Source organism: Lagenorhynchus albirostris, chromosome 4 (assembly GCF_949774975.1).
Source record: "Lagenorhynchus albirostris chromosome 4, mLagAlb1.1, whole genome shotgun sequence".
In the NCBI taxonomy this organism is placed as follows: domain Eukaryota; kingdom Metazoa; phylum Chordata; class Mammalia; order Artiodactyla; family Delphinidae; genus Lagenorhynchus; species Lagenorhynchus albirostris.
In genome coordinates this window covers 116135020-116279198 of record NC_083098.1, presented here as the reverse complement: position 1 = coordinate 116279198, position 144179 = coordinate 116135020, and the positions used below count along the sequence as shown (strand labels likewise).

General features: G+C 37.2%; 1 pseudogene; it reads right to left on the bottom strand.

Annotated features, from left to right (window-relative positions):
- Positions 1–114243: 114243 nt before the first annotated feature.
- On the bottom strand, positions 114244–114563 carry LOC132519449 (HIG1 domain family member 2A-like; annotated as a pseudogene).
- Between the last annotated feature and the right edge of the window lie 29616 nt (positions 114564–144179).

Genomic DNA, 144179 nt, shown 5'->3' with positions numbered 1-144179 from the left:
AGTCTGAAGTCCAGGAGCCTTATTCCTCCAGCTCCATTTTTCTTTCTCAAGATTGCTTTGGCTATTCCGGGTCTTTTGTGTTTCCATACAAATTGTGAAATTTTTTGTTCTAGTTCTGTGAAAAATGCTGTTCGTAGTTTGATAGGGATTGCACTGAATCTGTAGATCGCTTTGGGTAGTATAGCCATTTTCACAATGTTGATTCTTCCAATCCAAGTACATAGTATATCTTTCCATCCGTTTGCATCATCTTTAATTTCTTTCATCAGTGTCACAGTTTTCTTCATACAGGTCTTTTGTCTCATTAGGTAGGTTTATTACTAGGTATTTTATTCTTTTTGTTGCAGTGGTAAATGGGAGTGTTTCCTTAATTTCTCTTTCAGATTTTTCATCATTAGTGTATAGGAATGCAAGAGATTTCTGTGCATTAATTTTGTTTCCTGCTACTCTACCAAATTCATTGATTAGCTCTAGTAGTCTTCTGGTAGCATCTTTGGGATTCTCTATGTATAGTATTATGTCATCTGCAAACAATGACAGTTTTACTTCTTTTCTGATTTGGATTCCTTTTATTTCTTTTTCTTCTTTGAGTACTGTGGATAAAACTTCCAAAACTATGTTGTGTAATAGCGGTGAGAGACAAGCAACCTTGTCTTGTTCATGATCTTAGAGGAAATGGTTTTAATTTTACACCATTGAGAACGATGTTGGCTGTCTGTTTTGTCATATATGGCCTTATTATGTTGAGTTATGTTTTCCTCTTAGAGCTTTATACTGTCTGGCCTTACATTTAGGATTCTTCAATATACACAAATCAATCAATGTAATAAACCATATTAACAAATTGAAGGAGAAAAACCATATGATCATCTCAGTAGATGCAGAAAAAGCTTTCAACAAAATTCAACACCCATTTATGGTAAAAACTCTCCAGAAAGTAGGCATAGAGGGAACTTACCTCAACATAATAAAGGCCATATTTGACAAACCCACAGCCAACATCATTTTCAATGGTGAAAAACGGAAACCATTTCCTGTAAGATCAGGAACAAGACAAGGTTGTCCACTCTCAGCACTGTTATTCAACATAGTTTTGGAAGTGTTAGCCACAACAATCAGAGAAGAAAAAGAAATAAAAGGAATCAAATTGGAAAAGAACAAGTAAAACTCTCACTGTTTGCAGTTTCTCAGTGGTGAAAAACTGAAACCATTTCTTCTAAGGTCAGGAACAAGACAGTTTGTCCACTCTCACCACTGTTGTTCAACATAGTCTTGGAAGTTTTACCCACAGCAATCAGAGAACAAAAAGAAATAAAAGGAATCCAAATCAGAAAAGAAGAAGTAAAGCTGTCACTGTATGCAGATGACATAATACTATACATAGAGAATCCTAAACAGAATCCTACCAGAAAACTACTAGAGCTAATCAGTGAATTTGGTAGAGTAGCAGGATACAATATTAATGCACAGAAATCTCTTGCATTCCTATACCCTAATGATGAAAATCTGAAAGAGAAATTAAGGGAACATTCCCATTTACCATTGTGACAAAAAGAATAAAATACCTAGGAATAAACCTACCTAAGGAGACAAAACACCTGTATGCAAAAAACTATAAGACACTGATGAAAGAAATTAAAGATGATGCAAACAGATGGAGAGATATATCATGTTCTTGGATTGGAAGACTCAACATTGTGAAAATGAGTGTACTACCCAAGGCGATCTACAGATTCAGTGCAATCCCTATCAAACTACGAACAGCATTTTTCACAGAACTAGAACAAAAAATTTCACAATTTGTATGGAAACACAAAAGACTCGGAATAGCCAAAGTAATCTTGAGAAAGAAAAATGGAGCTGGAGGAATCAGGCTCCCAGACTTCAGACTATACTACAAAGCTACAGTAATCAAGACATTATGGTACTGGCACAAAAACAGAAAGGTAGATCAATGGAACAGGATAGAAAGCCCAGAGATAAACCCACGCACATATAGACAATTTATTTTTGATAAAGGAGGCAAGAATATACAATGGAGAAAAGACAGCCTCTTCAATAAATGGTGCTGGGAAAACTGGACAGCTTCATGTAAAAGAATGAAATTAGAGCACTTCCTGACACCATACACAGAATAAACTGAAAATGGATTATCATATGGTTTTTATCCTTCAATTTGTTAATATGGTGTATCACATCAGTTGATTTACGTGTATTGAAGAATGCTTGCATTCCTGGGATAAACCCCACTTAATCATGGTGTATGATCTTTGTAAAGTGATGTTGGATTCTGTTTGGTGGTTTTCTTTTTGTTTTTGTTTTTTTGCAGTATGCGGGCCTCTTACTGTTGTGGCCTCTCCTGTTGTGGAGCACTGGCTCCAGACACGCAGGCTCAGTGGCCATGGCTCATGGGCCCAGCTGCTTTGCAGCATGTGGGATCTTCCCGGACTGGGGCACAAATCCATGTCCCCTGCATTGGCAGGTGGACTCCCAGCCACTGTGCCACCAGGGAAGCCCAGTTTGGTGGTATTTTGTTGAGGACTTTTGCATCTATGTTCATCAGTTATATTGACCTGTAGTTTTTTTTGGCAACATCTTTGTCTGGTTTTTGTGTCAGGGTGATGGTGGCCTTGTAGAATGAGTTTGGGAGTATTCCTCTTTCTGCTGTATTTTGGAAGAGTTTGAGAAGGATAGGTGTTAGCTCTTCTCTAAGTGTTTGATAGAGTTCACCTGTGAAGCCATCTGGTCCTGGGCTTTTGTTTGTTGGAACATTTTAAATCACAGTCTCAATTTCAGTGCTTGTGAATTGTCTGTTTATATTTTCTCTTTCTTCCTGGTTCAGTCTTGGAAGTTTGTGCTTTTCTAAGAATTTGTCCATTTCTTCCAGGTTGTTCATTTTATTGGCATATAGTTGCTTGTAGTAAGCTCTCATGATCCTTTTGGTTTCTGCAGTGTCAGTTGTTGCTTCTCCTTTTTCATTTCTAATTCTGTTAATTTGAGTCTTCACCCTTTTTTTCTTGATGAGTCTGGCTAATGGTTTATCAATTTTGTTTATCTTCTCAAAGAACCAGCTTTTCATATTATTGATGTTTGTTACTGTTTCCTTCATTTCTTTTTCATTTATTTCTGATCTGATCTTTATGATTTCTTCCCTTCTGCTGACTTTGGTGGTTTTTTTTGTTCTTTGTTCTCTGATTGCTTTAGATGTAAGGTTAGGTTGTTTATTTGAGATGTTTCTTGTTTCTTGAGGTAGGATTTATTGCTATAAACTTCCCTGTTAGAACTGCTTTTGCTGCATCCCATAGGTTTTGGGTCATTGTGTTTTCACTGTCATTTTTTTCTAGGTTTTTTTTGATTTCCTCATTGATTTCTTCAGTGATATCTTGGTTATTTAGTAGTGTATTGTTTAGCCTCCATGTGTTTGTATTTTTTACAGTTATTTTTTCCTGTAATTGATATCTAGTCTCGTAGCATTGTGGTCAGAAAAGGTACTTGATACAATTTCAATTTTCTTAAATTTACCAGTGCTTGATTTGTGACCCAAGATATGATCTATCCTGGAGAATGTTTTATAAGCACTTGAGAAGAAAGTGTATTCTGTTGTTTTTGGATGGAATGCCCTATAAATATCAATTAAGTCTGTCTTGTTTAATGTGTCATTTAAAAGTTATGTTTCCTTATGTATTTTCATTTTGGATGATCTGTCCATTGGTGAAAGTGGTGTTTTAAAGTCCACTACTATTATTGTGTTATTGTTGATTTCTTCTTTTATGGCCCTTAGTATTTGCCTTATGTATTGAGGTGCTCCTATGTTGGATGCATAAATATTTACAATTGTTATATCTTCTTCTTGGATTGATCCCTTGATCATTATGTAGTATCTTTCTTTGTCTCTTCTAATAGTCTTTATTTTAAAGTCTATTTTGTCTAATATGAGAAATTGTTCTCCAGCTTTCTTTTGATTTCCATTTGCATGGAATATCTTTTGCCATGCCCTCACTTTCCATCTGTATGTGTCGTTAGGTCTGAAATGGGTCTTTTGTAGACAGCATATATATATGTCTTGTTTTTGTATCCATTCAGCCAGTCTATGTCTTTTGATTGGAGCATTTAATCCATTTACATTTAAGGTAATTATCAATATGTATGTTCCTATTACCATTTTGTTAATTGTTTTGGGTTTGTTATGGTAGGTCTTTTCCTTCTCTTGTGTTTCCTGCCTAGAGAAGTTCCTTTAGCATTTGTTGTAAAGCTGGTTTGGTGATGCTGACTTCTCTTAACTTTTGCTTCTCTGTAAATGTTTTAATTTTTCCGTTGAATCTGAATGAGATTCTTGCTGGGTAGAGTAATAGTGGATGTAGGCCTTTCCCTTTCATCACTTTAAATATGTCCTGCCACTCCCTTCTGCCTTGCAGAGTTTCTGCTGAAAGATCAGGTGTTAACTTTATGGGGTTTCCCTTGTATGTTACTTGTTGCTTTTCCCTTGCTGCTTTTAATATTTTTTCTTTGTACTTAGTTTTGATAATTTGATTAATATGTGTCTTGGCATGTTTCTCTTTGGATTTATCCTGTGTGCGACTCTGTGCTTCCTGGACTTGATTGACTATTTCCTTTCCCATATTAGGGAAAATTTCAAGTATAATCTCTTCAAGTATTTTCTCAGTCCCTTTCTTTTTCTCTTCTTCTTCTAGGGCCCATATAATTCGAGTGTTGGTGCATTTAATGTTGTCCCAGAGGTCTCTGAGACTGTCCTTAATTCTTTTCATTGTTTTTTATTTCTTCTGCTCTGTGGTAGTTATTTCCATTATTTTATCTTCCAGGTCACTTATCCATTCTTCTGCCTCAGTTATTCTGCTAATGATTCCTTCTAGAGAATTTTTAATTTCATTTATTGTGTTCATCATTGTTTGTTTGCTGTTTAGTTCTTCTTGGTCCTTATTCAACGTTTCTTGAATTTTCTCCATTCTATTTCCAAGATTTTGGATTATCTTTACTATCATTATTCTGAATTGTTTTTCAGGTAACCTGCCTATTTCCTCTTCATTTGTTAGGTCTGGTGGGTTTTTGCCTTGCTCCTTCATCTGCTGTGTATTTCTCTGTCTTCTCATTTTGCTTAACTTACTGTGTTCGGGGTCTCCTTTTCACAGGCTGCAGGTTTGTAGTTCCTGTTGTTTTTGGTGTCTGTCCCCAGTGACTAAGGTTGGTTCAGTGTGTTGTGTAGGTTTCCTGGTGGAGGGGACTGGTGCCTGTTTTCTGGTGGGTGGTGCTGGATCTTGTCTTTCTGGTGGGAGGACTGCATCCAGTCATGTGCTTTGGGGTGTTTGTGAACTTAGTAGGATTTTAGGCAGCCTCTCTGCTAATGGGTGGGCTTGTGTTCCTTTTTGCTAGTTGACTGGCATGGGGCGTCCAGCGCTGGAGTTTGCTGGTCATTGGGTGGAGCTGCATCTTAGCGCTGAGATAGAGATCTCTGAGAGCTCTCTCACCAATTGATATTACGTGGGGCCGGGAGGTCTCTTGTGGTTCAGTGTCCTAAACTCGGCTCTCCCACCTCAGAGACTCAGGCCTGACACCAGGCCGGAGCACCAAGACCCTGTCAGCCACATGACGACCAGAGCAAGTGCAACCAAAGTTGTGATACTTATTTCCCTTGTAGGAGTCCACATGGTATTAAGAGGCACCATGGGAGGAGTATATTAGTAGCTACCATGTCTTGGGTCCTGTGGGTTACTTTTTCCTTTAGTGGCATCACCTCCCGGCAGGTCCTGAGGAGACCAGGCTCCTGTCAGAGCGAACTGGATCCCACAGTGTTCCAAAGCTAAAGCCCCAGTGGCTCCTGAGGAGACCCAGCTTTCGTTAGTGTGGACTCGACCCCTGGTTGTCCCGAAGCCTGGGCCGTCAGCATGGACTCAGCCCTGTGTGTCCAGAAGCCAAAGCCCCAGCGGGTCCTGAGGAGATGGGGCTCCTCCTTTAGCTTATTCTTTTTCCATTACTCATTATAAGGAACAGATATGTAAGTCTGTATGAATTTCCCAAAGGATGATATTCTGAGTATAGGAATCTAGGATGGGCCTGTAGCTTAGAGGTGCTTTTCTTTATGTAAGTTCTTGGATTCTCAGAACTGTGGGATGTACTCTTTTAAACTTCAGGGTGCATTGCCTCAAAAACCATTTTGGGAAAAGCATGGTATAGATAATAAATAAATAAAATATCCTTCTAGTTACTAGTCTTTGATATGCCAGGTGTGGTTTAAGGAACTTTTGGTAAATCCTGGATATGGAGCATTAAGGCAGATCTGTTATCTATTATTAGGGCGTAGATATAGGAAGCCTATTTTTAGATGGTTTCCTCCCCCCTGGGTATCTTGAACTGGGTGTTAAAGAGTGGAACATATGTTTTAGATGTAGAAATTCATGAATAAAATGGCCTTTGGGTAAGCCTAGGTATTTTAAACATCTGGTCCTCAAATGCAGAAATCAACTTTCTATTCCTCTTGATGTAAGAACCGTCACGTAGGTGGGGGAAATTCCAAGGCCACAGCAATAGCCTTCTAACTGATCTCATTGTCTTCATTCTGTCTGCATATTATCATATTTTAATATTTTTATTTTTCTGGAACACAGACATGACTGTTTCTTCCTAATTTAAAACATCGTCTTTGACAGTCTTCTGTTTCCTTTAGAATAATGTTCAATTCCCATTACTTGGCTTTAACTGCTTATTTCCTGTCACCCTCTACATCTTCTGCAACTCTCTGTTTTAAGCAATATGGCTAGCGTGTGTATTTTCCTATCTCTGTAATTTTGTTTCTTCCATTTCCCCTGCCTAGACTATCTTTTCTTACTCCTGAAATTATATGCATCTTTCAGTACTCAACTCCAACGTCACCCTCGGTGAAGTCTAACCCTGAGTTTTTTCCACATCACAATTATCATCTCTTCTGGCCCTTCAGTAGTTATAACAGCGAGCATTTGCTATTCACATACCAAGAGGTAGGTACTATTATTATATTTCTTTTTAGTTAACAGACCCACACCTGGTAAGTGACAGGACTCAGTTGCAGTGTTTCTCACTCCAGCGCTGATACTTTTATCATCTATGATGCAAGCACCTTGTGTGCCTTTTATTATGGAACTTATAACTGACTATATTGCATTTTACTTCAAAAAATATTTGCTTTGAGAGTAGAAATTTTACTCATTCACCAGCTGTCCCACAATGCCTTGCAGAAGGCCCTTCATCACAATATTTAATAAATAAAAAAGTATGTTTTACACATTCTTTCTGCTTATGCCAGGCAACATTTCAGACTAGCCTAAACAAAAGAAAGAAATCTGTTTAGGCATAATAATTCTATAGAAATGTTAGGCATGTTTCTGAGCCTAATAGATCTCAAGAAACCAAAAAGTAAGAAATGAGAAAGGCATCAGAAAATAACACAGCCATGCTCTGACTCTGTCTCTCTAAGGAGTTCCACGGTTTCCTGTGTCCTCTTTTTGAGCACATTCTCTCTCTCTCTTCCTCTTGTTCTCACTCTCTCTCTTACTTTCTGACAGGAAATGGTGATTCTATTCACACAGTCACATTTTCCCTATGCTCCACTGCCAATGATTGACTGTCTGGAGTTCCATGTTCCCAATTTCTATTCATGAAAGAAGAAATCTAAATTTCTTCAAATTTCAGGCAGGTACTCATCCTTGGTCCACCTACCTACAGCCAGAGAACAACAAGAGGTACTACCAAAATAACCTCATAGTTGTAGAGACAGTTCTCAGGGAAGGGAGGGAGGACTTAGGCCAAGAAGCAGAAACCTCTAAATAGTATCTACTCCAATAAAGTAGTGTTCATATGTTAATAAATTAATGTTTTATTTGCTATGTTTTCCATGTGTTATTCTGGTAATAATAATCTGCTTTGTTGCTTCTTAATTGAAACTGTGGACAAGAAAAGACAATGAGTTTGAATATTTCAATTCTGGAGGCCTTAAATCTCATTAAGCAAAACAACAGCAGAAGCATTATGATGTCTTTGTCTTGAGAGAAAATGTTGTCCATGTTGCCTATATGTTTCAAAATACTTTGTACTTGGTGGCTGGGATATTTTTTAAAGTTTTAATTATGCAGTGTAATCTATGCTTTCGGTGTTAATAAGTGATAGGATACCATACAGTGCCATACTGACTTTTAAGAGGTCTCTAATCTTTTGAAGGAACATCTAATCCCTTAAAGAAAAACCCACTTGGATGCAGAGGGCATAAATCCTTCTCAATATATCTCTCGAGGTTTTATCAAAAAATATGTATAATCTTACTTGTCTCTGTCAAGCAGTGAAAAGAAGTTGTTTTTCTCACTGCTTACCTCCTTAGTAAGTTGGTGGTTCCTCATATAAAGGATTTTACCCCCCATTTGGGTAAAGTGTCAGATATTTTCCATCATTTCAGTGGGAACGGCAGCCAGATCACTGCAGAGTGAGCCATGCCAAAGTGAAGGATGTCCAGGAGTGGACCACAAATTGCCTCTCAGGATTTTGTATCATAGTGTATTAATTGAGTGCTGACAGTGTGTTTGCCTCTCTGTTAAGTGAGGGAGAAGAAACAGACTCAGCTTTTTGTGTTCAAGGTCTGAGTCAGTCAGACACTATAGGGTAGGTTGAAATACTCTGATGGATACATCTCAAGAACGAGCTGCTTTACTTTCATGGTATAATTTCTTCTCATGCAATAGGGAAATTATGGTTTAATAGCATTAAAAAAGTTGAAGTTCAGAAAAATTTTGAGAGATGACAAGCAGTTGCCTAATGAAAAAAAACCCTTTCTTGTCCTCTAACTCCCATCTTCTCACCCTCAAAGTGTATACTAGAGTAATTTGGCTTGGTCTCTGTGTAGAAGAAAATAACCCTCAGAAATGAATCCAAATTCATTTTAACTCCCTGGAGATTTGTGGTTCTTCAATATTAGTGCAGATTCCTTGCCTATGTGATAGGAGATGAGGTTGGGTAAAAGCCAAACTGAGTCTTCATAATATAACCATGCCTTGCAAATGCCAATTATTCTAATTGGATTACTTCTCCTGTTAACAAGTTCCTTTGCTTTCTTAGACAGTTATGTAGGCAATTCTCCACAAGTTCTTCCAATCTCATATGACCCAGATGTTGTCTGTATAAGGATAAAAATGTGAACAAATCTTGAAAAACTTGACACAACTTAGATGGTTAGTTTCTTTTGAGTTTCTCAGATAAAAAAATACTTATGGCCATCAGGTAATATCATATTACTTCCAAATTTCCTTTGTAGCAAGACCTTTTTTATTATCTCTTGATGCAGAAATCAAAGATATAATTTCTTTTGCAAACAAACTGTTTATCTTCTACAGTGAATCAAATGATTCACAAGTAATTTAAGTTGTGATTGAATTTTCTTTTTATGGAAACAAAATTCTGGCTGAGTTTTTTTGCTTTTGGCTCAATAGTCATATATTTCTTGTGTACCTATCATGAACTGGGTCTGAACTTGGAGCTAGAGCATATCTTCATTTTATCACCGTGTTTTCCACACTTAAATTAACATCTCAATAAACAGACACGATTGCACTCCTAATAGACGGCGGCAAACTTAATTCATGGATTTTAAATATCCATCTTTACTGTAGCTCTAATACAGAACCAACCTATTGCAAGCCATTTTCTTGATCCTTTCTATGATAAAACTATTCTAGCCAGCAGAGCTGTTGTGGGATTTGAGCTTGTAAGTTGACTAGTATGGATGTCAATCCAAAGGCCACTCAATATAGCAGAGCAGCCCTTGGGATTTGGAACACTTTGGATTCTTCCTCCAAAAGCATCTATAATGAACAGAGTTATTTTGAAAGCATTCCCTGCAGTTCATGCCTAATTCAATCATCTGGGAATAGGAAAGCAGATCCCTGTCAATACACCACTAACTTGGATTTCTGTGGTATTATGCACAATCTTCTCATTTATTTTTACAGTGATAGAGTGGTTTCTGAGCCAAGTTCTGCAGGCGTTTGGAGGAGAAGGAACAGGTTTTAGATGGTTCCAAATTCTTGAGGTGACAACTGATGTTTTTTATTTTCTTGTTCTTCAGAAATGAAAACAAACACACTAAACTATGCACCTTAGATCAGAAGGATGCAATTCTTGACCTCTTGGCTCTTTTTGGCAAAAATCAACTCCTTTGATTCGAGAATGTTTTTTTTTCTACCACTGCCCTTTAAATTCTTTGCTTCTCTAGCTTTTTACTAATTTGCTTTATTACACTGAACCAGAAAATTAGAAACTTAATTACATAGGAGAAGTCGATTATAAGACCTAGCAACATTAATCATGAAAATAGTATCCATCATCCCCCTCAGCTTTTGCTTAGCAATTTCATAGAAGTGACTGCTTCCTATTAACACCCCGTTTTCCTAGAGAAGGTAATATAGAAAGGGATTCCGATTTCTGAAGCTTTTGTTAGTTCTCAGATATACGTGCAAGAAATTATTATATGCTGGGCTTCCCTGGTGGCGCAGTGGTTGAGAGTCTGCCTGCCAATGCAGGGGACACGGGTTCGTGCCCCGGTCCGGGAAGATCCCACATGCCGCGGAGCGGCTGGGCCCGTGAGCCATGGCCGCTGAGCCTGCGCTCTGCAACGGGAGAGGCCACAAGAGTGAGAGGCCCGCGTACCGCAAAAAAAGAAAAAAAAATTATTATATTCAAATGAGATTAGTAAGTACATGCTGATTTTTTTCTTTTTTTATGCTGATTTTTGTTAAAAAAAATACCGTTATATAAACAAAAAACATCAGTGATCTAACACTTTTCTTTTTATTTATTCACAGTCTTTCCCCCAAATCCTTTTCTCTCATACTATTTTTTTAAATTATTAACTACAACTTTCAGCATTTACTTTGTCGTTGAGATAAACTGGTGACAGGGTGCATTTTAGACCAAGCAAAATATGCATTGACTACATAGTTATTAAAGAGTGAAAATGATGGTAAGAAACATTTCTCCAAGAAGCCTAAATGAATAAAAATGCCTAAATAAAAAAAACTTCATCATGAGAAATTCTTTTCCTTCTGTGTAATGAAATCCCATCAAATTACTTTCACTGCAACTGTTTTAATGACTTAACAGTATTAATTTTAACAAGTCATTTCCAAATAGAATGTATCACAAATATTTCTTTCAGCATCTAGCTGAATTAGAGGCATGTAAATGGCATTTTGCAGTATCTAAGAGCAATGTAAGGAGTAGAAAGGGTTTATGTTTCTGTAACAGAATTTAAAATACCAAGAATAAAGAATAAGCTTTGTGGGCTTCCCTGGTGGTGCAATAGTTAAGAATCTACCTGCCAACGCAGGGGACACGGGTTTGAGCCGTGATTCGGGAAGATCCCACATGCCGCGGAGCAACTAAGCCCCTGCGCCACAACTACTGAGCCTGCACTCTAGAGCCTGCGAGACACAACTACTGAAGCCTGCACACCTAGAGCCCATGCTTGGCAACAAGAGAAGCCACCGCAATGAGAAGCCCATGCACTGCAATGAAGAGTAGCTCTCGCACACCGCCAACTAGAGAATGGCCATACACAGCAACAAAGACCCAATGCAGCCAAAAATAAATAAATAAATTAAGAAAAAAAAAGAATAAGCTTTGTTTCCCAGGAATAAGCAACTACGGAGGACATTTTTACCGCTCTAGGATTCTATATTATCCAAATATTTTTAGGACAATATCTGGGAATTCTGACATAGTGGGGAAATTAGATGTTGGTATATGGAAAATCACTTCTAAGGCAAGGAATGAGAGAAGTTCTTTGATTATTCTTTGTAAATTTAACCCCCTCTCCTATATTTATCTTACTTTTGCCTCCAACTTTGTGGTGCAGCTCCTGAACTGAAAATTGAAATTGCTTTAACTTCATTTACGGATCAGAGACAAATCCTTTTTTTGTTTGTTTGTTTTTATTTGAGATATACATTTTAAAGTAATAACTAGAATTATGACTTATAACATTATACTAGAACATATAAGATTTTTAGAAATTTCACGTAATGTCTGAAACATTTATATTAACATATTTCCATACAAATAGCCCAAAGAAAGTTTAGTATTAGTTGTTTATTTTTGTTTGTTTGTTTTTTGTACTGCAGGTTCTTATCAGTCATCAATTTTATACACATCAGTGTATACATGTCAATCCCAATCTCCCAATTCATCACACCATCATCCCCACCCCACTGCGGTTTTCCACCCTTGGTGTCCATACATTTGTTCTCTACATCTGTGTCTCAACTTCTGCCCTGCAAACCAGTTCATCTATACCATTTTTCTAGATTCCACACACATGCGTTAATATGCAATATTTGTTTTTCTCTTTCTGACTGACTTCACTCTGTATGACAGTCTCTAGATCCATCCACGTCTCAACTAATGACTCAATTTCTTTCCTTTTAATGGCTGAGTAATATTCCATTGTATATATGTACCACATCTTCTTTATCCATTCGTTTGTCGTTGGGCATTTAGGTTGCTTCCATGACCTGGCTCTTGTAAATAGTGCTGCAATGAACATTGGGGTGCCTGTGTCTTTTTGAATTATGGTTTTCTCTGCGTATATGCCCAAGTAGTGGGATTGCTGGATCATATGGTAATTCTGTTTTTAAGGAACCTCCATACTGTTCTCCATAGTGGCTGTATCAATTTACATTCCCCCCAACAGTGCAAGAGGGTTCCCTTTTCTCCACACCCTCTCCAGCATTTGTTGTTTGTAGATTTTCTGATGATGCCCCTTCTAACTGGTGTGAGGTGATACCTCATTGTAGTTTTGATTTGCATTTCTCTAATAATTAGTGATGTTGAGCAGCTTTTCATGTGCTTCTTGGCCATCTGTATGTTTTCTTTGGAGAAATGTCTGTTTAGGTCTTCTGCCCATTTTTGGATTGGGTTGTTTGTTTCTTTAATATTGAGCTGCATGAGCTGTTTATATATATTGGAGATTAATCCTTTGTCCATTGATTCATTTGCAAATATTTTCTCCCATTCTGAGGGTTGTCTTTTCGTCTTGTTTATGGTTTCCTTTGCTGTGCAAAAGCTATGAAGTTTCATTAGATCCCATTTGTTCATTTTTGTTTTTATTTCCATTACTCTAGGAGGTGGATCAAAAAAGATCTTGCTGTGATTTATGTCAGAGACTGTGTTTTCTTCTGAGAGTTTTATAGTATCTGGTCTTACATTCAGGTCTTTATTCCATTTTGAGTTTATTTTTGTGTATGGTGTTAGGGAGTATTCTAATTTCATTCTTTTACATGTAGCTGTCCAGTTTTCCCAGCACCACTTATTGAAGAGACTGTCTTTTCTCCATTGTATATCTTTGCCTCCTTTGTCATAGATTAGTTGACCATAGGTGTGTGGGTTTATCTCTGGGCTTTCTATCTTGTTCCATTGATCTGTGTTTCTGTTTTTGTGCCAGTACCATATTGTCTTGAGTACTGTAGCTTTGTAGTATAGTCTGAAGTCAGGGAGTCTGATTCCTCCAGCTGTGTTTTTTTCCCTCAAGATTGCTTTGGCTATTTGGGGTCTTTTGTGTCTCCATACAAATTTTAAGATGATTTGTTCTAGAGAAAAATCCTTTTAATTTTAGTTTTGAGTTTACAATATGGGAATGCATAAAAATAAAAGATTAATGGAATTAAATTTAACTCTAGAATAAGATAGTAAATGTTTGACACATAAATCCCAGAACATTAGGTCTCAAGTAGATTCAAAATTAGTTAATAATAGATGTTCAAAGTAATAATGATAAGAGCAAGGTGGATCAAATTTTATTGTTTTAAGACAATGATTTTGTGCCAGAATTAGCTGGGGCTATCTGAGGCAGTCCTTATATAAAGCTATAAGCTTGTTGATGAAGTAAAGTCAGATAAAGGGGATTATACCTCAGATGTTTTGACATAATCATCGTCATTAAAGGATAAAGGCCAGTAAATAATCACAATCCACCTCTGCCACTCTCTCCCACAAACCCAGGATAATTCTTTTGAACCAAAGTTGAAAGCTATTACTGCATTCTCTTGCTTCACCTGCTGAAGTTCTGGTAGATTTAGAAAACTGGCCTTCTACCTGATTCTTTCTTGAGATAGACCACATGTATCCCTATGAACATAACACTTGTCAACTTAACATTGAGTTAAAATGTCTAGAACCCTGTTACACTTGAAATGGCTCTTCTAAATAATTCCTCCCCAAAATATAACCAGAAAAAGCTGTGGCATGTACCTTGGAATCTGCAGCCCTGAATACCAACAAGAGAGTGATATAATTTTTGTTAAGTGAGTTGTCCTGGTGCCTGGCTTAAAAGATGACCCAGAGAACACAGAGGTATCATGTTTCTATTTTCTATGGGATCTCTTCTTCTTTCTTGACCTCTTCAATTTCAGTATCTTTTCTTGAACTGGGCAATAATCAAATTTTGAAAGGCACAGGTCACGCTACCAGTAAAGGCACTCTGCTCCCCTTTTTATTAGTGTGGACTTACTCCAATAAGGGGCCCCTGATTACTTGTCAGCTAGAGGTTAAATTTGATTTATCAAATAGTTTTAGCATGTTGAAAAATAAAATGAAATAGGATCCCAGAACTTCATAAAAATGGTACCCAATAGAATCCTGTCAGAGGAAAATTTCAAAGGGTAAATTAGCAAAGTGAATTACACCTTTTATTCCAACGTCTAGGGACATTATAATTCTGTTCTACCATCCAGGAAGGAGGAACTCGTATCTGATGTTCAGTCATTCTTGGCTCGGCAGACCACAGGGGAGCTGGTGTTCCTCTATGCTCAAAATCTTGCATTGGTGCTGATTTAGGATATACTCAGTCTTGGGGTTGGGCCCATACCAGGGAAGACATAAATTGACACTTCATCTTCCCCTTTTCAAATTTGCAGCACTAGGTTTGGTGGGTTTGATGTTGAATTGGTCTTTGGAGGTGAGAAAAGAGAAGCATTTATTTGTCTGGAAATAAATTATTAGTCACAGCCTCTCTGTGAAAGGAAGTGTGACTATTTGACATCAAGTTCAAGACACATTAGCATTCTATACAGAAACAGTTATAAGCTGACTTCTTTATAGGTGTGATATTTGGATATGCTGCAGCCAATGTCTTGAACATTTTTTTACTTCCTCTTTTTATTGCTGAAAAATGAGAAATCAGTAGGTCTCCGTGACCCAAAAACCAAGAGTTGGGGCATACTCAAGCCGACTAATGTTGAAATGTCGCTTCAACAATCACAGTGATTGTAATGATAACTAGTGTTATGTTTTATAGTTTAAAAGTACTTCTGAATAAACTGTGGTACATCCAGACAAGGAAATATTATTCAGTGCTAAAAAGAAATGAACTATCAAGCCATGAAGAGACATGGAGGAAACTTAAATGCATATTACTAGATGAAAGAAACCAATCTAGAAAGGTTATATACTGTGTATTTCCCACTATATGACATCCTGGGAAAGGCAAAGCTATGGAGACAATAAAAAGATTGGTGGTTGCTGGGATTAGGGAAGCAGGGGGATGAATAGCTGGAGCACTGAGGATTTTTAGGGCAGTAAAACTATTCTGTAAGAAACTACAGTGGTGGCTCCATGTCAGTATACATTTGTCAAAACCCATAGGACATGTGACATAAGAGTGAACCCTAGTCTAAACTATGGTTTAACGATGTGTCAATGTGGGTTCATCAGTTATAGCAAATATACCACTGTAGTGTGGAATGTCAGTAGTGGTGCAGGTAGTATGTGTAGGAACAGAAAATATATGGGAACTATGTACTTTCTGCTCAATTTTTCTGTGAACCTAAAATTGCTCTAAAAAATTATGTTTACTAATTTAAAAAAGTACTTCCTGTATTAATCTTAACAATAATCCTATGGCATGGTTAAAGCATGTTATTTTCACTTTCAACAAATACTGATTGAATGCCTACTTACTCTTCTAGGCACTGGGATCAAGGTAGTAAATGGTCCTTGCCCCATGGAAGTACACAGCTCTGTTGATTTGACTACTGATGAGTTTGACTTAAAATTCAAGCCCAGTTCTTTTAACTCTACACCTGATAGTCTTTCTACTACATTTCACAAGTTCCTTGTGACTGAGTCTCAGTGGGCGGAACAGAATATAAAGGATATGAGATAAGGTTAGAGTTAAGTGGTCAGCAAAGCATTCCCAATTAAACAGCATAGGAAAAAGGACATCACAGTATGAGATACTATACCTAGACCAGGGGAAATCACTGTGAACTGTGCAGATACCTAAAAAATGCTGTTTGTAAATATGAAATATTGAAAATTGAGAAAATTTGCTTTATGATATGATGGTGCCTTAGAAACAGTCTCTCTGTAGATGAATTGCATTCACACTATAGAAAAGAGTGACTTTCGGAAGTATTTCTAGTATTTCCATGGTAGATTTGACTAAAAATGGTCATTTATAGCTTGGCTGTACAATGGATCTTTTTTCTTTTGAAAATATGTCTTTTCTAATAGCCTGTCTGGAAGAAGTTTAAAGGGAATGTGTTAATAGATACTTAACTCTACTTTAACAGACATTAGATGTGTTTGAAGGTCTTTTGTCAAAATTGGTCTAGATCTCACTAAGGTTATTTTCAAATACAGAAATTCATTTCATCGACATCATTCCTTTATCATCAAGATCTACCCCTGCTTTGGTTGAATTAAATATTTTTCAAAACCATAGTTTAATTATTTTTGAATCATCTATTGAAAAACCCTACCTTAAAAATGGAATTAAGTCCAGATTAATGATAATAGAAAAAACAAAAACAAAAACCTTGGCATTTCTTTTGGGTTCCACCCTAGGGTTTTCCAATTTTATCACATTATAAAATAAATTCAATTTCTGTGCTCATTATTAAGTAACACTGACTTCTAATGTTAGGTGGTAGAAAGAGCTTTGGAGTCAGAGCTGCTTGGGTTTGAATCCTGACTCTGCATTGCCTTCAGGAAATTGCTTAGTTTCTCTGTGAATTCTGTAATTTCCCTTTAAAATTGTATTAGTAATAACTGCTCTCTAAGGATTATGTGAGCCCACCAACATAAGGCATATTCCTTGGTAGAGAGGATTTATCAGGACACAGTTTCCTATTTATTATCACATAAATCCAAGGATAGAATTAGTATTATTTTGGCTTCTCTTGATGATACAGAGATGTTTTTGGTTGTTTGTATATTAGCTTTTTTAGGTTCTCACTGTGATGGTATTTTTATCGTCTCCTAATGCAGGACTTGCTTAGGGATCTCTGACTTCCTCAAAGATATCACAGAGCACTCCTGGCATCACATACTCAGTCTCTGAGCTTGATTGAATTTACATTTCTGCCTTCTAGAGACAAAGATTCTCTAGAAAGACTTCTTACCACTGAGGCAGAGGCAGGAGGGAGGAAAGAATTAAAGAGGTTTAATAGCAGCTTCTTACCAGATTACTTTCTCTTTTTCTCCTGATGTTAGTCACTATTGCTCCAAGTTTTAAATTTCATTCCAAGTCTTACTTATTGCCCATGGCTTGCATTTCAATAGCAGAACAATTAGTGCTGGGATTATGGTTATTATTCTTTTACATAATCCTGCCCTTCTGGCATCTTGCCAAAGGTGCTTATGACTTCACTACAATACGGACATGTGGTTACTTCACAAAAGTCTTAATCAGTTCTCTGGTGTTTTTCCTCCTTATTTCCACTGTCATCTTCCTCTCTATATAATATGCCATACAACATTCATCATTCATGGGTATCTCTTTACAGGGTTTAGAGCTAAACTCCTGCTTTTCATATTAACCAAACTATACAACGGCTGAATTTCAAATGTTTAACACAGTTTTTTCCAGGAAGTAGTTTAATTCTCAGTGCGGCTTAGTCAAGGCATCCACTTATGCTTTTCTTATTTTTGGTAACAAAGAGGAGGGAGCATTCTGAAAATTGAACTTTCTGGAGGTGTGAGCTACAACACAAGCAGAGAACCAAAAAAATTACCAAAAGAAAAAAAATCAGTAGACATCAGTTTTTATGAATCATATTCATTTTCCCTCCAAATTAAAAGAAAAATTAAGTTTTAGAATTTGAAAAAACTTACAGGAAAGTACAACCAAAGAAGTGTAATATAATAATCATTCATTTTCCCACCAGCAAGAATGAACCACCATTGACATTCTGCTTCGGTTTCTTCCCATTTTCATTATTTTCTGTTTTAATGAAAAATCACTTTACCATTTTTGTAAAAATGATATGGCTATATGTCCATACTATGACTCCAGACAATGCAGAAAAAGTAAAATTAAAAAGATTGAAAAAAATTCAGTCACTCCCACCACTTGAAAACAAACATCATTAACATTTAGTAAACATCATTACAGACATCTTTATATTCACATAATATAGAGAAAAAAGATGGAGAAGGTATAAACAGTTTTATAAAAGTTAGATCAGGTTATTGATACTATTTCTGATAAAAACTGCTATATACTTTGAATTGAATTAAATATAAAACAAGCTGAATTGAAATAAAAAGGAATTAAAACTTCATATTATGGATCTATACACAATATATTTTTACATATATATAGACAAATATATATGTATATCTACCTAAATCTTCATCACAAAAGATATTTTCCCTAAAATATCCTGCAAGGTAAAGAAAATAGATAATGGAAAAATGTGAAGAAGTTGGAGACACTGTGGTTAAATTTTTTTAACTATTTGCTTAAATATTAGATAGTAGTGACTGAGTAAAAGTATTACCAAAGTCAGATTTGGCTGCTCACTGCTTGAAAGCCAAATGCTGGTAGGAACAGAAAGGTTGCTTTATTCAGGAGGCTGGCAACCTGAGGAGATGGTGGACTCATGTCCCAAAACCAACTCTGAAGATTCTGCTTGACCAAGAAAGTTTTTAAAGGGAGAATCATTTTGGGAGGGGGTCAGAGTCTTTGTTAACTTCCACTATGTGCAGACTTTCTTCTGATTGGTTGGTGGTAAGATAACAGGGCAGTGTTCCAGGAATCCTGTGCTCAGCCTGAAGTCAACATCCTCCACCTGGGTGGGGGCCTTAGTTCCTGCAGAAGAACTCATGATATATGCAGAAGAACAAAGGATACATTGTTATGGATATTTGCTGAGGAGGAACCAGGACCCTGCCCCCACCTTGTTTCTTGACTGCTCCTCCTCTGTTTCTGCATTCCCCCCCTTCCCTGATGAGCAACTGTTTGAGTCTATGCTTTGGAATTCAGAGATGGTCAAGGAGGCTGAATGAAGCCCATTTCCTGCAAACAAGAAACAGGGGACACGGAAAGGATCTGTACCTAAGAGGGCCCCACAGGGTCCTGCTCCATTTCAAAAGGGATGAGTGTTAACTGATCCCATAGTCAGTTTTCCTAGTTTTACTTCATTGTCCAGGCTCTTAATATCCATTTGTTTCAGTAACCATATTTCCCATAGTATCTTAAAAATTAATTCTGTATTTTTAGCTACTATCAGGACTTCGTTATTCCTGAGTTATTTATTTTGAGTTTTCTTTTGAGTAGATATATTTGTCAAATAGATTTTTGAAAGGCTCATGGATTATATATTCCTTAAATTCTTTCATATTTGAAAATGATTGCCTACTTATTGGCCTTATACTTGAATGCCATTTCAATTAAGCACAATATTCATGGATCACACTTTATTTCTAAATTTTATAGATATTACTCTATTATCTATTGGCATTGAATACTGCTGTGGAAAAGTTTGAGACCAACGTCATTTTTTTCCCTTGTAAATGATTTACTTTAAAGCCTGGATGCTTACAGAATTCTTTCCCTATTTCTTCTTAAAGAATAGAACCTTAGCTTGTGTGTGTGTGTGTGTGTGTGTGTGTGTGTGTGTGTGTGTGTGTGTGTGTGTGTGTGTGTGTATATACATTCAGCTAGTATATATATGTCAGTATTGTAATTTCTGGATCATATTGCCCTTATTTTTCCAATGGCAAGTTCAATTTTTTCTTCATTCCAGAAAATTTTTCTTTTATTGCATCATTAAATAAAAATTTTATTCCATTTATTGGATTTTTCACTTTGTGGATAACAATTATCCTTAATTAGATCATCTTTGCTTTTCTTATTAATTAATTTCTCTCTAAATGCTATTATCTCTTTTTTTTCATGTGCATCCTCTGTGATTATCTCAAGCTTTTCCTCTGTGACAATAATTAGCTTTCTAGGTGTGGTAACTATTGAATCGGTTGCTCTTTGAAATCTATTTATAAATTCTAAAATTATTTTGTTTTTGCCCTTAATATTTTATGATTGAATTTCCCTTTCAATGTCATATGCCATTCTAATGGTTTATCATTGGTCTTTAAGCTTTTATTATATTGAATTTATGTTCTTATTATAAGAAATTTTCTTGAGTTATTCTAGTTCACATCCTTAGTCTTTTTACGTCATCTCTTTCTCTCTCTCTCTCTCTCTCTCTCCCTCCCTCTCTTGTATTTTCTCTGCTGTTTCACAGGGTTTTGTTCATTCTTGAATGACTTTGTCTAGATATTCAGTTTGCTGTTATATAGAGTGAGTGACTTTTTGATTCTCTTCCAACATTATTTGTGTTTTCCAAACTACATGCTATTGGGGGAAGAGAGGGAAAGCAGAAGAGGAGAGGAAGAGAGGAGAGGGAGCATTTAGTCTTTGTTAGAATACCTGGGCTCTGTTCTCTCTGCTGAAATATTTTGAACTTTCAGATTATTTCTCACCTGGGAGTAGTAGTAGAACTCTCACTTCTGTAAGAGAAAGTTAAAGCCATTTTTTAGCCTTCTGCACTTCCCACTACGTCTTAGGAAAAAGAACAAGAGAAGGACATACATCTAATGTCCTATCTAGACCTAGAGCATTAATAAAAATTCTTATGACTTTATCTTTCAACAGCATGAGTTGTGGGAGGTGTGGCTGTGGTTAAATTGCTGAGCACTGCTGAAGCATTTTCTGTTTCTTTTACTGGTAGCTGGGTTTTGAAGATATTGTGTTAGGCTTTGTCTTTGTTGTAGATTGCCACAGATTCTTTTCCTGTCTGTAGGCCCACCTCTTCCCAATGTGGCTTTGCAACTCCTGTCAAGAAGGTAGCATTTATTTCCCTACCCGTTGAATCTAGGCTTTGCCATATGCTTGCTTTGGTCAGTAGGATGTTTGTAAATATGGCATGAAAAGCACCTGAGCAGTGAGGTCTGTTACTTCTTGCTGTTCTTGCAACTCTATGGCTGCTATATGTGGAAGTCTAGACTAGCCTGCCAGAGGATGAACAGCATGTGGCCCAGTTATCCCAATATCCTGTATGACAACCTGCCAGTTGCCAGACATCTGAGTGAAAGATCCTTGATCACACAGTAGATCAATAAGCTAAATATAAACTTAAGAAAAAACCCAAGAGAGATTAGCCAAACTGTCTAATATCAGAACAGAAAGTTGACACAGACGACCCAAAGAATCGTGAGCTAAGTAAATGGCTGTTATTTTAAGACACTAAATTTAGATTTGTTATGCAGCAAAAGCTAACTGATCCACTACTTTTTGTTACTAGTTACAGGGAGAGGAAATTTATCTCTAAAATGGAGATAAGTAGCTCGTTTGCAATACTTAGTTGGTTAATGTTATTAATTAGGACACTTCTGAATATTAATTGCAATATAAACCAAGCCAAAATTACTTGTTTGTAACCCACCTTCCCATAAGATAAATTCAGAGACTTCATACATTTAAAACATTGTGCTAGACACATCTATATTCTTTTGAAAGTCCAGACAATCAAAAGGATACTTCTGACTTTGTTTTTCTAACTGGGACATCTCTGCTTTAGTAATCTTGTGCTTCCAATTTCATATGGACAAAAAAAAAAGATTAATTGAATGCAATTTCTCTATTTTTTTCTATGCCTATCTTTACCCTTCCCCTATTTTAAATTTTATTCAGAAAGGTATTAATCATCCATCAAAGGAATTTGCAATGAATTCATTGAATTCATTTTGGTCTGCCAATATGGGAGATCTCAACACAATCCTACAAAGGGGCCACAAAAAATAATGGCAAACAAATGCTCAGAAGCAAATAATTATTGAATGCAGCAGAATGTCACATTTGTTTTCAGCCTCAAGGGCTTAAGATCCTTTTAATGGGCTTTGTTGGAAAACATCTGAAGGCTTTCAAGTCACAGAGCCTAAAAGGTTGATAATTTTGGCTTATTTCCAGGCTGACCTATTCCTTTGAAAGACAGCCTGACTGCAGATACACTTAGTTTTGGGGGTGGGCAGAGGTTAAAAGTCTAGGCAGATGTCTCCAACACTGATCTAGATCACTACAAACCTTGAGATTTTGCTAGTGGGAGACCTTCAAGATGGTGGAGGAGTAAGACGTGGAGATCACCTTCCTTCCCACAAATACATCAGAAATACATCTACATGTGGAACAACTTCTACAGAATACCTACTGAATGCTGGCAGAAGACCTCAGACTTCCCAAAAGGCAAGAAACTCCCCATGTACCTGGGTAGGCAAAAAGGAAAAAGAAAAAACAGAGACAAAAGAATAGGGACCGGACCTGCGCCTCAGGGAGGGAACTGTGAAGGAGGAAAACTTTCCACACACTAGGAAGCCCCTTCACTGGTGGAGATGGGGGTGGGGTGGGGGGAAGCTTCGGAGCCATGAAGGAGAGCACAGCAGGAGGGGTGCAGAGGGCAAATCAGAGAGATTCCTGCACAGAGGATCGGTGCTGACCAGCACTCACCAGCCAGAGAGGCTTGTCTGCTCACCCGCCGGGACACGTGGGGGCTGGGAGCTGAGGCTCCGGCTTCGGAGGTCAGATCCCAGGGAGAGGACTAGGGTTGGCTGCGTGAACACAGCCTGAAGGGGGCTAGTGTGCCACAGCTAGCTGGAAGGGAGTCTGGGAACATCTGGAACTGCCTAAGAAGCAAGAGACCATTGTTTTGGGGTGCGCAAGGAGAGGGGATTCAGAGCACCGCCTAAAGAAGCTCCAGAGATGGGCGCAAGCCACAGCTATCAGTGTGGATACCAGAGATGGGCATGAAATGCTAAGCCTGTGTGCGAGCACAGGTCACTCTCCACACCTCTCTTCCGGGGAGCCTGTGCAGCCTGCCACCGCCAGGGTTCTGTGATCCAGGGACAACTTCCCCAGGACAAAACACAGCATGTCTCAGGCTGTTGCAACTTCACAGTGGCCTTTGCCGCCTCAGGCTCGCCCCACTCCTTTACCCCTCCCTTCCCCCAGCCTGAGTGAGCCAGAGTCCCCTAATCAGCTGCTAGTTTAACCCTATCCTGTCTGGGCGGGAACAGATGCCCTCAGGCGACCTACATGCAGAGGTGGGGCCAAATCCAAAGCTGAACCTCAGGAGCTGTCAACAAAGAAGAGAAAGGGAAATCTCTCCCAGCAGCCTCAGAAGCAGCAGGTTAAATCTCCACAATCAACTTGATGTACCCTGCATCTGTGGAATACCTGAATAGACAATGAATCATCCCTAAACTGAGGTGGTGGACTTTGGGAAGAACTGTAGACTTGGGATTTGCTGTATGTGACTGACTGGTTTCTGGTTTTATGTTTATCTTAGTTTAGTATTTAGAGTTTATTATCACTGGTAGCTTTGTTTATGATTTGGTTGCTCTCTTCCTTTTTCTTTATATATATAGATGCATATATATATTTCCTTTTTCTCTTTTTGTGAGTGTGTATGTGTATGCTTCTTTGTGTGATTTTGTCTGTATAGCTTTGTTTTTACCATTTGTCCTAGTGTTCTGTCTTTTTTTTTTTTTTTTTTTTTAGTATAGTTCTTAGTACTTGTTATCATTGGTGAATTTGTTTTTTGGTTTGGCTGTTCTCTTCTTTTAAGTTTTAAAAATTTTTAATATTTATTTTAATAATTAATTTTTTATTTAGATAACTTAATTTCTTTTTATTTTATTTTTTCCATTCTTTCTTTCTTTCTTTTTTTTCTCCCTTCTGAGCCATGTGGCTGACAGGGTCTTGGTGCTCAGGTTGGGTGTCAGGCCTCTGCCTCTGAGGTGGGAGAGCCAAGTTCAGGACATTGGTCCACCAGAGACCTCCCGGGTCTACATAATATCAAATGGTAAAAGCTCTCCCAGAGATCTCCATCTCAACACTAAGATGCAGCTCCATTCAATGACCAGCAAGATACAGTGCTGGACACCCTATGCCAAACAACTAGCAAGACAGGAACACAACCCCACCCATTAGCAGAGAGGCTGCCTAAACTCATAATAAGGTCACAGTAACCCCAAAACACAACACCAGACACGGTCCTGCCCACCAGAACGAAAAGATCCAGCCTCATCCACCAGAACACAGGCACCAGTACCCTCTACCAGGAAGTCTACACAACTCACTGAACCAAACTTACCCACTGGGGGCAGACACCAAAAACAATGGGAACTACTAACATGCAGGTGCAAAAAGGAGACCCCAAACACAGTAAGTTAAACAAAATGAGAAGACAGAGAAACGCACAGCAGATGAAGGAACAAGGTAAAAAATCCCCAGACCAAACAAATGAAGAGGAAGTAGGTTACCGGAAAAAGAATTTAGAATAATGATAGTAAAAATGATGCAAAATCTTGGAAATAGAATGGAGAAAATGCAAGAAACATTTAACGACGACCTAGAAGAACTAAAGAGCAAACAAACAACAATGAACAACACAATAAATGAAATTAAAAATTCTTTAGAAGGAATCAATAGCAGAATAACTGAGGCAGAAGAACGGATAAGTGACCTGGAAGATAAAATAGTGGAAATAACTACAGCAGAGCAGAGTAAAGGAAAAACAATGAAATGAATTGAGGACAGACTCAGAGACCTCTGGGACAACCTTAAACGCACCAGCATCCGAATTATAGGGGTTCCAGAAGAAGAAGAGAAAAAGAAAGGGACTGAATAAATATTTGAAGATTATAGTTGAAAACTTCCCTAACATGGGAAAGGAAATAGTCAATCAAGTCCAGGAAGCACAGAGAGTCCCATACAGGATAAATCCAAGGAGAAACACACCAGGACACATATTTATCAAACTATCAAAAATTAAATACAAAGAAAAAATATTAAAAGCAGCAAGGGTAAAACAACAAATAACATACAAAAGAATCCCCATAAGGTTAACAACTAATCTTTCAGCAGAAACTCTGCAAGCCAGAAGGGAGTGGCAAGACATATTTAACATGATGAAAGGGAGAAACCTACAACCAAGATTAGTCTACCCAGCAAGGATCTCATTCAGATTCAATGGAGAAATTAAACCCATTACAGGCAAGCAAAAGCTAAGAGAATTCAACATCTCCAAACCAGCTTTATAGCAAATGATAAAGGAACTTCTCTAGGCAGGTAACACAAGAGAAGGAAAGGACCTACAATAACAAACTCAAAACAATAAAGAAAATGGTAATAGGAACATACATATTGATAATTTTCTTAAATGTAAATGGATTAAATGCTCCCGCCAAAAGACATAGACTGGCTGAATGGATACAAAAACAAGACCCATATATATTATGTCTACAAGAGACCCACTTCATCCCTAGGGACACATACAGACTGAAAGTGAGGGGATACAAAAAGATAATCCATGCAAATAGAAAGCAAAAGAAAGCTGGAGTAACAATTCTCATATTAGACAAAATAGACTTTAAAATAAAGACTATTACAAGAGACAAAGAAGGACACTACATAATGATCAAGGGATCAATCCAAGAAAGAGTTGCAACATTTGTAAATATTTATGCATCCAACAAAGGAGCACCTCAATACATAAGGCAAATGCTAACAGCCATAAAAGGGGAAATTGACAGTAACATAATCATAGTAGGGGACTTTAACACATCACTTTCACCAATGGACAGATCATCCAAAATGAAAATAAATAAGGAAACACAAGCTTTAAATGATACATTAAACAAGATGGACTTAATTGATATTTATAGGACATTCCATCCAAAGACAACAGAATACACTTTCTTGTCAAGTGCGCATAGAAAATTCTCCAGGATAGATCATATCTTGGGTCACAAATCAAACCTCGGTAAATTTAAGAAAATTGAAGTCGTATCAAGTATCTTTTCCCCCTACAACACCATGAGACTAGATATCAATTACAGGAAAAAATCTGTAAAAAATATAAACACATGGAAGCTAAACAATACACTACTTAATAACCAGGAGATCACTGAAGATATCAAAGGGGAAATCAAAAAATACCTAGACACAAATGACAATGAGAACACGATGACCCAAAACCAATGGGTTGCAGCAAAAGCAATTCTAAGAGGGAAGTTTATAGCAATACAATCCTACCTCAAGAAACAAGAAACATTACAAATAAACAACCTAACCTTACACCTAAAGCAATTAGAGAAAGAAGAACAAAAAAACCCCAAAGTTAGTAGAAGGAAAGAAATCTTAAAGATCAGTTCAGAAATAAATGAAAAAGAAATGAAACGATAGCAAAAATCAGTAAAACTAAAAGCTGGTTCTTTGAGAAGATAAACAATATTGCTAAAGCATTAGCTAGACTCATCAAGAAAAAAAGAAGACTCACGTCAATAGAATTAGAAACGAAAAAGGAGAAGTAACAACTGACACTGCAGAAATACAAAGGATCATGAGAGATTACTACAAGCAACTATATGCCAATAAAATGGAAAACCTGGAAGGAATGGACAAATTCTTAGAAAAGCACAACCTTCCAAGACTGGAAAAGGAAGAAACAGAAAATATAAACAGACCAATCCCAAGCACTGAAATTGAGACTGTGATTAAAACTCTTCCAACAAACGAAAGCCCAGGACCATATGGCTTCACAGCCGATTTCTATCAAACACTTAGAGAAGAGCTAACACCTATGTTTCTCAAGCTCTTTCAAAATATAGCAGAGAGAGGAACACTCCAAACTCATTCTACAAGGCCACCATCACCCTGATAACAAAACCAGACAAAGATGTCATAAAGAAGGAAAACTACAGGCCAATATCACTGGTGAAAATAGATGCAAAAATCCTCCACAAAATACTAGCAAACAGAATCCAACAGCACATTAAAAGGATCATACATCATGATCAAGTGGGGTTTATCCCAGGAATGCAAGGATTCTTCAATATACACAAATCAATCAATGTGATAAACCATATTAACAAATTGAAAGAGAAAAACCATATGATCATCTCAATAGATGCAGAAAAATCTTTTGACAAAATTCACTACGATTTATGATTAAAAACCCTCCAGATAGTAGGAATAGAGGGAACCTACCTTAACAAAGTAAAGGCCATATTTGACAAACCCACAGCCAACATTGTTCTCAATGGTGAAAAACTGAAACCATTTCCTCTAAGATCAGGAGCAAGACAAGGCTGTGCACTCTCACCATTATTATTTAACATAGTTTTGGAAGTTTTTGCCATAGCAATCAGAGAAGAAAAAGAAGTAAAAGAAATCCAAATTGAAAAGAAGAAGTAAAGCTGTGACTCTTTTCAGATGACCTGATACTATACATAGAGAATCCTAAAGATGCTACCAGAAAACTACTAGAGCTAATCAATGAATTTGGTAAAGTAGCAGGATACAAAATTAATGCACAGAAATCTCTAGCATTCCTATATACTAATGATGAAAAATCTGAAAGTGAAATTAAGAAAACACTCCCGTTTACCACTGCAACAAAAAGAATAAAATACCTAGGAATAAACCTACCTAAGGAGTAAAAGACCTGTATGCAGAAAACTGTAAGACACTGATGAATGAAATTAAAGATGACACAAACAGACGAAGAGATATACCAAGTTCTTGGATTGGAAGAATCAACATTGTGAAAATGACTATACTATCCAAAGCAATCTACAGATTCAGTGCAATCCCTATCAAACTACCACTGGCATTTTTCACAGAAGTAGAACATAAAATTCCACAATTTGTATGGAAACACAAAAGACCTGGAATAGCCAAAGCAATCTTGAGAAAGAAAAATGGAGCTGGAGAAATCAGGCTCCTGGACTTCAGACTATACTACAAAGCTACAGTAATCAAGACAGTATGGTACTGGCACAAAAACAGAAATATAGATCAATGGAACAGGATAGAAAGCCCAGAGATAAACCCAGGTACATATGGTCACCTTACTTTTGGTAAAGGAGGCAAGAATATACAGTGGAGAAAAGACAGCCTCTTCAATAAGTGGTGCTGGGAAAACTAGACAGCTACATGTAAAAGAATGAAATTAGAACACTCCCTAACACCACACAGCAAAATAAACTCAAAATTGATTAAAGATCTAAATGTAAGTCCAGGCACTATAAAACTCTTAGGGGAAAACATAGGCAGAACACTCTATGACATAAATCTCAGCAAGGTCCTTTTTGATGCACCTCCTAGAGAAATGGAAATAAAAACAAAAATAAACAAATGGGACCTAATGAAATTTCAAAGCTTTTGCACAGCAAAGGAAAACATAAACTTGATGAAAAGGTAACCCTCAGGATGGGAGAAAATATTTATAAATGAAGCACCTGACAGGATTAATATCCAAAATTTACAAGCAGCTCATGCAGTTCAATAGTAGGAAAAAAAAAACCCCAAACCAAAAATGGGCAGAAGATCTAAATAGACATTTCTCCAAAGAAGATACACAGTTTGCCAACAAACACACGAAAGGATGTTCAACATCACTAGTCATTAGAGAAATGCAAATCAAAACTGTAATGCGGTATCACCTCACACAAGTCAGAATGACCATCATTTAAAATTCTACAAACAATAAATGCTGAAGAGGGTGTGGAGAAAAAGGAACCCTCTTGCACTGTTGGTGGGAATGTAAATTGATACAGCCACTATGGAGAACAGTATGGAGGTTCCTTAAAAAACTAAAAATAGAAGTACCATACGACCCAGCAGTCCCACTACTGGGCATATACCCTGAGAAAACCATAATTCAAAAACAGTCATGTACCACAATGTTCATTGCAAGTCTATTACAATAGCTAGGACATGGAAGCAACCTAAGTGTCCATTGAATTATGAATGGATAAAGAAGATGTGGCACATATATACAATGGAATATTACTCAGCCATAAAAAGAAATGAAATTGAGTTATTTGTAGTGAGGTGGATGGGCTAGAGTCTGTCATACAGAGTAAATTAAGACAGAAAGAGAAAGACAAATATCGTATGCTAACACATATATATGGAATCTAATAAAAAGTGGTTCTGAAGAACCAAGGGGCAGAACAGGAATAAAGACGCATACATAGAGAAAGGACTTGAGGACATGGGGAGGGGAAAGGCAAGCTGGGACGAAGTGAGAGAGTAAAATGGACATATATACACTACCTAATATAAAATAGGTAGTGGGAAGCAGCCACATAGCCTAGAGAGATCAGCTGGGTGCTTTGTGACCACCTAGATGGGTGGGATAAGGAGGATGGGAGGGAGACGCAAGAGGGAGGAGATATGGGGATATATATATATATATATGTATAGCTGATTCACTTTGTTATAAAGAAAGTAACACACCTTTGTAAAGCAATTATTGTCCAATAAAGATGTTAAAAAAGAAAAAATTATGTGAGGACCACCATGACTTGACCTTGCCCATCTCTCCAGCCTTTTCTCTCACCGTCTCTCCTTGCACAGTGTTTTCTACTCCTGTGTAGTTCTTGAACAGGACATGAACTTTTTTGTCAGTGTTTTTGTTCTGCCTGGAATAACCATCTGCTACTCTTCTTACCTGAATCATTTTTCTCTCAACTCTCAGATCTAGGTGCCACCTTCTCTGAGAAGCCATTCACAGAAATAATTCACAGTATGTTTCAATGATGAGTTTACTTGACCAGACTAAAAGGTAGAGGCCTTGCATTATTCATCAGGTCATTAGCCGTCACTTCCTATTGACTGCTGGCATGTCCATCTTTAACAGTGATTCTGCCAGTCTGCTGTACAAGTAGCATAGCCTCACAGCTCATATTACTGGACTTGGAGTCAGACACATATAAATCCGAATCTAATCTTTTCAATCCATTTCCATGTTTCAGCCCCACCAACTCAAGTCAAAATTCATACTCTCTCTGGCTTGGAATGTGCACCAAATGTTAACAATAGCAATTTGGTTTAGTAAAAAGAGATCCCAATTTAGAGTTTGAAAATTATGATTTGGACTTGGTTCCACAACCCATTAGTTGGGTGAACTTTGGCAAGTCTCTTACTTAAATTGAACCTCAGTTTTTTAATCTGTAATATGAGAATGATAGAACACTACTTCCCTCAAGGAACTATTTACTGTGAGTCAGATGAACAGGAATGAAAATAATACCTCTTTCCTAGAATAAGTATGGAATGTGCTTTTTTAACATTTATTAAAAGAATTTTTTTTTTTTTTAAGGCTCAGACTCAAGTCATTCAGTAAATTCAGGAAATATCTATGTAAACTAATGCCAGAGAAGTGGATCCCTGGACACTGGGGCTCTGTTAGAGCCATTTATAGGGGAAAATCCCCAGACCTCACTGAAGGGGTTCATTTAACAGATGTGCACCTGGCAAGCAGTAAGACAAGGAAGGAGAGAAAAGGAGTACGTTGCCACAAAGGACAGATGTAGGGATAGTTTGAGAACTAGAGAAACCAATGGGTAAGGATGTTGAATGGGAGGGCTTGGAGTAAGCCAGAGAAATGGAAAGGTGAATCAAGAGGTTTGCAATTGATTTTGCTATTGTTCCCCCAATTTACTGCCGCTTTCTGTGTTAAGATTATACTTCTCTGCTTAATAGACATCAAGCTTGGTCTTGTGATTTACTTTGACCAAAGAAAAGTGAGCAGAACTGTTGTATGCCCCTTTCAAAGCTTTAAGAGCCACTGCAGAGTTTCCATGTTTGTTCTCTCTCTGCCAGACGATCTGCCTATTCCAGATGGGAGCTGTTAGCAGTGCACACACAATGTGAGTTGAGAAGTTAATTTTTGTTGTTGAAAGCCACAAAGATTCTGGGGTCATTTGTTCTGCAGCATAATCTAGCCAAAGCTCATTAATACAAGGTGAAACATAAGCAAACTATGAGATTATGGGCAGGTCAAGGGCTGATTTGATATCAAACCCAAGAACAAAACTTCTGGTCTCTGCGTTTTTCCTAATGTTGTCCCTGCCAGTCTGTGTGTGGGTCCCTTTAGTGTGTAGTATCACAGCAGTGTGGTGTCATGGTTATAAAAGCATGGACTAGGTATCAAACAGTGGCTCCCCTACACACTAAAGATGTGACCTTTGGCAGATTATTTAAAGTTTCTGTAACTCTGTACCCCAGCTTCCTCTGCAATGGGGAAAAAAACCTACCTCACAGTTTGTTGTAAGGATTAAGCAAGGTAATGAATGTTTCACAGATACCTGGTATACAGTAAGCACTGAGTAATAGTAACTATAGTTATTATTGTGGTTGCACACAATCATATATGCTTAGAATTGAGAATTACATTAAAGGTTATTGCGTATGACAACCCACTCAATGAAGAAATACATTTATGGAGTTACTATAACAGATATTTGCACAACTTTTGCTCAAGTACTTACATGGCGGTTGCATGGCTGTTTCATTGATGCTTCTCAAAAAATAGAAATAGACACACAGGTTTCTAGATTAAATGTATAATTTATTATATGTTATGACATTGACTTTCACATATTAAAGGAGGGCACTGTTCATTGAACTGCTTTAGGACAAGGCTAACTGATAGGAAATGGGAATTAACATCTGTCTGTAGTGTGGTGAAATAATTGGTTATGGTAGCAGACCTATCATAAAGGATGGAGAGAGGTTTTTAGAATAGGAAAACATGAATTTCTGTAAACGTGTGGTAGGTAAAATAATGCCCAGTCCCCCCACCCCAAAGATGTCCACATGTTAACCTCTGGAACATTCAGTATATTAGGTTACGTGGCAAAGGAAATTAAGGATGCAGATGGAACTAAGTTCTAAATTAGGTAAACTAGATAAAGCAGGAATAAAAAAAAAAAGGATTCTCCCCTAGATCCTCCAGAAGGAACACAGTCCTGCTGACACCTTGATTGTAGCCCATTGAGACCATTCCAACAAATGGTGCTGAAAAATTTAGATATCCACATGCAAAATCAAAAACAACTTCGATCCTTAATTAACTTAAAATGAATCAAAGATCTAAATGTAAAACCTAAAACTATAAATATTCCGGCATAACACATAGGAGAAATGTTTGTGACCTTGCCTTAGGCAAAGATTTATTAACTACAATACAAAAAATACAATCTACATAAAAAATATATATATAAATTAAACTTCATTAAAATTTAAAACTTATGATCTTTTAAGGAATTTGTTAAGATAATGAAAAGACAATTTATATTTTGTGAGAAAATATTTGCAAACTTTACATCTGATGAAGGCCTTGTATCCAGAATGTATAAAGAACTCTTAAAATTTAATGATTATGAAACGAACAGCCCAATAATATCTGTGTAAATTCTTTGAGCAGATGTGTCTCCAAAGAAGATAGGTTAACTGTAAGTAACCACATGAAAAGATGCTCAAAATAAAAATTGAAATTAAAAACACAGCGTGATAATATTACTCACCTATTAGAATGGCTCCAATTAGTTGATTGACCATACCAAATGCTGACAAGAATGAGGAGGAACTGGAATTCCCATACACTGTTGGTGGGAATTTAAATATTAAAACCACTATACAATGTGATTTAGGAGTTTCCTAAAAAGTTAAACCTACAGTTAACCTATGGTCTATTCACTATACTCCTAGTTATTTATCTAAGAGAATGGAAAGTATAGGTCAATACAAAAGCTTGGACATAAATGCCCATAACAGCTTTATGTGTAATAGTCAACAATTTGAAAAAAATTCAAATGTCCAGTGACAAGGGACTGAATAGATGCATTGTGTAATGTCCATGCAATGGAATACTGCCCAGCAAGGAAGAGGACTGAACTTTTGGTGCACCCGCAATGTGGGTGAACCTCCAAATAATTATGCTGGGTGAAATAAGTCAGACAAAAAAAGAGTACATTCTGCATGATCCCATTTACAAAAAAGTTTAGAAAATGCAAATTAGTCTACAGTGACAGAAGCAGATCAGTGGTTGTCTGGGGATTGAGGAGAAGGGAAAAGGCAAAAAGAGTGGAGAAGGGAAGGGAGAGATTTCAAAGGGGCAGGAATAAACTTTTGAGGGTGATGGATATGTTCACTATGTTGATTGTGGTAATGGCTATCCAGGTAAATGTATATGTCATAACTTATCAAACTGTATACTTATATATATATATGTTTACATGATTGCATGTCAATTATACCTCAGTAATGAAAAAAAAAAAGACACTGCCCTTCATTATTCCTTGTATTGTGGTAGAGAATAAGACCATCTGGAGTACAAAGAAAAGTCAAGTTTGGGTTGACCTTTAGGTTTCACAACACGAATTTTCATTTAATTGGATTGTGAGACTAATAAGAGATAAAAAGAAACCTATAGAGACACATACTTTCACACTCATACGTACACACATTTCTTGGGAACAGTTCTTCCTTTCTCTGCAACTCTGCATAACCATTTTATGTGAGAATCTGCCAGTATTTCACATGAAGTTTTAATTTAGAGATTCCCCATTTGAGAATTTTAAAGTAGTCACCTAATTCAGCATACCATTAATGTTTTATAGACTGTTGGGATTTTCAAGTAGCAGTTTTCCATAGTAGGGTTAGTGAATTTCTGGCTTGACAATAATCACTCTGGTTTTCATTTCTGCACATCAGATGTCAGGGATTCTGGATCTTTATGTGAAGCAGCTCTACAATATATTTTGGCCAAGCCATTTGTAAACTTACATTACCAAAAAAGGAAGATGTGCAGTCAAGTCATATGTATTTAAATTATTATATTGGTTATCTTTCTATTTTTCTGCTCTCTTTTTGTTCTCCATGGGGTAAATTCTTTTTTGGTTGTCCTGTTTAAATCTGTTGCTTCTTTTGCTAGCTTGAAGACATGTTTCGTATCTGTACTTGCTGTCAAGTTATGTAGCTATTTTATGTTCAGTTTCTGAATTTTCACGGTGGTTTGCAACTCATGAGCCCCCCCCCCAAAGTATTTTTTGTGGCAAATTATAAACTATGTATCATCTCTGGTAGATCCCTTGCAAAGACATGTTTAAGTGAGCTGCAGTGGCTCATGACTACTAATTCTTTCTAAGTCAACACGTGCCTTACACAAAAATAGCATGTCTTGCATCCTACCCTTCTGTTTTTAAGTCTTGTGTCTTCTCTCTTCCTTACCTCTGCCTCACTCTCTGCCTACTTTAAATTATAGCTAAATGTTGTTTTAAAAGGCAGTCTAAATAAAATGTACTTCATTATCATCTGGTGAGTTCCTCTAAGTACTGATATCTTGTGTTATGGCCTTGATCCTATATTAGGGCTTTATTATAGCAAATAATTTGCTTTATTATAGCAAATCAACTTTTGTTGGTAATCTGTGGTATCATAGCAAGTGACTGTCTCGCAGAATATTTAGAATTATATCACAGACTTGAATTCTTGGTAATCGAGACTTCGTTTTCTAGTTCAAGGGAGAGATAATGAGTGAGATTATCATTATGATAATGAGATAATGAATGAGATTATGATGAGACATAATGGAATACAAAGTTCGTCATCTGGGCTTCTCAACTTTTTTTGGATGAAAGGAAAATGACACTCTGTAGAAAGTATTCTTGGTTTTCCTTATCTCCTCCTCAAACACAGTACTAATCTTTCCATGTTAGGTAGGGATTTGATTGCTACAAATGCTTGCCTTTTCTTTGGCAGGTTAGCAGGAGAGGGCCATCATACCTCTGACGTTAATAGCAGACTAAGACCCTAGCTCATTAATAAAATACGGCAATTTCACAGCAAGTCAGCACGGTATTCCACATATTTATACAAAAGTTGTTTTTTATTAGAGTTAGAAACTTTTTAAAAAGTTAACTCATTATAAAAGTATCCGTCTGTGATGCATTGTTACACGTAATTTGTTTTGTCCTCAGTGAAGAGTGAAGAAAAAAATACCTGGAATATTCATAAAGATGGAGCCATCCTTAGCAGAGTATTTAAGAGTGTGGACTCTGTGTGGACAGCCTGGCTAAATGCATGCCTTAACTGACTCTAAGTTTTATCTTCGACGAATTGTTTAAGTTCCTAATCCTCTATTTCTCAATTCTAAGAGAGCGATAACAACAGTAGTCACTCTCATAGGGTTGTTGTTAGTATTAAGTACTGCGATAATGTGAGGGAACTGGTTAGAAGCATGACTCATGTAAATATTATTATTATTTTTGAGATATAACTGATATATAACATTAAGTTAGGTTCAAGTGTATTACATAATGATTTGACATTTGTATATGTTGCCAAATGATCACCACAAGAAGTCTAGTTAATCTATCACCACACATAGTTAACTATTTTCCTTGTGATGAAAACTTTTAAGACCTACTTTCTTAGCAACTCTCAAATATGCAATACAATTTATTAATTATGTCACCATGCTCTATGTTACATCCCCCAGGACTTATTTATTTTATAACTGGAAATTTGTACCTTTTGACCCCCTTCACTCATTTTGCTCACCCCCTACCCCCTGTCTCTGGCAACTGTCAATCTGTTCTCTGCATCTATGAGTTCTTTTTTGGGGGGATTCCACATATAAGTGAGATCATGCAGTACTGTTTTTCTCTCAGTAATTACTATTATTTTTAAGTGGATTTTTAAATTGCCATCTATTATATACCCATACAGAAAGTACAAAAATCACATGGGTGCAGTAGGAGGAATTTATCACAAAATGCATTTTGAGGTGTTTGCTTTCAGTCTCATGCTTGGATCCCTTTTAGTTCTTCACTTTTGTTCTTCCTTCTTTTCTTACTGCTTTGAATTTACACTGTTTTGTTATGTTTTATTTGAGCTCCCTTCAATCCTTCTAGAACAAGGAGGGATAAGAATAAATACATAAATAGATGAATGGGTGACTGGACGGTTACATAGTTCTGAGAAGACCAGGAAGCTGATCTATCTAGAGTCATTAGTCCTGAGGGCCATGATTCTGTCCTAGATGTGAGGAGATGCCTCCCAGGAGGGATGAGGTGGGTGGATTAGAGCAGGGGGAGATCCCTGGGGTCATCCTTATTTGGCCCTAATGCCAGCACTCTCCTTGTAGTCACTTGTCAATGGGGTCTCCATACGTACCTCTAACTACTTGGTCATTCTCGCCTTCATTCTACATTCTCAGTTGTAACAAGCACCATCATGGCATTCCTGTCTTCCAAGTCCTCTGCTGTCAGAAGCGAGGTTCAGTCATTTCACTTAATTTGCCAGTAGGGAAATGGCCAATGCCAGAGAAGATGGTCTGTTACCCCCAAGGACTCAGGTGATGCCTCTGACAGTGAAACCTAGGCTCATTAGTATCATTTATCATTTTTTCTTCCTCAGAGCAATAACAAACAGCTTCATTTACTAAGAGCAACAGCAGTTTTAGCTGTCATCTTCCTTGTGCAAAAGTTGACTGGAAGGCAGTCTTAAGAAGAAATATGTTGCTCTTCCGAAAAACATAAACTAACAGTCAAAAAGTGTGGGGTAAGACAGAGAATACTGGATCCCAACCTTTGACTGAGACTTTTCTGGAACTCAATTACCTTTCCTATAAAAGTACAGATTTAAACTAGATGAAGTCTAGGGTTGTTTGCAATCGCCTTCCTCCCTCTCCTACCCCCAAAAACATGACTTTGGGTTGGTAGTGGTGTGAGAATCCTGACCACTCTTAGGTGGCATGGTGTTTCAGGGTAATAACACATTTATAAGCAATTGTTTAAACAAAGGGAGAAACCCAGTTCCTTCTGATAGCAATCTGACTTGAAAACAGCTTTACTGGATTTAGTTCTCTTTCTGACACAGTCTTCAAAAAAGGGGGTGGGGGTGAGGGCCAAAGTCCTGAAAGGAACATTGCTATGAGAATGTCTGACTTTCTGAACGGCAGATACTGCAACATTTCAAGGTATGGGATCCAATAAATGGCCTAAAAAAGCAGGTTGGATTTGGAGTTTTTCGAAACAAATGAGGCGGCAGAATTCCAGAGGCCTTAGCTCAGGCAAGCCGTCCAAAGGGACTCCCTTTGAAATACTTTCTTCAGGTCTTACCAGGGAACTGAATCCCTGAAGGCTCCAAGTGCATAAAAACCACTCTGGAGCTTGGATCGAGGGGACAGGTCAGCGACAGGTCACAGACAACTGAACCCAGCCCCGCAGGCTCCTACCCTGCAAGAGACACTCGCCCTCCACACCAGTCTCAGAAGACCCAGGCTGTCCTTAGGAATCTGTGAAACCACTCCCCAGGCCCCTGGAGCCTCTTTCCTTCTGCAGGATTTGGGCCTCCCTCAAAATTCTTGTCCACAGTCCCCTCAGGTTTCTAAGAGAAGCCTCTGTGTGCTCAAGACCCTCTTCTACGTCTTCAACTGCAGATCTGCGGGCGCTGCCATCTGGGTTCACTCTGGGCGCCTGTGCAGCCAGAGGAGGCCAGAAGGAGGGTCTCATTTAGCATTGATTAAACAGATATTTAGGCTGAGCATTGATGTGTATGGGTGTGCAGTGCGGGGAGTTAAGAATATCTGTAGTCAGTCAAGGTGGATGCAAATATGAACTGTGGACAAATTTTGCCCCTTCCTCCTATTTTTCCTTCTTTTAGTCATTATTATTTTTAACAAAGATCCTTATAATGTCACAAATATTCTCACCTTGTTGTCTAACTACATCTCAATGAGATAGGCTAAGGAGAAATACATTGATAAGAAATTGATCAGTGTAAGAATTTTATCTTTGATACAAGTTCATTTCAGTGTTTTCTTTATGTTCCAGATGAAGATTTTCTAGTTTCTGTCAGAGAGGAGGGATATCGTTAGTCTCAGAGGAGACAGGTCACAGAGAGGAAACACAGAGTATGCTTTATTTTGTCCTGTAACTTCTCTGGTCCGTGAGCTCCCATCAGTAAAATGAGGGAGCTGAATTAAACATTCCTTTCCAAAACCAGGAAACCAGTTGATTTAAAACTATTTTCCTGGTGGTCTTCTCTCACTCATGGAGTTTTCCAGAGGACAATATTTTCTCTTTTGATTTCAGAGTTTAGTTGGAAGATTGTCTCTGCTCATTTGAAATCTGATAATGGCATCTGTATTGATTTTAGCTCTTTTGCACCAGAGACATGTATATTTAATCTCTTTAATTTTTCAGTCTCTTGGCTTTAGTTTTGTAAAATCTTATTCTCTGGCCAACACTTCAGTCTCTCTTTCATTTGTTTTGCTTTGTTTCCTTTTGTTTTCCCTGCTTATGCAATGCTAATGTATACGTATCTTGCAAAGCAGTAGGACGTTTTCAAAATCTGTGCAGAGATCATGAGGATTTAAACAACAGATTTATTTGCAGTTTGGGATCTTTTTCTTTCTCAATTATTATAATCCGTCTTCCAGGTTTCCAAGTCTCTTAATCCTGAAGCACATTTTCAGCCTTTTTTGTTGTTTTTTCCCTGCCAGAGATTGGAGTTTGGCTCCACCTGGCTTCTCCCTTATTGGCCTAAACTCCCCCACTTCTCTGGGTACTGCTATTTTAATGGTCTCCTGCTGCCACCTGGAAAATGTTAAAGGATTCAAGTTGGGCAACACATCAACATGCAAAAGAATGTTAATTTTTATCTCCTTTGTAAGCATTTAGTTTCCCTATACATTCTCATCTACATCATTTCAAGTCTAGAAAAAATATTCTTTGCATCTTTATCCCCTGTCATGTGTTTTCTCTTCAAATAGTTTTGTTATTTGAAAAATCAGTATGATTTAGGGACAAGATAGATTGATTTCCCATGAAAAGGTACTTATGTAGTCTAATGATAACTGTAGAGAGGGGATTGTGAAGTCTCTGTTTATTGATATGTGAAGGTATCAATGGGGACAATGAGACCAGGAAAGGGGGTGAACTTTGTCTGAGATCATTCAGGTATCAAATGTTTGAGCTTGGATTTTAACTTGGATTTGCCCTATTTACAAGCTCATGCACTGTGTCAGTAGCTTTAAGCTACAAGTATCAAAAAATGCAGCTAACCAGAGCTGAAGAAAGTAGGGTTTTATTCTCACAGAAGAAGAAATCTGGAGGGAAGTAGTCCTGCGCTTGGTGCAGTGGCTAGGTAACATCAACGAAGACTCAGGCCCCTTGAACCTATCTTTAGCATGTTGGCTTCTCAACTTCATAGCATTGGTGTCTTCCACAGCTCAGGGACTCATTTTTACTTTAAAAGCAGGAAGAAGGGAGAACAGTCACAAATGCCTCTTTAATTTGAAAGAAAAGGGCTTTCCTAGAAGCCCTTCTTTTGTACCCTTAACAGGTTTTTTCTCTTACATATTGGTAAGAGTGCGTTACATGGCCACTCTAAGGGAAGTAAGGAAAAATGAGTATTTAGTTTTCAATCCTTTATGGGGGGAAGTGGCAAGGTAGAAGGAGTTGGGAATGGATGTTCAGTGAGACAACTACTATGGTCTGAATTTTGTGTCCCCCCCAAAATTCATATGTTGAAATCCTAATGCCCAGCCTGATGGCATTAGAAGGTAAGGCCTTTGAGAGTTTCTTAAGGGTGGACCCCTTATGAGTAGGATTAGTACTCATACAAAAGTGACTCCACAGAGATCCCTCACCCCTTCTACCATGTGAGGACACAATGAGAAGTCCGCAGTCCGGAAGAGAACCCTCAGCCAACCATGTTGGCACCATGGTTTCAGACTTCCAGCTTCCAGAAATGTGAGAAATTTCTGTCCTTTATAAGCTACCCAGTCTCCAGTATTTTGTTATAGCATCCCAAATGGGCTAAGACACCAACCGTTCTTCACTAAACCCTATTGCCTGCTGGCTATGCTGGGCATGAGCTTTGGTCTGGACAGAGGGACCTCCTTCACCAGTGCAGCCTGTCACCTTGGGATTCCAGCAAATGGATGAATGACAAGATAAATCCATTGTGCCTTGTTTGCTCTCTTTAATGCTAAGCAGGAATAGTCATGCTATGTAGTGTTTTCAAAGACAGTTGGCTTTAATATCATTCCAGAAGACTGACTATAAACATTTGGTAAACACAATCTTTGGCCAATTTTTCTAAATAAAGTTTATGTTCAAAATCTTGAAATAAGGACATGGTAGAAGGGCATGGCTATTTTGATTGTCATAATTCAATTAACAAAAGCATCACCTTGTTATCTTAATTGCTATATTCAGAGATTTATCAGGGCTGTAAATTATCCCTGGTCTTTCCTTACTGATGAGGAATTCCTTTTAGGTATAATTTTCATCTGGAGATGAATATCTGGATGAATATCTGGTCTTTCATCTGGAGTGAATGGTGAGGGTCGTATTACATTTTATTGCAGGAATATTCATCTAGCAAGCCTAATGATGGTAGTGACTGCCAGACCTTTTCTGAAAGCATTTTACCACCAATGAAAAAAAACCAAAACTACTTATTTGTTTACTTGTACTAATTAGCCCCATGTATATGTGCAAATATATATGTAAGGAATACTTGAATTCACTTATTCTGAAGTATCTAGAGTTAATTATTAGGATTTTTTAAAAAACAGTTTTTCTACCCCTAACATTGGGTTTATGTGGAGGACAATTATTGTTAAGATGGCTATTACCATCTGTACTCTCATTGCTCATTTTTTGGTCTGTTTTGTTTACTCTTAAGAGCCTTAGTATTTGAAACAGTGCTCAGCACATCATGGTCAAAGAATACTTATTGAATGAATGAACAAATGAATGACATTCATGAATGGCAAATTAAATAAGAGGGATGAGTAGAGGGAAATCTCAACCATGGATACACGGGTTAGTAAGAGGATTAGAGGGGATCCAGATCTTCAGGAAGAAAGGCATATTTACAGACTTAAGAAAAGTAAACCAGAGGGAATTGGAAATGGAGGTTACAGCTAGAGGGGGAGTCCCTGGCTGGGCTACAGGAAGAAAGGGGCCTGAGTTGCATGCGGATTTGCATATGAATGGAAGGAAAATACAGTGAGGGAAATGAATCATTGGAAACTGCTTGCAGATCTTGCCCCTGGCTACAAAAGGTTTTGCTGTCTTGTTCAGTTGACCCATGAAAGTGGCTGACCAGTATTAAAAGTTGTAGATGTGAAGGAGTTCTGTTCCGAAAGTTGGGATTCCTTCTGCCTTTGGGTCCGTTAATGGTGTAATTACTGCCAAGCAAGTTTTGTAGAAATCCTTACTGTCAGACTTCTTAAAGCAGCCACATTTCTAATAAATTCTTAGCTTTCTTTGCTTTCTGAGAAAAACTGATTTATTTCTCTTATCAGAGGCATCTGATTAAATTCTGAGCCCTCAAGCAAATAAGCAGATCTCCAGTGGAGAGAGGTTTCTCCTTTTGTAAACTGTCAGGGTGTGGGATATTTCTATGTATGCTTTCTTCCAAATTATGCAGTTTAGATTTATCTTCTAAATAAGCAGTGCTGTGTGTCAAGGGGAGAGATGGAGGAGGAAGCAGAAGAGAAGCAGCTCTGGTCTGCAGAGTGTGCCCAGAACATTTAGCAGGGAGAGGATCTCGTTTCAGTGTATCTGAATTTATCTTTTCTCTGAAATTAAGATTTTTTTCATGAATATTGGAAACAGAAGGGTTCTCTCCCCCACTTCCTGTAGCTAAATAATTAAGCCTGTTTCAAGACATACAGTCAAAGTGGGTTTCCTAGTTACAGATGCTAAGCAATAGTGACAAACTTTTCTTATTATAGTCATCACCATCAGCAAACAATTGTTCTCTGTAGATCGTTTCTTAGAAAAAAATTAGTTTTGAAGAAATTGATACATGTTTGTATGTCTGCAGTAAGGAAAACACAAAACAAAGGTGTTTTTATCATTTAATTTTGCTGCCTTGTTGCCATTTTTTAAATCAGTTGAGTGTTTACAACACTACTCAAAGAAGGTTAGAGGGCAAGTAAGGAGGGAGAGAGGGAGAGGGGAGAGGGGAGAGGGGATGGGGAGGGAGAGACTGAGGAAATGTTGAACAAAATCCATTGCATTCAGTTTCGAAAGAAACCTACCAGGCCTAGTTTTGCACCAGACACCATTTATTTATGTTTAATTAAGGGCAATCCTATTTAGTACAAGTAAACGTTTGCTTTCTGTCATTTACTACTGTTTGATTTTCTCATTTCTCAAGGTTGAGAATTTGTGGTTGTTACAACTCATGGTTTTTACTACATTCCTTGACTGCATACTTTCTAAGAGCAAGCATAGGAATTACTATTTGATTTTATTTAAAATATTTTATTAATTTATGTTTCTATGGTGATACATGCATTGATACTCAATTTTAAATATACAGAAGATAATCTAGTGTAAAATGCTATTTTCCTTCTATGCTGATGCTTAAGTCAGTTTTTTTCTCCTGAGGTAACCACTGGAATAAATTCTTTTTAAATTCATCTGAAATATTCTCTACATATATACACATATTACATTGTTTAAAACACAAAGAGAACCCATTTTGTTTCATCCTTCATGTCTCTCTCTTCCTTTACCATATTTTGGGATCATTTCTTATCAATACCTGTAGTACTGTCCTGTAATTTTTAAAGGTTGCATTGTATTTCATTTTTTGCCAAAAATAGATTTATTTAAAGAGTGACCAGTTGTTGGGGCAGATAAGTTAAAATAGATTAAGCTATAATTAGTTTAGTTGTAATAAGCTAATCCGATTTTAGAGTTTTCTGTTCTATCTGTTGTTCTATCTACCTACCTACCTACCTACCTATCATTTATCATCTACCTTGAGGAAGAGAGAGAGATATTACATTACATGGATAAATAGTAACCATTAGGTGGATTGTGATTCTGATCAAATCAAATCTTCATTTTACAGATGAGGAAAGAAAAGTTATATAATTAATGGAAAGACGCTGCCCTTAATGCATTTTTTTTCTTTCATCTGTACCAATAGCCACCACTAATTCATTCCTTTATTGACCCAAGCATTGAGACACTGATGCGTGCGGGCATTGTATGAAACTTATTGGACCCAAATGAACTTACATTCTTGCTGGGGAGACAGACATACAAATAATGAATTGGAAAGAATTTCTAATGTAATACATAGGAAAGAATGTAATGATGTGGGAACAGATTATGTTTTTAGGTGCCATGGAAACAGAACAAGGAAAACATTTGTATATTGTAATTGTCAAAGCAGCTTTCAGAACTTAGAAGTTCTAAGAACTTAGAAGTTTTAAGTCTCCACAAAGCTTTTGATAGAAAAAAAAAAGTCAGACATTCTAAGCAAGCAGAAACTGTGTACAGAAAGGTTCTGAGTGTGGAGAGAACAGAGATTGAAAAGTGGAGTGTCATGGTTCGCATAGTGAAGTCATGGCTTTGCGTAGGTAAGATAGTCTGCTGATGGAAGGCCTAGATATACGTGCATATGAGGGAAGTACATTAAGAGCACAGCCTCTGGGGCAAGACTCCCTGGGTTTGAACGTCAGAGGAACTGATCATTAGCTGTGTTGTCATTGACTATTTAGTTAACCTATCTAGAAGCTACAATTTCCTTATCTATCCAATGAGTAATAGTACTTACTTCACAAGGTTGTTGCAAATATTAAATGAACTAATAAATGCAAAGATCTAGAGCAATGCATGACATATTGTAAAGTACTCTATAAATATTCTATTCTTCTTTTGATTTTTTTTCTGCCATTTAAGAATGTAAAAACATTCTTAGCTTTCAGGTGATACAAAAATGCGTGGTGGGTTGGATTTGGCCCTTAGCCATAATTTGCTATTACCTATTTTAGATATTAGAGCATAAATCTTTTACTCAGTAAAGTACGCTAGAAATTAGTGCTTTTATAGTGGTTATTAATCTTACCACCTCCTAGGCAATGAAACAATTTTAAATATGCCTTGTTGCTATTCTATTCATGTATTTTAATTCTATATATATTTTAACTTCCATAAGACACAATATGTATTGTTTTACAGAATCAAATTCGTTTATATTTTCCACATATTTACTCATTCTATTGCACTCCATTCTTTTCTGCATATTTAGAAGTATTTTCTTTTGCCTGAAGAACCTCTAGTGTTTGGAGAATGGATCTGCTGTCAATAAATGTTCTCTAATTTTGTTTGTCTGACATAATCTTTATTTGCCCTTTATTTTTTAGAAGTATCTTTCTAGGTAAAGAATTCTGGCTAGAAGTTGTCTTAATTTAGAAGATATCATTTCATTCTCCTCTGATTTCATTCCTGTTGGGAAATCAGATGTCAATCTTATTGTTGCTTATTTGAACGTATTTTTGTTTTTGTCCCTAGTTGCTTTAAAAAATTTTTTCTTTGGTTTTTGGAAGTGTATCTAGGTGTTTTCTTTGTATTTATTTTGCTTTGGATTTATAGCACTTCCTAATTCTGTTGCTTGACGTCTTTCATTGTTTGGGAAATTCTTGGCTAGTGTCTTTCAAGTATGGTTTCTTCCCTTATCTCTTTCTCTTTTTTCTTTTGGGATTTCAATTATATATGTGATAGACTTTTTCTCCATGTCCCATATATTTCTTACATTCTGTCTTTTATATGCTTTTTTTTTTAATCTCTGCTTTCATGCAGGTTTTTTTTTTAACTGACTTGTCTTCCATTTCACTAATACTCTTTTCTGTGGCATCTAATATGCTTTATTGAGTTTCTTAATGTTGGTTATTGTGTATGTCAGTTCCAAAATTTTAATTTGGTAATTTTTTTACAGACTCCAGTTCTCTGGTAAATATTTTCATTTAATTTCATAAACATATTAAATATAGTTATTTTAAACTGATAATACCACTATCTGAGTCATCTGTGACTCTACTTCTATATTTTATTTTATTCTTTGGACTTCAGTCATTTAGTTCTATCTCCTGGCATATCTGGTAAGTTTTGATTGAATACTTTGCATATTCAATAAAAAAAGTTATATAGAGTCTCTGGATTATGTTATCTTTTTCTAGTGTTTACATTTTTAAGCTATCAGGCGTAGAATGTGGACCCATCATCTTGATCCACTCAGGGGTTATGGAATTTGAGTCTTCAATATTTCTAAAGGTTGGATTATTTCCAGTTTGCCCTTATTCCTAGATTGTAGCCCTTGGAGAGTCTCAATAGAAAGCCTGTTTTATATTTTCTGGGGTTTTTTTTGTTTGTTTGCTTTGTTTTTTAGTCAGGGTTCATCCCTTTTGGTAAGAATTTTTGCCTCTTTGGTATCATAAGACTATTTGTAACCTCTGCTCATCTTTATTACCTCTTACCTGCTTCATTCTGACTTCTTGTCTTCTTGCCATTTTCATCTTAGGAATCTGAAATGCCTTTTGGGAACCAGAAACAGAATCGTGGGTTCACATCAATACATTTCTCTTTGGGGGGACTCTTGTCCTTTTAAATCCTGATTAACATTGTGGCTTTCCAAGCTGTCAAAGAGCTGGGTTATCCTGAACTTTTATAGTAGTTCTTGGTGGAAGAGTTGGTAAAATGCTACTCTCTCAATTATTGTGCTAAGTTTTGGATGATATAAGACGTGGTCCATCTCCTTAAGAGTACTTCAGTTAATAGAAACATACATGCACACACATGCACATATATAATTGTGTGGTAAGTGTTCTATTAGAGTAAGGTGTGAGAGAACTGTACAGTTCTTTTAACAGTAGTTGATTATTTCTCTTCTTTACTTGTTTGTTGTTTGTCTCCCTCTAGAATGTAGGACCCATGAAGACAGGACCATATCTATCTTGTTCGTTGCTGGCACACAGTATAATCTTGATAAATATTTTTTGATAAGTGATTGCTGGATATGTGAGGTTATGAAGTTTGTATTTTATATCTGTCTTGTAGGATTACTAAATCATATGTGGAAAGCATAGCACTTGGCACATATGCCACACATTCATTTCACTTCTTTGGAAACTATTTTTAAGTAGTGTAATACTGATTACTTCACTGACACATGAAAATAAATTTCCCCATTTTATAGATAGGATACTTAAGATATGGATGTTAAATCATTTGCTTGATTTAATGACTGACCTAGGATAGAATCTCAGGGTTCTTTGCTTCTAGTCACATCCAGGAAACATGCACAGACAATTTTTCCTTAGACTCTCATGGCTAAAATAGTGTAACTTCTAGCTCTCTCCTGCCATATCCTTAAATATTCTATTTGATCATTTTTAGCCACTAAGGTGAATCTACAGTATAAATTGTAAATTGATTTTTTAAATATTTATTTTAAACATAAATTATACACACACACATATATGTATGTATATAAAATAGACTTGGAATTCAAGGGATGTAAAAGTAGCATTTTATGTACATTTAAAAAATTTATTTTAAATAAAATTATATATCTATTTGTATATGTGTGTATATATATGTGTATATATATACATATATAGTAAGAATTCAGAGTGTGTAAAAGAAATACATTCATTTTGGAGAGAACATTTTGAACTTGAAATCCATTTCTAATGTTAAATTCTGAAAGTGCTTGTTGATGAAGATAAACTCTGTTTGTTGTAATCCGCCTGCTGGGGGTTAATCACATTGGCTGTCAACCTCCAGAATCACCAGAGCTCCTCCTGTCTTTTGTGATTGCCCTTTTAATTAAGTACACTTTACTACAAAGTACTTTTAAAAGGAAAACAAAAGACTCCAGAATCCAATATATCTTTCTTTAATTTCATTTGCAGGAAGAGGAGAATAAAGATTTGCCCAAGAGAATACTGCTTTAAAATATACTCTAATTACTTACACATGCAAATTTAACACATTGCCAAGGTCACGGTGCTTTATGTAGGTCTCTGTTTAAAGACAAAATTCTGGAAATCTTCCATTGGTTTTATACTTTCAAAAAGAACTGATTAGCTTTATAAAGGTATAGTAGTATCACAAAACCCATAGAATTTCTTATATTTATTTTCAAAGAGTTTTTAAAACTACATAAGTTCCAAGTGTATAGCATTATAGTTTAACATATGTATACACTACAGAGTGATCACCACCCCAAATCTAGTTACCATTCATTGTCCAGTTGACCCCTTCACCCATTTCACTCACTCCTCCAGCCTCTTCTCGTCTGGTAACCACTAATCCATTCTCTGTATCTAAGTTTGTTTTATTTTTTTGTTTGTTGGTTTTGTTGTTGTTTAGATTTCACATATGAGTGAAATCATATGGTATTTGTCTTTCTCTCTCTGACTTATTTCATTCAGCATAATACCTTCAAGGTCCATCTAAGTTGTTGTGAATGGCAGGAATTCATTCATTTTTTGGCTGAGTAATTTTCCATACCCACATACCACATCTTCTTTATCCATTCATCCATAAACGGACACTTAGGTTGTTTCCATATTTTGGCTATTTTAAATAATGTTGCAGTGAGCATTCTTTGGATAAATACCCAGAACTGAAATAGCTGGGTAATATGGTAGTTCTATTTTTAATTTTTTTGAGGAACTGCCATGCTGTTTTCCATAGTGGCTATACCAATTTACACTCTTTCCAACAGTGTACAAGAGTTCCCTTTTCTCCACATCCTCTCCAACACTTGTTATTTCTTGTCTTTTTGATGATACCCATTCTAACAGGTGTGAGATGATATCTCACATGGTTTTGATTTGCATTTACTTAATAATTAGTGAAAACATCACAAATAAACATCACTTAATAATTAGGCACATCTTTTCATGTGCCTTCTGGCATCTGTATATCCTCTTTGGAAAAGTGTGTGTTCAGGCCTTCTGCTCATTTCTTAATCTAGTTGTTTGTGTGTTTTTGTTGTTGAGTTGTATGAGTTTTTTATATATTTTGGATATTAACCTCTTGTTGGATATATGATTTGCAAATATCTTCTCCATTCAGTAGATTGTCTTTTCATTTGGATAATGGTTTTCTTCACTGTATAGGTCTGTGCAGAGCAGTGTTTTATAGTTTTCAGTGTACAGGTCTTTCACCTACTTGGTTAAATTATTCCTAGATATTTCATTCTTTTTGATGCAATTATAGATGAGTTTTTCCTCAATTTCTCTTTCTGATAGTTTGTTATTAGTGTATAGATATGCCACAGATTCCTTTATATTGATTTTGTATTCTGCGACTTTACTGAATTCGTCTATTAGTTCTAAAAGTTTTCTGGTGGATTCTTTAAGGTTTCCTGTATATAGTATCATTTGCAAATAGTGACGATTTACCTCTTTTTTTCCAATTTGGATGCATTTTATTTATTTTTCTTGCCTAATTGCTGTGGCTAGGACTATATTGAATAAAAGTAATGAGAGTGGGCATCCTTGTCTTATTCCCAATCTAAGAGGAAAAGCTTTCAGTTTTTCTTCATTGAACATGATGTTATCTGTGGGTTTGCCATATATGGCTCTTATTATGTTGAAGTACATTTCTTCTGTTATCACTTTGTTGACAGTTTTTATCATAAGTGGATGTTGAATTTTGTTAAATGCCTTTTCTGTATCTACTGAGATAATTGTATGATTTTTATCCTTTATTTTGTTAATGTGATGTATCATATTGATTTTGTGGATGTTGAACCATCCTTGCATCCCTGGAATAAATTTCACTTTATCATAATGTATGATCCTTCTAATGTAATGGATTTGGTTCGCTAATACAGTTGACCCTTGAACAATGCAGGGATTAGGGGTGCTGACCCTTCATGCAGTTGAATTTCTGCATGTAGCTTATAGTAGGCCCTCTATATACATGGTTCCTCTGTATTCATTGTTCTGCATTTGCAGATCAAACCAACTACAGATAATGTGGTACTGTAGTATTTACTATTGAAAAAAATCTGCATAAAATGGACCTGAGCAGCTCAAATCTGTGTTGTTCAAGGGTCAACTGTATTTTGTTGAGGAAATTTTCATCTGTGTTTATCAAGGATATTGGCCTGTAATTTTCTTCTTTTGTGGTGTCCTTATCTGATTTTGATGTCAGAGTAATGCTGGCTTCAAAAATGTGCAGGGAAGGTATCCCTCCTCTTCAATTTTTTTGGAAGAATTTGAAAATATAGGTATTAAGTCTTTGTGTAATTTGCCAGGGAAGCCAGATGGCTTTTCTTTGTTGGCAGCTTTTTTTGATTTCTGTTTCAATTTCCTTGTCAGTAATCTGTCTATTTCTTCATGATTTAGTCTTGGAAGATTGTGTTTCTAGAAATTTATCCTTTTCTTCTAGGTTGTCCAATTTGTTGGCATATCGTTCATAGTAATCTTTTATGATCCTTTGTATTTCTGTGGAATAGTTGTATTCAAAGAGTTTTTAAGTGTTTTAATAACCTTAGTATAAAATTCACTAAAACAAGTGATGAAGGTTATTTACATTCATTTTACAGACAATAAATTGGTTGCAGATAGATTTAAGTTTACCAAAAATGATAACCTAGAAATACCAATACATCAAATCGTCTCTTCACTAGAACTGTCATACAAATTAATACCTCATCATGTCCTTTAGTTTAGGATCAGTTAGAACTGGAGTAAAATCCAATTCACCCCTCTTCATTTATTTCTCTTCCTTTTTAAAAACATAAATTCTCTCTTCACATTAAAGAAACTGGCTTGGGGAAAAATCCACAAGTAAGTGCTAAGTTATTTTGCCTTTGTTCTTCCTAGTCCTCCTTTCAGTTACTCTTTATTTAGGTCTCTATGGAACTGTTGCATATGTGGGATGTTTCTGAGAACTTTGATTATAGGCACAAGATGTAATGTCTCTTAGCCTGAATTATGATAAACTGCATTGAATGGTTTTATAGTACAAAAAAATCATGTGTTAACTTGTGTACTGTATGTATGGAATTTGTATATCACGGTTTAATATCCATAATGCATTTGTGTTTGCATTTATTGGTGGAGGTGCACCTTAAAAATTTGAGGGGAGGAAACATGGATTTAATTATAAGTGGACCTTTTAATGTTAATTTATAGATGAAATTGAACTGTTTTCACCTCTATGGGATATTTTTGTATCTAATTTCCATTCTATGAATTAATTTTTCTTACTTTTGCCACTCTTTTTATTGGGAACATCTTAGGAGGCTTTTCTTTCTCTTTTTCTTTGTCCCTAGTCTTACCACACTCAAACAATCATTCAGATCTAATGATCTAACTGACTTCATGGTCAGTTCTGTTCTTTAATTGTGTGTTCCATGACAAATATGACACTCTGGCATTGTAAAATTCCCAGAATTGGCATTACAGTAGAGTGGCAAGGAGCTAGAATAATGGTAAATATGAAAAGATTAAGCTGGGCACTGAATTCTCTTAAGACTACGGTGTTTCTATGTCTACCAAGAGGGTTATTGTGCTGCATCGCATATCCATTTTTCATAAGGGTGTTAACCATCTGGTTCCTCTTGTTTTTCCCTTCTCACTTCTTCACATCTGTTGCTTCTTCATCGTTCTACAAAAGCTTACATTCCATATTTGATGCTCATTTCCATAAAAATTCCATATTCATGAGAGTCCCTAGATTTTACCTGTAGGTCTAAGATAATTACAGTGAAACAGCAGCCAAGGTCCTACAAAAGATCATATTCAGATTAGACGGCTCACTGCCATGAAAATCCCTGGCAAGGAATAGCTCCTGGTCATGTTTTGCCTGTCCAGACAATCATTTGAAAGGAGCACCAGAGTTAGTAGTTTGACACATCCTTCCTGGTTGGGTCACCACATTAAGTGTGCTTAGCTATTTGTAAATCTGGAGGGAAAGAGCACGTTAAATTGGAAACACATGGACAGAATGATACACATAGCCTTGGGATTCACAGCACAGTGCAGCAGAGTTCAGTCAGGTGCTTGACATCCTGACAATCTTGTCTTGGTAGGAAAAGAAAAGAAAACACCTGGAAACCCTGGCTTTGGTGGTGATAAGTTCACATTTTGGGGCCATTTGCTTGTATTGGTTCTCCTCTGTTTCCCTTTAAATAGATCTTTCCATCTGCAGTTTTTCTCCTTCCATCATCCTCAAACATCCTCAATACCCATCTCTTGTTTCCACCCTGTCATTCTCCCCTAGAATCAATTTAAGTTAAAATCAAAACTGGGTAGCAGGTCAGAGAAGAGATGAGAATTCTCATGGTCCTTTCTCTTGGTTACTGGAGTTTCTTTATTTTCTCTGTAGCTTATTCATTGCTACTATCTTTAAAATAAAACATTCCAACTATAATTTATAGAGGCTAGATTCGTACTGCTTGGTTGCAAAGACAATGAAGAGGCAATCCGAGGCAATCCGACATGTAAAAATCAGTAGTATTAATTTCTGTAGGTAATACCTTAGAATATATTTAACATTTGAGTAAGTATATAAATATACAGAGCAAATTATACGAAACAGCTTATTTAGAAATTAGCATGTTCCTCTAACTTTATTCTTAGCTCTAGCTAGGTTAAAAGCATTAATATGAGCAGATGTAAATGCATATGAGCATTCTGTCAGGTTTGAGACAGTGTGTTATCTTAAAAATAATGGTCAACTGGGAGTCAGGGGGCCTTGTGTTTCATCTTGGCTTTGCTATTAGTTTGCTCTTTTCAGTTTTTAAAAGTAAGAAGGAGGAATTTACATTAGGTAAATGAGGCCATTAAACTCCTGGCTGGATTCAAGAGAACTCAGTGGCCTCAAATGAGGTTAAGTACATTTGGTAAATTAATGAGGGCGGGGGGAGCCATGTGAACATTTGGTTTAGATCTGGGTTGGGGAGGTTATTAAAAAGGTTGTTAACCTGTAGAGGGAGGTGTCCTATGAGGTAGAACATTAGAAGATGTTAGAATGGAAAACAGTAGAGAATTTCCTGAGCTGTTGCAAAAGAACTCAAGCTTGAAAAAGATAATAAATGAAATTTCCAGGGACAAATTGAAATTAGAAGCTGAAGTGTGAAAAGAGGTAGTAAGTAACAACATAGACAGGGACAATCTTGAAAAGGGTTTTTCAGTGGAGTAAAAATAATCTTTGAGAAGATCAGAATAAGAGAGTAATTGCTTACAGTTTGTTCAAAGCAGCATGGCATTGACTACCAGAGTGTCCCTCTAAGTCAGGGTTTCTCAACATGAGCTCTGACGTTTTGAGTTGAATAATTCTTTGTTGTGTGTGTGGGTCATATGACTGTAGGATGTTTAGCAGCATCCTTGACCTCTACCCATTAGAAGCTGATAACCTCCCCTACCCAAGTCATGACAATCGAAAATGTTTCCAGACATTGCCAAAATTGCCCCCATTTGAGAACCAATGCTTTAAAAGAATAAGTAATTTGTCAGAGGTTGTATAGTCTAATGGTTAAAAGCTTGGGCTCTGAAGACTGAGTTCTAGAACAAGATTCGAGTCCCAGTTCTGTTACCTTTTCCGCTGTGGGCCTTGAGCAAATCTCTTACTTTTCTAAGCGTCACTTTCTTCATTTGTAAAATGGGACTAATAAGATTGCCTACCTTCTGGGGTAATTGTGAAGACTAAATGAGACAACACCTGTGAAAGATTTAGTGTAGTGTATGGCACATGGTAGCTACTCAATACATACTAGAACTTGTTCTTACTATCATTAGATAGTTATAAAAGGGCACAAAAAAAAGAGGAGATGAGCAGAGTTTATGTTTATGTTTATGAAAGTAGACTCTTGGGCATCAGAGAGTTTTGGCAACCAAATATCTGGGACTCACTGTACAGGAGTCTTTAGAGGCATTGACTGGATGAATCAATTAGTCAATAAATACTATTTTAGCGTCTATTAGGTGCCAAGCTCTATTGTAATGTTGAGTATTGAGACATGAGCAAAATAGACAAAATTTTTGAAGACCTTACATATTAATGAGGAAGGCAGAAAATTAATAGATGTGACTTCAAATTAGTGTGGTATGTCAGACACTACTAACTAGTCATCGAAGTTCATTCTCCCCTTCTTCCACCAAAGCTGGCCCATGGCTTCCCAGCTACACTAAGTTTCTAAATTTGAAACTCTACACTAAATAGTATAGTGGCCATATGAGTAAGTGCTTTTTATTAGTCTCAAAACAGAAGTGAAGTCTGCCACTTCCAGGTCTGGCCCATAAAACCTTCTTCAAATGGTGTTTAATGATTTTTGTTTCTTATTGTGAGCTGGAAGGTCACAACAATTATCAGAGTGACTGGAACAATCTTGGAAATCATGTATTAAAAATGGCAGAGCTCATGTCAGCCTGGGTCCCTGAATCACAGTGTGGAGCAAAGACTCCTTCCCTGGCTGCAACCTACAAGATTTGTCTGGACTGTTCAATGGAAGTGAAATAAGATCATATTGTGTTTGAGCCATTGCATATTAGGTTTATTTGTTCATCAATTTTGGTTATCAAATGAACACAGGTGATCTAGAAAGGTTTCTGTGAGGGGAGAATATTTGAGCTGAAATCAGACAAAAGAAACCAAAGCAGCCATATGTGCATCTAAAAGATTGTTTCTAGGGGGAAGAACAAAAAGTGCAAGGGTTAGTATTGACAAGTAGCTAATACTAGAGTCCCTACAATCTAGAGGGTGTATGCTGGTGGGTGAGGTAGAGCATACAGATAGAAATGGCATTAAGACAAAATGAAAGTTTGGCCTCTGATCCTCCCTGATTTATAAAGACCTCCATGACAATCGGAAGGACTTCTTTTTCTTTTCCCGGAAGAACAACAGGCTCCTTTCTGCCCAAACCTTCTTTTTTTTTTTTGAAATTTGGCACTTCGGTTGGCATATACATCGATCACATAGTAGTTACATGTTGTTTAGATTGAAAATTCAGTTGAAGTTGACTTGGGCAAAGACCATATCTGAAGTTATGGGACATAGATTAATGAGGGTCTCTACTGCTTCATCTGCTATAGATTAAAAGAGAATCTATTTTGCAAGTTTCTCTGACCAAATGACCAACAGTGCAAGCTCTTGAGATGCCTTAAGTGTCCTGGTAGTGATATGTTGTTCAGACTTCATTGACCCCTGTTCAGTATTTAGCATCTGTGGGTAAGAGCTTTACTTATTTCTGAGCTATATTTTTTCTGTAAATACCTATTTTCAAATTATCTTGAGATCTCAAGAAGAAAGGTAACTCTTTGATGTGTTAGTATCCCTTTTATTAGGAAAATTAATTTGTGCTCAGTATTGTGATGTCAGCCCTGTAACATGGCTGTTTATATAAAATGGAGGCTGCTTTTTGGAGACAACCAATATTATTTTATTTAGCAAAAGTCATATAGATGTTCTGTAATGTTTTTAATGTTATATTGGATATAATACATAGATTAAGTAAAATGGAAACAATCTAGAAAGAAACAACATTATTATATGCTGGTCAGTAAAATCCAATATAATCCTTCCTTCAAATTCCATTCAACTCAGCATGAACTCTTTGGTGCTCCCATCTTAGAAGGGAAGATTTATTCTCTATTTGTCATATATATCAACAGGATTATAGCAAATAAATTTATGAACTTGGGGTGGAGGTCTTGAAGTTCTGAAAAAGAAAATGAAAAGAGTTTAGTGTATAACATTTTGGAATGTTATTCTCCATAACTTACTCTCGTAAGGTACTTAGAAGAAGGGAAGAAGTGCTTCTTTTTAGCAGACTATTTTATTTCATCTATGAACAATCAGTCTTTCATTCCCAGACTTCCTTCTCTGAGAAAAGAACACCATTTCCCACCTAATTACTCAAGACAAAATCCAGGAGTTATTCTTGTTTACTTTCCATTCCTTATTCCTTTTTTCCCCAAGACTTCATTTTAGTCCTATAGCTCCTACCTCCCAAATATATTTTAAATTCATCTACTCATTTCTATCTCTATTATAAACCAAACATCATTTTTAATTGACCTCCAATAACAGGTTTCACTGATTTCTATTCTTGTTCTCTATAATTCATTATTCATACAGTACCCAGAATGATCTCTTTTTTTTAAAATTAATTAATTTATTTATTTTTGGCTGTGTTGGGTCTTTGTTTCTGTGCGAGGGCTCTCTCCAGTTGTGGCAAGCGGGGGCCACTCTTCATCGCGGTGCACAGGCCTCTCTTGTTGCGGAGCACAAGCTCCAGACGCGCAGGCTCAGTAATTGTGGCGCAGGGCTTAGTTGCTCCGTGCCATGTGGGATCCTCCCAGACCAGGGCTCGAACCCGCGTCCCCGGCATTGGCAGGCAGATTCTCAACCACTGCGCCACCAGGGAAGCCCCCAGAATGATCTCTTAAAGTCACCAAATATCATAGTTAAATGAAACCCAAATTTCTTGCCCTGACTTACAAAGTACCACATGTTCTGATCCTTGCCTATTCTTCCTACTTTATTTTATACTATTCTTTCCTTGTTACTTACTCTCCAGCCCCATTGAACAGACCAAACGTGTTCCCACTTTAGGGCCTTGTATTACCTGTCCATTTTGTATGGAATGCTCTTGTCTGTGATCTTTTCATGGTTACCTCCTTCTATTTGCTGCTGTGTTCTTAGTGAGTAGAACAGTTCCTGGTAAAGTAGCAGGCACGGAACAAATATTTGTTGAAAGAGAGCTAATGGGAAAATGGATCCTTTTGCGATGTGGAAGACAGTGACATAATAGGCTGATGACACATGTTCATATACCTATGGGGGATGCAGTTTTTCCTTTTGAATTTTATCACATGGTACTGAAGGTCTGTGGACTCCTTAGAGAAGGATTAAGCAAACATTTCCTTTTAAAACGGTTCTGTCTGTCTGTAGATTGCATTTTCAGTTTCTGTATTCTCTGCCTATTTTTCATGGCATATTCTAAAGGAGCACAGACCCTTTAGATGGGAATATGCAATAAGAATAAATCAACCCAAAGTGACCATAATAGTCTCATTTCCTGCTTCCTGTATATCTCTCTCATGGGTATGGAGTTCTTCGTAAGTAGGATTGAAGATGAATATTTGATAGAGGATTGGGCCCCAGGATGTTTTGCACTCACTAAATCTTTTACATCTTCTCATTCTAGAGTTTCCAGAAATCAAGTTATATCCCAACTCATACTTCTTTTCCACAGGCACCTTCTAAACCAGATTAACCTGTCATTCTAGCTTATCTCTGAATCTTTTTATTCATTTGTTGCTGTGGAGCATTTGCTTCTGTGTTCAGAATGAGTCTATACTTCGTTTCTGTGTAGTGTGAAAAATGACATGGTACTATATCAATCTGATGGCATTTGCTAGGATATCTAGAAGGTCAAAACTGACTTCGAGTGAGTTCTAAAATGAAACAGACAGAAAGAAAAACTTAAAACATTTCTTAAAGTTGCAAGCCATATGATGCAGACTGTAGTGAAGACATGAATAAAACAAGTTGCATCTCTTCCCTTAGAGCTCGAGTTACCCTATATCCCTCTCTGTTCCTCAGATAGGAAGCAAACATGCTTTCGTCACCTTTTCATGCTAAGCTTCAAGTCAGTGACAGGCACTTGGTTGCTGAATGAAGGCTTTCTGGGTTTTGATCCTGATGATTCATCTGAAGTATATGAAAGTTTATGAAAAGCATATCTAGACATTTAGTTTAACTATATATTTTGGAACACTAGATTTTAAACCCTGTTTAGGTTATTGATCGTGTCTAAGCTGTGTTACGTAAGTTCCGGAAGAATTTCTGAGATCAAAGGAGAAAGACCCGGCTCTTTCTGTAATAGGAGTACAGGTTTGTTTTCTATAGACACTAGCATTACTGTTTTGGGTTTATAAATAGCTCCTTCTGTTTTTTTTTTTTTCATAAAGTAACTTGTATGATGCCATGCAATGTTAAATGTATTTTGATTGCTATATATTTAGTTATAAATGGAAATTATTTGAGTCTAAAATTTCAAACTTGAAAATTTACAGAAATGCTTATTTGAAAAGATAGCATAATCATTCTTATAAATTCTTTCAAAATAAATGGACCTTTAGAAAGTCTCGAAATGCTCAGTTTTCTCATGTCTGTGGTCTGTGCAAACCTGTGTTGTATTTTCCTTCTTGTATATAGATGAGTTGATAATATATTTTATACCAAATAAACAAAACCAGAAACTCAAGATTTAAGTTTATGAGTTGATAATATATTTTATACCAAATAAACAAAACCAGAAACTCAAGATTTAAGTTTATGCAGTTTAAACTCAAGATTAAGTTTATACTCAAGATTCTGAGATATGAGAAAATGATGAGGACAGTTAAATGTGGATTTGTTGCATGTTCTTTAGCTAAATTGTCATTTCATTTGGATAGGTCCCTTTTTTTCTAGTCCTGGTTATTAAGATGGTCAATTCCACTGAGTTCTAAAAAGAAGGTAGAAGATAGGCAGCTAAAAGGAAAGGAAATAAGCTGATTCATTTAAGCAAAAGAAAAAAAGAAGCTAATCTCCCAGCTGGGACTTTGCCCATTTCTACAGGCTCTGAGCCACAGTATCAATTGCTGTCAACACTATTTATGTGGAAAATTGCATTGACATAGTGTAATTGGTTCTGCATATAACTGTAAGACAATGAAGCAAAATAGCCTATCCAGGGCACTCAACACCATAATTAGTCAGAAGACCGGACATAATGTAAAACTCAGGAAGGATAAGAGAAAACATATAGGAAGGCATTTTGAAAGTGAAGTAAGACAGAGCGTAAGAAAAGTTTTTGATATTTTAAAGTTTAACATGATGATCGGCTTCCTGTAATATTTTCAAATTGCTTAAAAAACAAGCAAAGAATTATTTTGGAACCTTGCTTTTTCTTCTACCACTTTGGGACTAGGTTTATTTCTCCAATATTTAATGGGCAGTGACCTAGAGAGTCTGGAACTGCATCTGGTGCCTTGAAATGAACACTGTTGCATTGCTACTCTGAAAGTAGTCAGGGCCATGTCTACTTCTCTGGTGAAAAATTTTATGTTTTCTCTTTTCAGATAAGGTTAAGAAAACTAAAGATCAGGACAATTAAAATTCCACAGACAAGCTTACAACCAATGACTGCATACCAACTAGACTGATGATTTCTTTTATTACTGACAAATAGAACCTCAACTTCAAATTTTGTCATCTCTTCTACATCATCTTTTCACCCAGTATCTCAGTTCTTGATTCACACTTTCATAATTTTATCAGTGTATTTCTAAATTGCTGCTACTGTAGAGTGGTGATAAGTATACAATTAGAGTGATATTTTTTTTTGCTGGAGAAATAAAATCTGCCCAGTTGTAATGCTTATGTGATTATACAGAGCAAGATTGTCAAACACACGTAAGCTTTAGATGGATAGATATACACACAAGTGTACGCATGTTTATTCTTCATTAAAAATACACATTCTATATGTATATGTGTATTTTTTGCGATGTACTGTTTGTATAATCCTTCCTACTTGACATATGCCTTTTTAATAAGTTATTAAAGGGTAAACTAAAGGAATTATATTAATCTACAAAAATAAACATAAGTATTGATATTAGTTTACCTATAAAGTAAGTTCTTTGACATATGAAATTTATTGGTGAAGCTTTTTTGGCTAATAATATATTTATTGAATTAAAAAATAAATCTTTAGGAAATCTGACTTGAGGCACATGATTATCTTAAGTTATCATATCACCTATCATGGAAAGAAAGGTGAAATATTAAATATGAGCAATTACAAAGATTACAACCCTCATTATCATGTTCTTAAGCTGCCACAATGGAGGGGAGCTGCAGTCCTCCATTTAAAATGTTTTGGAATTGAGATAGTTGCATTGAGGTATATTACATGACAATTTCAGAAACTTAATTCTCCAGTCTGTCTGAGGCCAGTCTGTCTGCTGCCTCTTCCTTTCTTTTCTTTAAGATACTTATCCTCTATGATTTCACTGCTCAAATATAGGCTCTTCTGACCACTGATGGTTATGACTGAAGTAAATATAACCTTTTATTTTTCCCTCTATCACAGACCACTTAAAGTACTCTTCCTTCAAAATACTCCAACAAATCCTGCTGATATAGAACCTTATCCTACATTTCTAAATGCTCAAATACTAACTGCTTGGAAAATGCATAATTCTATAATGGTCAAAATATTCAGTTCTTTCCCTAAAGTAAAACAGCTCTTATTTTAACCAGTTCTGACATTCTTGATCCTCTTGTAGAGATTTACTGTTCAAAGAAATTAATAACCAACTGTGGGGAAGGGACGCACATTTACTGGAAGTTTACTCTATGTTCGGCACTTCACATGCTATTTCAGTTAATTATTTCAATGGTACTGTGAGATGACACTCAGAAAGTTCAAGTAATTGCAAAATTCATGAATATTTGAGCTGACCTACCAACGTGATAAGTTCACTTGACTCTAAAACCCATGCTTTGACCAGCAGAAAGCCTGTAGCTTATCAAAGAAAAGAACTATTGATGCTTTAAACCATACATTTAATGGAATTGAGAATCAGGTATCCTGGTTTTGAGTTTATATCTAGAGTTAGAAAAATGGCTTAAACGTTAACTTGCATTTTTTTCCTTCAACTATATAGAGCAGCGTTTCTCAAACTTTCTTTTTTTCTTTATAACTCCCCTAAGGAGACATTTTAGTTTTTTTTTTCTGATTGTCCCCTTCCCCATGAAATTGTAATATATGTGCATATGTACTGTGAGCCTTTGGAAGGCCACAAAGCATTGTAACAAAAATTTTTGCTTTCTTGGGGGGATATTGCCCCTCTTGAGGCTGCATGATATAGACTATTGCTCTAATCCACCATCACTATTTCCAGGAGCAGGCAGAGTGCAACAAGCACAGCTTTGGTGGACTTGGACTAATCCTTGCCTGGCTTCTGGTTCTATCACTTGTTACCTACAAGAATTGGGGCATGTGACATAACCTCTCTGGGCCCCAGTTTGCTCCTCAGGAAAATGGTATTCCTACCTCATAAAGTTGTTGTGAGAGTTAAAAATGATGGTATCTTTAAAGAGCCTAGCAAGAGCCAGCAAAATTCTCAAACAGTTTTAGCTCCTTTTCTTCCCTTCTATGAAGAATTATCACTAGACTCTACATTTTCCAGGAATAGGGCTTTGGAGCATCAGACTAGAATTTGGGAAACTTGGGCTGTGATACAAAATCTGAACTACCTAAATGTGTTTTTTCTCTGTAAGATGAGAGTGCTCATTTCTAAGTTTATTTTAGGCTTTTCAGTATGTGATTTTGTAATATCACACTGCACCCTCCCAGGGGCATAAAAGAATTAATCACATTTAAAAGTGTTATTGGTGCTTTTAATCTCAGTGCCAAAAATATTGCAAGTGTGTTTCCCCCTCCACACATTCTTCAGAACCTGAAGAATGTTAAGAGTTAACGAACCACATATAACCATAGGTGGTACCAATTAGCCCCCAAAAGAAATTTTATTTGTACTAAGAACTGTATTCCTTAGCGACTTCCTAGGGATCATTTTCCTGGATACCTGGATGAAAGAAACTAGCCACATTGCTAATTTCACTTTAATTATAGCTGTTATAGGGTGGAAAGATAGATAATATTAGATAATTGGAGCTGAATTTAAAGAATAAAAACCAATTAACAAGTAAACAATTTTTCTGTGTACTAGTGTTAACATCAGTCAGGAGTCAGTGCACAGCAGAAAGATCTAAAACTTGAAGAACAAGCAACCTAAGCATTAAAAGTGCTTATGCTTCCCACAGTCACTGAAGAGCTTGCTTAGGTAGTATAGAAAAAGAAGAACGTGGGGATAGTTTAAAGCTCCCCTTGGAATGTAGGTAGTATATTTTCCATGTTTATTTGTGTTTTTATTTATTTGGAATTATTTCAGACAAACAAAAATGTGTAAAGAATACTCTTAACGAACAGCTATGTATCCACAACTGGCTTACCCAAGGGAAACATTACAAACCCAGTCAAAATCCTTCATGGGTCTTTCCCAATTGTAAACCCTTCCTTTCCCTGTAGAGGTATATCCTCTGCTGAATTTGATATTTATCATTTCCATGCATTTCTTTCTTTCTCCCTCCCTCTCTCTCTCTTTCTTTTTTTCTTTCTCTTTTTCTCTCTCCCTTTCTTTCTCCTTCTTTCTTTCTCTTTCCCTTTTTTCTCCCTCTTTTTCTTTCTCTCTTTCTCTCTCTTTCTTTCTCTCTCTCTCTTTCTCTCTCCCTTTCTTTCTCTCTCTCTTTCCTTCTTTTCTTTTCTTTCTCCCTTTCTTTATTTCAATATGCATATCTCTCAACTATAAGTAGAGTTGTTTGGCATGCTTTACATTTTACAAGACAGATATCACAATGTATGTGTTTTTTCCTCAGTGTTAGGTTTATGTACTCAGTTTATTTTTGACTACTTTATTTTAACTGGTTAAGTGGTTTTTATATAATTATACACTCTTTTACATTATGCTATTATTAATTTTATCAAATAATTGATTCATGTTGCATATTTGCAAGTCACTTTCAAGGTGGTAGCCATATAAATATCTTTTGGAATAATTCATAATAAACATATCATTCATAATATATGATCCACCTGTTCATTAGTTTACTGGTAAAATGATATTTAAATGATTTCCTAGTCAAGGACAGTTCTAGGTAGCAAAAATTCAGCAGTGAGCAAAACAACTTTGTTCCTCTCTTATGGGCCTTGTAGCCTAATGGGAAGACAAACCTTAAATTACACAAATAATCCCACACATCAATATATAATACTTCAAACGGAAATCTGTTGATTGCCTTCTATGAATTAAAACAGTTAATCAAATCAGTGAAAATCTTTGCTCCTGCAGGGTGCACACCCCGGTTGGGTAGTTGTGGGAGGGCAAGGCAGACATGGAGTAAATGAGATGAGCTAAGAGTGAGCAAGATAGGTAAGCAAAATAAAAAGTACCTTTAAAGGTGACATATGCTATGGGGGAAAATAAAGGAGGGAGGGTCTAGGCAGTAAGGGAGGGTTGCAGGTTTAAATATACTGCCCACAGAAGTCCTCAGTTCTGAGAAGATGACATCTGAGTAAGTACGCGAAGGAAATGAGGGGAGGTGAGAGACTGAGCAATGTGGGGACACGTGAAGAGCACTCGAGGCAGACTGAATACAAGTACAAGGACCTAAGGTCAGAGCAGTGATCAGCATCATTTTCAAAAGATAGCAGTGGGCAGGATAAGAGTGTGTGAAAGGAAGAGCAGTAGGATTGCGATCAGAGAGGGAGAGGGAGTGGTGATGTGGGATTGATTGATTGATGTGCCATTGTAAGTACTTTGGCTTTTACTTGGAGTGAGATATAAAACCATTGGAGGGTTTTAGTGAGAAGATGGCATGATCCTACTTCTGTTTGAGTAGAATCACTCTACAGGTTACGTTGAAAATAGAATGAACTGGGCATAAGAGCAGAAGCAGGGAGGCCAGTTTATATAATAATCTGGTAAAGGATCATGGTAGCTTAATTCATATAAGTAAGACTGTTTTTTCCCATAAAAAGTTTACAAGGAGAAAAGAAAGCAATAAAGTTATAGTGGTGTGAGGATGTAAGAGAAGATATACTTCTGACATAAATTCATGTATAAAAGATGATGGGAATGTAATTTTTTGTAAAATAGGTACTTTGCTATGGAAAAACATCTTGAAAAATCTAGAAATCAACAAAATTTAGTGTTTCCTCCTCTGTTTTCATGGTACCTTGTGCAAATTACTATGTGAACATCTATCTCACCACCCTTTAATGTAATTGTTTATTTATACATCTGTCTACCCTGTAAAACTGTGGACTCCTTTGGGGAAGGACATAGATGTTGTTAGTCTGCTTTTCATTATTGCTAAAATGGTTCTGGGCATGTAGTAGGCACTTAATAAATTCACATTGAATGAATTCAATGAGTTAAAAGAAAAAGATGTGATTTTTTGCTAGTCTGAGTGAACTAGTCGATATCAGGCATCTCTACTTTCTGTATCTTTTAATAGAGGGTGTTGGTGGCTTGTTGGCTCTGGGCATCTAATTGCTTCCTGGCCTGGAATTGTGGGAATGTACTCAAATATATTTGCTGTATTTGTGTATTTGCTGTTATCACACAGTGTACCATTATCCCCAGGAATATTACCTTATTGCTGACTTTTTTTTTTTTAGTACCCTGAAGTACTCTAGGATATGTGCCTGAGAATAAATTGTGTATCTGATCTAACCTGCATCACAGGGAGGTGTTAGGACAGTTTTCCCTGAGTAGAGGGAGAATTTGTTGGCCAGCTTATATGAAAAAATTCCATTTCTCAAATGATCCCACCTGCAAATGAAATTCATTATTGTTATTTATCATTTGTTGAGCACAAACTGTGTAGTCAGTGCTATTAAAAAAATCGCTCAAACCAAAAAAACTCAAAAACACATGGGGAATGACATGGTCCATGCCTCAGGGCTTAACAATCCATGCCAGGCATAGTATGCAATTCATATATGACAATAGCAGTAAAAGTGACTGCATCTTGGAAGTGATAGGCTCCTGGAGATTATTGTTATGTTTTTATGATTACAGAGGGCTTACAAAGATATTCTGTCTGAAAAAACTTATCAAAATTAAAATTTAGGAGTAATATTTAAAGAGGAAAGAAGTGGTCAAATGATAGATTGTTAGTTTGACCTGGTCCTAGAGTGAACTCAAGTGCTTATCTATGTGAGGAGGATACTGGTGAGTAAAGAATTGATTTGGGCTAAGTAAAGAAGGCCATATCCACGACTAATCTACAGCATGCATTTCATTGCATTTGAATGCATTTCATTCATTCAGTATGAATCTTCATTCTAATAGTGGAGTCATCATAAGTTCTGGTATTTATGAGAAGAGGTGTGGTAAAATAGTAAACATAAGTTAAATCAATTAGAGTAAACTTAGAGAAGAGAATTTTTCTCCTAAATTTCCCTGAGTTTTAATACACATTTAAATGACTCAAATGCAATGGCAGAATGTGTAAGAGATTCCAGACAAATAGCACAAGATTTGGATGAGACATGCAAAAAGATAATGCTGTTTCTCCAAAACAGTAGGGCATTGGAGAGCATTTGTTAAAGTATCATGCTTCGAGAAATTTAAAGAGAGAAATGTACACCTGAAATTTTTTCTAAATCGCACAGCTGGGAGAACAGACTTAGAGGTTGAATCAGGCATTTTCCTCATCAGCTTTTGTAGGTTGGAAGCAGAGGCTACAGTCAGATTATCTAAAATATTGTTTAAAAATTATAGTAGATATTCTTAGAATTATTGTCTCAACTCAGTTGCATCAACACTTGACTTCCACCTCCACTTTCCACACTCAGGTGCTCACCATTACAGAATACTATCATACTGCCAAGCTTTGAACTTGATGTTTAGCTCTCTGATAATATCTTTACAGATTAACTTTTCCCTCCCAATTTGTAATATTCAGGGTGTCTGTTGCTTATATACAACAAAAAAGACATTCAACTCCTAGGGCACATTCTATCCAATGGGCCACTCCAGCTCAGTAGAATCCTGACCCAATATGGTCACTGTGGTTGGCTACTTTGATGCTACTCCCTGGGACCACCCTAGGTTCCTAAACCCTTAGCTTCTGCTTAACTCTGAATTACCCATGATGCTTGCTGCCACTTCTCTTTCTGATAGAAGGAAAAAGATACAAGAAGAAGCCTTAAATAGGATGAATTCATAAGAACCACCATCATCTGGATCATTTTTGCTATATTATCAAAATATGTATTTGCTGCTTAGAGAACTTCATACCATTTTTCCTGAACCTTAACTGCCATTAAGCTCCTGATTATAACATTATCTGTTTCCCTCTGCAGGAGAACTTGCCTTCTTTTTCAGAGGTTCAGGTGCCTCAGTTTAAACTCTCAAATCTAATACTGTCTCCATGTTGACTCTTGTCTTCTTAAATATTGAGTGGGACAAAAGGTTCATTCGGTTTTTTCTGTAAGATGGCTCGAGTAGCACTTAATTTTCTTTAGCTTCGTTCGAAACAATTTTGTTAGATTCTGTGTGACAGCTGTCATATCAGCATGCATTTAAAAAAGACTTTTCAAAATCGGTGAATTTTTGTGCATCCATTTTAATATTGAAGATGGAAGAAAAACAACATTTTCGGCATATTATGCTTTATTATTTCAAGAAAGGTAAAAATGCAACTGAAATGCACAAAAAAAATGTGTGCAGTGTATGGAGAAGGTGCTGTGACTGATCGAACTTGTCAAAAGTGGTTTGCAAAGTCCCGTGCTGGAGATTTCTCGCTGGACGATGCTCCACGGTCAGGTAGATCAGTTGAAGTTGATAGCATCAAATCGAAACAGTAATTGAGAACAATCAACGTTATACCACGTGGGAGATAGCCAACATACTCAGAATATCCAAATCAAGCGTTGAAAATCATTTGCATCAGCTTGGTTATGTGAATCGCTTTGATGTTTGGGTTCCACATAAGTTAAGCAAAAAAACCCTTCTTGACCGTATTTCCGCATGTGATTCTCTATTGAAACGTAATGAAAACGTTTCGTTTTTAAAACAAATTGTGATGGGTGATGAAAAGTGGATACTGTACAACAATGTGGAACAGAAGAGATCGTGAGGCAAGCGAAATGAACCACTACCAACCACACCTTCCAAAGAAGGTGATGTTGTGTATATGGTGGGATTGGAAGGGAGTCCTCTATTGTGATCTCCTTCTGGAAAACTAAATGATTCATTCCAACAAGTACTGCTCTCAATTAGACCAACTGAACGTGGCACTTGACGAAAAGCATCCAGAATTAGTCAACAGAAAGTGCATAATCTTCCATCAGGATAATGCAAGACCTCATGTTTCTTTGATGACCAGGCAAAAACTGTTACAGCTTGGCTGGGAAGTTCTGATTCATCCACTGTATTCACCAGACATTGCACCTTTGGATTTCCATTTATTGCAGTCTTTACAAAATTCTCGTAATGGAAAAATATTTCAATTCCCTAGAAGACTGTAAAAGGCATGTGGAACGGTTCTTTGCTCAGAAAGATAAAAAGTTTTGGGAAGATGGAATTATGAAGTTGCCTGAAAAATGGCAGAAGGTAGTGGAACAAAAGGATGAATATGTTGTTCAATAAAGTTCTTGGTGAAAATGAAAAATGTGTTTTTTATTTTTACTTATAAAATGAAGCCACTTTTCGGCCCGCCCAATATCTCTTTTCCCTTCAGTTTAAAGAAAAAGTTGTTCTTCTATGTCTCTAAATATCTCTCCCTGTACTCTAAAGATCGCATCTCCACTCCAGTTCTCCGGTTGCATAATTATTGTACCTTTCTTTGTTCCTCTAATATTTATTTTCTCTACTATATTAGTGTTCAACAAGGGAAGCAGAAAAACTTATATAGGATTTTGACTATGCAACTGTAGGAGCTGTTAGGTTGAGTGGTCTCTGTAAGGCTCCTCATATCTAAAGCTGGAGCTTTAACTTCTCAAGGTAGACAATCAGAAGAGGTGGAAGTAAGGTGGGAGAGAGCAAGAATAAGCTGGAAACTGTAAACACAAGCTGGAGTCCATGAGGATGGACCAAAACCTGTGTTAGTTCTTTTCCCTCTAACTTTGGTCGTGTCTTACAGAAGCCAGGGCCGTCATCATAGAGTTAAACACTTTTTCCTGGCCCAGAAGTCAGAGAAGCTGAAGTAATATCCACTGTAAGGTGGAGAAGTTGCATACCTGGCTTCTGCCTCGTGTTATATGATAAGCGGTGTGTATGAGCTACAAAATAGCTGCTGCTTCACTTTCATCATCCAAATCTCCATCCATAAGAATCTCTCTTGTGGTCCACTCTGAACAAACATACACAGGAAAGAGAATTCTGGGAAATGTAGTTTTCCAGCAAGTTGACATATTACAAAGCCACCACAATCTACCCTTTGTCAACTTGGCAGCCATATACATTTTCTTAAAACTTATTTAACCTCGGTATAAAGATAATAACAGAGTAATGTTCTGATTAACATGATTCAGCTATCCCATGTACATCTGATCACATGCCAACCACTTCTCCTCAAAAGGATACAAAGTCCCTTTTGCTTCTCGGGGTCATATTCATTCTTCTCGTAGTTGATTCCTATGCCTTCTTTGATATCCTGTAACTTAAATACTGAGATATAGAGTTAGCTAGTATTAATGTACCTATGTTAGATAATAAGAGGATGAGAGAGGGTAAGAAAACAAATATATTTGGTGTATATATATGTATTTCGTTATTATATATGTATATAAATGTTACATGTGTTAAGATACACATGTATATATACATATACAATAAATACATATGCATATAGTATATACACACAAACGTATTCATATAAAATAAGAAGGAAAACCCCATAACTACTATAGTCCTCATTTCTGCAGCTAGTTATGTGGTCATAGCTAGTTATTCCATATTTCTTTGCTCTCAGCAAGCACCTGAGCCACTTGTGATTCCTTACATGGTAGGGTGACTGAAATGTCCATTCCTGAATCACATGGGTTATTGGCAATCCTGGCTGAATTGGGTGGTTTTAGTTCACTATTGACTTTAATCACAGGATATGGGAGTTGTAGAAGCAACCTTGATGATCTACTGAATTCCGGAAATATTCCTCCCTACCCTCATTGTCATTCTCAAGTTTACCTTGATAATCAGGATCAATCACCCAGCTAGTAGAGTAGCCCCTTTCTTTGCTGACTAATTCAGTGATAGGAGGAGCCAAAGAGGCCAGATGGTAGTCTCAGCTTGTGGCTCAGTGAAATCATTCTTGTGTTCCTTGGTGGAAGCATTTCTCCTTTTGGAACTAAAATTCTCCAAACCAACAAAACTAAAATTTAAGGAATGAGAAGCAAAAATTTTGCTAGTGGATCATCAAGGATCACTCTCATCTCCACATTTTTTCTAGAGAAAGTTCAATAACTGGTGACTTTATTATTATTATTTTTACTTTTATTGGAGTATAGTTGATTTAAAATGTTGTGTTAGTTTCTACTGTACAGCAAAGTGAATCAGTTATACATATACATATATCCACTTTTTTTTGGAGTCTTTTCCCATATAGGTCATTACAGAGTACGGAGTAGGGTTCCCTGTACTATACAGTAAGTCCTTCTTAGTTATTCATATCCACATCTCAATTCCCGCAGCCGTGAATTCTATCAATAGGAATGGGAGAAATAGCACCATATCACCATACGTTCGATATTGACTTAGAACGTATATTACAACCTGGAGAACATTGCTTGAGCCCTCCAAGACATTTTCACCTACCTGGCACTGTAACTGAGTGTTCCAAAGACCATTCCACTATTCTATCAAGCCAACTACTTCTGGGTGATGGAAAATATGGTTAAACCAGTGAATTCCATGAGCATTGACCCAGTGCCACACTTAATTTGCTGTGAAATGATTTTATTGGTCAGAAGTGATGCTGTGTGGAATACCATAATAGTGAATAAGACATTCTTTTCATCTCTGGATGGTTGTTTTTGGCATAAGAATTGTGTGCAAGGAAGGCAAATTCATATCTAAATTGTCTTCCAATAAGAAAAAAGTATTACCTCTTCCAAGATGGAAGTAATTCAATGTAATTATTTGCCCCCAGGTAGCTGGCTGATTACCTAGGTAATGATGCCATATTAAGAGCTTTGTGTTGGTCTCTACTGTTGGCAAATTGGACACTCAACGCTGGCTGTAGCTAGGTTGGCTTTGGTGAGTCAAAGTCCATGCTGCTGAGCCAAGGCGTAAACTCTATCCCTGCTACCACGGCCCCTCTTTATGGACCCATTAGGCAATGGCATGAATGTGACTGGGAAAGGAAGCTGAGTGACACCTCCAGAATGGGTCATTCTAACTACCTGATTATTAAAAGCTTTTACTGCAAGCTTTTTCTGTTTTTAACAATCACCCTGTGGTGAGTATTCACATGGGAGACAAAATTTCATGCTGCATGCCTTCTGGGAGATGTACGTATACATGTTTCCTAGATTTCCTTGTCACCAATTTTCCGATTGTGATTCTTCCATGTCCCTGACCACCCAGCCAAACTGTCACCCATAGCCCGTGTATTAATGCAGATCCATACCTCTGGTCATATTTCCTTCCAGGCAAAATGAACAATCAGAGGCACTGCTCAAAATTCTGCCCAATGGGAGGATTTCTGTTCACCACTGTCCTTCAAGGATATCCCAGAAAAGGGCTAGAGGGCTGCAGTTGTACATTTTGGGGGAGTGCCTGTACACTGTGCAGCAAGCCTGAGTTTTTTTTCTTCCCCAGTTAACTGTTCATAAGGGACAACCCATGAGGCCGTAGGTGTGGGCTGAGATAGAGAGTAGCACCTTCAGATGCGATTTTTATTGCCTCCAAAATTTGAAGAGGGTTACTAGGCATTCTGCCTTTTTCTTAGCGGTAGATGAGGCAGGTGCAGCCACTTATCCTTCACTTTGGAAGGAATGTCTCAACATGTTTCAGATTATGGAATCCCTAGAAATTTCACTGAGGTGTGAGGACCTTGACTTTTTGTAGGATTTATTTCTTACCTTCTGGCGCACAAATGTCTTAATGTGTCTAGAGTAATTAATATTTCTTGCTCACAAGGCCCATCCTCATCATATCATCAATGTAATGGTGCATGATATGGAAGGGGAAAGTGATCAAGGTCCCCTGTAACTAAGTTATGACATAGGGCTGGAGAGTTGATATACTCCTGAGGTGGAACAATTAAGTTGTGTTGCTTACCTGGCCAGCAGTCTTTACTAACAGGTATAGAAAAAAAACAAAGCATTCATAAAATCGATAGCTGCACATCAGGGCCAGGGGATGTATTGATTTGCTTCAGCAACAAAACCACATCTAGAAGAACAGCTGCCTTTGGATCAACACTTGATAAAGCTTATGATCATCTGCTGTCATTGTCCAAGACCCATCTCTTTTCTGCACAGGCCAAGCACATGGTCGAGTGTGGATGAGGTAGGAATGGCCACCCCTGCATCTTTCAAGTCCTTCATGGCACTAATCTTTGAAATCTCTCCGGGAATGTGGTATTGCTCCTGACTTACCATTTCTGTAGGGAAAAGCAAATCTAGTGGCTTTCACTTGGCCTTTCTCATCACTATAGACCTTGTTCCACAGGTCAGGGAACCAGTATGTGGATTTTGCCAATTGCTGAGTATGCCTATCCCAAATAAGCATTCTGTATCTGGGAAAATAACCACAGAAGGCTCAGGGACCTGCTATGAGATGGGCCTGAGCTAAAATTTCATTGGTTACCTGATCTTCATAAGCCCCTCCGCTGACTGGTAGACCACACGATCCTGTGTGTGTCTGGGAATTAGTGTCAGTTCAGAGCCAGTATCTGGTAATCCCCTAAAAGTCTGGTTATTTCTCTTTCTCTCATGCACAGTCACACTGCTAAATGGCTGCAGTTCCATTTTGGAAAAGCTGGGAGGAAAATTATCAGTATACATTTCTGACAGCATAGCAGGGTCCTTCCTCGAGGGGACCCAGACTTCCCTTTATTCAAAGGACTCTGGGTCTGTGATCTGGTTCAAGTTTGGGAACTGGTTGAAGGGTTATAACTCTTTGTTTTGGTAATTCAAGTCAGACTTCAGTTCACTAGACTTAGAGCTTTTCTGCTTACATGGATAAAGTAAGATTTGAGCAGACTGCCCTTTATTTCAGTTCTAAGTACACCATGAACAATTATCTAACTCCAAAGATCTTTGTGAGCCAGACTATTCTGAGTACTGCTTTGGCTTCACTGTCTATTAGAGTAAAATGCTGATCTTGCTTTTGAAAATTAAGTCCTTCCCCTTGGCACCTGCCAGCCTGGAAACTCATTATTCTCTTTGCATTTAGAAATCTCAGTTTGATGGTAGTGGTTTCCAATGTAATTTCTAAGCTACAGAAAAGGGCCATTACAGGGCTCTTTAAGGATGCCAGAGCTCACTTATTCCTCACAGCTATGGCAAAGGGCATGTTCTCTGGTCCCTCATGAGGTAGGTGAGCATACCTTTCATTGATAAATCCGGTCTAATATCCCAATATCCCTAAGCCATTGGATATCTTCCTCTATTGCAGGTTTCAGAAGACTATAGTCCACGGGTCAAACAAATCCAGCCTACTGCCTGTTTTGTAAATAGTTTTATCAGAATACAGTCTTGCCCATTTATTTACATATTTTCTATATCATGTCACAATGGCAGAGTTGAATAGTTGTGACAGAGACAATATGGCCTGCAAAGTAAAAAAAAAAAAAAAATTACTATCTGACTCCTTAGGGAGAAGGTTTGCTGGCCTCTGCTTCACAGTCTATAAAGGAAGCTCTGCATTTCAACTTCATTTAGTGTAGAACACCTTCGGGTTTATACTTCAGTCCATCAACAGGGCAAACTGCAGAGCCATTCCTGGCCCCTTTCAAGCTAAAACATCAAATCTAGGATCTCTACTTAATGGGCCCGTATCAATAAATTCATCCCAACTCCTCCATTTCATATGCCTTCCACCTTAATCTTATACCCTTAAGATCCATTCCCACACATTTTACCTGGGTTTCTGTTGATCTAAACTGGAAAACGCATGCAGTTCTTTTGCGGTGTATTTCAGCTCCATGGGTAACATTTTGTAAATCACACTTTTGGTCTTGCTGGGACTTGACTCTGGTTATAGGTCTAGAAATTACTCTGCAATTTGGCTTCTACTATTCTGCCATATTTGACATTGTTGATTAAACTTTTACTTGCATCGATTTCTTGAAATGACTCTTTGTGGTTTTCTTAACTCTTAAATCTCTCGTCACACTCCTTACTTTTTTCTCATGTTCACATTTATTTATAGGTATAGTGACTCATGCATTAATAACAAAGAAGCAGCAATACGATTGCTTTATGGTAGCTAATGTACTTGATATGATTGCTTCAGGTTAGCTTCGCCTGAACACTAATGAATACATTGTTATACAATTTTTATGGCATACAATATGATAGTAACATTCATATACATTATGGGAAACATTGTTATATTTAAAAAAACACATTTACCTATGATGATAGGCTCATGTATAGAGGCTGAGAGAGAGAGAGGTATAATGTACAGTAATGCAATTCTTTGAAAGGAAAGCTATAAAACAGTAATGAAGCGAACACATTATTCATTATTAATTTTATATTAAATATCCCTCACATATGCCTATGTAAGGATGGACTGTTTAACACAAGTCTTGCACACAATGTTCTATACCATGAATACTTAAGTAATGATGATGATATCAAAACATCTCATACAGTTCTTGCCATACAGTTATGAGATTTTCACATGAAGACACGCACGTACATACACAACAGATAAGTTCAATAACTGCATGGCATGATGATTATTTACTATTCATTAAGTGGAAGTGGATCATCACAAATGTTTTTGTCCTCATCTTCATGTTGAGTAAGCCTATGAGGAGGAAGAAAAGAAGAGGTTGGTCTTGCTGTGTCAGGGGTGGCAGAGGCAGAAGAGGTGGAGGGGGTGGAAGGGGAGACAGGAAAGGCAGGCATACTTGGTGCAACTTTACGGAAATATATTGTAATTTCTGTCTGACTTTTTGCTTTTCCATTTCTCGAAAAATGTTTCTATATGGTACTAATCCTTCCACAGTTTCCTTTAGTTTTAGTGCCTGTATCACAGAAGGGTTTATGTTATAAAAGAAATCAAAAGCAGTCTTGAATAATCAGAACGCTTATGTCACCTTGTCTAATGTCAATTTGTTTTCTAGCACTGCTTCTTCTGTGTCTTCTTCCTCATTGTCTTCCTGGTTTGGAAGCACTCATCTCCATCTAGTCATGTTTTGTTAATTCCTCTGGTAAAGTGTCTGTTAGCTTTTGAATTTCTCTAAGACCCATATCTTGAAACCCTTACCCCCGTTTTTGCCTTCTCTGCAATCTCTTTCTTGATTTCCTTGATTAGCTCTGTTGTAAATCCTGTGAAGTCATGCACAACATCTGGACAGTTTTCTCCCAGAGGAATTTATTGTTTCAGGCTTTATGGCTTTCACGGCTTTTTCTAGAACAATAATGGCATCTTCAGTGGTGTAATCCTTACAGACTTTCGTGGTGATCCCTCTACTGGGGTTCTCTTCCATAGCATTGACAGTCCTTTTCATAGAGTACTGTGTGTAATGAGCCTTAAAAGTCTTTATGACCCCCTGATCCAGAGGCTAAATTAGAGACACTGTGTTTGGGGGCAGGTAGGCCACTTTGATGCCTTTGTGTTGAACTCATGGGGTCCTGGGTGGCCAGGGGCATTGTTCAATATCAAAAGAACTTTAAAAGGCCATCCCTTACTGACAAGATACTTCCTTACTTCAGGGGCAAAGCATTGGTGGAACCAATCCAGCAAAAGGGTTCTCATCCAGGTCTTCTTGTCGTACAACCAAAGACTAGTAGCTGGTGTTTATCTTTTCCTTTCGAGGCTCAGGTGTTAGCAGCTTTATAGAGAAGGACAGTCCTGATCGTAAACCTGACTGCACTTGCACCAAAATGTTAGTTAGCCTATCCCTTCCTGCCTTAAATCCTGGTGCTCGCTTCTCTTCCTTACTAATAAATGTCCTTTGTGGAATTCTTTTACCAGAATAGGGCACTTTTGTCTGTATCAGTAAACTGTTCAGGCAGATATCTTTCTCCTCAATGATTCTCTTAATGGCATCTGGGAACTTGTCTGCTGCCTCTTGGTTGGCAGAAGTTGCTTCTCATGTTATCTTGCTATTTTTAAAGCCAAACCTCTTTCTAAAATTATCAAACCATCCTTTGCTGACATTAAATTCTCCAGATTTAGATCCTTCTCCTTCTTTTTGCTTTAAGATGTCATAAAATGATTTTGCTTTTTCTTGGAATCACATTAGAATCTATAGGTATGCCTTTCTTACAGCAATCCTGCACCCACATAAAAGCTGCATTTTTAAATACGAGATAAAAATGTATTTTGCAAAAAGTACAAGGTTTTTTGCACCTACTTGTATAATTGCAGTGACAGCTTCATGAATTTCCCTTTCTTTTTTTATGATGATCCTTATGCTGGATTCATTTATCTTGAGATGGTATGCAGCCATAACTGAAGACCTTAATCCATGGTATATATCAAGCAATTTAACCTTCTCTTGCAATGTCATGACTTTTTTCTGCTTGTTGGGAGCACTTCCAGCTTAACTAGTGGCACTTTGTATGGGTCCCATGGTGATATCCAAGATGTATGGTATTGTGCTAAACACAAGGAAAAATATTAGAGAACCATGAGAGACCATTTTTTTTTTTTTTTTTTTTTTTTTTTGCTGTACGCGGGCCTCTCACTGTCGTGACCTCTCCCGTTGCGGAGCACAGGCTCCGGACGCGCAGGCTTAGCGGCCATGGCTCACGGGCCCAGCCACTCTGCGGCATGTGGGATCTTCCCAGACCGGGGCACGAACCCGTGTCCCCTGCATCGGCAGGCGGACTCTCAACCACTGCGCCACGAGGGAAGCCCATGAGAGATCATTTTTAATTGAGATACATGATTTACTGGAGAGACAGACTGCTCACAAGGTGATGATTATTGTCACATGGTATTTTCAGCTGATACAACACTTGAGCTCACCACAATAGCAATAGGAGGTGGCTACAAAATTATTACAGTAGTACAGTATGTGCTACAATTAATTTTATGCAGTTATGGTTTAGTACTACATCTTTATGTTTGTTTACATTTCTCTCAACTGGAAATGGCATTATGTACCATCTGTTAGTGTTTATGTGTAAGTTTTGATAAAGATTAACTTTTTATAACAAATTTGTGTGTTTTATGGTAGTGGATGATAAAATAGAGTAGTATGTACATATATTTTATGCATTCGCGGACATACCTTTTAATTTTTTCGATATTTCTAGGCTACATGGTTTGTCTTTGAGTTTTTTCAAATTGTTGCAAATCTCAAAAAAAATTTCCAATATGTTTATTGGAAAAATTCTGTGTATAAGTGGACCCATGCAGTTCAAACTGTGTTGTTCAGTGGTCAACTGTAGTAGCATTTTGTGGAAGCTATCGTGGGGTAGTAGTTTAGATCACAGACTCTGTTTCCAGACTTCCTTAGTTCAAAACTCACATCTGACATTTACTAGTTCATTGATCTTGGGCGTGTTTCTTAACATTTTTGCACCAGTTTTCTTGTCCATGGAATGAAGGTGATAATAACAGTACCTACCTCACAAATTTGTTGTGAAGATTAAATTAATTGATAAATTAATAGTTGTGAAGCAGTTAGAATAATGCAGAGTATCAAAAATGTTTGTTATTATTTTGTAATTCTAGCAGACTGGCTATCACAGAAATAAGTTAAAATATTGCTTTAATGCACTTCACAGAAGCATTGGCTTTAGGTCTCTTTGATGAAGTGAAATCTTTCCACTGACTTTTCAGAATTTTTGAATAATTATGTAAAATATAATATTACTTAATTCAGCATATTATACTCTTCTTCTGAAGGGTTTCCTAGCTCAAACATTTAAAATTACTCATTAAAACTAGCTTCCCAGGACTTCCCTGGTGGTGCAGTGGTTAAGAATCCGCCTGCCAATGCAGGGGACATGGATTCAAGCCCTGGTCCGGGAAGATCCCACATGCCGCGGAGCAACTAAGCCCATGCACCACAACTACTAGAGCCTGCGATCTAGAGCCCACGAGCCACAACTACTGAGCCCCCGTGCCGCAACTACTGAAGCCCACACACCTAGAGCCCGTGCTCCACAACAAGAGTAGGTACCTGCATGAGAATGCTGCTCACCACTACAAAGAGTAACCCCCGCTCTTTGCAACTAGAGAAAAGCCCACGTGCAGCAATGAAGACCCAAAGCAGCCAAAAATAAATAAATTTATAAAAAAAAAAACCCACTAGCTTCCCATTATTTAAACAACTCTTTTATGTAAGAACGTGTATGTGTATATATAGTATATATATGTATATATATGTGTGTATATATCCATGTATATGTCTGTGTATATGTAAGAGAAAGGTTTTACTATTTATGAATAAAAGTCATACTATTTATGACTTCTAATCAGACCTAATGCTTAACATAAATGTAAAATGAAATTCTGTGTTTGGGCTATCTCATCATTTACTACCAGCTTAATTGGACTCATGTATGTGGATAAAAGTTGCCTATTTTAAATCTTTGTAGATCTAATACATTTAAAGAGAATACTCATTAGCTTTAAAAAAGGAAAGAAAAACCTGGGTGTTTTGTAACTTTTATATCTGCTCTACCACAGAAGCAGCTTATGTTTGGGGACTATATTGCATTTGAATTTTGTGTCTCTAAATGTCAAATAAATGAGAATCTGAGTTTGGTTAAGCAAGGCAATACACATTAGTTTTGAAGATATTTATTGTGGTTCAAATACTTTATGACACATGCCAACATGTTTCCTCATTCAACATCAGTTTATGATATTTATGCCATTGTTATGTGAATTGTGTGGTTGCTCTAAGATGCTTGACATATTTGGTTCTTCTTGATCGGTGGCCAGTGAGGTCAGAACTGTTCCATTAGTCCAAGTAAGCACATACAAGTGAACTTTTGCCTTGATTTTTTTTTAAGTTTTGCAACCACAAAATGTATAAGAGTAATTAGTTATTCCAGGATGTTCATTTCAAGAAGATTATTGCCTGGGGTGGCGGAAGTCCTATGATATTTGGCTGTGAACCAGTTGTGTAATCCCTCAGAAATGTTCTGCATCTTGCATTGGAATACTTTGGAGAGGAGTGGATGCACCTTGAAAAGTACTTTTTTGTGTGTATGAATCATAAATTCAGTCTTGTTTCAAACCTCAATTCAGATAAACTATGAAAAAAAATGAGCAGTGGGCCAACTGCATTTTGGTGCTGTTCTGTTTTTTCAAACATCTTGTGAATGAGCAGTGTTCTGATGAGAAAGTTTCTCTGACATATAATATATTTGATAGATATTTGAATGTGAAACCATTGCTTTTACACCACTCCTCAAATGGTTTCACTTATTTCATATCTTAAAGTTTTTCATTAATAAGGAAAATATACTCAATGCACAACTGAGACACTATGTATTGCTCTATAAATGGTAACTTTCTTTTGCTGTGATTTGTGTTTATTTTTCATGAGTTGGTATATTCTTCAAATATTATAGCATATTGTCCAACAAAACCATAGTTGCTGTTCTACACTTCTCACATTTAATTATGTTTCCTAAGACTCAACTATTCCTCTTTTTCCTCCACTCTCCCTCAACCCAAATAGCTCTTAATTGTATTCTGTCCACTTAGCCTTCCCTGAGTTTGGATATTTATTTTCTCATTCTCTTACATAATAAAAATAATATAGTAATAATAATATCTAGTTCAGCAAGTATATTTCACTTTTAGTTCCATGGGTTTCAGTGAATTCTGTGATTCTTAATCTTGAAGCCAGTGTTACCCTTTGACCTCATTTCCTTTCCTATTCATTTCTCATTTTTCTTTTTTTTTTCCTTCACATCTTTATTTCCTATTAAAGGTACTTTTTCTGAGATTTATCTATAGTAGGCATACAGTAAACACTGACTAACTTTCCATTTGCTTTTATTCCATATTTCTTTGTTTCAATAAATCAGTATTGAGTAGATCAGGAAATGAAAATGCTCATTATTGTTTTCTTGGTACACATGTTTTGTCTAAAAGTGGCAATAAAATCTGTATTTACTCAGCTGCTCAGATTATTGTTAAACTAAAAAGTTTCTTGAAAAAAATTACTTTAGTAATCTGTACATCCCATCATCTGCCAAGGACAGATTATGAACTACTAGTGGAAAATAATCATGTCTTATTCATCCTTGTGTTTCACTCTAGTACCTCATGAAGAGCTTCACATATTGTAGATAACTTAGAAACTGGCTTGGTAAGTTAATTTATTCTAGTCTGGGGCATTATGATGGGCTGCCAAATATTTCTGCTAAATAAATAATAAACTAATAGATTGACTCTACTATATTTCTTTTGACCAGTGGAGTTGCATGCTCTCAACATAGCATATATCTTTGTTATAGTCAAGACAGTGAGAATTTCTGAAATTTTCACATGGTTCATAGCACTTTGCAGTGAAGTAAAACTGTCATTAACTTAGAGTTGATGCCCTGGATGCCAGACCAAGAAAATGGAGAAATATCTCTATAAACCAGACAACTAGTTTTTTTAGCAATCTAAACATTAAAATTGGAAAATATTTGGCCAACAGCTAAAGAATGAGAGTTAGAGTGAACTTCCTAGAATGGATTTGATTTCTGTTGAAGTGATTACTGTTTTTAAACAATGAAGTCCCTAGGACAGCTAGGAATACCTTTGAATTTAATTTAAAACCAGCACATGACAGATTGTATTGCCAGCGATTGCAATGGAAATTTATTTAATGTTTTTCTCCAGAAAGATTTTATTTATATAGGACATCTTCCAATCATGGAAGATTATTTAGATAGGTTCTGTAGGAATATACATAGCTATTGTTCAATCAATGGAGTTCCTGGTTTTATTTTTCTTGTGAATTGTTGATGACAGTATCCAGAAATGTTAGTGTTAGGTTTCTATGATTCTGAAATTGCCCAGAATACAAACTTCTCTAATTTAGTGAACTGCAGGAAGAAAATGCATGTTTTCATCCCCAGTAGACGTCGATGTGAATCTTAAACCAGGTTCAGTTTGGAATTCTTACATGTCATTTCATAGACCACATTTTAGTTTTAAGTAATATGGTTGCATGTAACCCTACAAATATTTTCTACTAGTTAAATGATACTCATGAGAAGAATAAGAGTTATAGTGTTATTTATTTATTAATAATGATATTGTGTTGATATTTAATAATAATTGACCCAGTTTATAAACTCTTCTATCTGTTTTACCCTGTACTGCCAGTGTCAGTAGGGAATGTTGAGTTACTTTTCTAACAGTACTTGGTGGGGGTGGGGAGGTTCATAAAATGATTTAATTATAGTATCTTTTCAGATTTAATTTGCAACCAGTATCCTGGATTTAGATGGGCACAGTACCAAATGTATTGTGTTTGAATGGGTCCCCTTTCCTTCTTATCACAACATAATATACAATGGGAAAGGAACTTGGGGCTGTGCAAAGGGCAAACATTTAAAAATTATAATAAATTTAAATTATTTATTATTAATTAAGTAAATTAATTATCAATTCAATTAATTTAAATTACAATTGTATGACTCCATATCATTAGCAGTGATGAACTTATGACACATTTTGTGACACTCTTATCAGGTGAGCTTAAGCTGTAGTATTTTTACTAAACAATATTTATTACAAAAGATAACACACCTTTTGAGAAAATGACAACCTATCAGCTCTCCAAAGACAGCTTTTAGGACCACTTTATGAAAGTGGGCAACTTTCAGTTTCCACAAGTCTTCTTGTTCTTGTTTCTGATTCAGGCAAAGAAGAGAAGTTCACTTTCCATATCTAAACATCTCTAAGTAAGAAAATGTCATTATTAACATTCATTCGGGGCTATGTGAAAGGGGAAGGGAAATGAGAGAAAAAGTATGGAAATGAACCATGGTTTTCCAACCCAAAGTTCTCCTGAGCCTGAGATAAAGAGCAAAGGAGGAGTCACAGTGGAGCAGCTGATTACAAGGTATAGGGTAGACTGCTGTGTTGGCAGGAAATGACGAAGCCTGACTGGATCCCAACAGGGAAACAGAACAGGAGAAAACTGATGCTGGTGCTGATGCTGAGAAGAAAGGTGGAAAGCAAAGCAGCTGGAGAGAGAAAAAGAAACAGACCTCTCCCCACCATCTCCAATAGTATATTGCAGGTATATTTCATTTTAGCTCCAGTTCCTGAGACGTTGGTTATCATTACCAACAGCTTATGAGTGGTTCAGAAGTTAATCATTCACAATAGAAGCCTGAGAGTATTTGATTCTCAGAAAGACTAAGTCTGTGAAGTGGAAGCAAACAAACATCAGTTATGTATGTCTTAATAAGTGAAGAAAATCACACAGGGTAGCCCTAGAAATCAAATGTTCGGAAGAATTTCAGGATTTCCTGGAAAGTAGGTATATTGATTTACTTAGTTCCTACTTGTTCCAGTTATTAAAAGGCAATTGAGATACTACATCCAGTTTTGCTTGAAGGTAACGAATGATGATACTTTATTATATTTACATATGAAAAAAGTTTCTATGCTACAAAACCAGGCAGAACTAATCTCTGCTGTTAGACGTTAGGATATCAGGCTATCATGAGGAAGCAGGTGAGTGGCTCTGGGATGTTGAGAATGTTCTGCTTCTCAGTCTGGGTGCTTGGTTACCTGGATAGGTTCCAGGGGGCTACTGGAACGAAGAGTAGCGGGGGCTACTCTTCGTTGCAGTGCGCGGGCTTCTCATTGCGGTGGCTTCTTTTGTTGTGGAGCACAGGCTCTAGGCACGCGGGCTTCAGTCGTTGCAGCACGCGGGCTCAATAGTTGTGGCACATGGGCTTAGTTGCTCCGTGGCATGTGGGATCTTCCCAGACCAGGGCTCCAACCCGTGTCCCCTGCATTGGCAGGCAGATTCTTAACCACTGCGCCACCAGGGAAGCCCGCATTTCTTTACTAATAGTTCCAAAGTTTCCACTCAAATCTTCCCTGGGCTCAGGGAATAAATTGGAGCCAGTGTGCAGCCAATATTTTAAATTAGGTAAACTATATTGAAGATGGTTCCATTAACTTCTTAAACCCATGTCAGGTAGTGGAAAACAAATTTGCATCTCGGATAGCCTTCCAAAAATGAGATATAGAGTTAGTGACTCCAGTAACTTAGAATGGGATGGTGTGAGATTTTCCTTCTTTGTTGTTATGGATTACTGTTGGGTGGACTTGTGTCTGTTTTAAGTAATCTTGATAGCAAAAAGTACATTGTTTTTAGGGTAGGGGAACCTATATGCAAATTTTGAGATTTGACAGTTACCTGACAAATATTAATGGCTACCAGTAAATGACAAATCAGCGTTGGAAAGGGTAATGAATCTAATTAAAATGAACAAACTTATCCACAAGTCCAGATCCCTGCAGACAAAAAATACGATGGAGCAACCAGCACCCAGATGTGTCCATTTTCATTTTCAGCTAGCCTAAGAAATATGTGCTTTCCTAAAATTTCCATTGTCAATTTAATGGCAGGTTTAGAAATGCATAGCAACCTGAAGTAGAGAAAACTCAAAATAAAGTGCTTTTTTAATACTAGGGTTTCAGCTTGCAAAACCCACATTTCCAAAAGTCATAATTCTTTGAGGCATAAAATTACAAAATTTATTGTTTATGATTAGGTTATGTAGCAAAAACAAACAAGCAAAAGAAAACAATTAAGAGGACAGCCAAACCAAAAAAGCATACTTGATTTTTAATGTTATATTATATCTTGGCCATAGAGGGTAAAATGAAACTGACCATAAGCAAATGTTAATTCTAAAGTTGACACATCACTAAAGTGGAATGGTGCTTCATTAAAGACTTGTTTTCTATGCAAGCCACCAGAGTGTAAGCGCCTTAAAAGCAGGGTCTTTGGTGAATGGCTGTATTCCAATACCTGGGAGAATGCCTGGCTTATAGTTTGTATTGGACAAGTAATTGGAATCAACAAATAAGTTTAATATCCCAGGTACTTTTGTGGCCACAGTCTAGTGAGAGTCACATAATATCTTAAAAAATATATATATATGTATATATATATACACACATATATTTGTATATATACATATATATGTGTATATATACATATATATATATATATAGCAACAAAACTACTGGGTGGGTCAGGGAAATTTAAGCTAAGACTTGTACTGAAAAATAAGTGCACGTTTGCTAGCTGACTGATTGGAGAGGACAATGTAAGTAGAAACACGGGAGGCATAAAGGCATACAAAATATATGGTGCAGTCAGTTTATATTCGGAAGCACCAAGAGCTTGTTGAGAGATTAAGAGAGGCAAAGACGGAAGGTGGAGGAGCCTGGATCGTTGAAATGAGGCCAGTTGATGAAGAAAATAGAAAAAAAAAAAAAGTTCCACATTCTTCTAGCATCATTTTTACCCCAATAATTCCTCCCCCCTGCCCCCCACCCCTTACATCTGTGCCCCCAAGTTCTTTTTTCCATCCTGTAACTATGCATGAATTGTCCATCTTCACGTCATGAGCATCCTTTCCACTTGTATTCATTTTTGTTTTCATTTGAACAACACTGTATTTGAATTTCTCTTTTTCATACACGTGCTCACCACAAAACGAAAACAACAACAACAAAAAACTTAGTTTCTTTCTGATATCACACTGTTAACCTTCATTTTCAAGGGGCATTCCCTCTGAGAATCCTCCCTGTAGGAATGCAGAGTTTTGCTTTGCTCTTTGAATCAGTTAAATTGTTTTTGTGTAATTTAATTTGTTCATGAAAGTTTTAATTTACTTTTTTCTTTCTTTTTTTAATGGTCCCCAAACCGTTGAAATCAATCTGTCTTCTGCTTCTGACTTATCTTGTGACCATACTATTCTCTAGGTCTCTCATTTTGTGGAACTAGACCAGATTTCATCTTGTGCATGGCTTCATAGTTTTCCATTGAAGTATTTATTAATTTTTTTAATCCATTTACCCACAGTTGGACACATCTGTCAAGGACTGTACAAACTGACTTTTCTTCTAGAAATATTACAGATTCAGGTCTTTTCTTCTGGTCTTAATTGGTATGGAGTTGAGTTTTGTGTTTGGTGCAAGTTACTGATCTTTACTTTTAAAAAAAAAGTAAAAAAAAAAAAGTAAAGTTCTTTACTTTTAAAGGGAATTCTCAAAATAGATACTGATAAAATACAAAGTACTCCCTGGCTGTTTACTACATGACAACGGTAATACAAAAGACATATAAATCATCATCCTGATTTGTATGTAACACAGGATGAGCAGTGAGGAGACCTTGGTGGGATTTTTTTTATAGACACTGAAAGCCTGAATAATTTCTGTGTTCATTCTTTACCACAGTATCTTTCAGTTTTATGAACTGGAGAAAAGTGTACTTTTTTAGTACACTTTAAAGGTAGCATATTAAAGGTAGCATTAAAGGTAGCATTAAAGGTATTAAAGGTAGCATTACTACCTTTAATATTAAAGGTAGCATTCCCATAGTGTAATTATTTGTGTTGGTGTTCCACTTGTATTCTAAACCTCATCCCCTCTCACCAATTTAAGGATAACACTTCAGGAATTCTCTTGTTCCTGCATCATAATTTTTAATCTTTCCACTAGCCTGACTTGATATTCACAGAAGCCTAAAATCATCCTGTAATATCTTCCATCTTATAAAAATTCTCTTCACTTATCCTCCTCCAGCCATGACCCCGTTTCTCTTTTGCACTTCATAGCAAGTTTCTTCAAAATGACGTTGAAAAGAAGCCAGTCTCCAAGTCATCTTTAATTCTCTCATAAACCCATTCCACTGTTTGAGTACAACTATATCCATATTATCAACATCACCATGACCACCACATTTTTAAATTCAAAACTAATCTCAGTCTTATGTCATTTGACCAATCAGCAACATGACACTGTATCATTTTTGTGGGAAATACTGTTTTGGGACACTGCTTCTTTTTGGTTCTCCTCCTGTCTTACCTGAAGTTCATTTTGGTTTCCTTTGTTGGCTTCTTATCTAATGTTTTTAATCTCTAAATATTAAAGTGCATCAGAGCTCATCCCCAGACCAACTCTTCATCTATACGAACTTTCTAAGTGACTTTATACAGTTTCATGGCCGGATCTCAAATTTATGTTTTTAACCTAACTTCTAGTATGAATGCTAGACTTTGTGTGTAGTTGTATATACTACTCTCAACCCCTTACCTTCACTTGCATGTCCTGTTACGTATTTATTGTCTGTCTTCTCTTCAAGAACGTAAACTTCATGAGGACAGAGACTATTTTATTGGTTGCTATTCCCAGCTTTTGAAACTGTCTAGCACAGAGTAAGCTCTCAGTTTTGTTGACATGTTACTGCTTTGTCAAATAAAATATATGCCTACATAGTACGTGTTCTAAAGAACCCAGGCCCGTAAGAATGTTTATTTCAATTTTATTATGGAAGCAGGAAGGTGAAGGCAACTTGGGTGTTTATCTCTAAGAGAGTGGATGGAAAAAATGTAGTGGATGTCATTATTGATATCAAAAGCATCAGCTTAGATGTTCACATAATTACATGGATAGATATTAAAAATAATTCTGAGTAAAGACAATGTAAAAATCACAAATATATACATTATATATGTATATAATCATTCGATTTATGTAAATTAAAAACACATGCACATAAACCAACAATACATTTTGTTAGTATTCATCTAACCAGAAAGGTATACGTTATACACATTAGAATGGTTGTTTATGAGAGGAAGGAGAAAGGAGAAAGTTATATGGTAAAAATGAAGAGATAAAGGAATGAATGAATAAATGGACAAGGGAGAAATTGTGCTTGGGCCATGGTGATAATGTGCTTTAAGGTGAGAAGTATGACTATCTCATCTGTCTGCAGCTGAAGCACAGCAGAAGGAAATAATGTTGAATAAACAAAAGAGGTGATATAGAGTCTACAAGTGATGGGTAGAGGAGTGGGATAATAAAAAATGTCCCACCCCAAAGTGAAAAATACTGTTTATTCTCTTTGAGTTCCTCCACACAAAATTCAACATCTTGAGAGAGAGAATTGCATGAATCAAGTTTTGGTCACCTATATTATTCTTGACTGTACCAGGTTTTGAGAGGTAAAGACTGGAAAAACAACTCTGAAGGGAAAGTGGGGCAGAATCGAGATTTATCTTCTCACCCTAAGTGCTCACAGACTGGGAAAGAGAGCTTCCCAAAGTAAAACCTGGGTGCCGTTAGGAAGGGGGAATGAAGCTACACGGTTGAAAAATAAAACCACTAGAGACCTTATGATACCAAAATTTCCTTATCGATAACAGTTAACAATGACCCTAGGTGGTTGTTGAATGGAATCCTTGAAAAATTCAATATTATTTGCCCTTGAAAAAAAATGGTACCAAAAGAGTTTCTAGTTTCCAACCATAAGTTGCATTGAGACCTGCCCAAAATAATCTAAAGTTACAAAAATGATAATTTATATTCAGTTAGTGGAAACCAGGGGTACAGAAACGAGTGCATAGTTGAAACTGTTGCCAGCAAAAAGAACCCCAAGAAAACACACATACATGCAGCCTCCCTCCCTCTCTCTCTCTCTCTGTCTCTCTGTCTCTCTGTCTCTCTCTCTCTCTCTCTCTCTCTCTGTCTCTCTCTGTCTCTCTCTCTCTCTCTCTTTCTCTCTCTCTCTCACACACACACACACACAATTTCACTAGGTTAATAGAATAGCCAAGTTTGTAATCATGTGCAATCTTAAGCTAATATTTTATTCTATGCATGTGTTTTCTTTTTGTGGGAGGCATAAATCTTTCTGAACATAATTTTTTTCTCATACAGTAGGCACGATTTTCCCGATTTTAATGAAATGATGACACCACTGATGTTTAAAACTCAAACCTTTTTTTGTGGAACTATATTTTTACATTGCTTCTCTTGTTTTTCTATCTTGAACCTTTTAATTTTTATGATTTTATGTATTTATTTATTGGCATCTTTCCTAGGATATTTGGGGAGAGAAAACATAAGAAGGGAATGGAGATTAAAACAAGACTTTTAAACTCCTAATAGAGACTTTTTAGAGGAGGTAGAACCCAAGAATTCATACTTTCACTTATTTATCAAACACTTTCTAAGCATCTACTCTGTGCCAAGCATTGAGTTACACATGCTAGGTAATAGAAGAATGTAAGGCTTTAAAAATCTTTTCTAGATACTATATGTCTATATTTATCTAAGTATATGTCTGTCTATCTATTGATCTATCGATATAGCTCCAGTAACATAGATAATCAACAGCTCTATGCTTTATAGCTCAGTCCTTGTTAACGCAGTTGGAAAAAAAAATCCCATGATATCCTTAGATTTTGGATATAGAAGTCTCAACAGACTTTCCTCCTGATTTCCATTATTTAATTTTTTAAAATTAGAATCTTTCCAAGCACTATTTCTACTCACTATGTGCCATTATTCTCTTCAGTTGCTTTGGCAAAGCAAATCAAAGAAGTATCAGCCATTCCAGGCTTTCGTCGGAACAGATTGTCTGAATCTTCCACCTGATTGTCAGAGAGGAATGCAGGTTGCCTGCTTACCGAGCACCAGGATGCCACTCAATGACAGAACGTTGCCCTTGGGCTTTGAAATTAGGGCACCTGGAACTCCACAGATAATCACTGAACAGACTCTCAGAGACCACAAATAACCCCCTGGTCCTCTCCTCCCTCTGTTTACTTGCCTCTGAGTTATTCCATTACTTTATGTGATTTCTGACACCAAGCTTCCATTCCTGTGATGCTGTGACCCTTGCCAAGTTAAGACAAATGTCTTCAGAGACAGCTATTTTGCAATGTTCCATTTTAGGTAAAGCTGATATTTGCTTTAGGACTTTTTTGTGGGAAGGTCAATATCATTTAGCTTGTTATATTCTTTTATTTATCAATTGGTTTGTTCTGAGCTTAGGGATGGCACAGTTCCATCTGGCCTTAGCATCCTTCCAACCTGGGAATCTGTGTGTCTCATGGAATACAGAGCTGAGCTGGATGTGTTCCTTTCTTTAAAAATAGCTGCATTCTGGGCATAGATTACTATGGGAACATTTTTGGACATTTCACATTCCTCTCCAGTGGGTACCATAAAGTCATGGCCGCAAAGGCTTGCCAAGAACAGCTAATGAGTATCCACATTCCAGCCCAGAGGTGCTGTTCTTAGCATTATTTGGCTTGTTCTCCGTGTTTCCCTCACTGGTTGTCATAAAGTATTCTGAAGCTATTCTAAGCATACTCTATTTTCACAATGCCCTTCTATGAGCCTTAGGTGACATGAGGCATGTCACCATGAGGCAATGGTGAGAGGTGAAACAATTATTATTAGTTTTTTTCTTTATTTACTTTATAAGCCTATAGGCTTTGGGTTATGTTTAGGAGTTATTTATATAATGTTATTACTCAAGAATCTCCCTTTAATTGTTTAAAGAACAGAATGAGTGCTCAATCATCCAAAGACATTATGATATTAAAAGAACAAGGCTTGATCTGAAATTTCAACTGTATAAGTCAAATGGAGGTTTCATTCATTTAGGCCAGTGTCCTCAAATTGCTTTTTTTTAAAACAATGTGTTCTTCACCTATCAAAGCTATTTAAAATATTAAAGGGAACTGTATACCATCTCACATCTCTCTCTCTCTCTCTCTCTCTCTCTCTCTGGTTTGCTATTCCTTTGTATTTTCCACCTGCATATATTTTCATAGAGTTATATGAAATTTTATAAACAGCTTGAATAAATCACCTAGAATTTTTCTATCAGGATTATGGCCAGAATAACTTCTCCAACTACCACTTGTACCATACTCTCACCTCTAACATCATATACCTGAATACATCAAAACAATGTGAGGTATTTCCCCTACAGATCCAGGAAAACTTTTTTTTCAGGTCTTTTTTGTTGTTGTTGTTGAGCATGGGCAGAGGATATTTACTGATGTGAAGATATCAGAATACTGTTGTTTTTTTATTGCTTTAATAAAATAGAAGCTATGGTCACTAGGGTCAGAGTAGGTCTCCCTTGGAGACCATGTGCTGTCCTAATAAATTTTAAAATTGGAAGAAACTTCAAGGCACACAAAAACAGTGACAGATTCCAACAACTTTACCCAGAGTTCTAGCCACAAGCAGAAATGCTGCAATATCCAGTATGGTGGTCTGGTTCTAATAAAACTAAGCCATCAGTCAACAGATATTTTTCTCACTGTCGCCAAAGTTTTATCTCACTAAACAACTTTTTGGCTATTCCTTAATTCTTGATCTCCAAAATATGTGTCTATAATAGACTGTGTGATTAGAACCATTTATTCTTTTTATCTTTGTATAATTTTCTGCACTTTTGTATACTTACATTTAGGAAACCATGCTGACAAATGACTTCTTATTACAGACTGCTAATGTGGACCCACCAAGGATTGCGGTTGTCAGTGTTTTCTGTTTCATTTTGCTTTTTTTTTTTTTTTATCTTTGCAGTGCATTGTGGTTGGTCACTGAGCCTTGAAACAAGTGGTAGGTGCAGTTTTAAAGTCTCCACAGCCTCCTAAAACAGCTGTAACTCAGAACTCTCTATACACTTCCTTGTACAATCAAAAGAACAATGACCCGAGTGCTACTCTTAAGGCAGGTGTTCCAACACAAAGAAGAAACTAGTGATGGCTGATAACTCATCCTCTCTGAACAAAGGTGCTCAGGTCTTCTGTAGTTAAAGAAGACTTTCCTTTGACTGATTCTGTCCTCTCTTGGACCATCCAGCCTCTACATCCTGACCATCCATTCATTTCTAATTCCTTAGACTATGGTTTTTACACTGTTCATAGCAGGGTTGCCACTCATCTGTGTCCACTTCGCTAAGTTCACCTCAGTCCCATATCTCTAATTGTCTACTTCTTCAATGATTATTTAGTGATAACTTCAGCCATAATTTTTCTAGCCCCAGACTCATATTGTTTCTAAAATTGCCTTGTTCTTAAGATTACCTTATTTACTATTCCTCTGTTATGTTGGATATGGCTTTTCAACATTGTTCTACCCCATCCTCCAATCTTTCCCAGATTTTTTCTAACTACACACAAAGACTATTTATTAACATAAGACACAACAAAAATGACAAGCAAAGCAAAACAAAATAAAATAACATACTCTTATTTTAAAAATTAACTGTTCTTCTAGGTAGAATGTGAACTTCTTGAGGGCATAGGCTTAGATCCACTTACTTCCTTAACATTTAGCACAATAAATATTTGTTGAGAATTCATAGTCTTCATGTTTTTGTCTCCTGACATATTAAAACAATTCTACAGTCTTTAGATTAATTTAGCAGAGGTTATTAACATTTTTAATATCAGAATGTTTTTGAGAATCTAAAGAAAACGATGTGCTCTCTCAGGAAAACAAGGGCCTGCGAGCACACACACACACACACACACACACACACACACACACACACACACACACACACAAACCTTACCTCTCTACCCCTTTCTGGCTCTCTGTCTCACTGTCTCTCTCTCTCTCTCTCTCTCTCACTCACACACACACACACACATGCACACAGTTACACATACTATTATTGCATACGCTTTTTAATTAATTAAATTAATTTTAAACATCTTTATTGGAGTATTGCATACACTTTTAAAGCATTCCTGGATGCTCTGGGGTTCAGCTATGGACGCCAAGTTAAAGGTTACAGCCCAGTGGTTTTTATAGATAATATTTCAGTGTTATTTTTGTGGGAATGTTAAATAATGATGTCAGGAAAGAAATGAGAACACTATAGAGAGGGAGAAAGGCATGGCATAAGGGAATTAAATGTAGGTGTAAAAATAGGGGAAGCAAGGGGAATAGGTGGTAAGAGATAAAAGGACTAGAGGTGGCACAAAGTGGTCATGAAACATTGTTGATTCTCTAGGATCAAAGAGTTTCAGGATTTACACTGAGGTTTGAACTGAGCTTTAGACTGTGAAGGGGACCATGGTACAAAGCAAGGTAATGGCACCCTCTACCCTCTGGGCAGTATGAGTCCAGAGAGAACAATTCCTTGCAGATGTTATGAGTGATCAGTTTTCATTCTGGGATCATTGGATCTTAAGTCTGACTCTCATGAAGAAGGACTAGGAATATGGAGACACTTTCAAGTCTGGGAGGATGACTCAACATTGAGTCATAGTGACATGTGGGCTTTGGGAGGGGAAAACAGGGGTGTCTATCACCCAAGAAGTTTACTCCCTGCATTCCATCCTTTCAGGTCTAACTGGAGTTAGAAAGAGGCTTCAGATGTAATAACCATTGGACCAGTTTTATATTCTTGTAGTAATGAGAGTAATTGTAAATGCTTATTGAGAATTTATAAACCAGAGCTAGGCTGAGTGCCTCACGTGGATTATTTCATCGAATCCTCACAATAACTCTAGAATGTAAGAAAAATTATTTTTCCCATTTTGTGAATGGAAAACCAGGGATGGAAGAGATGAAATAGTTTGCCAAGGTCACAAAGCCAAGAGGTTCACGGCTTGGACCCACAGCGTCTGACATCAGGTTTAGCTTTCTTAACCACAACTTTAAACTGACTTGAGACAGAATTGCTGTAGCAGGGGCTGCTAATGGTAGATGGAAGAGTGAGATAACTGGCCTTAACACCCTCTAGCCAAGGAGATGTTAGTGATATAGTTGATTTCTTCTTCTCAAATTTTGAACAGCTGTGAGGTGTTTAGACTTCTGAGCCCAGTATCAGTATGTATAAATAACCCTAACTTGATCCCCTTTGATTTTATTTTTGGATGTCATAGCCTTGTCCTTTCTTTATTTTAGCTAAGCCTCTATTGCGTGTTCCCTGAGTAGCAGAACGATCCATTTCAGGAGCATATTTTACACGATGCTGACACCAGCTGCTCCATGGAGACCTTCGGGTTCCTGCCAGAGAGTAATTGGCACCCAGGAGCAGACAGGCTCCAAAGCACCAAAAAGTGAACATGTTTCACAATAAGTCTTTATCTCACCATGAAAAAAGAAATTGTGAAAAGTCTGAGCACCTATTCTCTAAACACACACACACAAATTTATTATGCTAAAACATAACTGCCAAAAATGAGGACAACAATGCTGATTATTCAGACTTCTTTAATATCCAGTGCTGGTGATTTAAGATATTCAATTAGTATTCATTCATTCAATAGACATTTCTGAGCACTTTCTGTATGTTAGGCCATATTCTAGGAATACAACAGTAAACAAAAACAGGCATAAATTCACACCTTAATGGAGCATACATTGTGGATATAAACAGGATTGAAAGAAGCGGAGAAAGTGGGGAAAAAGAGATCTATCATTTACCTCTTTTAAGGTTCCATACATTCCCCTGCATTAGGAAATTATACTTTTGGTGTCAGTTGATTATGATGATAATTCCTATAGATTCGGAAACGTTTTATTTATATTTTCGCAGTCATAATTACATGTCTATGCATCAGAAATAGTCACACAAGGACATGTGAGATATCTTGATTTTTGTTTAAAGAAATTCTTGGTTTCTACATGGGTTGGTTTTTCTCTTGTGCAAATTTCCCCCAGCGGTCCAAGACCACAGTTGAGGTGACCAAATTAGACGATCTCTGGAGATTCATTCCAGGTCTGAGGGTGGAGTGCTGTCTTGGGAAAACTGCTAGATAGTCCCTGTTACAAGATGTTTCTAAAAAGCAGGACATCTCTCATTTGACTCATATTTCCTATATTAGAATATTTTTAGATAATTCAGCACATTTTCCTGAATCTTAAAATTATTAGAGTGCGAAAGGGTTCCTGAAATTTATTTTGCCTTTGTTCTATATTAGACAATTCTTTCCAAAATGGTCTCATACATAATTCCTTTAATTTTCTTTTTTCTCATTTAAAAGGAATGCAGTTGAAGCCTTTTTACTTTTGTAACCAAGAAGAGTTAGACCTTACTGTGCCTAATAAAAATGCATTACTATGTTCCGTATAATTCTGAGAGTTTATGGTAAAAACAATACTTTAAAATAGGAAAAAATAGCTAACCTTATATCAGTTTTCTTGTATTTATCAGATTCTTGAAGAAAATCATACGAATGTTCAGATAATTTCTTGAAAATTTGAAAATAAAATAACATAGACTGAATCACCTTGCTTTGCATATAATGTCTGATAAATCGTTATACCCTCCCTAAATCTCTCCAGGTGGATTATTTCCATAGTGCTTCAGAGTGATGATTGACTTTCAAATTCCTATCTCAATAAAGTCATAATTCAATAACACTCACTAAGTTTTAAATCTCATGCAGCAGAAAAATATTGGTATTATCTTGTGCTTTATTGGGTGCAGACAGGTTTCCACTTAGAGTATTTCCATCTTTTTGAGAATTCACTTTTATAGAAGAGATCTGAGATGGACTTTAGGATTATTTGGAATGAAAAGATGTTTCTATAAAACTGAATATTATCAACCTGGCCTTTTAGATGAACTTGAAGTATTTTGCAACTAGAAAGTTTGATCTAATTGATTATACACAATATAACTGAAAACTAGGGAGCAGTAGCAGTTTCTACTTGAATCCCAACTATTAAATAAGCCCTAGGATTTTGCCTTTATTTAATCATTGGTTTTAATTCCTTGTCTTAGGACAGAGAGGAAGGAAAGGAAGAGAGCGCTGGAGACATTAATCTAATATCAACTACAGGAACTTCCCTGGTGGTCCAATGGTTAAGACTCTGTGCTTCCAATGCAGGGGGCACGGGTTCAATCCCTGGTCAGGGGACTAAGATCCCACATGCCGTGTGGCATGACCAAAAGAAAAGAAGAAAAAAAAAACAAACTACAACTGAATCTGAAAAAATTAGGTCAAAAAAGAAGTAAGGGCAAATTCAAAATCGTTAATGAAATACTTTCACTGGCACAGAGTTCTGTTTTAGATGATACAAAAAAGATGTAAAAAATAAGTTCCTTCTCTTTCAGAAGTTTACTACAATATTATATCTATATGGTGGTTGAAATGACAGAAATTCATAGAGAAAAATGTCAAATATTTATTAATTCTTATTAGATTCCTAGACCTGTTATTTAACTACTAACAAGAACAAAAGACTTCTTAGGAGCTAAAGGAGAAAGAAAAGAGGGGAAAGTTGAATCTGACGATTCTTGTGTCAGTTAGCTAAAGAATATATAAAGAAAATCTTAAAAGCAATTAAGGAGTAAATAGAGTACCTACAAATTAATGGCAGAGTGAGCATAAACATCTCAACAATAGCAGTAGAAACTTAAACGTAGTGGTATGATATCTTTTAAAAGTCCTGAGAGAAAATATTCCTAACTTAGAGTTTTATGCCCAGCAAAACTATTATTCAGAGACAAAAGAGAAAAAAATTAAAAGAGAAACACTGAAAGAATATACAATCCTCAGAGTCTTTCTGAAAGGACATGTATAATTTGCATTTTCTAAAAGGAATCTAATCGTAGGAGAAAGCTTTGAGAAGCAAGTAGCAATAGCAAGCAAAGATACTGATAAATCTAAACAAGCATTGGCTATAAATGATAATGATAAAATAGTAGGAAGATGATGATGATGATGACGATAATAACTGGGGATTCAAAATCAATGTCAAATTTAAAGGCTAGACAATAATAAAATGTGTGAAGCTGAAGTAAAATCATTTTAAGGTGCTTTTATTAACTAGGAAGGAAAGACACTTTAGAGATGCAATCAGCAAAATCCAAACGGTGTGAATCTCTGCAGGATCTCTGGAGTCAAACTGCCTGGGTTCCCCACTTGATAGCTTTGTGACGTTGGATGACTTATTTAGATGCTCTATTCCTCAGTTTCTTTATGTGTAAAATAAAGTTGATGATAACAGTACCTATTTCATAGCATTATTATAACGAGTTTGAGGCATATAGAGCATTTAAAGGAGAGTCTGACACTATGAGAGTATCATCATATATATATAAATTCACAAGTAGAGGTTTGATTAAGATTAGTTATAATGGACTTTAAGGTCACTGTAGGTTCTTGAATAAGAGTGTGATATAATATGTGGGCATATAACATGCCTACATATGAGGGGCACTAGAAAAATACCAACCGTATCTTTCTTAGTTTCAACACCTGAGGCAAATTAGATGTTTTACCTTTATTCTCAGATTTCACAGAGTGGCGTCCTTGTTTTATGTCTCTTTTTCCACTTAGACAGTGAAATTAGAACTAAAGATAAGTTTGAAGCAAATAATGTGATACCTTTACGAGGTAGGTTTTTTGTGTTTTGTATTTTTTTTGTACTTTTTTTTGTATTGTGTGAAATAACACACATTAATAACTATATATTTTTTATATCTTTTCCTAAACCTATTTTAACGGAAAGAGCATCTAGATTACAGGGCAGCATCAAAATGAGTTGACATATGTTGCCATCATGTTGTGTACTGTCTTCTTTGGAATGAATTTCCATGTTTTTCTTCTCCAATTATATTATATTCACTGTAATCGTTGCTCTTGGAAAGAGCAAGGCACATTCCAGTCATAATGGCTCACACCTTAAATAAAAATTTTAATCTCTTTTATATTTTAAAAGGTATTTACTCAGATAATCAGGGAGAAAGGAGGTAAAGATGGATAGCTGTCCATAGCTAGAGGGTATTTCAGTTAGAAGGAGCTCACTTTTTAGAAAGAAGATCCCCTTGATTGGACCTAAACTTGAGGCACTTCTCACCTAAAATGATGTAGAAATTGCATGTGCCCACCTGTTGTCTCTTCCTATTTTCTTTTCTGGCCTCTCTTGTCTTGTTCTGAGGGCTGGGAATGGGGGGCTGCAATTCTGCTCCTTGTTGGCAGGTGCTGGGACTCTCTGCTCTCTAATGTAACTTTTAGTGATGTAGTAGCATTGGCAGTTTACATTGTTCACCTATGGTTATTTCGACATGGTCTTCCAGGGCAATCTCTAAAACTGCCTCCTCATTTGGTCTTGAGGGATGGATTCCCTGGGGATCACACTTTAACATGCCAATGGCACCCATTGTGTAGCCCTGGCTCTGGTTCTGAAGGGTGCTTTAAGTCGAACAAAATAATTCCATCGGGCTCTTTGATCTGATCCCATTTGGTCAGCTGGGAAAGTGAGCTCGCTCTCTCCACTCCTCTGAACCTCCAGGTTGGCTGCTGGCCCTCTAATGTGGTCTACTAATGCTGCAGGGTTCTAGCTCTCCACAGCTGCTTACACTGGCATTGGCCCCCATTCTGGCGTGCTGATTTATCTCTGCTGGCACTGGCCCCATTCCTCTGGCTTTTGTTCTCGGCAGTGCTGCTGAGTTTTTCCCCTGACTCCTGGTGAACTCCCAAATGCCTCAGGAAGGCTGAGATGTAATCACATTTCAACTGCTGCCCCAATATGAAGTACCAATTAAACTGAGATGAAAAAGAAGGAATCGGCTCTCAGATAGAAAGCTGAAACCAACATTTACTCATCTCTGAGCCATGGTAGCAGGAAGAAAATGACACACACTTTGAGGTTTAGATTCTAAATTATAGCTTAGAGTGGTGAGGAGATTTGTTTTAGTGTGTGTGTAGAGTCAGTATGAGCTTTCATCTTTACGTTGTTAGAAATTGCTTGGAATTACTTATGAAAGAGTTGCTGAAAGACCCCCTAAACAATGGGGAGTTAAATCCTATCGCTGAGGATATACTAAAACGGAAAAAAAAAAATTATAAAGCACCATGTATGAAAATCCCTTTCCCAATCCCCTCCAAAAAAAAAAAAAAAGTCTCTTTTTTTTCCCACCACAGCAGATCTTATTCTAGTGCAAATCCATTTGTCAGAGACTGAATACACTCTACTGTACTTCAGCAAGGGATGACATATCCCACATGGTCTTTTGACAGTATTAAAATATCTGGTCAACCACAGGCCTCCATACTGTGGCTCTACAAAGCAAGCAGGTCACTTGAGGGAATTAGAGATGAACTGCCAATGACTGAACTTGGAAATGGAAGTTTTAAAAGAGAGGCAGAAACTTACCATTCACTTGGTTTCTGGCTTTTCTCACTAAGGTTGATTGTGTGGTATTTTGTTTTGTTTTGTTTTTTCTTCATGAACTTGAGTTTAAACAATCTTGAGGAACTGTCACTACTTTTTAACATCACTAGCTAGTTAAAGTCAGTATGGTTAAGAAGCAAGGTGTACTAATGGCAAATAAAATCCTAGTTTCTTATAAAAATGCTACTGAAAACATTCTGTTCAAAGAAGGAACTCAGAATTGTCCAGTGAAAAGAGGAAACAATGAAATGAGGAAACATTGAAAAGAGGAAACAGTCTTTGGGATATAAATGAAAAGAGGAAACAATCTTTGGGATATAATTGAATCAGTTATCAGAGGAAAATCTATAGCATTAAATAGCTATATCAATAAAAATTAAATGGATTAAACACCCAGTTTAAAAAGCTAGAAAAGCAACAATGTAAATCAAAAGAAAGCATAAAGAAAGAATTAATATAAATAAAAACAGAAATTAGTGAGTTAGAAAACAAAAAATAGTTCTAAAATAACATCAACCGATGCGAGGAATGCAAAATCAAACAACACTGAGATGCTATCTCTGTTCTACCTGACTATCAAACACTCAGTTTTGACAATTTTTTTTTTCAAGGCTACTACAAATACAGAATGGCACAACCCCTATGAAAGGAAATTTAACAATGCTTAGCAAAAGTATGTATTTGTTTACTTTTGGATGCTGCAAACATCCCACTTGTAAGAATCTATCCCTATAATACATTGGCAAAGTACAAAAAGATTTATGCATAAAGCTATTAATTGCAACACACTTTATACTAACAAAGGATTGGAAAGAATCCAAATGTTCATGGTGGAATGAACGTCCATTTGTCAGCACAGTAGAGTAATATGCAAGTGTAAGAAGGAATATAAAAATCTCAATATAGTACTATGAGTGATGTCCAGGATATATTGCTAAAGGAAAAAAGAAAAATGGAGAAAAGTGTGTATGGCATGTTACTAACTTTCTCAGAAGTGGAAACAATATTGGTTACATTTAAAAATGGAAAATAAGCCATAAAAAAGGAATATGTGCCTAGTGGGTCATTTTTGGTAAGCAGAACTGTGCCGCAGGATGAAGAGAGAGAGAATAGGCTAGAGGTGACACGGATGGACTCCTTTGAATATACTTTAAGTATCTGACTTTGGAACAATGTTAATATTTTATGTAATTAAAATATAAAATTAAACACTTTCAAGTCCCTTAATATCAAAAAAAAATGATACAAATGAAACTGTGCATCCAGTTGGTTGCTGCTACTGTGTGAGGGGTGGTGGTACACACACAGAAGGACTCTTCTAAGTGACTTTAAAACACAGTAATTTGTATTTTCTTAGTGGAATATGTTATGATAAAAATAAGAGCAAAATAATTTCAGTATCTTTTTTTGGTAATCATATTTTTAGTAGTAGTTTGATATTACCGTATGTAATAGAATGTATATTGTGGGATAGAACAGATATTGACGTTAAAAAGTGAGTTTTATGGTGTGGTAAGAGAAGATACAGATGTAATATATGTGAATTGAAAAAATCAATAGGAACTCAATAGATATTTTATCTTTCGTAAAATACACGTTTTCTATATTTTCCCCACTGAAACGTCCCAAAACTCGATAGCATGGAAACCCCTTATGCCAAGATTGTACTCTCTGAATACAATTTTCCATTAATAGGAACTAGGATTCTTGGAGAAAAGAACAATTTCAGCTGAGGGTGGAAATGTACAGATAAGCCTGGAACATCTTGTCATACCAGGAACAAGGAAACTATTATAGACTACAGGGGTTGCATTAAAAGGATTCAGAAATCAACTTGAATAATCTCCCACTGGCTGAAGATGGGACTCTTTAATATTAATAAGGATAATAACTGCGATGGATTGAAACATATATCTGTTTAGATCTGTGAATTCATAACAATACTTTATAAAAAACCCTTAAATGCTTTTGGAGGCTATTAGGAAAGTAACTCATTATTTTGAGTATTCATGTCATTAATTTCTATTTTTATCTATATTAATCCTTTATGCTTTCTTTCTTTTTTTTTTAGTTCTTTTTAAAATTGAATTATGGTTGATTTACAATGTTGTGTTAGTTTCTGTTGTACAGCAAAGAGATTCAGTTTTATATAGATGTGTATATATATATATGTATATATGTATAGATATATATATTCTTTTTCATTTTCTTTTCCATTATAGTTTGTTACCAGGATATTGAATATAGTTCCCTGTGCTATACAATAGGACCTTGTTGTTTATCCATTCTTTATATAATAGATTGCATCTGCTAGTTCCAAACTCCCAATCCATCCCTACCCGGCCCCACCCCTTGGCAACCACAAGTCTCTTCTCTATGTCTGTGAGTCTGTTTCTGTTTCATAGATAAGTTCATTTGTGTCATATTTTAGATTCCACATATAAGTGATATCATATGATATTTGTCTTTCTCTTTCTGACTTCACTTGCTGTGATAATCTCTGGGTCCAATCATGTTGCTGCAAATGGCATTATTTCATTATTTTTTATAACTAATATCCCATTGTTTATATAATAACCACATCTTCTTTATCCATTCACTTGGTGACGGACATCTTGGTTGTTTCCATGTCTTGGCTATTGTAAATAGTACTGCTGTGAACATAGGAGTGCATGTATCTCTTCGAATTACAGTTTTCTTTTCTAGATATATGCACAGGAGTGAAATTTCTGGATCATATGGCAACTCTATTTTTAGTTTCTTGAGGAACCTCCATACTGTTCTCCATAGTGTTTGCACCAACTTACATTCCCACCAACAGTGTAGGAGGGTTCCCTTTTCTCCACACCCGCTCCAGCATTTGTTATTTGTAGACTCTTTAATGATAGCCATTCTGAGCAGTGTGAGGTAGCTTTGATTTGTTTTATGCTTCTTTTGATTTATTTTCTTGTTATTCTTCTAGCTTTTTGAATTGAGTGTTTAATTCATTTGTTTTAATTTATAACTTTTATTGATATAGGTATTTAATGCTATAAACTGGTGAATGAAAGAAAATAATTATTATACTTTTTCTTTTCTATATGATCTATGCCTCAGGGTAAAAATGAAAGGGATAGAGGGATGTGGATGGAACTTGGACTTCTTTGACTATATGTCGTTGCAAGTATTTGACTTGGGTACAAATAGTTGGATGACCAAATAATTTTTAAAGGAAGGTTTCTCTTTATAAGTCTATTCCAGTTAATAAATAAAGAAGAAATGATAGGGCTTCCCTGGTGGCACAGTGGTTAAGAATCTGCCTGCCAATGCAGGGGACATAGATTCGAGCCCTGGTCTGGGAAGAACCCACATGCCATGGAGTAACTAAGCCCGTGCGCCACATCTACTGAGCCTGTGCTCTAGAGCCCACGAGTTACAACTACTGAGCCCGTGTGCCACAAGTACTGAATCCTGTGTGCTTAGAGCCCACACTCTGCAACAAGAGAAGCCACTGTAATGAGAAGCCTGTGCATCGCAATGAAGAGTAACCCCCACTCGCTGCAACTGGAGAAAGCTCACGTGCAGCAGTGAAGACCCAATGAAGCCAAAAATAAATAAATTTTAAAATAATTAAAAAAAGAAGTGATAGAAATAGAATATTACCATTTTGTGAATCCCCCAAGTTAATGAATCTCAGCGATAATCATCAATGACTGATAAAATCGCACATACACAAAAGAGAGAGAACCAGACATTGTGTATCTCCTGGTGGAAGTACACAGTGTCAGCAGTGAAGCCCCACCCTCTTCCCTCTCCAAAACAGAAAAAAGTCAAACTTGAATGTGATTAAGCCTCTGACTCTAACTACCAATTCATAAGCAATATGAGGAATAGAAGAACATGATAAATGACACTGGATCAGCAAAACGAGAGTGTGTGAAACTCTACAAGACAATCTGGTTAGTTTTTCTTAATAAATAAATGGCAAGGAAAAAAAAGAATTGGAGGGAGGAAAACTCTAGATTAACAAATCTTAAAATATGTCAGTCAATTCATATACTGTATTTGAATGATGATTTAAACAAATAGTACAAATAATTGGAAGACAATCAGGAAAATGTGAAAGCTGGCAAGATATTTGATCACGTGAAGGAATTATATTAGTCATAATAATTATATTTTAGTTATGCTGAAAAAGAGCACTTATCTTTCAGAAATACATACCGAACTGTGATATCGTATTTGCTTCAAAATTATTCATTGAGGGGCTTCCCTGGTGGTGCAGTGGTTGAGAGTCCGCCTGCCGATGCAGGGGACATGGGTTCGTGCCCCGGTCCGGGAAGATCCCACATGCCACAGAGCGGCTGGGCCTGTGAGCCATGGCCGCTGAGCCTGCACGTCTGGAGCCTGTGCTCCGCAACGGGAGGGGCTACAACAGTGAGAGGCCCACGTACTGCAAAAAAAAAGAAAAAAAAATTATTCATTGAGAAGGGGCGTGGTAGTGAGTGAGTATAAATGAAACAATACTGGTTATAATTATTGAAGCTAGGTGGTAGATTCTTATGCTATTTTCTTTATTTTTGATATGTTTAAAATTTTCTATAAAATGCATATAGAAACCTCAATATACAAAATACAATCCCTCAGTAAGTAATAATAATTCATGCTTTTAAAAATGTATTTACCTTTCAGTGAATAATATTAAAATTCATTCTACTACAAAAAAATACATATATATATATTCCTGGTTGTGAAGAAATTAGAAAACCTTCTTAAGACTATGCATTGCCTTATGAGGCAGATTTGGAACTTAATGGTGCCAGAGGTGTGACGATAAATGTTTAACAATCAACTCTCCAAAAATGAGCGTGGGGGAAGTAGTGATATGTGATTTGTAGCATTTGCTATTTTCCCTGGTGTAAATATTCCCACCAAGGCAGATTTCAAGGCTACCAACTTGACATCACTGGAATTTGGAGAGATGTGCACAACTGGTTCTCAGGGCAAGCCAATATAAGCTGGCTCCAGCTTACTGTTTCATGGTCCACATTAAAAGACCTAGGAAGTCTTCAGGCAGCTACTGGAGCATTTGATGTTGCTGCCATCCCCTCCACATACAGAGTTGGTCCCAGAGACTCCTGCTCTGTTAAGCCATTGATCCAAATCTCTTGCTCCTTAAGTTGTACAGGTAACCTAGCTGGGTGGTGATGAGTTCAGTTTTTTGTACCCTGACTTTTCTTCTAGTATGTTGTGTGATCATCCATCAAATATTTACAGAATTTCTTTTTTTAATTGAAGTATAATTGATTTATAATATTAGTTTCAGAGGTACAGCATAGTGATTCAGTATTTTTATAGATTATATTCCATTAAAAGTTATTACAGGATAATGGCTATAATTCCCTGTGCTATACAATACAACCTTGTTGCTTATCTATTTTTTAAAATATTAATTAATTAATTTTATTATTTATTTGGCTGCACTGCTCTTAGTTGCAGGACGTAAGATCTTCATTGCCAAGTGTGGGATCATCGTTGCGGCACAGAGGATCTTTAGTTGTGGCATACAGGAGCTTTTTCTTTAGTTGTGGCATGTGGGCTCTTTAGTGGTGGCATGTGGTATCTAGTTCCCTGACCAGGGATTGAACGTGGGCCCCCTGCATTGGGAGCGTGGAGTCTTAACCACTGGACCAAGAGGGAGGTTCCTGCTTACCTATTTTGCACATGGTAGTTTGTATTTCTTAATCCAATACTCCTAACTTGCCCCTCTCTCCTTCCCTCTCCCCTCTGATAACACCTAGTTTGTTTTATGTATCTGTTTCTGTTTTGCTATATACATTCATTTGTATTATTTTTTAGATTACTCATATAAGTGATATGATACAGTATTTATCTTTCTCTGTCTGACTTATTTCACTAAGCATAATATTCTCTAGGACCATCCACATTGCTACAAATGGCAGAATTTCATTCTATTTTATGGCTGAGTAATATTCCTTTATATATATATTATATATATTATAATATATAATATTCTTTTATATATATTATAAATATATATCACATCTTCTTTATCCAATTATCTGTTGAAGGACACCTGGGTTGCTTCCATACCTTGGCTGTTGTACTGCTATGAATATTGGGGTGCATGTATCTTTTTGTTTTTTTTAACATCTTTATTAGAGTATAATTGCTCTACAATGGTATGTTAGTTTCTGCTTTATAACAAAGTGAATCAGTTATACATATACATATGTCCCCATATCTCTTCCCTCTTGCATCTCCCTCCCTCCCACCCTCCTTATCCCACCCATCTAGGTGGTCACAAAGCACCGAGATTATCTCCCTGTGCTATGCGGCTGCTTCCCACTTGCTATCTGTTTTATGTTTGGTAGTGTATATATGTCCATGCCACTCTCTCACTTTGTCCCAGCTTACCCTTCCCCCTTCCCTACTAGTCCATTCTCTAGTAGGTTTGTGTCTTTATTTCCGTCTTGACCATCTTGTTTTGCTCTTTCTGACTTACTTCACTCTGTATGACAGACTCTAGGTCCATCCACCTCACTACAAATAACTCAATTTTGTTTCTTTTTATGGCTGAGTAATATTCCATTGTGTATATGTGCCATATCTTCTTTATCCATTCATCGTTGAAGGACACTTAGGTTGCCTCCATGTACTGGCTATTGTAAATACAGCTGCAATGAAAATTTTGGTACATGACTCTTTGAATTATGGTTTTCTTAGGGTATATGCCCAGTAGTGGGATTGCTGGATCGTATGGTAGTTCTATTTTTAGTTTTTTAAGGAACCTCCATATTGTTCTCCATAGTGCCTGTATCAATTTGCATTCCCACCAACAGTGCAAGAGGGTTCCCTTTCACCACATCTTCTCCTGCATTTATTGTTTGTAGATTTTTTGATGATGGCCATTCCTGACCTGTGTGAGATGATATCTCATTGTAGTTTTGATTTGCATTTCTCTAATGATTAATGATGTTGAGCATTCTTTCATGTGTTTGTTGGCAATCTGTATATCTTCTTTGGGGAAATGTCTAATTAGGTCGTCTGCCCATTTTTGGATTGGGTTGTTTGCTTTTTTGATACTGAGCTGCATGAGCTGCTTGTAAATTTTGGAGATTAATTCTTTGTCAGTTGCTTCATTTGCAAATATTGCTTTGGGTAGTGTAGTCATTTTCACAATGTTGATTCTTCCAATCCAAGAACATGGTATATATCTCCATTTGTTTTTACTGTCTTTACTTTCCTTCATCAGTGTCTTATAGTTTTCTGCATATAGGTCTCTTGTCTCCTTAGGTAGGCTTATTCCTAGATATTTTATTCTTTTTGTTGCAGTGGTAAATGGGAGTGTTTTCTTAATTTCTCTTCAGATTTTTCATCATTAGTGTATAGGAATGCAAGAGATTTCTGTGCATTAATTTTGTATCCTGCTCTACCAAATTCATGGATTAGCTCTAGTAGTTTTCTGGTAGCATCTTTAGGATTCTTTATGTATAGTATCATGTTATCTGCAAACAGTGACACTTTTACTTCTTTTCTGATTTGGATTCCTTTTATTTCTTTTTCTACTCTGATTGCAGTGGCTAAAACTTCCAAAACTATGTTGAATAAGAGTTGTGAGAGTGGGCAACCTTGTCTTGTTCCTGATCTTAGTGGAAATGGTTTCCATTTTTCACCATTGAGAATGATGTTGACTGTGGGTTTGTCATATATGGCCTTTATTATGTTGAGGAAAGTTCCCTCTATGCCTACTTTCTGCAGGGTTTTTATCATAAATGGGTATTGAATTTTGTCGAAAGCTTTCTCTGCATCTATTGATACGATCATATGGTTTTTCTCCTTTAGTTTGTTAATATGGTTTATCACATTGATTGATTTGTGTATATTGAATAATCCTTGCATTCCTGGGGTAAACCCCACTTGATCATGGTGTACGATACTTTTAATGTGCTGTTGGATTCTGTTTGCTAGTATTTTGTGGAGGATTTTTGCATCTATGTTCATCAGTGACATTGGCCTGTAGTGTTCTTTCTTTGTGACATCTTTGCCTGGCCTTGGTATCAGGGTGATGGTGCCCTTGTAGAATGAGTTTGGGAATGTTCCTCCCTCTGCTACATTTTGGAAGAGTTTGAGAATAGGTGTTAGCTCTTCTCTAAATGTTTGATAGAATTCAGCTGTGAAGCCATCTGGTCCTGGACTTTTATTTGTTGGAAGAGTTTTAATCACAGTTTCAATTTCAGTGCTTCTGATTGGCCTGTTCATATTTTCTGTTTCTTCCTGGTTCAGTCTCTGTTGGTTGTGCATTTCTAAGAATTTGTCTATTTCTTCTAGGTTGTCCATTTTATTGGCATATATTGCTTGTAGTAATCTCTCATGATCCTTTGTATTTCTGCAGGGTCACTTGTTACTTCTCCTTTTTCATTTCTAATTCTATTGATTTGAGTCTTCTCCCTTTTTTTCTTGACGAGTCTGGCTAATGGTTTATCAGTTTTGTTTACCTTCTCAAAGAACCAGCATTTAGTTTTATTGATCTTTGCTATCATTTCCTTCATTTCTTTTTCGTTTATTTCTGATCTGATCTTCATGATTTCTTTCCTTCTGCTAACTTTAGAGTTTTTTTGTTCTTCCTCGAATGGCTTTGGGTGTAAGGTTAGGTTGTTTATCTGAGATGTTTCTTGTTTCTTGAGGTAGGATTGTATTGCTATAAACTTCCCTCATAGAACTGCTTTTGCTGCATCCCATAGGTTTTGGGTCATCGTGTTTTCATTGTCATTTGTTTCTAGGCAGTTTTGGATTTCTTCAGTGATCTCTTGGTTATTAAGTAGAGTATTGTTTAGCCTCCATGTGTTTGTATTTTTTACAGATTTTTTCCTGTAATTGATATCTAGTCTCATAGTGTTGTGGTGGGAATAGATCCTTGATACAATTTCAATTTTCTTAAATTTACCAAGGTTTGATTTGTGACCCAAGATATGATTTATCCTGGAGAATGTTCCATGAGCATTTGAGAAGAATGTTTATTCTGTTGTTTTTGGATGGAATGTCCCATAAAGATTAATTAAGTCTATCTTGTTTAATGTGTCATTTAAAGCCTGTGTTTCCTTATTTATTTTCATTTTGGATGATCTGTCCATTGGTGAAAGTGAGGTGTTAAAGTCCCCTACTATGATTGCGTTACTGTCCATTTCCCTATTATGGCTGTTAACATTTGCCTTACATATTGAGGTGCTCCTATGTTGGGTGCATAAATATTTACAATTGTTATATCTTCTTCTTGGATTGATCCCTTGATCATTATGTAGTTTCCTTCTTTGTCTCTTCTAATAGTCTTTGTTTTAAAGTCTATTTTGTCTGATGTGAGCACTGCTACTCCAGCTTTCTTTTGATTTCTATTTGCATGGAATATCTTTTTTCATCCCCTCACTTTCAGTCTGTATGTGTCCCTAGGTCTGAAGTGAGTCTCTTGTAGACATAATATATACGGGTCTTGTTTTTGTATCCATTCAGCCAGTCTACGTCTTTTGGTTGGAGCATTTAATCCATTTACATTTAAGGTAATTATCGATATGTATGTTCCTGTTACCATTTTCTTAATTGTTTTGGGTTTGTTATTGTAGGTCTTTTCCTTCTCTTGTGTTTCTTGCCTAGAGAAGTTCCTTTAGCATTTGTTGTAAAGCTGGTTTGGTGGTGCTGAATTCTCTTAGCTTTTGCTTGTCCATAAAGGTTTTAATTTCTCCATCATATCTGAATGAGGTCCTTGCTGGGTAGAGTAATCTTGGTTGTAGGTTTTTATCCTTCATCACTTTAAATGTCCTGCCACTCCCTTCTGGCTGGCAGAGTTTCTGCTGAAAGATCAGCTGGTAACCTTATGGGGATTCCCTTGTGTGTTATTTGTTGTTTTTCCCTTTCTGCTTTTCATATTTTTTCTTCGTATTTAGTTTTTGATAGTTTGATTAGTATGTGTCTTGGTGTGTTTCTCCTTGGATTTATCCTGTATGGGACTCTCTGTGCTTCTTGGACTTGATTAACTATTTCCTTTCCCATATTAGGGAAGTTTTCAACTATAATCTCTTCAAATATTTTCTCAGTCCCTTTCTTTTTCTCTTCTTCTGGGACCCCTATAATTCGATTGTTGGTGTGTTTAATGTCCCAGAGGTCTCTGAGACTGTCCTCAATTCTTTTCATTCTTTTTTGTTTATTCCTCTCTGCAGTAGTTATTTCCACTATTTTATCTTCCAGGTCACTTATCCGTTCTTCTGCCTCAGTTATTCTGCTATTGATCCCTTCTACAGAATTTTTAATTTCATTTATTTTGTTGTTCATTGCTATTTGTTTGCTCTTTAGTTCTTCTAGGTCCTTTTTAAATGTTTCTTGTATTTTCTCCATTCTATTTCCAAGATTTTGGATCATCTTTACTGTCATTATTCTGAATTCTTTTTCAGGTAGACTGCCTATTTCCTCTTCATTTGTTAGGTCTGCTGGGTTTTTTCCTTCCTCCTTCATCTGCTGTGTGTTTCTCTGTCTTCTCATTTTGCTTAACTTACTGTGTTTGGGTTCTCCTTTTCGCAGCCTGCAGGTTTGTAGTTCCCATTGTTTTTGGTGTCTGTCCCCAGTGGCTAAAGTTGGTTCAGTGGGTTGTGTAGGCTTCCTAGTGGAGGGGACCAGTGCCTGTGTCCTGGTGGATGAGGCTGGATCTTGCCTTACTGGTGGGCAGGTCCACCTCTGTTGGTATGTTTTGGGGTGTCTGTGGCCTTATTATGATTTTAGGCAGCCTCTCTGCTCATGGATGGGGTTGCGTTCCTGTCTTCCTAGTTGTTTGGCATAGGGTGTCCAGCACAGTAGCTTGCTGGTCGTTGAGTGGAGCTGGATCTTGACATTGAGATGGAGATCTCTGGGAGATTTTCGCCGTTGGATGTTTCATGGAGCTGGGAGGTCTCTTGTGGACCAGTGTCCTGAACCTGGATCTCCCACCTCAGAGGCACAGCCCTGATGCCCAGGAGCATGAAGAGCCTGTCATCCCCATGGCTCAGAATAAAAAGGAGAAAAAAAAGAAAGAAAAAAGAAGATAAAGTAAAATAAAATAAAAGTTATTAAAATAAAAAATAATTATTAAAAAAAATTTAAAAGAGAGTAATAAAAAAACTGTAAAGAAGAGAGCAACCAAACCAAAAAACAAATCTGCCAATGATAACGAGTGCTGAAAACTATACTAAAATAACAACAAAAACAAAAAATGGACAGACAGAACCCTAGGACAAATGGTAAAAGCAAATCTATACAGACAAAATCACACACAGAAGCATACACATACACACTCACAAAAAGAGAAAAAGGGAAAAAATATATATATATCGTTGCTCCCAAAGACCACCTCCTCAATTTGGGCTGATGCGTTGCCTATTCAGGTATTCCACAGATGCAGGGTACATCAGGTTGATTGTGGAGATTTATTCCGCTGCTCCTGAGGCTGCTGGGAGAAATTTCCCTTTCTCTTCTTTGTTCTTACAGCTCCAAAGGGGGTTCAGCTTTGGATTTGGACCTGCCTCTGCATGTAGGTCACCTGAGGGCATCTGTTCTTTGCTCAGATAGGACGGGGTTAAAGGAGTAGCTGCTTTGGGGGGCTCTGGCTCACTCAGGCCATGGGGAGGGAGGGGTATGGATGCGGAGTGAGCCTGCAGCGGCAGAGGCTGGTGTGATGTTGCACCAGCATTAGGTGCACCATGTATTCTCCCGGGGAAGTTGTCCCTGGATCAAAGGACCCTGGCAGTGGTGGGCTGCACAGGCTCCTGGCAGGGGAGGTGTGGATAGTGACCTGTGCTCGCACACAGGCTTCTTTGTGGCTGAAGCAGCAGCCTTAGCATCTCATGCCCGTCTCTGGGGTCCACGCTGATAGCTCGCGCCTGTCTGTGGACCTCCTTTAAGTGGTGCTCTCAATCCCCTCTCCTTGTGCACCAGGAAACAAAGAGGCAAGGAAAAGTCTCTTCCCTCTTCGGCAGCTCCAGACTTTTTCCCAGACGCCCTACCCGCTAGCTGTGGCGCACTAGCCCCCTTCAGACTGTGTTCACGCAGCCAACCCTAGTCCTCTCCCTGGGATCTGACCTCCGAAGCTGGAGCCTCAGCTCCCAGCCCCCATCCGTCCCGGCTGGTGAGCAGACAAGCCTCTCGGGGTGCTGAGTGCTGGTCGGCACCAATCCTCTGTGCGGGAATCTCTCCGCTTTGCCCTCTGCACCCCTGTTGCTGCGCTCTCCTCCGCAGCGCCGAAGCTTCCCCCCTCCACCACCCGCAGTCTCTGCCCGCGAAGGGGCTTCCTAGTGTGTGGAAACCTTTCCTCCTTCACAGCTCCCTCCCACTGGTGCAGGTCCCGTCCCTATTCTTTTGTCTCTATTTTTTCTTTTTTCTTTTGCCCTAACCAGGTACGCGGGGAGTTTCTTGCCTTTTGGGAGGTCTGAGGTCTTCTGCCAGCATTCAGTAGGTGTTCTGTAGGAGTTGTTCCACATGTAGATGTATTTCTGATGTGTCTGTGTGGAGGAAGGTGATCTCCATGTCTTACTCTTCCACCATCTTGAAGCTCCTCATATGTATCTTTTTGAATTAGTGTTTTTACCATATGCCAGTACTGTACAAGGTGCTGACATTTTGTGATGAGCAAAAGAGACTTTATTTTTTTGCCTACATTGAGTTTGTAGTGTCATTGATGTGGAGACCCATTCATTAAATCCCCCATGAGTATATAATTACCAAACAATCAGTGCTAAATGGGTAAGGACCAAGATTCCATGTCATTGTGTAACTAAGCAGACCTAACCTGTCCACTCTGGAGGCTCAGGAATGGCTTCTCTATGGAAGTGCTCTCTGAAGGGAGATTAGAAATTTTCAGAGGAATTAATGGGAATTTGTGCGTGTGGACATTCCAGGTGGAGGACAGAGTCTGTGTGAAGGTCCTGAGGTAGGAGGAGTGATCAACAGAAAAAAATAGAGACCAGAGGGGTTGAGAAATAGCCAGCCAAAGGCAGAGTGGTTGGAGATGGGGGAAAAGAGAGCAGAGATCAGATCCTTCATGGGTCTTTTTTTCCTGTGCTTCTGAGACTGTGTAATGTGGCAACTTGGATGCAACCAAATGCAATCTCCAGCAGCATGTTTTATTTATAAAATATTCTACTGAAACATCTGCTTTGAACTCCTCAAATATTCACATTCATGTTGTGGATATCTGGAGCTCCTCCATTTTCTTGTGCATTTCCCACAATTTAAACTCATGAGATAAATAAATGTCTAGTAAATGTTCCTGTTATGTACAGGCAGTAATGTTCTAATGTCCAGGCAAGGAAGGCTCTGCCCTGGTCTTCTGCTCTGGCCTTCTTCCAGCCATTCTTCCCCTAAGGGGAAAAAGACTGTGAGGCCAGGAGTTGGTGCCAACTCAGAGCCTCACTCCTACTCCCTTCTGGATTATTCTTTGTGTACATGGGAGCCTTAATTCCCTGCCCAAACAACACCAGTTAACTTTGGGTTAAGTTTTATTCCAAAATAATGCATGCTTTTTGAAAATATAAAAATTTTTAAAAGTAAACATAAAATATCTTTATAGTCCCACCAACCAAAGACAGACACTGTCAACATTTTAGGATAGTTTTACCTAGGATTACCTTATGCTTTATAAAACAATACTGTATAGTTGAGTTTATATCCTATACAATCCCTATTTTAGTTTCTAGTTAATATTATAACATGAAGTTTTCCTAGACTATTCAAAACAATGATCACAAAGTAAACCATAATTTATTTAATTGTTTATTATTTGGTTTTCAAGGTGTTTCCTTGCTTAACTCATTAATTATTTGCCATTATAATTGTCACAGCATTAAGCATCTATCTGTGTGCTTAAACGTTGTACACATGTCAGTTTATTTCCTTAGGCTAAATTTCTAGAAGTTAAATTGTATGAGCCTTTTTAAGGCCTTTGAAATATATTGCCTACTTACTTGTAGAAATTTTATGTCCTTTTCTGTTCTAAACAACAGATTATGAGTATGCTGTGTGCTGATTTCCTCACATTTTCCCTAAAGTTGAGTGGTATCACTGGAAAGAATTCTGCTAATCTGACAGTTATAGAGGTATTGTTTGTATGTGTGCATTATCAGTTCATAGTTGTTTCTCTATTTATGGAGATGTTGCTGTTTGTTGTGACAATATCTGTGGACTCTTTATATGGGAATGATATTTTAACTCTGATATTTTCTGTGACTATTATCTCCTAGTTTGTTTTTTGCCTTCTTATTTTGGTCAGTTTAATTGACATGCAAAATTTAAAACGTTTATGTAATTAAATATATTTATCTTTTATACTGTAATTTTCCCATTGCTTTTAAGCTTAGTGATCCTTCCCTGTGCAGAAATCAAATTACATTCAGCAATACTTATTTTTGTTGCATACAACTTCTGCAGTTAAATGTTTAGTCCACATGGGGTGTACATAGAGTATACACACTGTGTACATTGCAGTGTATGATAAAAACCTAATTTGATCACACACTGATTTCCTCCCAGTAGCTCTCCAGTTGCCTATTGGTCAAGCAAGTTATCTTTGCCCCCTTGGTTTTTGATGTCTCTCTTTTATCAGTTATAAAACACTGAATCAGGCTAACTATTTTGTTTCATTAACCTATTTATTTTTGGACCAGTGTAAGAGTTTAAATTGTAGTAGTGTTAAAATATGTCTATATTGCCCAATTACACTATTAGTTGGCAGAACTATGTCAATGGTTGTGTATCTGAGAGAGCACTAGGAATGGAAAAAAAGCTACTCCTCATGTCCCAGTTGCTCTAAATGCACAATATGCTCCTTGAAGGAATCCACTAGATTTTATGTGTTTGGACTCTGTCCATAGGGTCAAGCAAAATGCTGTCTATACTGTGCAAGCTCAAATGACATTGTCTATTGTCTGCCTGGTCAGAGACCAGCAGGAGAATTGATTTCAGCAGCCATTTTAAGAGAGTATATCAAAGTTCTGCTTTCAAAGCTTGCCAAGGCAATGAGGAGTGGACACATGGAACAAAAGGCTTCTGGCTTTTTGTCTGTCTGGTCATACTTTCTTCTCTGGGAGAGGCAACTACTGTTCTTCTGTGCTAAGCTATTAAGTAAGGAAACTGATGAGATTTTCCTTTTGCTTTGTTTGAATGTAGGATGGTTTATAAATATGTCCGCATGAGCTATGGATAAAGTATGGCAGGAGACGTTAGAATGAAGCATAATTGGACTGATGGGAGCTTTGTGATGCATTTTAAAGGTTTACCTGTGAAATCACAAGTAGAGCCCTCTTTAAACTTCTCATACATTAGAACCAGTGATAGCTATCGAACAAGTATTAATTAGAAAAGACCCTGAGGAATCATCTAGTTCAACTCCTTTACTTTATAGAGTAAGGAGAAAGAGAGAGATCCAAAGAAGCTAAGATCTGTTTTCATGGTCACACAGTTAATAAATTAGTACAGATATCTTGTAACTCCTCTTTCAGTCCTCTTCTTATAGTACCCTGACTTCATTAGTTAAAATGACAGTGACAATCTGAGCAATCCCAGAACCTCTAAAACTTATCTTTCTATATACACATAGGTGGAGAGCTTGTGTTTGGAAAATTCCTGGTGAATTGCAATGGGCCTCTTAAGAATCTTCCCATTTTTAATCTCTCTCCCCAGTCCCAAGAAACTAGGCCATAGAATCATCAATTCACTGGAATTTAATAGTTTTTCTTTTTTCTTGTGCTTTGAGAGCAGAATCTCTTAAAACCCAACTCTAAACTCAGGCATGTGATGTGCTTTCTGATGTCACTTTTAACACAAAAGCCAAAAGTTACCAAACCATCTCAGAATTATTGCCTTTGATGCAGTGTTATAATACAGTGTTTTCACTCCCAGCACTGTGAATCACATATACTTTCATCCATTACCTGAAGCTTTATTTTTAACATTTCCATCCTTCATGATAAGAAGAAACAGTTGTTTAAGTTGAAAAGTAAAAATGCAACTATGAGTCAAGAAAAATCTATGTGATTTTGAAGTGGGGAGGGGAGTATTGGAATCCATTTTTTTTCTTGTTTATTCTCAAGAGTGATCACTTTTTCAGGATACCGAAAAACCCCCTCAGCAAGCAAATAGCAAAAGCACGTCTAATTCATGGACCATAACCGTCATATAATTTAAATTAACAGCACCATTACTGAGTAAAGAAACAGGCTCTGCGTTATCTAGCTGTGTATGTCCAACCTTCTGTTATCACGCACTCAGATATTAGATTTTCTTTTTGAGAAGATTTTTTTGTGCTAAATTGCTTGGTGAAGATTTGTTTTTGTGTTTCTCATAAAGAAATTCAGCGAGTTGGAATGTTCCATGGATAAATGGGGAGCTTAGGTCTCCAAAGGTCTCTTCTTTATTTCTTTAGTATTAATGAAAGAAATCAAAGGGGGTCATAAAGACAACTCTTATTATCAGAATGTTCTTCAGGATTTTGAACATACTAGAGAAAGAATTCTTGATGTGGCAACATCAAAGCTTAAACTAGTAGGACTTATTGTATTGGCTAGAAGATGATACAATTTTCCTTTTTCTCTTTAGAGAAGGAAAGCTTTGACTATTGCCTAATGGATTGTATAAATGTGGTCTTTTGTGCTTTGAGTCTGTTATTGCATCTGCATTTTATGAAAATCTCATATTTTGGGTTTCACAGATGGACTCATTTGAATTAGGTATGCTGAAAAGAGTTTTTCCAAATTGTATTATGTAAAAGGCTAATGCAGCAGACTTGACTCAAAATTTTCTGGAACAACGATTAGGCCCAAAGATTCTTAGGATGAAGAAATAGTTGTGGTGAAGAACACCCAGAGCTCCCTCAGGTGGGAGGGGCAAGAGTCCTTCTAGGAAAGGCACGGTTCTTACCTCAAAACAGGTCCATGAAAAAAGCCCATTGTCTTTCTCACTGACTGACCCAAATTTCTCCGTGCAAAGCAAATAGCTTATGAAATTTGCTTTTAATTTTCAAATGAAATGCATTTGAGTCAACATCCCAACATACCAGAAAACAGAAAGGAGTTTCATGACATTGAGTGCACTTAGTGCACATTTGCTGCAAAAATTTCATGGAATGGTGTCAACTGCTTCAGAAGAGAAACAGTTTTAAAGAAGAAAAAAGACCCTCAGATATTTTTAGGCCTTCCTTTAAAAAGTGGACAAAGTGACCCTAGGATCCTGGTGAAAATTTGTCTTTAAAAGTAGATGTCAGAACTTCTTAGCTTCCTTCTGTTTTTTACTTGGAAGAATATAATTCTTGTTGTAGTACACAATTCCTGTGAACATATATTTGAAAGAAACATAAAATCTTTGAGGGAGCAATGTACTCAGAAAGGAAAAAGTATGGGGGGGTATTGGGTGGATGGGATAAGGGAGGAAAGAAAAGCTGAATGGGGTAAAATGAATAGTTTCTAACACACCTCAAGATCCAACTTAAAAAGCAGTTTAGGAAAAAAATAAGAAGAATTGGTCATTTTTTAAGACTATTTTTTTCTATTCTGGGCAAGAGAAGTAATGGGAACATGGGATATTATGATTATTTCTTTCTACCTCTCTCTTCCTCTCTCCAACCTGGCCCCCATCTGCCCTTCCTTCCTTCCTTCCTTCCTTTCTTCCTTCTCTCCTTCCCTCCTTTCCTCCTTCCCTCTTTTCACTTTTTCTACCATAATAAACTGAGGAAAGGACATCATCAAGGAAGGGCATATAGGTGGACCTATGAAAAGCAAATTGAGTTACAGTTGCTCTTTGGTATTAAGAAAGAGGTGCTTAGCCTGAAGACCCCTCAGCAATCTAAGGATGAGGTTTGGTGGTTTATGAATTCCCAAAATTGTCAACACGTGCCTATTTTCATTTTTTAAGGGATAGAGTGAGCTCTCATCTTTCATCAGATTCTCCAGAGGTTCCATGGCCTAGAAAAGTGTAAGAACCACTGATATACAGCATTTGAAGCAAAAACAATAGTTAGACACTATTATAATTTTTAAATGTTACTGTAGTATACTATGGTCTATGGTTTTCTTTCTTTCTTTCCTTTTTTTTTTTTTTACAAGTGGATCAGAGTTTATTAAGTAGGGAGTGGAGAAGGTGCAGCACAACTAGAAGTATGCAACGCTCAAACTGAACCGAACCTGAGATTCCTGAAAAAATCTGTCGGTTACACAATTGGCTACTTCTGACACCACTGATACAGGGTCTTGTCAGGGGTGATGAGGGAATAATGCCAGTGGCAGGACCGGCGGTTGCTCCTGTAACTGGGAACGATCTCCGCGGAGCTTTCAAAGGCCAGGCCACCGACTCAGGGTCGAGATTTCAGTGTGGATGCAGCCAGACCCGCCAAGATGGCTATGACCATGAAGCCCTGGGGGCAATTCGGGTGGGCATCATGAGCTGGGAGTGCTGGTTCTGACCCTGGTGGAAGCAGTAGAGGCCGTAGGTAAGGGCAGCTGCTGTGCCCAGGCAGCCTGTGGGTTCCATTGGGTTCTCGCGGGTCTTGCGAAGAAACTTTTCCTTGAAGCTTTCTGAAGTGCTGTGTACACTGGGGCGAAAGCCCTCAATGACTGGGGGCTGCGATGGTTTAAAGGGTGCCTCTGGAGTGACAGGGCCAGGAGTCGCCATGTTTCAGGCTACAGCAGTAGGAGAAAATCAGGACACTAATATGGTTTTCTTAATACACATCTTTTTCAGTAAGTTTTAGATTGTGATTTTTTTTCCAGTTCGTTGTTTGTCCTTTTTTTTTTAGTTGTGAGTTTTTCATGTATACTAGTAAAAGAGGATTTGTTTTCTACTTGAAATTTTGAATCTCAATAAAATTAATGCCCAAAATTTGTGGGAGACACAGAACTTGCATAGACTAAATGATCTCCTCCAAAGTATTTTTTACCTCCAAAGGGAAAGATAGCAACTTCAAGGTGGAGAAACCCAGTAGACACCACTTACCCAATTGATCAAGATTAACATCACCAGTAATGAAACATTATTACACTGTTAATCCTTTGATAAGATTCCTTGAGAAGGCAATAGCATAGTTTCTGTGATATTCTTGCCAAAAATACAGAACCTTATTCCAATCAAGAGAAAAAATTCAGAGGAACCCAAACTGAGAGACATTCTACCAAATAACTGGCCAATAATCTTCGAAAATGTCAACATCATGAGAGACATGGAAAACTGAGGAGCTATTATGCATCAGAGGAGACTGGGGAGGTATAACAACTAAATGCAAGGTGGAATCCTGGTAGGATACTGGAACAGGAAAAAATGTCAGTGAAAAAAACTGGTGAATTTTTTCTTTTTTTTTTTTGTGGCACGCGGGCCTCTCACTGTTGCGGCCTCTCCGGCTGCGGAGCACAGGCTCCGAACGCGCAGGCCCAGCGGCCACGGCTCACGGGCCCAGCTGCTCCGCGGCACGTGGGATCCTCCCGGACCGGGGCATGAACCCGCGTCCCCTAGCATCAGCAGGTGGACTCTCAACCACTGCGCCACCAGGGAAGCCCAAAACTAGTGAAATTTTAATAAGGTCTATAATTTAGTCAACAAACCTGTACCAAGGTTGATTTATTAGCTTTGGTAATTGTACTATGGTTATGTAAGATATTAACAAAAGGGCAGCTGAGTAAGGAAAGGGTATACAGGAACTCTCTGTAAGCCTGAATTACTAAGTCTTCTATAAGTCTAAATTGAGTTCAAAAGTAAAAAGAAAAAGAGAGAGAGAGAGAGACAATGGATTCTCAATGACATCCTCTTAACATTTGGGTCCAGCTCTGCCTGAAGTCTGAGAATTTTCTCCTAACATTGTAGTTAGGTGAGATAATACATGCCCCTTTATCTTAAAAAGATTTAAGCAAAATAAAATTCTCTATCTTAACTTTGTTACTCTGAACAACTTGAGCCCAAGAATATATAATGTCCTGAAAAAATGTTGTTGCTTTAATCTTTCCTCCTGTTTTGATTTTGTTGGGTTTTGATACCAGCTTCCTGACTCTAGAGTGCTTTATTCTTGACCTTGAGCACAGATCATATCTCTGTGTGACTTCTAGACATGGGTCACTGACATAAAGTGCCTGGCTATTTCTTTTCATAACTTCCGTAATTATTAGAATATCAGTTATGACTCTTCGGCATTAAATATGAATACATGGCCTTTTTTCTTTCTCATAAGTTTTGTAGATCTCTTCTTAGTGGTAATACTATATTATTTACTACCAGATATCTAATAACTATCTGTGCAGGAGAATGTATAGCTGTCTTACACTGTGTTCCTCTGTCTTTCATTGATTTAAATACTTGAGTGACTACTGTGTGTCATAAAGTATTTTTCAGCAGAGAATAATACAGGTAGATTCTCACCATCCTATCTGTATTCCTACCCACAGGAAGGAGGAAAGAGGGAATGCAGGATAAGTGGCTTTGCCTTTTAGGAATCCCTTGGAGGTTGCATCCATTTCAATTCTGTTGACTTCTCTTAGCCCAGACATCATCACACGGACTCACCTCCTTTGTGCCAAAAGGAAGCAGAGAGATCAATTCTCCTGCTGAGCAACCTTGTACTCCCTAAAACTTGTGATGGTGGGGACTATTATTTTAAAGAAGATGGAGAGAATAGGAAGATCTCTGCCACAATGGATTTTAAATGCGGGAGTCATGTATTCAGATCTGTGTCTTTAAAAGTTCACTTTAATAGCTTTGTGAACAACAGAGCTTAGTGGAGGCAAAAGTGGAATTGAGGAGACCAGTTAGGAGGCTACTTGCAGTTCAGATGGCAGGTGATGGTGGCTACTCGGTGTTGGCAGGGTAAGTGTTCAGTTTTTAACCACTAACTCTGTGAATTTTCACTTGGATAATGAAATCATTGTAAAACTTAGAGCATTTATTATAATTATGATCATCTTCACATAATTATTGTTTTCTCCACCTGGAGGTTGATCACATTATTATTATATACAATGATTTTATAAGACAATAATAAATAAGTGCTTTATTTTGGCCACCAAGCTAATGGTTCTTATTTACTCTACAACATGACATTAGCTGGGAGATGAGTTAGGAATTTTTTGTGGTAGTGCAAGTCAGAGATAATAGTGGCTTAGACTAGGGTTGAAGCCAGGCAGATGGAGAAAAGATGAAAATTTCAACAGAACTGGCAAGTAGAATGTGAGAGAAGGGAGAGAAAGAGGAATTAAGAACAGCTCATAGGCGTTCTGCCTTGATCAAATTGGTGAACATTGTTGCCATGTACTGAGCTGGAGAAGTTTGTAAAGAAATGAGTTTTCAGGAGCCAGTGAGAGTCAAGATTTCTTTTTCATTTATGTTAGGTTTGAGATCCAAATGGAAAACAAAATGGATGTGTAATAGGTGATTAAGTATAGATGCTTGGGGCTTAGGTGTCAGGTCGGGGAAAGATAGTCTATAAACTGACTGGGAGTTTCTGCTACAAAGATGCTCCTGGGAGGTTCAAAGGATGAGATGAGGCAGATAAACCTAGGAGAAAAGTGGGAAGTTCCAGGGGGTCTGTTCTGCATAGATAAGAATGATGAAGAGTCTGAGAATGAGAGGGCTTAGTTGTCTGCTTAACTAAAGACTCTAGTCTTAGTAGCATTCACAGTGGAGAGGTGTTTATTCTCCACAAAATACTTAGATTTTTATCGCAACTTTACATAGTTGAGTGGATATTGGTAAGAGTAGATAGGGATGCACTTGACTTCCTTCTTTCAGAATGGGCTTCAAAGAATGCACAGTTCAGAAGCCTCCAATTTCTGTCTTTTGTGTAGTTGCTTTTGGCCAATGGTGTCTTTCTTCTGAATTTCCCAGACATGCTTACTGAGACCTAGTATACATTCAAAGTCAGCTGATATTTTCATCAGGATAGCTTTAGTAGAACCTGGTAAACATAATATCATAATGGTTGCAGGCTTCACTTGTGCATCCTTGAACTTGAGACTAGGTCCAAAGACTTGAAAGGAATACTCTGAGCTCTTCAAAGCTGACCTCTCACCAGGTAATGACGACACTCCAGTTAGTCAATGCCCAGGAGGAATTTGGGAATGATGAAGTGTTATTTTGCAACGCTTGCCACTTGGAACGTTTTATTTGGTCTCCTGTAGTCTATTCTTGTGTCTCTTTCCCTTCTCACTCCTTTTCTATCCAATTGTATCACTTTTTAACAGTTCATCACAAAGGGAAAGTAAGAATTGGATGGTCTCCCTCTTGTTTTTTAACACCTTTGACTAAAAGTAGATTTGTGACTGTAATCACTTCCAGGAAGGACTTGCATTGGGTGCCAGTAAATTGACTCTTGCTTCCAAGTATGCAAGTGTGTAAGGGCATGGGGGTGGGAGAATGAAGTGGGGTTTTGTTTTGTTCTTTTTTTTCCTGCTGCCAAGACTGTGCTAATTGCCTGTGCTCCTGGTCTTTATTTGGGGCCACCAAATCTATCTGATTAAACATTTTAATAATGCCCAAAGCTTTTTATCACAGGCTCTCTCTCTCACTTGCTTCTAAAGTTCCATGTCATTTACTTACAAATCCATCATCCATCTATTCATTTTTTGTTCAGTCATTCATCATTTATTCACTGGGTACATATGTCTGCTCTGTACTGTACTGAGAACTGTAAGAACTTTAAGAGGTGGTTTTATAGTCATTGCTTCTGTAATGTTTATGGTTTTTAGGGTGATATAACGTCCATGTATTAACCATCTAAAATATAATTCTAAGGCAATATTTGATTAGATTAGTGGTGGGCTGGGTGTCTCAAGTTATGAATTCAGAATAACGTTATTCAAATTCAGAATAATGGAAAGTCTGTGGTGGGAGTGGGGTTAGTCGCCAGTAGCTTTTCAGAAGAGAAAGTCTTGTTGTGGCCTTGAAGGAAGCTTAGGGTTTGGGTATGTTATTTAGTGTGTATGTCACAAACCTTCACCAAACTCCAGTTCCTATTTACCGTGAGAGTGAGAAAAGTTCTGCAGAACTTTGTTCTGATCCTTATTATTATGTTAAAAGTTATTCATGAATTTCTGCAGTGTGTTTTGCTTATTATATTCAAGTCTTTTCTCCCCATACGAAACATCTTAATGGCAAGGTCTATTTCTATCTGATCTTAGTATCCCCTTGTCTAGTGGCACAATACTGTGCAGGTAGTAGACACTCATTAAGGTGTCTAGAAGGGAGATAGCCCATAGTGTTGAAGGGCATAAACTTTGGAGCCAGGATACTTGGGTTCAAATCCAAGTGATACTCACTTCTTCCTAGCAGTGCACATGGACAGATTACTTAAACCTTCTGTGTCTCAGTTTCTTCTTCTTAACCTGAGGATAATAACACTACCTGCTTCATAGCATTGTTAGAAGGATTAAATAAGGTAATGTATATAAAATGCTTAGAAAATTGCCTGGATGTTATTATAATCATCATTATCACCATCATCAAATGTTTATGGGGATAAAATGGAAGCAAAGGAAAGAGGACATAGATGGGTAGTTTAGGTAAGGTAGGGATAACAGATGAAATATTGTAAGTGCTAGGCTGAGTAGTTTAGTAGATGGAGGAAATCAACATTCATGGGGTGAGGTGGCTTTAGCCTCAGGTCTAGGGGCTGAATCATTCAGAGTTAGAGACTCAGGGCCACATCTTGGTCAGGTGATGGCAGAGGAGGAGACTCTAGTTACATATGGCCAAGAGGGCAGATAGCCAGCCATGAAAAGCCTTTACATATTTGCTGTACTGAGGGCTTTTATATCAGAAGAAATGTTTATGCCCCCATGTATTCAACCAATATTAATGGAGGTATTTTGCTAAGTAGGGTTATAAAATTAAATAGCTTAGTCATTTTATTTGACCTTATGGGGTTTATTGTTTTGCGGGTGGCCAGATTTTAAACAACTTCAATTAAGTGTGATGTATGTGAGGACAGGGAAGCACAGAGGGCTGTGGGAAGCATCTCCCAGTCTCTTTTCCTGCCCATTCCATGCTGCCAACTGATGCTCTTGGGAGCCTTCAGAATCTGGCTCACATCCTATCTTCCACCGGAAGTCATTGTTGACAGTATCATTAATTTTATTTTCTCTTGCCTTAATTCTATCATTCTACAAAAATGCACTGACATTCTAAGTTTTCATATTCTTCTGAGTTTGTACAGCTTTCACTCAAGAAGATATGGGAACAGAGTTCTGGAATGCTAAGTTTACTTCTGTTTCCCTGTGTCCTTTTCTGAAAATCCTTCTGGAATTAGGAATTGATTTCTTCAGAAACATACTCATTTTTATCTTCTCCCAGAGATCTTTTGAAGTCTCAGGTGTCTCTCTGAGTTAGCATTCAGTCATCACTTTCCACCCCATTTTTAGTAGAGTCTTCCCTGTATCCTTGCTCTTTTAATGCATTTTTAAAACTTAAAAAAAATTTTATTTATTTTATTTTTGGGTGCATTGGGTCTTCGTTGCTGCGTGCGGGCTTTCTCTAGTTGCAGTGAGCGGGGGCTGCTCTTCGTCGCGTTGCACAGGCTTCTCGTTGCGGTGGCTTCTCGTTGCGGTGGTTTCTCTTGTTGTGGAGCACGGGCTCTAGGCACGCGGGCTTCAGTAGTTGTGGCACACGGGCTCAGTAGTTGTGGCTCGCAGGCTCTAGAGTTCAGGCTCAGTAGTTGTGGCACACGGGCTTAGTTGCTCCACGGCATGTGGGATCTTCCCGGGCCAGGGCTCAAACCTGTATCCCCTGCATTAAGAGGTGGATTCTTAACCACTGCGCCACCAGGGAAGGCCTCTTTTAATGCATTTTATCTTCCTTTTATCTGGGAGAGCCAAATCCATGATGAAAGTTGGGAGGTCGGATATCCTGGCACTATGAAGAAGCAACCAGTTCTGGGTGTCATCTGCAGTTGACTTTTTGGTGATGAGTGCATATCTTTTGTTCAAAGCAGGGCCAAGAAGGTAAAGATACATTTTTGCTGAACTACTGAAAGTCTCACTTATTAATAGAAGCAAAAGAAATAAAAGTCCAGTTCTTATTACAAAAAGAATGAATAATCTTAGTAAACATTGTTAATAAAATTGAAGCCTTAAACAATAGTCTCTTTATCTCCTTGAACTTGATGTGGTGTGAGATTGGAGTCATAGAGCAACATATCCAAATTAACAACTGCAGACCTTCGAGATGCATGCTCAAAGTGGTCAGCTGCAAGAGAACTGACTTTTACAACATGGTGAAACAGGCGATTATCTATTGTCTCTTATACTAAGACTAATCTTTGCACTGACTCATTTTAGACCCCCTCTCTCTCTGGAGAATATCTTCTGCACAAACTGTAAGGTCCAAGATAGTGATGATCTGCTAAACATATGCAGAACAAATGGTTGAAGAAACTGTCTGCCCATTTGATTGTTACATTACTCATTTCTGCCATTTTGCTGCCCATGCAAACACGAGGCTATATAAAGCCAGTCTTTGGGTCATTCCCTATGTTGATTCATGGAGGGGAGGCCCCTTTGCATGGCTGCCTGTGGAGGAGTACAGGGACCAGCATCCTCAGACAATGTTGACTAAATTTCTGGCAGAGTGCTTTTAAGGAGTAAGAAAAGAGTACCATGATGTCATTCAGGTAATGTCCAAGTTACATTTTCAGTCTACCTAAGGTAGTTATTTGGGAGCTCTTGGGAATGAACTGCAATCAAAATTCTAGAAGATTCAGTCTACGTTCTCTGCCAGCCTAGTGTTGGAAAGTCTTGTCCTGGACAGATATCTAGGAAGCAAAGAGAAGCTGAGGAGTACAAAAAGTAAATACTAGAGATGAAGGAGACCTTGTTGCCCTCAGTTGTTGCTCCCTCTGTCATCTCATATTGTAACCAGTGACCAAAATTTGCAGTTCGAATTGTTTTAATCCCTTAGTGAGGTAAAGCACAAACGTTTGCATGCAGATATTTCTTAATCCATCTCTTATGCCATAGATCCAGAAAAGAAAAAAAGAAAAAACCCCACAATACTATAGAAATTGAGTTTTCAGTCCTTCAGTTCACTGAGTTTTGGAATAAGTCATATTCAGTTAGTGCATCCTTGCATTAAGTAGTTCTAATAATATCAGGATCAAAGCCAGGAGAGTTGAAAAGGTCACACTGAGAACCTGTGGTGTGTCTACCACAGCATTTTCCTGTTTACATTTAGTTGAATTTTAAGTGGGTTCATAATGAATGGGTAAAACCACTATACTGTTTCTGCCACTTGGTTTTAATTAGTGACTGGGAATAAAAAGGGTCCTGGTTTAATTTAGCAATGAAAGTGTTAGTTTGAAGCTTGAGAAGAAATGAAACAATATACTGTGTAAGGTTTTATTTTATTTTGGGCTACTTTTCTCTCATTTCTTCGGATTTTTATGCAGTAGTTTTGTGCCATGGACTGTGCTGGGGACATAACATCCCTGTCCTTGTGGACCTTACATTGTATGAGATCACTTTATGGTTCAGACTTAAATAAGAAGTATTTCCGAAAAGAAAACTCTCCAGGAAAAATCCTGATACTTATAGTAAAACAAATGAGAAAGCATATTGGATTTAACATGCTCTATTCACTGTGTCCATTTCTACAAATTACCATTTTTCCAGCCAAAATGGTTTTCCACTCTCATTGAAAATATTGGTTACTACAAGTATTCTGTTAAGATATTATTCAGTATAAAAAATACCAAACAAACTCTTAAGTCATTAAAACACATAATTTTTATATAATGTGTGCAAGAAAGGGCACATAACAAAACAATACTTGTGACTTTTTAGTTAAGCGGCAAGGAGAGCCCGAAGGTAGCAAGGATTCTGAGTGAGGCTTTGCACGGAGCTCAGGTATTTAAATGAAAAGAGCCTTTTAAAATTTTGGCCAAATGGCTCTACCAGCCTTGTTTCTCCCTTTCCTCCTTCACTCTTTCCTTTTATCTGGAAGATGTTAGTACAGAATAAATACATATTGGTGAAATGGCTTTGCTTTTTATGGTTTCCTAAGGCTATGACTATTTTACAGAGATTCGTTCCACTGGAAGTCCCAGGTTTCCTGTTTTTATTACCCACACTTCACACGGTGCTTTAGACCAAATTGGCCATTGCAGAGTTTGGAGAACAGTCTGCTTTACACAGTAAATTGCACTGCTACTTCCCTACCCATCTCTCACGGCCCACGCGCTGGGGCTGATCAGATACACAGTCTCCAACACGGAAGAGCCCGTCAGTGCCTCACTTTCTGTCTATTTTTGAAGTTAGCTCCTCCTGAAATAGTTTTACTTCAGTCACGTTCATTTGGCCTAGAGAGTGGATATCAGGAAACAGGCAATTTGGAAGGAGAGATGACTATCGAAATGTAATTTCCCTTTCAGCAAGAGGCTCTCCTTCACAGTTTGGACTGTCCGGCCCCCGACCACAGGTGCCGAAGGCTCAGTAAGGAGTTCACGTTGCCTAGTGAAACTGTGACAGGGGAAGCACACATCTCTTCATGCAGCCAAATCATGATGTTAGCCAGATGAAGTCCCTGACGAGCTCTTGTAAATAGAATTTCCCTTCTAGAGTGTCAGCGTACTCAGCAAATACTCTGCTCCACGTGCGTGGTAATTTAGTTCCTCAACAGCAGGAGAAATGATAATACGTACACAGAGGTTGATAATAACCAGTAATGAGTTAGACACAGCAGATAACCCCAGCGCAGAATAACCAGGCAGAGGAGGAGGGAAGGTGAGAAATGACAGTCCTTGCGATGAGACCATGGTGTAAGCTGGGAAGTGACTGGGGAGTGATGGTGTCCCTGTGTCCACCCTGGGCAGGGAAGCTGTGCGCTCCCTAGGTTAATTGTCCAGAGTTGCAGCTCGTGGCCACTCGTCTATCTTCCCAGCAGACACAAGAAGTGTCCTGGCCTCAAAACTCCTTGAAACGATGAATGTTGCTTTTTTTCCTTCTGTTATTGTAACTTGACAATATGTCAGGAACTTGTTTAGTCCACAGATGGTGGAGAATTTGGAAAAACAAAGCTGAAAACAGTTCAGGCACTGTCAATGCAGATCTTCCAGTCTCCAGACATTTCTGGAACTCCAAGGGCAGTGTCTGACATGTTATATTGACTGCAAACTTAGACGGTCAGGTTATAATGTGGGAGGTATTGTTGTCCTCATTTTATAAGCAACAGAGGAGAGATACTTCTGTAGTAGACAGCGTTCTCAAATCTAGGAGGATTTGTGTCCTAATCGTGTACCCAATATGATGACTCCAAATATTTGTGATTCTACAAAGCCTTTTTACAGTTTTCATCACCTCCTTGTTTTCCCTGGCTGTTTCCTCCCTCTGGTATTATAACTGGGTCGTGATAAAGGTACCAGAGAACCACACACAGGAATGAGTAAAGAAAATCCTAATTGATTCAGCATTTTGGAGGAGGATGTGATCTATCTGAACACATTTCGTTTGGGTCGCCTTTCCCAGTCCTCTTTGACCTGTAGCCAAAAAAAATAAGTTCCGTTGAATTTACAATTGTGTCCCTCTGCACCTAAATGGTTTTACTGGCTTGTGTGTGTGTGTGTGCGCGCGCACATGCCTGTGAGCATGGGTGAGGGTTTTGTTCTTGTGATTCCATTTTATGGAAGTTCTGTGGAAATGCTAGCGTATGCCATCAATTGTGATAAACACAGCTGTTAATCATCAATGCTTCTGTATTGCTTTAAAAAGAAAACAAACTTGAGAACTGTCACTGATTCTAATGATTTACAACACCACGATTCATAGGCGTCTGAGATGACTGTTTGCAACACATTTGGATCGTCTCCATTTATTGTTTTGCTATATATCCATCATAGAATTAAAAAAACATTAAATTTATCCACAGGTGTCTCTAATGGTAGGAAAACAATTCAAATCCCTATGAAATGAAGAAGTGAATGAGAGGGTAAGAAAGAAAATGTGCTATTTATGCCATCCCCTGAGTAATAAAAGAGTAAGCTGAAAAAGAGAGGGTCAGTGTTTTTTGTGAACATCATCTGGGTTATGAATATGTTCATGGTTGACATTGTTTTCAAGTGCATATTTGAGAAACTAAGCATCCTGTCCTCTCGTTAGGTCCCTCTGCACTTAGGAACATACATGGCCATGACTGGGGAGTGGAGGGTAAGAAGATAGCCCCTTGCATCCCTCACATATATTTCTTTTCTCCCAAGAGTACAGGACTGGGGGCAAACCCCAAGAAATTCCATGCTTTTGTGAGATATGACTGGTTAGCAGGTGAGGTAGAAGGAGAAGAAAACGGACTTAGTGTTCTTCTGAAGTATAAAAGGACAGAGATGGGATGAACGGAATCCTGAAGAATCAGTAGAAATGTACAGGTAGAGGAAAATATATCCACACGTTTTTGCTCCTTAAGTCATAGGCCGGAAGACTGTGATCCTAAATTTCCATTCTTAGCTCTTGAATATTCTTAATCAACTCTTTGAATGGCCTTGTTTATACTCCATTTATTCAATAGTGATTTATTGAGAAATCTGAGGGACCTGTTAGTTTGTTTCTTGCTTCCTGTTATGGAAATGACACTTTCTGCTTTGGTAGGGTATTGGGACTGCAGACTGGTGGCAGGTAGAAAAATTGGCAAATATGGGCAAGTTAGAATTGTATCATTATAACTAATTTTTAAACTTTTGGTATCCACTGTATCAAATTTCCCAATATAAATTACATCGATATTTTTCCATATATATTGCTTTATTTTAAACAGCTTGGGCTGATAGCATCTAGTTAGTATACACCAGTGTATAAATATTGGTAGTAAAAGTATTTCGGTGATTACAAACAGCTGCTGCTCCAACTCCCTGAGGAGCTCCCTGCTGCAGCTCATGCAGCCCCTCCACTGGGACCCCCACCTCTGCTCGGTTCAGCCATTGAATAACACCCAATAGAGCAAGGCCCTCCAGAGACCCTGTTACTCTATAGGAGCCTTATTTTGCCTGGTTGGTGTCTATGCCATATAAGTTGTTAAGTATTTTGAATATCACACTTGCACGAAGGAAGAAAGCAACACACACACTTGCATCAATTAGACAAGCGTGAGTGTTCAAGATCAGGTTCCTGTGCTTCAAGGGCTTTACTTTGAAGGAACTTACTATATGTATGTGTTTTGTAATCAATAACTCTTACCCAAACTTAAGTGCCCTTTTGATAGTAATGTTCTACCTTAAGTTAGACATTTCTTCATAAAGCAACTCAACGTGTTGGAGTAGCAGGTATTTATACATTGTTCATTCAAGGTAGTAACAGCAAGATGTTATTCTCCACATTTTGGCAAACTTCTAGGCTTATGTTGGTGAAGTGCATGCAGGCTTAGAAATTAATCACAGGAGAAGAATGCTAAAATAAATATTCCTCTGGGCATGTAGTACTAATAACGAAACAGAAAATTTTGTTCAATCCGTGCACCTCACCCCATCGTGCAGTCTGTGCCTCGTTAGCCTTAAAACACATTGGACTCAGATATGTGCTTTCATGGTAAGGAAGACAAGAGAGTATTTACAAGTCAGCGTGGATCGTGAATCTGCAATGAATTGGACCCATCTCAAGTCTGTTCTTCAGGCCTTAACATATCATAAAAGCCTAGAGGCAGAAAGAGATGAAGCTATGGGGGCAAATGGAAAGTCAAATGTACAAAGCCAAATAGTTCTAGGGTTCAAGCAGTCTTCCAGAGAACAAATCGAATTTAGCAATTTAGCAATTCACAACTGCAGAGAATTCTGAATGTAGTTGCAAGTTTTCCAAGGCGCTCTACTTTTCTTTTCTTTTTTTTTTTGGATTTATCATTTTTTCCACCATAGGATTAGTTTCTCAAGCCACAAAACAGTTTTATATTTGAACCCTTATACTATCTATTTATGATGTTTCCATGATAAAACATGTTTTACATGAAGTCCTTTTGGTTTTACTAGGGTGTAAATTCCTTGAGGACAGGTGTTATCTCTGATCCATTTTTGTATCTGTTATAGACTCTAGCATTATGCCTTCCAATATTGAAGCTGTTGATAAATGTGTGACACTGATATGAGTTTGAGATAATATCAATGAGTTCTTTGAATTCAGCGAATGTCTGGAGCTCATGGTACAATGTCTGATATAGAGTTAACATTTGCCTTCATTGTAGCCTCCGTGATGGGCTTTGCTGTGTGCATGTACAGATGAATCTGGGTATTCTGGTATAAGTTTATATATGGGAATGAGATTTTGTATCATAAATACATATTTAATTAGAATATAAGAATCTTCTATAACCCTAAGGTGATTAGTGTTATTGAAGAAGGATTCTATAAACCTTATTCCTCTAAAATATTTGAGTCATCAGAGTACTGCTAATAAAAATTCATGACCACTTAATGAAACCAAAATTATTATTTCAACCTATAATAATTTGAAAATAAAAGACATTTCCAAGAAATATTTTTAAATTGTGCATATAATTCCAAAATCCTGAAAAAGAAGATGTAAAACTGTAATGAGAGAAGGACAAAAAAATGTGTGTGTGCTTATATTTCGGGGCATCAGCACAATCATGGTAAAAGAAACAGGATTTTAGGTAAAGGGAGAAAGGGAAATGACAGCTGTCTGAGTCATTCTCATTATTAGGGTCTTCTCATGTAATTACCCTGCATTTTACTTTACTTTATCATCCCTAATAACTGTGGTTTCCTGGACGGTTCTTTGTTACAGTCTTTGGTTAGACTCATGGGCTAGATTCATGCACAGCTCACACTGGAGCTTTTCAGCTCTGTTTACCCCAGAGGAATCTCTCAGAACTCCTTTCCCTTGGCTCTGTCACAGAACAATATTCCACTGGAAGAAAAGTGCTGGCTGGATCCCCGTTATCACCTAATTCTCTTTCATTTGATGAAATCCTGGATCCCTCTTTCAGAGAAGCAGTCAACAGACCGAAGTTGAAACAGAGTAAAGTTTATGTGAAACTAAAGTGTGTGTGAAGTTACGCTTATTCTGTGGCATCCTGGAAAGCGCCAGTAGCTTTTGGTCACTGCGTGTCTGAAACTTGTTCATCAGAAAGCGAGTGCTTGATGAAGAGAATAAGAACGCTTTGCAGTTTACACAAATTTCTTTCATGTTACATTAGTGAGGCAAGGCTTTAGAAATGAGAAGACATGGGTTCAAGTCAGCAGTAGATGCTCTTGATGCTGTGTGTCGTATCCCCTAGACCCACCTGAGTTCACCTGCAGCTGTGATGGACAGTTTCCAGTACGCTAAGTGCTTCTCACCTCCTGTTCTCCACGACTCACCTGAGGATTTTCACTGGAGCCCTGGGAGCTTTCTCTGCTGCCCGAAAGTGCAGGGGAATTAAGGCCACCGTGAACAACCCTCAACCTGTGGAGATGGGGGATGGTGGATAGATGCCCAGTCTTCCAATTCTATGGTGGGAGTATTCAGAGGCATGTTCTATACGGTTTCTAAGAGGGTACCCAGCAAGACTGGGCCCCAGATGCCTGCAGAAGTAACCCACTTACTCACACAATCTATATTGGACTTCTTCCTTCCTTGTCTCACTTTCCCAATTCCGTCACTTTTGTTTCTGAGGATCAATTCCCAAAGAAGTTACCTGCGCCAAGTCTTGTCTTGGCATCTGATTTGAGAATCCAAAGTAAGACATGGTCCTAACTATGCAATTACCTGGTACTGAGGCTCTGAGGAGGTTATTTTATTTTTCTGGGTCTAAGTTTTTTGACCTATCAAATGAGAGTTGGGCTAAATTGAGAATTTACTTAGCTGCAGAACTCTTTTTTTTTAATTAAATTAAATCTTACACAAAATCTTATAAAAATAAAAGTGATGAACATGTTTCTTAGGTAATTTAAAGCTTTTTTTATCTGTTTGGAAGACATTTCCTTGTTTATGGATCACTGAGGTATATTCTTGGGTTCTTGCAAATCCTCATAGCACGATTTTAAAATAATTGGACTAGAAGATCTTTAAGGCTCATGTAGAGTTTGAAATTCTGGGATTCTAACAGTGGATAAAGGTCTGTAAGGAGCACTCTACTTCAATCCTGATCTCTGAGTTATTTTCCAAAGTCTAAACCCACTGAGAACCAGTTTAGACTCTTTCTTCCCCATACCATGTATCTTCCCATCACCAAACGGTTGTATGTGTACTCGTACATGTGCATGTGTATTTGTACATTCTAAAGAAAGAGTCAGAAATATAATTTCCTAGCTTGTGGCATGCCATAATTTTCTAGGAATTTTAGTACAAGGACTATAAACTCTGATGATATGTTGGATGAATATAAGGGCAAAAAAGTAATCCTCGTTAATTTTTTTTTTACTTCATCGTAAGAACTTTCAGACTTTTTAACCTGTTATTTCATTAAAAGAATATATTCAGTAATACTTTTCAGCTTTAATGCAGATGGAAAATATATATTTCAGGGAGCCTGTGTGCTGTAATTTTTTTTTTTTTTTTTTGGCTCTCAAATCTTAATTCTTGGCCATTTATATAATTCCCAAAAGTTGTTTTCCTTTCTGCAGCAAGGTATTTTGCCTAGAGTTTCAAAATAAGATTTTTTTTCCTAGAAGTATCCACATGCCTCTTTGTTTCCTCCTTTCCCACACTTTCTGCCTAAGCTGGGGTCTGGGTTTTCATCAGCCTGTCTTCCCCTATTATTTTCCTTAGAATATTTCAGTACATTCCTTTGTCCTTCCAGGTAAACCACTAAACCTGCAACCACTTGTTTCCTGGGACTGGTTCCAGCACATCTTTCACCTCGCCAGTCTTTCTAGGGACACTTTCTCCTCATTTCTTAAATCCTGCACTTCTGCTTGACTTGTAGAAATACACAGAAAAAAAATCATTTTTGGCATTTTCTTCTAGAGGAATATCTGTTATCTGATTTCCATTGTTCATCAAATCTTTGCCTTTGTGATCTCTTTTTTTTTTTGAAGATTAATTGAAAAGAGATCCAATTTACTAAATTTGGAGAAGAGAGAGAGTAACTTCCACCCAAATTTCTGGCAAATATTCGTATCCAGATAACATGTATGCAAGTTCCTTTAGGAAGAATTATTTCTCCCAACTATGATTCTTAGTGATGTTAGTAAGGCATTTCTTATTGAAGCTGAAAGTCAGTAAGAAAGAGAATAATTAATATAGCCATCTTCACCGAGCCATGATGTCCCACATTTCCAGAGGAGGTGAGGGTTGTGATTTCCTTTTATAAGTTCTTCATTTACTCAACAGTTTTCTATAATATTTCAAAGCTTTGAAATACAGGACAGTATTATGTCAACACAACATTTTAAAAATTATAGTGGTTTTTCGGTACCCACGGTGGTTTAGTTACAGGACTGCTTCAGATACCAAAATCCACGATACTCATTTTCCTTATATAAAATAGTGTAGTATTTGCATCTAACCTATGCACATCCTCCCATATACTTTAAATCATCTCTAGATTTCTTATAATACCTAATGCAATGTAAATGCTATGTAAATAGTTGCCAGGTGCAAGGCAAATCCATGTTTTACTTTTTGGAACTTTCTGGAATTATTTTCCAAATATTGTTGGTTTGTGAATCCGTGGATGTGAAACCCACAGATGTGGAACCCAGGGATAGGAGAGCCGACTGTATACCCTTTCCTCTCCTCGGCAGAGTTTTCCTTGAGCCCTTCAGTTTGCATGTGTTGCCTTTAATTTTTGTTTCTGAGCTCTGTCATTTCTTTCCTAAGAGGTGTACCCTACCGTATGACTTCATCTAAATGCATCCCTTACCCAAACCACTCAGGCTGTGGAAAGTGGGTCTCTTGTCTCCCACATCTGACTGTAAGTTCCTTCAAGGCAGAAGCTCATCTCCCAGAGTTAAGCAACTTGTTGGGTACGTGATAGCTCCTTAATATATGCTGGCTGAATAAATCACCAAATTACTGGACCATATATGTTTTAGGAGTTGCTTTTGGATGAGGCTTCATTAAGAATTTTCTGAATGGCTCAAGATTTAGTGATTTGGCTGTTTTTCAGAGGCTCTGACCAGCTTTTCATTATTTCCAGTTCCATGTATGAATTAGGTATCTGAAATTTCTCTCCTACTGTGCTTGGCTTTGATGGCATCCCAAGCTTTGAGCTTACTTTGTCAGATTATAATACTTTTATCTCTTTCTTCATCTGGCTCTTCCACCTCAGACACTGATGTGAAAAACAAAATTCCATTCATTTAGGTTTCTCTGTCATGTTTAACTGTGCTCATATCAAGTGTCAGCCCACACCATGAAGAGATGACCAAAGGTTCTGTGATAGATGCCAGGGTGGTGGTATAATTACCACAGACTAGTTTGGGGGCATTCCAGTGAGGAAAACAACTATTTTTCCTGTTTTAGTTCCAACATCCTTTAACAAATTAAGCCAGTATGTCTCTGCATTGTGTTTTATATTATTTCTGGGCAGGAATCATTACTGACGTGTTATTCCCTTCAGTACCAGTGTGCCTAACAGTTGGCCAACGTGTAGCCATAGGTACAGCAGTTGATCAGTTTCACATGTGTTTCCTCATTTTATTTCTTTGGGTTTTCCCTTTTTTGGAATTTCTCTTGGCACATTTCTTTCTAAGTTGATTTTGTTCTTTATTCTTTTATTATGACACCTACCGGAAGATGTTGCCAGGTCAAGATCTTAGGATGGTGGATAGTCCCCTGGAGCCTCCTGAGAGGGACGTACTGTTATCATCTGCTTTGGGCACTAGGAATAGTGCGGCAGCCCCAAAAAAGGTCTTGTAATTGTTTTCTTCCTGTCTCACTAATCATCTCAGCTTGCCTCTGCTGATGACGATAATGTTGGAGGGGACCTTTCCCTTCTTATTAGCTATATTTTTAGGTGGTGGGAGATGACAATAAAAATTATTTGCTGCATGCTAACTCTGTGTCAGGGAATGTTCAATGTGTTTTACATACATCTTTCATTTTATCCCCACAGCAACTGTATGAGTTAAGTATCATTCACCCAGTTTCTCCAGAGACCTCTGCTCTTCTTGTCTGCTTGCTAACCTGGTATTTCCTGCCCATCTCTACCACATGCTGGTGTAATATGTAATGCAATGCAATAATATGTAATATATGTAATCTGTTATTATATAACATGCAATTTTTCTGAGCCTTAATACCAGGATAATTTTCTCCTTACTTTTAAAACATTGTGTTTATTACACACCCTATTGATTGACATAGATCAAGAGGAGGATTATAACACTCTTCATATTATTTTGTTTTTCTATTCAGTGGTTTTGATGCTACCTACAAATCCAAGATGGCAAAGGGAAGAAGAGGTAAAACGGCATGTGGAACTTTCCTGTTTCTCTCCTAAGGATGCCGTCCTCTTGTGTTCTATTATTACTCCTCTCATCCTAGCCCTAACCTTCAAGTTCACATGTACCAGGCTTGAGAGGTAGACTTTTCTCTACATGTCTTTTAAACACATGACTTACTCTGAATTCTCTTGGCTAGTTGATAAAGAATCTGAAGAACAGAGCAGTGAAATGACTTGCCAAGTTTATAGAAATACGGCAGCAATGGGGCTTATCCTTCTTGAGGTCTTGTTCAGATCTATGGAATCTTCCCTGAGTCCCCTTCCACTTTCTCTGAAGGCAGAGTTATTCCCGTCTGTCTCTGTTATCTCATGTCACTTTATATATCCCTTAGCACAACATTTATCTCAGGCTATTGTGACTGCAGATTTATTTCTCTTCCCTATTTGATCGTGAAATCCTTTATAGCAAACACTATGCTATCTATCCGTGCATCCCCTGGGCCTAGAACAGACAGCACTTGGCAAGTTGTAGATGTCAGACGAGGGTCCGTTTGGGGAATGACCGCATCCATGCTGTACAGTTGGCTGCTATGTTTATTCTTGCTTCCTGAGGTACTGCTTCATACGGATCCTGTTGTTCAGTGGATGCCGATACAGAAGGATAGTCCTATTGACTCAGAAAAATATATGAGGCAATGTGGAGTTCAACCACAGAAGTTTCGTCCCAAAGATTCCATTTTCAAGTTAAAAACCCTGAGTCAAAACAGACTCAATCCACTCATGTTATGGAATCTCCTTTGTAAAAACTATGAAATGAGTTTAAACACAAAGGTCAAATTTCAAAATAAAAGTTCAGTACTATGGTCAGGGTCTTCCCAAGGCAGCGAGGATTTTGTGTATTCTCACACAAACACACACACACACACACACACACACACGTGTGTCTGCTGCTTGAGGTCATTTTTTGTGGTTATGTAAGCTTTAATTTACATATGAAACATTACTTACCAAATTGTTTACATCCATGGATTTCTGACATCATTTCAGCTTGACCTGTGGTAAATTTCCCCAGGTAGGCACAGAAAGAGACATAACCTCTAGCCCAGATTTTAACTCACAAGCAGAAGTAAGTTATTAAAGGAATCAGGAGAGAAGAAAAAGAGAAATAGCTATGCTTCTAATAGAAGAAAGAAAGCAAACGTTGATTTAATCAATTGATTCACTTTTAAGTAAGAGAACAGATGTTTTCCGTTAAGTCCCCGGTGAAAATTCAGTAGGCGCCAGTGATACTCTAGGACCAGTGGCTTCTGATAAAATTTGAAATGAAGGTCTGAGCTGTTCTTGCTAAATGGGCTTTTGCACAGCAGGCTTGCCACTGTGGTGAGATTTTTCTCTTGAGCTCTCTCTTCTTTATGCATTCATGAACTCTCTTCCGCTGCCCATTCACTTGTGTTCTTTATCCCTTAGAGTAGGAAATAACATTACATTTGTATACTGTTGTGTTGTTTGAAAATGTTAATTGCAAAGAATTTATTTCTACCTATAAATACCATTTGAATTCTGCATTTTCTGGCCGGGGAGAAACACCTGTGGTATCTTCTGGTCTTACCTGGGTTACAGCCTGCTCTCCGAGCAGTTGAATTTCAAGAGTGGTTGAGGTCTTAGTTTCCCTGATGCTGTCTTCGTAACCTGTGCCCCAGCCTTGCTATGGAAACATTAACCAGAACCCCACTTACTAAAACTTCAAAGGTTTCCTCCAAATACTTCTAAGATTCTACATTCCCCCAAATGCCAGCTTCTCTTTTTCAGCTTCTTGAAAATTGCTTGCAGTAATATGATACTTTTCCTTCTCATAAACACCCCAATTATGTTAATATTCTTGGAATTTCTTTGCCAAACACAATTTGTTATTACGATTTCAAGTAATTCATCTTCTTTGCATTTTTTTTTTTTTTTTTGCCCAGACAGCTGCCCTCTCACCCATCGTTTGACAAACAACTCTGCTGGACTGTAAACTCCTTATGATCAGAGAATGTCTTGTACCATTTTAGATCCCGGTGCAGAGCATGGTTCCTACTACATAGTGGGAGTGCAGTAAATGTTTGCTGAATGAAGCCAGATAGCTCCCTTATAATCATTTATTGGAACTCATGTGTAGGCTGGCTATCTCAAACCGTTATAAACTTCCCACTGAGGAAATCAAGATAGCCAAATAATCAGAGTAATTTGTTCCTTGCTCCTATTTTCCATAATGAATTCTCCCCTTCTTACCTATGCATTTTGTATTACCTGATAACCTTTGTATATATATCTATTTGCTCACAATTAGTCTGTATTGACACAAAAGTATGATAATATCTAAAACTACACAATGACTGTTTTTATAAAATAAACTAGTCTTGAAAACTGGTATCATAGCATTAGCAGGCTAAAAAACTTTTCACAATCTAGTAATTTCTATTCTATGGGAGATAGAATGAGTGACCATGTCCTGAAAGCTGCCTGGCACCTACTTGGAATAGCATCTCATTGACTGACTAAATTAAGTGGAGGGGATGATAAAAAGGATAGTATTAAGACACATGGAAACTCTTCCGTGATTCCCTTCCTGATGGAGCTGTATTGTGTCTGCTCTGATTTTCATCCTTCAGTGTCATCCTTTATCCTGTTCCTCAAACTGAAACATCTTCAGTAGGAGCAGGAGAGTGTTTCCAAGGCAGGAGCATGAGGAATGCTTATTTGAATGGAGCTGGCTTCTTACCCTCCCCAAGGGACAGAGGTGTTGATAATTTCCATCAGTAATGACCTCACAGCAAAGCCGTGTGCATCGCAAAAGCCATCACCACAGCTGGCACTGATTCAGGGAGAAGCTGGAGCCCGAGCCTAGGTGATCATCGTGACAGAGCTACACTGTCTCCTCCTGGGGGATCTTTTGGCCCCATTCTGGAAGCAGACTGGGAAGAAGCATGGAAGAAGACTCTTTTAAAACCGTATCTGCCCTCTGGAAACAGAGAGCACCTGATTTCCCAGCCTTACAATATTTAATATACGTTATTTAGAAATATTAAAATAACTTCCCTTCTTCTTAAAATAATCCCACAATTACTCAATTCATGCATTTGCTCATGAATCAACCCAGACACCTGCCATCAGGTAAGCACTTGTGAGGCAACAGGAATACAATGGAGAGCAAAACCAGAGGCAACCTGCCCTAGTGAAGCTTTTAGTCTATCAGAGAGATGTGGCTCAGTCCAATAGTCACACGGCTGTACAAACAGAGGTTGGAGCTCTGAAGGGAGAGAATGTGCTCTAAGAAAGTTAGAAACTCTTCATCGGAGCTATATATGCCCTCCAGAACCTAGTCTTCTAAATTTATCCTTCACTCTTGTCCCTCTTTAATTCTTAGCTGTCACCACTGTCGAAATTTCTTCTGTAACATGCAAAACTGACCACAATGGCTTCCTCGCTTAAAGTCATTCCATGACCTTTATTCATTAACTAGAAGATAAAAATCAAAAGTTTTAGGAGGATGTTTCGAGTTCTTTATCACATGGTTCTGCTCTATAATTTATCTTTATCTTCTTCCACTGTAGTACACTGACTGTGTGTTTTACCTCCAATCTCAGCCACGTCCTGGTCCCCGAACTGTCGTGCTATTCCGAGCCCGAGCCTTTGCTGATGCCACAAGTGAGCTGTCAGTGTTTCTTCTAGGTGAACTCTGACCTGCTGGCAAAGACTGTTTACCACTGCTGCTTTTCAGAAGCCATTTGTATCTCAGGGTTAATTTTCTTTATCTCTTTTTGTATGCTCTGAGAGCACTGTCTAGGAAAACACAGTTTGTCATAGTTACTTCTCTGTGTGTCTTCCTCCACTGGATTCTGAAAGGAGGCATCTTGTTAGTATCCCCACCACTTAACATGGTATCTTGCACGTGGCTTTTGTTTAATAAATACTTGTTGAAAAAACAAATGCATTAATGAAGTTAGGATATTAATGGTGCTAACTGCAAGACAGAAAAAAAAAAAACTTTCCTAAAGACATAGGAACAATGGGAAAGTTAACTTCTTTTTAGAAATTCTAGAATGGTAATCATTTGCTCTGGGAACTCTATACCATTTTTGTGATAGATGTTTGTAAGTGACGCAATTAATAAATTGCTTGCAAAAATCTTCCCCCCTCCCTGTATGCACACCTTTTGCAATAAAATCTTTCAGCCCCTTCCATCAAGAGGTGGAGTCTATTTCCCCATCCCTTGAATCTGGGCTGGCCTCATGACATTTTTTTTAGCCAATAGAAAGCTGTGGAAATAACTGTACCCCAGTTCTGAGCCTAGACTTCCGGTGGTCTTGCACAATTCTGCTCTCTGTCTCTTGGAATCCTGCACTGCATGAGAACAAACTCAGTCTATTCTGATGGAGGATGAGAGACACGTGAAAAGATGCTCAGCTTCACTAATTATTAGAGAATTGCAATTCAAAACCACAATGAAGTATCACCTCGCACCAGTCAGAATAGCCATCATCAAAAAGTCTACAAATAATAAATGCTGGAGAGGGTGTTTAGAAAAGGGAACCTTCTTGCACTGTTGGTGGGAATGTAAATCGATACAGCCACTAAGGAAAACTCTAATTTGAAAAGACATATGCACCCCAATGGTCATAGCAGCACTATTTACAATAGGCAAGACATGGAAACAACCCAAGTGCCCATCAACAGATGGCTGGTTTAAGAAGATGTGGAATATTACCCACTGAAAAGAATGAAATATTACCATTTACAGCAACATAGATGGGCCTAGAGAATATCATACTAAGTGAAGTAAGTCAGTCTGAGAAGGACAAATACCATATGATATCACTTACATGTGGAATCTAAAAAACAATACAGATGAATCTGTATACAAAACAGAAATAGACTCACAGACCTATAAACACACTTATGGTTACCAAAGGGGAAAGGAAAGGGGAGGAGGGCTATATTAGGATTATGGGATTAATAGATATAAAGTACTATCCATAAAATAGATAAGCAACAAGGATTTACTATATAGCACAGGGAACTATATTCAATATCTTGTAATAACCTATAATGAAAATAATCTGAAAAAAAATATATAACTGAATCACTGCTGTATACCTGAAACTAACACAATATTATAAATCAAGTATACTTCAATTTAAAAAAAAGAATGAACATTTGACTAACTTTTTGGTGGTTTTGTGTTTCAGTAATCTCTTAATGTATCCAAATGATTAGAGAATGAAATATTCTGGCTTAATTAAATAGGCTATCAAAGGATTAATACTTATTTTATACATTTATAGTTTACCTAATAAAAACAATAAGAATTCAGTAGAAATGCTAACATTAAAGTAATAGTCAAGTTTGGCTTTTTGTTATAGTCACCAAACTTCGTTGTATAACACTGTAAGCAACATATTTTGGGGATCTCTGGATGTTTGTTTCCATATAGCCCTGAGTTTCCCACAAAAAGCTGTCACTTACAGTATTATGCCCATACGACCAGAAGTCAAACTATAAACAATCCTGAATTTTTCACTTTTATTTTACTGTTTTACATAGTAGCACATGGTGTTTAATTGTCAAAATGGGAAGTTAACATATAATGTAGAATGCTTCTTCCAGTATTGAAAAGAGTTTATCTTCTCCAGATGTGTAACAAACCTTTTATATGCCTTTCTATTTTGTCAGTAACCATATAGTCATACATACCACAAATGTCAGATTTTTTTTTCAAAATTCATTTGGAATAAAATAACAGAGAAAGAGTTTAAATATAATTTAGCAGAAAGTCAAGTCAAATTATACCTAGTCAGCTTGAAACTAGGGCCAAAGCTAAGAGATTTGCACCATTATGGCAGTGGTTTGCAGTAAAGATATTTTAGTGAGATAGAGCTCTCTTCTTTGTGAAGCTAGGAAATCAAGGAGTATTTATGTTCTTTTGTGCAAAATATTTAGAATAAGAAATGTGGGTGCTATATTAAAGTTACTTGATAGAGTAAGGCTCCAGGAGGTACCAGGTTTAAAAAATAAAATAAAAAAGTACAGTTGTCCTTATGTCTACTTTCAAGCTTGAGTAAATCAGAGGCAGCTGGAAACTTCATTCAACCAAGGAGTAGCTCAATGAACTATGTTGTAAAGATGTTAAACACTCTGCATATATTCCTATCTTACACTCAGTTAATAGCATTTGAGTTTAGCTGAATTAAATAGTGTCTGTGACTTAGCCATTAAGTAGCTATGTATCTTTGTATAGTTCCTTTTGCCTCTCTGGGGCTCTAAGATGTGACTACACTTAGTCATTGAGTTATAAAAGTATAAATCTTCTTGGGACCCACAAATCATCAAAGTCAAACATGGTCTTTATTTTCTTGGGGAACAAGTATCATTTTGAGGCAATAAAGGAAATAACCTACACATTTGCCAGGCTGTACACTTGTCTCCTTTATTAGTATATTGCCCAGCATAACCTTGAGGACAGGTAAGTCCTCAAGAAACAATGGATTATTTGGTGCCTTGTGATTTATTTCTCTTAGCATTTAAAGAATATTGTCAGGCATGATCTCAACAACCTAGAGGAGCTTACCTGGCTTCTGCGTCTCTACAGAGGTCACATGGTCTATGTAGTTAGAACCAGTACTAATGTTATTGCTTGTGGATATGGCCCCTAGTAGTTTTAATGAGGATTATTTAATAGGTATACTAATTAGTGAATATACTGTGAGCTTACCTTTTTGAAAAAAATTCCTGGGAAGCTGTTGGGATATAACGCTGGTACGATTATCACGATATGGCAAAAATTGTGCAGGACCTCCACATGAGATCATAAGTAAACAGAGGATTTTAAAAAGTGACATTTAAGATATGAATTTTTCTCATGTGTTGTCTAATTTAGTCTTTATGATAAACCTATAAGGTAGGTATGATTATCCCCCTTTTACAGGAGAGGAAAAATTGAGAGAGGTTATTGCTTATTCATTCATTTATTCAACACATATTTATTAAATGCCTCCTCTAGGCCAGACACTGTTGTAGGTATTAGGGAAAAAGCAGTGCGGGGGTGGGGTAGTGAGGGAACAGGATTCTTGAATCCGTAGAGTTGCATTCTTGGGAGTTATGGTGGCAGGAGATACTAGCATTAAACAAGTAACAAATGCATAAACTGATAACAAATGCATAAACTGATACTGTTAAGTTTATGAAGACAATACAAGGTAATGTGATAGACTGGCTTGGGGGCGGTGCACGTAAGAGGGGGGATCAAGGGGCACCTCTCTGAAAAGGTGACATTTGAGTTGGAATCTAATTTGTCTAAGTGGAATAACTAAGACTTAGACTTAGGACTTTCCTAGTGCTAAATAATCTAATAATACTATTCCTTTTAGTAACTCTTGCTATGAACATTAAAATACAAAAAGGCTTATATTAATAACAGAAAAATCCAAGAAGTCTATAAGTACCTATATCCTGCCTCCTCTTGAGATTCTTAGGGTCAAATAAAAAATGAAAGGAATGTAAAATCTATAAAGAATTATGTACACTACAGCTTTCTTCTTACTGTGTACACTTGCAGTCTGGCATGGAATGCATGCTGAGAGCAAAAAAAGAAAAGGAATGAAACACGTATGCAATTTCAGTTGAAGAAATGAGGAGTGTAGTGATGTAGCCATAAATAAAATGTGACCACATTTATTCTTTTTCTGCCCTCCAATGTCTTGGAGAAACGGCCTTCTGGAGATAAAGATTAAAGTCATCAATAATCCACTGTCATAAAATAGATGGTTAATATTTTGGTGTATTTTTTCCTAGAGTTGTTTTCTATGCATATCTAAATAAAACTAACTTCAGATTTGAGCATAGACTTTTTCCTTTTTACCTAACGTTTTATTACTAGTCTTTTCTCATGTTATTTAAATGTCATGAAACATAATTTGTTACAGCTCCAGAATAGTTCCTCATACAGCTATACACTAATTAATGTTTTTGACCATTCCCCTATGTCGAACATATAACTTCGTTCAATCTTTTGGCATTTTAAATAATACTGAAATGATCCTTATACTTATTCCTGTGTGTGTTTGCTTGCCTCACAATGTCCTTTGGATAGATTTCTAGAGTGAAAGCACTGTCAAGAATAGGAAATTTCATTCACAAAATTGCTGGGAAAAAGTTGCTGGGTAGTTTCAGGCTGTCTTGCAAAGCCACGTTTGACATCCTATTTCACCCTGCGCTACTCTGAGTAATCGACTTACAAGTGAAAGTCCTGACTTACAGATGAAAGTCCCTGTGGGAGCCAGTGGTCTAAACTTATCAAGTCTGATAGTTATTTGTCCAATATTCTGTTAATAAAACCTTTATTTTGACCAAAATTTGAGTCCATGTCCAATGATAATTGATAGTCACAGAATAATACTGAGACACTGCAAATTCTTAATCACCAAAAATGAAAAACTTATGTTCAGTAGAGTTTTGTATTATGCATTTATAAAATTATATATTACTTATATAGAATTGTCTTTACAATTTTCTAACTCTTAAAAAAAACAGTTCCTTTATGTCTGTATGGTAGCTTTTGATTACTCATAATTATCAGTTGATCACAAGAGTTTATTACGTATTATTATGCAGTTTGTTCCTACTTAATTAAGTAGAATAGGAGTATTAGATGAGACGTACCCTCATTCTGTGCTATTTTACTTTCCCCAAATAAGCTTTTCTCAATTTTATTTAAAACATTCTTTATTTATACTGAAGTCTGTCAGAATAGCCATGAAGCCTGTCAGATGGCCTTAAGGGATTAGCAAATTATAATTTAGCTGAAAAATGACAATTTTAGCAGGTTAGTGCTCCCCTCTGGAGGCTAAAAAATATGCGTCAACTACCCTAAGAAGAGGGATGTTTATTTGAAACTTATCCAAACAATCTGAAACCCCTAGATGGAAATCTTGAAGAAAAGGGATTTTTCCACAGATTTCTAACTTTCCTCTTTCTCACTTTTTGATATTCAAGAAACAGAATCAAATAGCCCATCTGGCTTTGTTTTCTGAGGTGGAAGGGAAAGGGAAAGAAAGAGACAGGGAAGCGCTATCAGAATTTGAATTTAGCTGAAACTTATATCCAAGAAAGAAAGGAAAGAATATTGTACCTTAAATGAGGTATATTTGGAATCATTTGTGATGTATAAGGAAATTTAAATTCATGAAATTGAACTTTAAACTACATAAACAATGCAATAAAAGCAAGCATAAATTACCCAGTGTTACCTTCACCCTTTATCCATTTGCATTAGGCAATGGTAAATGTATACTATTTCACTCAATGAACTTATCTCCAAGTGTAGCTGTAGGAGAAATGGTTTCCTTTAAAATAGCCTATTTTATAGTCAAGATGTCTCTCAGAGTTCAAATTGAACAGAAGCTCAGTTCTTATTAAGGTGGGATACATCATGCAACGGAATAACTACTGAAGTGGGATTTGGAATAGTAGTTTTCTGCTTATTGACTTGGGACTTTAGGAAAGTCAAATCACATTTCTGGACCCATTATTTCCCTCTCTCTAAAATGATAGGATTGGAATGATAATTTATCTTTTAGATCACTTCTATTACCTACCCCTTAAAAAAATGAAAGCCCTGAAATGATAGGTACCTGATGCATCTTTTTGTCTATTTCATTGTTCTATTGTTCTGCTTTCTCTCTCCTTCCCCATATTTTTTTAATTTACAATTTCTTGTATGTTTGATTGCTCTATTAGAGGTATAAAAATATTAAACTTGTGAGTCCTTTTGTCCCTATTAATTTCCAGTGTACTTGAGAGTAAAGATAGTCTTTTGTTTCTTTTGTGCCTTCACATAATGTCTAATTGTTTTTCTGTGCACAGAGGAGTTCCCAGCTCTTTTGAAACTGACCAAAGTCTTTACAAACTCCCCATGGAACATTGTAAATAGAATAAACAGATGCATATGTTAGATTGTTGAATCTCCATTGTTTTGTTTGTATGTGTGTGAGCTCCTGAGGCTATATATCCAGATTCTAAATCTCAGAATCAGGGTCCTTATCCTTTGCTTCTTAGAGTTTTTCCATCAAGCTCAACAAACCACCCCTTTCAGATTTCCATCGTGAGCTGGGAGAAGTAACCATAGTTAAAAAGAAAAAAAAAAGTTGTAAATATGATCTCACTGGGCACTTAGGGCCGACAGCATCAAGAACTGTTTTCCTTAAGAAAGCTGTCCCTCGGGTCCCTGAAGAAGGATAGAGCTGTGATTAACCACACTTGCCACTAGAGGTCATTGCTGACCATTCACAGAGATAGTGAAGCCAATGCGATGGCCTCAGGACTCTTACTCAAGTTCAGTTAGAAGAGTATCTGAAGTTTCTTGGTGCCATTGGTTGAGATTAAATGGTGGGTCCGTTATGAATTATGTATTATGTGAAGGCCTTATTAGATATAATTTGAAGTTGGCTGATGATTATATTCTAGAATATTATTTAGGATTACTTCTCGTTCCTGGATACAAATCAACTGTTTTAGAAACTTTAACAAATTCCTGCTTTGTGGGATATCTCAGTATGCTCTAGGTTTCCCTACTTTCTCCTTTTTAAGAGTGTTGTAATAAGTATCAATCTAGAAGTAAATGTAGGGTATATGTAGAGGGCAGGGTGATGGTATTTGAGGTTCTTTGATAAGGTTCTTATATTCCCACACAACTTGAAATTCTTCTCCACTTTTCCAACATGGAGGCTTGTCATTCTATCATTAGGCATTAGTCCTTTTGAACCAAACCACTTTCCTACAGCTTCCCCTACTATAAATGTTTGTTATTTGTATGTCATATGACAGGAACTCTACCTTGATCTTGAGTTTCAGGAATTCACTTGTCAAGTATTACCTGAAAGAGGTAATGCTAGGACATGGTTTCTAGCTTATATTTACTTGACAGAGGTTATTTGGCTTTTTGATTGTATCTCTATGACTATTTATCTATGATCAGCTTTTGTTATAAAAGAAGGAAGAACTAACCTACTATAAATAAGTATTTCTTGTGTATATTATTGCATTTAATACTCATAGCAACTCCTGAAGTAGGGATTGATTTTTGTCTCCATTTTACAGATGAGGAGATTGAAGTTCAGAGTTGAAATAAATTGCTCAAGACCACACAGCTTATAAGAGAAAGGGCCAGGATTTGAACCCAGGTTTTCTTTTCTCCAAAGCCCATCTGTTTTCCTAAGTATCAAATTGCCTAATGTAGTATACATAATAAAATTACTGTCCGCCATTCCCTATCCCTCCGATTTCTCTATTCCATGCTGGTCACCACTGCATCAAGTATCTTCAGGAGTTGATGATTTCTAATATTTACTATTCTAGCGTGCTATTCTAATGAGAACATGTCCTGACCCCAGTACATTTGTTAATGTAGTTTTATGTCAATTACAGAAGGTCTCTCCTTGAGTCAAGGTATTTGATCATTGTAGTGCCTCTCCAAGTCTCCTTATAGTTCTTGAAACTCTAAAAGCCAAAGGGCTCTAGTAGACAGCTTGGGCTGCCATAATAAAATACAATACAGTATATATATGGACATATATACACTACCAAATGTAAAATAGTTAGCTAGTGGGAAGCAGTGGCGTAGCACAGGGAGATCAGCTCAGTGCTTTGTGACCAGCTAGAAGGGTGGGATAGAGAGCGTCGAAGGGAGGGAGACGCAAGAGGGAAGAGATATGGGGATATATGTATATGTATAACTGATTCACTTTGTTATAAAGCAGAAACTAACACACCATTGTAAAGCAATTATGCTCCAATAAAAATGTTAAAAAATATACAATACACTCGATAGTTAAACAATAGGAATTTTATTTCTCACAGTCCTGAAAACTGGGAACCAATTTGGTTCCCTGGTGAGGGCTCTCTTCCTGACTTTCAGATGGCCAC